The sequence below is a fragment of the Pelodiscus sinensis genome, chromosome 19 (genome assembly GCF_049634645.1).
Source record: "Pelodiscus sinensis isolate JC-2024 chromosome 19, ASM4963464v1, whole genome shotgun sequence".
Classification (NCBI taxonomy): domain Eukaryota; kingdom Metazoa; phylum Chordata; order Testudines; family Trionychidae; genus Pelodiscus; species Pelodiscus sinensis.
This window is the reverse complement of record NC_134729.1, coordinates 11,028,908-11,148,052: the sequence shown is the minus strand read 5'-3', so window position 1 is coordinate 11,148,052 and position 119,145 is coordinate 11,028,908. Positions and strand designations below refer to the sequence as shown.

Genomic DNA, 119,145 nt, shown 5'->3' with positions numbered 1-119,145 from the left:
CCCACATGACCTTTGCCAAATCCTTTCCCTTCTAGATGGCTCAGTTTCCCCACATGAGCAGGGAGACAATCTAGTTGTCTCTCCCCAGATCCATGGCAAGATGGGGGTGTGCGTGGTCACAGGGCAGTGTGGTTCAGTGAGCAGAGGCCTGGAGGAAGTGACCTGCGTGGCAGCGGATCCTCTAACTAGTCAGGATGGGTGGGAAGGACCCTCATGAAATCGCTGCAGCCGTAGCACCTGGGGCTCAGGACAAAGTAGAAAGATGTGGGGGGGAGTGGCAGGCAGAACTGCTCTTGCATGGGAGCCAGTGGAGATCCAGCATTAGCCTCTTACACCCAGAGCTTCCCTCACCCCACGTCAGACACTTACCTGTGCAGCTGAAGGGGGCACCAGGCTGGCTAGGCAGGATGTAGCCTGACCGGCACCTGCAGGTGTAACTGCCCGGGGTGTTGGTGCAGATGGAGTTGGGGCCGCAGGGCGATGGGTCTCGGGAACACTCATCAATATCTGGACGGGGAGAATCCAGACTGGCCATGTGTGACACTAGGACGCCAGTGTTCTACGGCCCTGGGCTCCTCACGCTGACCCAAACCCCATGGGATCCAGTGGGAATCTTTCCATCAGCTCCACGGGCCTTTTGCATCGGTCACTCTGCCCTGGATTTGTAGTGGTGTATTTGCCATTGGTCCTAAGCAGGCTGAGCTCTCTGGGTACCAGACCAGGTTTAAGAGGGGTTTGTGTTGAATGGTGACTGGGTTGTGTTAACACCTTTGGCCCACAGAATCCAGGTAAATTAATACATTTTAGGGGGAGTTGGGTTGTGTGGAAGGGAAATTCCATAAGAGTATGAAGGGGGTGTTGTGGGGATGTGGGAGTGGAAGCAGGGACAGGTGGCAGGAGAGGAGAGATATGGAGGGTGAGCAGGTGCTGAGGGGAATGAGGCACCAAGGATACTGAGACACTGAGCCAAAAAGGGGTAAGCAACCTGCAGGGTAAATGACCCAAATTCTACTGTTAAAGGTCTGTTAGGAAAGCATGTACATTCCAGGCTTAACTGTTAATTCAAACTAAGGGGTTTACCTTGGAATCGTGCTTCTCTGCCGTTTGTAGACGCAGGAAGTTATTCCAGGCTAGTCGGTTTCCAAAATGGCGACCACCCGGGAACATGCTAATGATACACAGGATATTTAAATCCCGCGCTTCATTTGCAATTTCAGTCGCCCTCATTAGCCTCCCATGTTCGAACTAGAGGGGTAGTGTAGACGTACCCAAAGAGATTTATTAGGGCATAAGCATTTGTGAGTAAAACCCACTTCATCCCTGAAAGTGGCAGGCGATGGGCAGTTGCTTTATGCTAATCTGGGTAGCAATTTTCCTGTGATATTTAAGAAACAGGAGGTTACTTCAAAGCCACAGTGTGCACCTGGTATTCACCTGCTGTCAAGAATCTGCAAGAGAACTATACAAAGAACACTTTGGGCCATGGATCTGTTATCTCCAATCCACTTAAGCTTCATCTGGGTAAGTCTGACTCCCAAGACTGAGGTCTCCAAGTCCAGACCGGGTGACCTTGATATTCAGCTATAATGTATGAAACCAATTCTGAAAGAGCTTTTAGCAACTCTGAAGCTCACCATCTCTACTGTGAACTGACCTAAGAACTCTATTCATACCTGTATGGACAATACCCTCTTGTCTTAATAAATCTTAGTTTAGTTCATAAGAATTGGCTGCAGGTGCATATTTGATAAGATCAAATAGTGTGACACTGTTGCAAAAAAAGCAAACATGATTCTGGGAGGCATTAACAGGAATGTTGTGAGCAACACAAAAGAAATCATTCTTCTACTCTACTCTGCACTGATTAGACCTCAATTGTAGTATTGTGTCCAGTTCTGTGCATGACATTTCAAGAAAGATGTGGAGAAATTGGAGAGGGTCCAGAGAAGAGCAACAAAAATGATTAGATGACTAGAAAACATGAGGGAAGACTGAAAGAATTGGGCTTGTTTAGTTAAGAAAAGAGAAGACTGAGAGGGGACATAATAGAGGTTTTCAAGAATCTAAAAGGGTGTCATAAGGAGGAGGGAGAAAAATAGTTCTTGGTCTCTGAGGATAGAACAAGAAGCAATGGGCTTAAATTGCAGCAATGGGGGTTTAGGTTGGACATCAAAAAAAACTTCCTTCCTGTCAGGGTGGTTAAATACTGGAATAAATTGCCAGGGGGAGGGGAGGCAGGGGCGGGTTGTGGAATCTCTATCACTGGAGATATTTAAGAACAGGTCATGTACGTCGGAGCCCCGCCCCCCTTCCCCTCACTCTGTGGCGGTTCAGGCTGCACGGCCCCCCGGATACCCTCCCCCGAGCTGCTTCCGTCCCCCCTTCCTCTGGCCCCCCCATCCTCCCCTCCAGCCCCAGAGCCCCCCCAGATCTGCTTTCCACCCTGCTTCCGGCCAGCCCTGCCCCCTTCCCCTCTGTGCACAGTGCGCTGCGCCACTCAGCTGGGAGCAGCACATTGCGCCACGGATGGGTAGGAAGGGGAAGGGGCAGGGGCACCACACAGGGAGGGGAAGGGGGCAGGGCTAGCTGGAAGGGGGCATGTGAAGCAGAGCTGGGGGGGTTGGGGGCTGTACAGTAGGATGGGAGGGCCCGGAGGAAAGGGGGAGGGAAGCAGTGCTGGCGGGAGGGTGTCCGGGGGGCCATGGGGCTGGCCAGCAGGAAGAGGGGGTGGGAAGCAGATCTGGGGAGGGAATAGGGGCTTTGGGGCTGGACGGGAGGAGGGGGGCGGGAAGCAGACCTGGCGGGGGTTGGGGTGCAGACACGGGCCTCTTGCCACCGCTTGCTCCCCCGCCAGGGCCCAGCTGAGCGCCGCTCATGTGGGCCCGGTGGGACAGGAAGGGGGGTGGGGTGGTGATGTACACGGCCAGGGGGCGGCGCCATGTACGTCACCGCCTCCCCTTCCTCCTCCCGCCATGGCGCTGAGTAGTGTGCCCCTCAGCCAGGCCACCGCAAGAGAAGGGGGGCGGTGATGTAGACAGCCCCGCCCCCTAGCTGTGTACGTCACTGCCCTGCCCCTCATCCCCGGCGGGGAGGAAGGAGAAGGGGAAGGGGGTCGGGGAGAGACAGAGGGGAAAGAGAGGTAGGAGGAGGAGGAGAAGAGAAACGGAGAGAGAGAGGCAGGAGGGAAGAGAAAGAAAGAGATGGAGAGAGAGGCAGGAGGCGGAGGAGAGCTGAGGGGGGGAGGCAGTAGGAAGAGAGAGAGAGAGAGATAGAGAGAGCGAGAGAGCTCAGGAGAAAAGACCTGAAAATCCCATCTTATGACGGGCTAATTGGCTAGTTAATAATAGCCACCAGGTTAAGGGATTTTCTGCCCCGTTCTTTGCCGTTTACCTTGATTGAGCAATCTCAGTGCAGCCTTCTAGGAACTCAGTCCCAAGCACCAGGAGGGTTGTAGGCTCGGGAGTGGAGGTCTGGGGGGTCATGAGATTTGTGGTAGGGAATGAAGCATTGAGGTAGTAGGAAACGGGAGGGACAGTTATAGATATTGTGTGTTGCTGGAGAAGGCTCTTCTGTTGAGGTGTGGTAAGAGATTGGTGGGGGAGTTGTGGGAAGGGTCTACCATGGGTGTAGTTCTGGGGTGCCATGGAGAAGTGTGTGGGAGGGTGCAGATTTATGTCTTTCATACTGATCAGCAGAGGTTTCTGCTTAGCCTTGTGTATAGGATACCCTAGGATGGGATAGGTGCAGAGATGCAGGTATAGGTCGAGCCAGGGTTCCCCTGGCACTACAGAACCAAGCCCCTCACGGCACACTAGTCATTCCACTGCTGCCCTAGGAAGGTATTTAAACAGAAGCTACTAAAGTTAAGTGTTGCTAAGTCAGTAGGCCCAGAGAATTTGCATCCAAGAGTTTTAAAAGAGTCATCTAATGACCTTGCTGGGTCATAGGTACAGGTATAGTTATAGGTATAGGTCTAGGTATAGGTCAATCATAGAAAACTAGGACTGGAAGGGACCTCTAGAGGGATTGTTAATGTTGACTTTCCAAAAGACATTGGAGAAGTTCTGAAGGCTGGAAGAAAGCTAAGGCTGGGCAAATGGGGAAAGCTGGGTAATTGTAAACCTGTCAATTTGCCATTGATCCAGAGCAAGGTAACGGAGTGGCTTATATGGAATTAAATTAATAATGAATGGAGGGCAATATAATTCATGCAAATCAATATAGGTTTATGGAAAATAGATCCTGTCAAATTAGCTTGACATTTTTTTGGGTGGAGGGTGGTGAAATCACATGGTCATAGTGCTGATGTAATGTACTTAGAAGTCTGTGAGGCAATAGACTTGGTGCCACATGAGACATCTATCAGGGATGATCTAGACAGAACTTGTTGCTACCATGAGTGGAAACTTGGACAAAAAAGTGGAAACTTGGACAAATGACCAGGAGGGGTTTAAATGTATAGCTCGAGAATGCCGGGGGGTTATCAGGAAGGCGAAAGTGCAATTGGAATTGCGACTGGCAAAGGATGTGAAGGATAACAAGAAAGGTTTCTACAGGCGTGTTAACAAGAAGAAGGTGATCAGAGAGGGTGTGGGGCCCCTATTGGATAGGGCGCCGATATATGCCATACCAGAGGCGTTATGACTATTATCACCGGAGACAACCATGGCAGCAGCAACAACAAAGGCCATTAGATAATTCCCGATAACGTCAATGACTTTCAAGACATCACAAGCAGAATAATCGTCCGCAAACTCAGCCAAACACCAGGCAGCAAGTTTGACTCCTGGTTGGGAGCAGTCAACCAGTCTCATCCCTCACCACCTCACTGTTTCTACATCCCCTACGCCCGTTTTACAACCACTGGGCATGCATCACCAATGACATATGGGTACTAGAAATAATAAGAACTGGCTACTCTATCCCCTTCCTTTCCATCCCACCTACAACCCCCTCAAACCTGTCCCTTTTCAGGGACCCCTCTCACAAGCATCTGCTCTAGTCAGAAATTCAACATGTTCTGTAGATGGTTGCAGTCTAAGCTGTTCCACAAGAATTCAGGGGGAAAGGGTTCTATTTACACTATTTCCTAGTTCAAAAGACAACAGAGAGTTGGAGGCCAATCATGGACCTCAGACGTCTAAATAAGTTCCTACAAAACAGCGTTTCAAGATGGTAACTCTCACATCTATAATTCTGGCTTCAGACCAAAATGACTGGTTTGTTGCTCTTGACCTACAAGATGCTTACTTTCATGTCACAATTCACCCCTCACACAGACAATTCCTCAGATTTGTGGTGGGAGACAATCACTATCAATACTGAGTCCTTCCATTAGGACTTTCATCAGCTCCCAGAGTGTTCACAAAAGTGCTCTCTGGTCGCAGCTCATCTCCGTTGCAAGGGAGTGCACATATTCCCCTATCTCGACGACTGCCTCATAAAAGGCCGATCGTCTACACAGGTCACCAGGATGTTGACCATCACCGAATGGACCTTCCACTGTCTAGGATTACTAGTAAACAAAGTCAAATCAACTTTGTCCCCTACTCAAAACTGAGAGTTAGTTGGGACAAGATTGGACTCAACAACAGTGAGAGCATTCCTCCTTCTAGCCAGGTTCGAGACCATACAATCTATAATAGATACCTGCCGATCCAGCCCAAGAATCCAGATCTTTTTAGCCCTCAAACTTATGGGGCCGCAACTACTTTCATAGTTCAGCATGCAAGGCTACATTTTCATTCCCTTCAACATTGGCTGGCCACCGTGCAAAAACATATCACTCCAGACGTACACAGGATGGTAGCGATTCCCCCCAACGTTATCATGTCGCTTCGTTGGTGGACCGCACAAGGGAACTTACTGTCTGAGGTACCTTTCCAACAACCACAACACATCAAATTACAACAGACGCTTCCCTCCTGGGATGGGTCACCCACACGAGCAATATGGCTGTGCAGGGCTGCTGGACACGCCAAGAGACACTGCTCCATATAAATCTACTGGAGCTCAGGACCGTCTTCAATGCCTGCAAACATTTCGGGGATCACATTCGCAATTCCATGGTAAAGATTCTGACAGATAATGTGGCCATGATGTTCTACATCAATCATCAAAGTGGAGCATGCTCGTGATCCCTATGTGCAGAGGTGGTCCGACTCTGGAACTGATGCATCAAAAATGCCATCATTCTTGTAGCATCATACTTACCTGGCATAAGCAACGCAACAGCAGACTCACTCAGCAGGAATTTCATGCCAGACCACGAATGGAAGCTTCACCACGAACCCCTTCACTGCCTATTTTGCAAATGGGGCACCCCCCTCATAGACCTATTTGCAACATACAGCAACAGGAAGTGCCGCCGGTATTGCTCCAGGGCAGGTCTTGGTCGTCATTCTCTGGGCGATGCGTTCCTCATCAGTTGGACCGGCCCACTGATGTATGCCTTTCCTCCCATGACCTAATCCCAAGGGTATTTCAGATCAAGACTGATCGAGCCACAGTAATATTGATAGCGTCTTCATGGGCCAGACAACACTGGTTTCCTCTACTGTTGCAACTATCCCATTGTCCACATTTTCAGCTGCCACTTTTTCCGACACTACTCACCAAGAACCACGGCCACCTGCTCCATCCACAACTTCACACGATGCACTTCGCAGTGTGGTCCCTAGCTGGCTAAGCGCTAATGAGACCCTACGTACCGACGATGTCAGAAACGTCCTGATGCATAGCAGACGACATAGCACAAGAACCACATACTTGGCAAAATGATCAAGATTTACTATCTGGTGTTCAGACCGCCAGATTGACCCAGTATTGACTCCTATCCATACCATCCTTGACTACATAATGGGCCTTCACCAAGTGGGTCTGGCTATACCATCCTTGAAAGTACATCTCGTGGCAATAGCAGCTTTCCGACAGCCCATAGAGGGGTCTTCTGTGTTTGCACACCCCCTCACTAAAAGATTCATTAAGGGGTTAACAAATTTGCACCCATCCATATGCATGCGCGTGCGCACACACACACGCACACACACTGTGGGATTTGGACTTAGTACTGTGGACCCTTACAGCCCCACCATTCGAACCATTGGCTATGATACCTCTACAACTCCTGACCCAAAAATTGGTGTTCCTGCTTGCGATTACCTTGGCGTGAAGAGTCAGTGAGCTCTCGGCGTTGATGGCTGTACCTCCATACACCATCTCCCAAAGGAACTGTGTCATACTCAGACACCACCCAGCCTTTATACCTAAAGTCTGTTCAGAATACCATATCAACGAGCCTATAGTATTACCTATGTTTTCCCCTAAACGGCATGCTTCAGCTAAGGAGGCCGCTCTACATACATTAGATGTGCGTAGGGCGCTGGCCTTTTATACTGACCGTACTAAGTCCTTTAGAAAAACAGACAGACTTCTCCTGCCCCTAGCTGAACGTTCCAAGGGAGAGCCCATTTCTGCCCAAAGAGTAGCTAACTTAATTGTCTCCTGCATATCTCAATGCTACTCTATTCAGGGGATACCCCTTCCTGAGGTTCCAGGGCATACTCCACAAGGGCCATTTCAACTTCCACTGCCTTTCTCAGGGGCGTTCCTCTTCCAGACATTCATAGGTCAGCCACGTTGGCATCCTACCGCACCTTTGTATAACATTATGCTGTACAGCACAGGTAGGTTCCAGATAAATCCATTACAGCCGCAGTCCTTTCATCAGACAATCATTAAGCTCCGAATCCCATCTACCTTCTCATACACGGGGAGTGGGACACTGCTGTGCAGACACCTACTGTGGAGCACCCAGGGGGACTCCTCAAAGAAGAAAGCGAAGTTACTCACTTTGGTGCAGTAACTATCGTTCTTTGAGATGGTCCCCGTGGAGGTCTCAAGTTGTGGAGGGAGAGGTCCAGGTTGGATATTAGGAAAAACTATTTCATTAGGAGGGTAGTGAAGCACTGGAATGGGTTACCTAGGGAAGTAGTGGAGACTCCATCCCTAGAGGTGTTTAAGTCTCAGCTTGACAAGGCCCTGGCCGGGTTGATTTAGTTGGGATTGGTCCTGCCTAGAGCAGGGGGCTGGACTTGATGATCTTCTAAGGTCTCTTCCAGCTCTATGGTTCTATGATTCTATGATGCTTCACTACCCACTCACCTCCCCGCTTCGGCGTCCGTTTCCATTTTTTTGTGTTACAGATTCTGAGGCAGGTATGAGGAACTGGCTCAGACCGGACCAAGCAATGCGAAAGGGAGCAAAAACTGCAAGATGCTCCCCGTGCATGCACAGTCTGGCCAGACTACTGCTGCAAAAATCTCCATCCTGCAGCGCCGGGTAAAGCCCAGCACCTACAGCGGAGCACCCATGGGTACCATCTCGAAGAACGATAGTTACTGCACCAAACTGAGTAACTTTGCTTTCTGCATCAACCAAGGACTACGTATCTTCAGCTCCGTTTTACACACTCCATCTCAAGGTGTGGTACCTGGATGATTGACTTTTCCCCCCAAAATTACGTTCATCTATGTGTCTGCAAATTCTATTCTTAACTATTGTTTCAACTAATTTGCCCAGTACTGACATTAGACTTACCTGTCTGTAATTGCCAGGATCACCTCTAGAGCCCTTTTCAAATATTGGAATCATGTTAGCTATCTTCCTGTCATCAGATACAGAAGCTGATTTAAAGGATAGGTTACAAACCACTTGTTACTGTTATGTTTATCAATTTGTTCCAAAATGTCCTCTAATGACACCTCAGTCTGGGACAATTCCTCAGATCTGTCACCTAAAAAGAATGGTTCAGGTTTGGGAATCTCCCCAGTATCATCTGAAGAAGAGAATTCATTTAGTTTCCTGCAATGACTTTATCATCTTTGAATGTTCCTTTACCATCACAGTCATTCAGAGACCCCACTGGTTGTTTAGCAGGCTTCTGCTTCTGATGTACTTAAAAAACGTTTTGCTATTACTTTTTGATTTTTTGGCTAGTTGCTCTTGAAACTCTTTTTTGCCTTTTCTAATTATACTAGCCAATTAGCCCATCATAAAATGGGATTTTCAGATCTTCTCTCCTGAGCTCTCTCGTTCTGTCTCTCACTCTCTCTCCTCCAACTGCTTCCTCCCTTCTCTCTCAGCTCTCCTCCATCTCCTGCCTCTCTCTCTGTCTCTTTCTTTCTCTTCTCCCCCTCCTGCCTCTCACTCTCCCTTTCTCTTCTCCTCCTCCTCCTGCCTCTCTCTCCCTGCCCCCCTCCCTGTTCCCCTTCTCCTTCCCTCCCACCGTGGCGCTTGGCTGAGTGCTGCCTGCTCAGCCGGGCTGCCGCGATGGAGGGAGGCGGGGCGGTGACGTGCACGGCCAGGGCTGGGGCCGTGTACATCACTGCCCTCCTTTCCCATCCCACCCCAGGGAAGCCCAAATAGCCCCTTGCGCTGCTGGCTCCCCCGGTGGCCCAGCTGAGGGGTGCAGCCTCAGCTGAGTGCCACAGCGGGAGGGAAAGGGGGGGCGGTGATGTACACGGCCAGGCGGCAGGGCCGTATACGTCACCACCCTGCCCCCTTCCCCTCCCTCCGTGGTGGCTCGGCTGAGTGTTGCACTCTCAGCTGGGCTGCTGTGGGGGAGGAGGGGTGGGGCAGTGATGTACACGACCAGGGGGCGGGGCTGTCTGTCATCGCCCACCCCCGCGGTGGCCCGCCTGACGAGTGCACCACTCAGCACCACGGCAGGAGGAGGAAGGGGGAGCAGTGACGTACACAGCCCCGCCCCCTGGCCATGTACATCACTGCCCTGCCCGCCTTCCTGTCCCACCGGGGCTCAGCTGAGCGGTGCAGTGCCAGCGCCACTCAGCTGCGGTCATTTGAGGTCCGGCTGCGGCCAGTGGCTGCACCCCCCCCTCGCCAGGTCTGCTTCCAGCCCCCCTTCTCCCGTCCAGTCCCACAGCCCCTAATCCCCCCGCCCCAGCTCTGCTTCCCACCCCCTCTTCCTGCTGGCCAGCCCCACGGTCCTCTGGACACCCCCCTGCCAGCACTGCTTCCCTCCCCCTTCCTCTGGCCCCCCCATCCTCCCTTACAGCCCCCAATTCCCCCCCAGCTCTGCTTTCCATCCCCCTTCTGGCCAGCCCCACCCCCTTCCCCTTCCTCTGTGGCGCTTTGGCCAGCCCCACGGCCCCCCGGATACTTCCCCCGCCAGCGCTGCTTCCCTCCCCCTTCTTCTGGGCTCCTCCCCATCTTCCCCTCCAGCCCCACAGACCCCGATACTCCCCCAACTCTGCTTTCCACCCCTCTTCCAGCCAGCCCTACCCTCTTCCCCTCCCTCCATAGTGCGCTGCACTGCTCCCAGCTGAGCAGCGCTCCTGCCAGGCCCCAGCGGGGGAGCAAGCAAAGCAAGTGGCCCTTTAGGGTCTACGCTCCCCATGCGTGGGGAGCATGGACCCCAAACAGCCGCTTGCTCCCCTGCCGGGGCCCAGCTGAGCAGCACAGTGCTCAGCCAAACCACCATGGAGAGAGGGGAAGCGGGGGCGGGGCGCTGACATACACGGCCAGGGGGCATGGCCATGTACGTCAGCATTACAGACTCACAGACAATGGGCTACTATATATATATTTTACAATATTTACACCTTATTAATAAGGTTAGCAGAGTCACAAACACCTCAATTTCATAAGACAAGGAATGTACATTCATATTTCCTTACCATAAACTTACATCGTTCCTTCTAGAACACTCTTAGGTGTTAGCCTATCATCTTTCTCATTACCTTCACCTTCCCCATCATCACCAGGGACCATCATTTTGGTCCTTCCGAGAACTACATCTTCTCCTCCCAGTCAACCCTTGGCTGCAGTCCCACTTAAATACCAATTGACTCTGACGATAACATGTTTTATGCATATTCAATAGGGGGGTGTTTCTAATGCTGAAGTGTTCTTTTCCTATTGGTAAATATATATTATTGCTCTTAACTTACTATCGTATACGTCAATTCGTTGCCATGGGTCGTTGTGGTTATTTATTGCAACCTGTGTCATAATTGCTTAATTCAGTCTGAACCAGCTATTTGGGACTTATATTTAATAATACATCTGCTGAGTCTGAGGGTATTGTTCTCGCCATCCTGTGTGGGTGGAAGGTCCAGGATCTAAGTTCCCCCTTTTCAGGCCCATGAAACCATAAACAAGTGATGACCAGTATCCGGGTGAAACAGTGTCACAACCACAGAAGTCTGCAAACCTCAGCTCCTGCTGATCTTGCAAACGGCCTGTTGAAGCATGGACAAAAGATAAAATATAACCCCATATTACTTGACCTGAACTGTTCTCTCATTCAAATATAAGCCTATCCTTTAACTGATTGTAATTTTGCTGGAAGAGGTCATGAAAATGAAGTGCTGATTAGCATTTTGTCATGCTTCATTTGCATAATATATTCCAAGCTATTTTTATGCAAGGAGTTTTTGCGCAAACACAAGCAGTGTAGCCATGGCCGTTTTGCGCAAAACCACTTTTTACACTAAAAGGAAATGTCCACACTGCTTGTTTTTGTGCAAAAACACCTTGCGCAAAAATGACTCAGAATAGATTATGCAAATGAAATGTGACAAAATGCTAATCAACACTTCATTTGCATTGCCCCGTCTGCCAAAAGCTGTAGTGTAAACAAAGCCTATGGGTATTTTCTGCTGCCACAGAAAGTTCTACCTTTTCCCAGGGCACAGAGGAGGAGGAGCATAAATAGCTGTAATTCTCCCTGTTGCTGAGGTAATGGGCATGTTAGAAATGGAGCTAAGGCACTGAGAGAAGAGATCTCCCATGTGCTAGTGGTGTGACACTCAGAGGAAGGAAACTTCACACACTCCCCAACCACCAGTTCCTGATTAGCCTGGGTGCAGGGGAGTGTGCAAAGTCTCTTCACCCCCCATCTCTGCCCTGCCAGGGACTTGTGGTGCCTGCAGGGAACCACCAGCTGTTTTGACAGCTGGGGGATCCCTCTGGTGTGGCACACTCCTGATGGGGTGGAGGAAGAGACTTCACACGCTCCCTGCTTTACAGGTCTAAATTGGCTTGGGGGTAGGGAAGCAGGTGGGTGGCCACAGGTTGGATCCGGTCCACAGACCCCATCTTGCCTACCCCTGCATTAGATCACCCCCTCTCAAGCTAGGATGAGACCCAGGAGTCCTGTCTCCCAGGCCCATACAAAATAACCTTCCCCCCATGCAGCCCACTTTCAGTTTCTCATTAGATAAGACTGCAACTTCCCCTGTTGTTTCCTGTTAATTGCAGGGGTGTTATTTGGGAGACAGGGGTAATAAACATATGTTAGATGCCTGTTGCAAGAGGAACAGCACTGAGCTGAAACACCCTGACAAAGAAGCGGCAGAAAAAACAGTGTCACTCAGCAAACTTCTGCTAGATGAGAAGAAGATAAAGTCGGTGCAGTTTCCTTGCCTGGCAGGAGAAGGCAGTGGCCACAATGAGGGTGCAGTTTATCACCTCCCTTGTAGGTAAGTTTGCAAGGAATTGGGTTATTTTCTTTTTGTGCTGACTGTTCATTTGGCCCCAGCTAACGCAGGTGGGAGCCTGCCCAAACACTAACAGCACGGAGGCAGGGGATGCCCCAGGAGTACTATTCTGACTGGGGGGTTTTTGTGTCCATTAGGCCTGGAACAGTCAAGCTGTGCAAGCTGGGGCAACTAGAAACAGCGGGAGGCTCAGAGGAATGGAGGGCCAGTGTTGGCCCTCTGCTGAAACTCAGTGAGGGTTTGGGCTGGCTGACCTCCCGTACCAAAAGGAGAGGGAAGGGCCCATGAGAAATCAGGACCCTGAGATTGACAGTTCCCAGGAGCAATGGGGAGAGAACAACGCTCCTGGTCAGCCTGTTTTACAAGCCGGGCAGGTTAATGAAGGGGTCAGGGCACCAGGGGTCTTGTCCACTGGATGAACTGGATTTGCCTGGGTCAGGTAGAGTGGGGCTAAACTCAGGAGTGAGCAGGGGTCTGAGCAGGTGTGGGGGAGCAGAGCCGGGTCAGCCAGAGAAGCAGCCCAGGAGGCAAATCAGTGTTGTGGCAGAGCTGCAGACACAGAACCAGAGGGGCCAGAGAAGCAATCCTGGGGACTGGATGCAGCACAGCCGAGAATGGAGCTGGGGCTGGAGCAGCCTGGAGCTAAGGAGAGTGGGGGGGCTCTGGGTAAAGGATCCAGCCATGGGAGATGCCACAGCCAAGTTGCCTCACAGGCCAGACTTGGAGGGGGAGTGTAACCCTGACTGGGGGGCTACTGCTGGGGAGAAAAGCCCTGTCCCCCCCAGAGCCTGAAGGCTTGTGGCCACTGCCAGAACAAGCAACCAAACTGGAGGATTGGGCCAAAAGAAATCTGATGAGGTTCAAAAAGGACAAGTGCAGGGCCCTGCCCTTGGGACGGAAGAATCCCAAGCATTGTTACAGGCTGGGGACCGGCTGACTAAGTAGCAGTTCTGCTAAAAAGGACCTGGGGATTATAGTGGATGAGAAGCTGGACATAGTCAAGAGTGGGCCCATGTAGCCAAGAAACCAGGAATCCCCCTCTGTATAGTTAGAAAGCCAAAGAGGAGCCTTTAGGAAGGTCACTGGGCCACGGCGGCTGCTTCCCCAGCAGTGCAAAGAGCTCCAGAGCTCCAGAGCCAGCAGGGTGAGGAGATGGGCTGCCTGGAGCACCCTCACTACTAGACCCATACCAGCCTCCTCCTCTTATCCCGCAGGCTGGGGCCCACTGAACAGTTTGAATGACCCTGGAAGAAGATGACAGAGAGCTTTTGGGTCTGGTGCTGGTGAAAGGTGCTTGGGACTATAAGCAAAGAAGCTCTCCCTGGGTTTTGGTCCCTCCTGCATTTGGAGAGGCAGGATTGTAACTAAACCCGACCAGATCAAAGGAAACACCAGATCCCATCATCAGTTTCTGCTCCCAATTAGTACAAACCCAGGGCTCAGAGCTTTGAGTAGCCACTTGAGCCGAAAAGGGGAAACCACAATTTTAACTGAGATAGGATCTTTGAGAAGTCATGGGGTTTGTCAGTGACGTGACTTCAGCCCAATGGTGACCTGTCACATAAGTGCAGATTTGATGAGTGATCTAGACACACAAAGAGTCATTAGCGAGACAGTTTACAGAAGCCACACAGATTGGGGAGGAGGTCATAAGGGACAGGACAGGGCATGGACACAGAGAGATCTGGATCCCACAGGAGTGAATCAAACAATACGCATTTCAGTGGGACTAAACCTCTGGATATACGTCTAGGAACACTGGTGTTGACTGTGGTCACAGCATGGGGGGCTGCATCCTGAGAAGCAAAGATCTGGGGGATCACAGTGGGCAACCCAGAGGGCATGAGCTTCCAGTGTGACCTTGTGATCAAAGGGGCAAATGCCATCCCGGGGAGCACAGGCAGGGGAATATCAAGTAGGAGCAGGGAGGCCATTTTACCTCAGCATTTGTCACTGGTGCGACCCCCGCTGGAATCCTGTGTCCAGTGGTGGGGCCCATAATTCAGGAAGGGTGAAAAAATTGGAGAGGGGTCAGAACTATCACGAGAATGAGTAATGAGGTGGAACACAAAGGCTAAGGAAATATTCCAGGAGCTCCATCTATTTAACCCAACATAAGAACAGCCATACTGGCCCATTCTCATCCTCTGTCAAACCTCAGAGGCTACAGACACCATCCTGGCTAATAGTCATTGATGAACCTGTCCTCCATGAATGTATCTAGCTCTTTTTGGAATACTGTTAAAATTCTGGTCTTCACAACATCTTGTGGCAAGGAGTTCCACAGGCTGATTGTGCATTGTGTGAAGAAATACTTTTGTTTGTTTAAACCAGCTACCTATTAATTTCATTTGGTGACCTCTAGTTCTTGAGTTATAGGAAGGAGTAATTACTTCTTTATTCACTTTTTTCACACCAGTCATGATTTTATAGACCTCTATCATATTCCCACTTAGGGTGCATCTACACTGCAGGGCTTAACACGAAATAAGCTACGCAAATTAAGCTTCATCAATTGTATACCTTATTTCAAAATAGGAAGCGTCTACACAGCACTTATTTCGAAACAGAGCACTCTTTCTCCGAATTCCCTTACTCCTCATACAATGTGGGTTACAGGAGTTGGAGTAAGAAGTCCTCCATCTTGACAGTATTTTGATGTTATTTCGAAATAACTGCCGGCTGTGTAGACATGGACTAAGTTATTTCGGAATAGTACTAGTTATTTCAAAATAGTGTTGCAGTGTAGAGCACCCTTAGTTGTCCCTTTTCCAAGCTGAAAAGTTCCAGTTTTATTAATCTCTCCTCAGGTGGCAGCTGTTCCATACCCTAAATTTTCTGAACTTTTTCCAGTGCCAAGATATCTTTCTTTTTTGAGATGAGGTTACATATCTACACACGGTATTCAAGAAGTGGGTAAATCACGGATTTATATAGAGGCAGTAAGATATTCTTTGTCTTATTCTCTATCCCTTAATGATTCTCAAAGCTTAACAAAAGGAAGACTAAAGGGTGCTATTGAGCTAAGTCTATAACCACTTACATGGAGAATAAATATTTCGTCATGGGCTTTTTAGAGTAGCAGAGAAAGGTCTAACAAGATCCAATGGTTGAAAGTTGAAGCTAGACAAATCCATAGTGGCAAATTATAACAGTGAGGGCAAGTAACCAGTGGAAAAACTAACCAAGGATCATTATTAGAATCCTACCAAATTACTGGTCCATTTTAGTCAATTTCACTGTTATAGGATTAGATTTTTTATGGTAAATTTAATGATTTCACCTATTGAAATCTGAAATATCATGGTGTAATAATTGTAGGGGCCCTGGCCCATAAAGGAGTTGTGGGGGGTTGTAAGGTTGTGTGTGAGGGGGGAGGGAGGAGTGCAGTACTTCTGCGCTGGCAGTGGCGCTGCCTTCAGAGTAAACAGCTAGAGAGTGGTGCCAGTACCATCAGTATCAGCAGCACAGAACTGAGGATGACGTGGCGTGGCATGGTATGGGCACTCTTATTTCTGCGCTGCTGCCTGCAGAGCTGGGTCCTTAGTCAGCAGCTTCCATTCTCTGGCTGCCCAACTCTAAAGGAAGCAGTGCAGAAGCAAGGGTGGCATGGAATCGTATTGCTACCCTCACTCTGCAGTGGGTGTTACCTTCCCAGCTGGGCACCCAGCCAACAGCCACAGCTCTCCAGCCACCCCATTCTGAAGAGAGTACAAAAGTAAGGGGGAAATATTGGGAGCATCCTTAAAATCATCCCCCCGCTTTTCCCCAGCCATAGCCTGCAGCTCCAGAGGAAGGTCCCTGGCAGTTGGAGGGGCTGGGGGACAAGAGAAAAAGCCCCTGGCAGCCAGGGTGTGGCTGGAGGAAGAGAAAAGGCCCCTTGGGCCTGGGGGGGGGGGGAGAAAGGCCCCTGGCAGATGTGGGGGGGCCAGAGAGGAGCAGAGAAGGCCCCCACACTTTGCCCCCACCCAATGAGCACCTAGGCCCAACCCACTCTGAGCCCGTGTGGGTGCAGATGCTGCTGGCAGCATGAGTGTGCATCAGGAGCAGAGTCCTGGCTAAGGAGTTCTGTAAATGTCCCCCAGGTCCTGGACAGAGGCAAGCCAGACCCAGGGCTCCCCCATGCCTGCCTGTGGAGTTGTGGGGACCCACCCTCTCCACTAGCCAGCCCAGTCTCTGTCCTCAAGTCCTTCCCTGCACCCAGCTTATCACCCTTTTCCAGTCCTGCCCCAGCCATCAAATATCAGGTGCAATAATAGGACATGCAGCAGAAGGGACTTGCTGTGATATCTGCCTTTCCCAGCACAGATTCTCTCCACACCAAGAGTGAAGGGGGGGACACAGGAGTTACCTGACAGGTGTGAGAGAGGCAAGGGCTTTGCCAACCCAGAGAGTAGATTTAAACTGTAGGTAGCTTGGGCTGGTCCACCCTCAGCTGGGATCCAAGGTCTGGGAGGGACTGTCAAGAGGAAGAGACAGGTCGGAGAGCTCCACAACCCTGCTACCACATAGCCCTGTATATACATGTATCCAGCCTCACCCTACACCTAGCTGGGTTGTTGGCGCCTCCTAGTCCTACGGGGAGGCTCGTCCAGATAAGGAATATAAGGGACTAGTTGACTACCTGAGAAGTAAATGCTTATCGGGTACTGGAGTATGAACTTGTACATTTCTCTGCTGGCGCAGGTTCCTGCTCCCTCTCTCCCAAGAACGGTAGGCGGCTCTTGTATTTAAAAGAGAGAGGCGCAGCGGGATAACAGGTGCTCCTCTTATCGACTAATTGAGTAGTTGATGGAAATTCCATTGACTTCTCAATTAACTGATTAATTGAAATTTAACATTCCTACTCCAGACCCTCCTTCCTTTGCTGGTTAAAATTATTTATTTATTTAAAATATTTTTACCTGCCTCTCTATTTAAAATATTCGAGGTGGCTTACAAAATTTTTAAAACACAATACAAATATATATACAAATTTTAAATACAAGACCCCAAAGGGACATAAAAACCTGATAAAAACATGTAGAGAGGAGGAAACACACAGGGTATGTCTACACTGCCACCCTACTTCGAACTAGGATGGTTAATGTAGTCATATGAACTTGCAAATGAAGCCCAGAATTTGAATTTCCTGGGCTTCATTTGCATGTTGCCGGGCGCCACCATTTTTAAATGTCCGCTAGTGCGGACTCCATGCCCGCGGCTACACGCGGCATAAACTAGATAGTTCGGACTAGGCTTCCTATTCCGAACTATCTGTACACCCATGAAAGCTTATGCTCCTACACTTCAGTTAGTCTATAAGGTGCCACAGGACTCCTCGCTGCTTTTGCAGATTCAGACTAACACGGCTACCCCTCTGATACTTGACATAGAAACATATTTTGCTATTTTCTAGTGTCTGGACCCCTTAGTTCCCAAATGGAAACCACCTCGTAGACTGGGCTGTGAATGTGAACAGCCCCTGTGAATGTGGACAATCACACCCCGATTGGCCCCTTTGTTGCAACTCAGACCGCACCGTGAGCCACTGTAGCTGTGAGTGGGCCTGAGAGAGGATCCATGCAGCCCAGTTTGCGGAGACCTTGCCAGCAGGAGTTGTCTGAGCTTTCCACTTGCCTTCCCAGCTCCAAAGGGGTTTGGCCTGAGCTGCTGGGCTTCTGGCACCTCAACCAGGAAGTGTTTCCGAACCCCCTGGGTCTCAGCTGGGCCTGCAGTTGGCAGGGGTGGTTAGCAAGCCCAGCTTTTGGAGATCACTTGATATCTGCGTAGCTCGGAACAGAATGAGCCAGACTCCCATGTCCTTTTGTGGGGCTTTCTCTGGCTAAACTGCTGCATCGGCCACTGTCAGGAATCAGGTCCCATGGTGCCATAGTCAGTGCTCAGGGCATCTGAGTTCAGCTCTCGGTGGGGCCTGCTGGGGCTGGGTTGTGTTTTAAACTGGACAGTTCAGTATTTGAGCTTTCTGTTCAGGAAACAAATTGAGATAATAAAAATGACCAGTATTTTCTAATCAAGATTTAATGTAGATTGTGATGTAATGTCAAGTGTGCCCGGTATTTTTGTCAAAACCGTCTGGCAACCCTATGGTTTGCTGCAAAGCCCTCACACTCGAAGTGACTTAGCTTCCTTGACCTTAGGTTCACCAGAGAGACTTTTGATGTTGTGCAGGCCGGGACTTTAAGAGGGTTCAAAACAGAGCTAGTTACGTTCGTGGAGGACAGGTCCATCAATAGCTACTAGACAGGATGGGCAGGGAGGGCGTTCCTAACGTCTGTCTGTCACAGGAATGGGCGACAGGGGAGGGAGGGATCACTTGATGGTTCCCTGTTCTGTTCACTCCCTCTGGGGCAGTTGGCACTGGCCACTGTCGGGAGATGGGATTTTGGGCTAGGTGGACCTTTGGTCTGGCCCAGTCTGGCCATTATTCTACTGGACTAGATGGACTCTGTAGTCAAAAGTGTCACACTGATTGACACCACCTGGGGATTAGTTCCTGAGGTAAATGCCTTGGGATTTGGCCCAGGGAAGACTCGTTATTCTGATTATTGAGAGGCAACGCCTGGAGGGGGGAGTTTGAAAACTGTTGCCCCCTGCCAGGAGCCGGGGGATTGGAGGCTGCTAAGGGCCACCCAAATTGTTTGGTTCCCCGGCTCCTCAGGAGTTGGGGCTCTGGCTGGCTGCCTGGTGGCCCTGCTCCCCAAACCCAATGTACTCCTGCCTCTCCCCTGAAGGAGCCTAGTGCTGACCAACAACACCCCCTGGAACTGCCTGTCCCTATGGAGCCCAGCTGCCAGGAGATATTCCCCCAAAGGCTTGCTGCCCTGAGGTTCCTGGCTCTGCTGCTGCTTCTCGGCCTGGGGGTGACACACCGGCCCCTTGCTCAGCAAGAGCTACTGTTGTCTCTGAACTCAGCTGGGTGGATACAAAGTGCTCTGGAGAGTGTCTAAATAGGACTAGAGAAGCCAGCCCCAGGGGCCACGGGCCGTGGGGCTGTGACTTGGCTGAACTCAGCTAGCAGTGCCAGGAATAAACTCATCTCCTGAGGCCTCGCCCAGCCAATGCCATAGGAACATGTTTGCTTGTTTCTTCTCTTTCAGGCTTTTGCTGGCTCATCTGCCTCAAGGAGACTCATTTCTCCAATGCGGGTAAGTTGATGCCTGGAAACCTGGGCAAAATCTCCAGATCTGAACCCCTGTGTGTCCTGCAGCTGAAGGGAATTTTGAACAGGCAAAGAACTTTTCATCCCATTTCCTCCTCCCCTTCCCCTGCATTTTCCTCTTTCTGATTTTCCGTTCCCTTCTGATTCCTTACGTTGTGTCTGCCTACCCCTTCCCCACTTGCTCGGCAGGGGACTAAACAGAGCTGCCTTTTAATTCCATGATCAGTGCTAATTCCTTCTGTGTTTCCCACTGAACAGGTGTGAGGAACCATTGCTAGGCCCTGGTCACACAAGGTGCACCCATTAGGGGCTGTCCCAGGCCTTGTCATCTCCCCCTGTCATGTGATTTGGATATTAGATACGAAAGGAGCCAGCAAACACAAAGGATAAACTCTATCCCTAACTTTATTATGCACAGAATCGTAAAGTAAAGCAATGCAAAGTTACACAGATCTTATTTCAATGAATGGGAGATGTAGCACAGACAACATAATAACAGCTACACCTACCACAAAACACAAGATATTCAATTTTAAGGATATGGATATACATTTACTTATTTCTATAAATCACACACAGTTCCACCGCTAAGACCGTACCGATTGTTAGATGGGAGGTCGTGACCTCTTTGTTTCCCCTTGTGCAGAGGTGTCCACAATGCATCGGTCGGTAGGAACAGACACAGCTTCTAGTTACAGCAAGTAAGGTGTTGGGGACCTCTCTCGCTGATTATCTTTTCTACACCTATATTTATACTTGACCTGGTCATTCTGGTAATATCTACCAATTAATTACGTATTGCATAAAATGCCTATTATGCAAATATTTGGCTTACATCTTGCTATTCAGACCATACTATACTTGGTTGACAGTTCTATGGCTCAGGAGCTTCAGGGGATAGCCAAGTTAGTCTGTTACCGAAAAAAACCAACAAATGGTCTGGTAGCACTTTATAGACTAACAAAACAAGTAGATGGTATCATGAGCTTTCGTATGCACAGCCCAATTCTTCAGATGACCAGAGTTATGAGTTTGGGATATGAAAACTCAAAATAAATAGGAGAGCGGAAGGGAAAGAGGGGGTTAAAGAAAAAGGGAAGGAGGTGGGACACAGCATCATTAAGGATCTGGAGAATGGGTACTTAAACGTAAGCAGATAAAAAATCAAAGTCAATAGATAGATTCCTAAGACAGGAAGGATACCACTCAGAGAGCTGTTAGCACCTTCAGTGGTTATTAAATTGGTAGTGTCCTAGCCAGCCCATATCACGACTGAGTCCATTAGCATGTGAATTAAATTTGCGGATGATGACAATGGATTTCAGGAAGGCGGATTTTGGTAAACTCAGAGAGCTGATAGGTAAAGTCCCATGGGTAATTGTGACTGAGAGGAAAAACAACTGAGGAGAATTGGCAGTTTTTCAAAGGGACATTGTTAAGGGCCCAAAAGCAAGCTATTCCAATGTGTCGGAAAGATAGAAAATATAGCAAAAGACTGCCTTGGCTTAACCAAGAGATCTTGAATGATCTAAAAATAAAAAAGGAGTCATATAAAAAATGGAAAGTAGGACAAATTACAAAGGATGAATATAGGCAAACAACACAGGAATGCAGGGGCAAGATTAGAAAGGCAAAGGTACAGAATGAGCTCAAACTAGCTACGGGAATAAAGGGAAACAAGAAGACGTTTTATAAATACATTAGAAGCAAGAGGAAGACCAAGGAGAGGGTAGGCCCACTGGTCAGTGAGGAGGGAGAAGCAGTAACAGGAAATTTGGAAATGGCAGAGATGCTCAATGACTTCTTTGTTTCGGACTTCACCGAGAAGTCTGTAGGAACGCCTAACATAGTGAATGCTAGTGGGAAGGGGGTAGTTTTAGAAGGTAAAATAAAAAAAGAACAAGTTAAAAATCACCTAGAAAAGTTAGATGCCTGCAATTCATCAGGGCCTGATGAAATGCATCCTAGAATACTCAAGGAGCTGATTGAGGAGGTATCTGAGCCTCTAGCTATCATCTTTGGAAAATCATGAGAGACAGGAGAGATTCCAGAGGACTGGAAAAGGGCAAATATAGTGCCCATATGTAAAAAGGGAAATAAGAACAACCCAGGAAACTACAGACCAGTTATGAATTCGCCAGTATAGATATATGGGCAGAGTTGGCATCTTTTTAGGTTGCAAGGCTGGGTTCCTGGAGGCTTATGATGTGGTTGTGTGGCATGGTATTCTTTCTGATGGGGGCTGTCCAGGCTCTCCTACACTCCCCAGTATTCCTCCATGCCCTCATGGGGGGTGTGATGGGGTGTGTCCCATAGTTTGGAAGCCACTGTCCTAAAGGTTGCAGGTCAAGCACTCCAAAGTTAGGAAATGTCAGAATCCAAGAGTCTCTGCCCCCGTGTGCATTATGTCCCAGACTTCCCTTATGTGATCACAGCCTATTTTTGTCACTGGTCTCCTGCCTCTCTAAGTGCACAGGTTAGATCTGCACTGGTCATAATCAGGGCTGGGTAGTGAGGGAGGTTGTTACCCGTATGTGCTGCAGGAGAACGAGGCAGGGGCTTTCTGAAAGAGAAAGGATGGTCCTCTGGTTGAGGCACCTGAGGGCTGCTCTGAGGAACTGAAGTCTCTCTTCCTCTGCCACTGATTTCTGGTCTGATGCTGGGCAAGTCACTTATCCCGGTTTTTAAGGTATGGCTGCTTATCTTCTAGGCCCTCACTTGAACCCATGGGGTCTGATTTACAGAGGTGCTAAGTGCTCCCAGCTGCTAGTGAGGTCAGCAGGAGCTGTGCTTGGCTGCAGAAAGTGAAGGACTCTGACAAAGCAGGTCCTGGAGGTCTCCAACAGAAATGGGGTACCCAAATTACTGCTTTGGACCACGTGCCTCAGTTCCCCATCTGGAAAATGGGCATAAAAGCCCCTTTATGCACAGTAGTATCGGAGCCAGTTCATAGGATCAGCACCCTCAGCACCTGCCCCCTGTTCTGACTCTCTCCACCATTGGCTTTTCCATTCCTGCTGCAGGGGAGGGACCTGCAGAGCTTTTCTGGCTTCTTCATCTGATGCCTCCAGAAGAGGGTCCAGTTGCCTTGATCTGACCTCCCCAGCCACCTCTTCTCCTAGGTCCTCACTTGGAGCGGGTGGGTAGGGCCAAAGAACGAGTATGAAGCCCATTGAAGATGTGCAAGAGGGTGAAGGTGCAATGAGGAATTAATTGTTTGATTTTAATTAAATCCTTCCTCCTTCATTTTCCAACCAATGCCCTATGTATGCAATCTGTGAAGTCATCCCTAGGGGCCACCACTGCACCTGCAAACAGGGGTCCGTGTCTAGCACTCGGGAGCAGTATTTCACTGATAAAAGTGTGATGTGCCAGGGTGAGTGTGAGCTCCTGAGTCCAGCTCGGGGAGGGGAGCTATGTAACAGGGTGACTGTTTTGTTGCTGGCATTAGTGTCCCAGGAGGGGTCTTCCACTTGGTCTGTATCGAGGATGTCGCTGACTGGAAAGCAGGATGTAGGGATGAAGAGCGAGGAAGGAATAGATGTGGCCAAGCAGATTTAGTGACTCGGCTTCCTCCACCAGTCAATCTGTTCCTCTCTGACCAGGGGACAGCCAATAAAGTGAAAAAGCTGCAGTGCAGTCTGCACACAGCCCTGGGGTTTGGCATGATGGCCCGGAGAATTCCTCCCCTAAGCATCTCAGATTCTGTTCTACAGGGCACGCTGTGTCCTTCCCTCCTCTAAGTGGCCAGACAGCACCATTAGCAAGTGCAGAGGGGAGGAGCATACTGTGGCCCTGCCTCTGTCCCACTTATTTTTGGGACATGATGATCCACCAAGAAGAATAGGGAGAAAAGTGTGACCTCCAAAGGAGAGGCAAGAGGAGTACCTTGTGGGTTCCCTCTTCCTCTGCATCCATGTCAGGGCCAGCCACAGTCCAGCCCCTAAAATGGGGAAAAGGAATTTTTTTAACCTGAAGCAACATTAACCTGTGGAACTCCTGGCCACAGGATGTTACACAGGTTGCAAATTGATCAGATGTTGAAGTAGGATAACACTTTGATATAAATAGCAAGAACATCTGACATGATCTTCTGAAGTGTCTAGTGCCAGCCACTGATGAAAGCAGATTTAGGGTAGAGGGTCACTGGTCTGATCCAGTCTGGCCATCCGTGTGTTCCTAAATGACAGATGTTTTCAGGCCAGAATGGCAAATGTCCCATTCATGATTTTTATACACTAACCCATGATCAACGGTGTTTATTAGCTGGCTCCAAATGTAACAGGCACTGTCTTGGCTAATGGACAAACAGGGGATCTCTACAGCAGAAAACAGTGATGGGCAACCCAGGATAGTGAGTGGGCTGCACAAGTGACCCGCCTTCATCTCAGAGGGCCAGAACAGCCTGAGGCCCCTTAGGGTTCCTCCTGTGGCCTGGGTCCTCTTGTGCCCCTCCCCCGTGCACCTTCCCCACACTGGAGCCTTGCAATTACCTACTCTTCTCCCACCCTCCCACAGCTGGAATGCCTCAAATAGCTGATGCCCATGTTCCAGCTGAGGGAGGGAGGGGTTGGAGGGGGTACAGAGGGCATATCGGGTGATCTGTAGAACTCCTCTAAAAGTGCTGGGAGGGAGGGGAAGGAATAAGAAGTATGGGGCCTCGGTGTCCCAGTGCGAGAGAGGTGTACGGGGAATGGAGGAAGTCAGGGAGTCCTCAGGGCACAGGTTGCCCATCACTGGTGGAAAGCGTGAGCACTCTTGCACACTGGCTCATAGGGGAACCTGTAATTCACACCCACTGGGGGTAACAAAAGCACTTTCCTGGGCCACTGAATGACTCTGGTTCTGTATGCTCCTGTCTAGATAAAAATGAATGCCAGCTGCAAGCCCTGCCCTGTGGCCCGAACGCCATGTGCTTTGATACGGCCATACATTTTTCCTGTATCTGTCTACCTGGCTACAACTCTTCTAGAGGAAACGCCTTTCTGCCCAGCAGCGTCGCCCCTCTGAACTGCTCAGGTGAGAGCCAGTGGGAAGCTGAAGGTGTTCTCCCAGCAGGGTCTCTCCTGCCCCCAGACAGTCATGGAGGGACTCCCGGTGCACACCAGCACCTCAGCCCAGCTCTGTGTCCTGTGCTCTCCTGGGCCTGGTGAGAGCCAGCACCCCTGGGACCACGGCCGTCTCCACGGAGCCTTTACTCTCAGGGATGCCAATGGCCGGGCACCAAAGCCCTTTGCTGCTTATTGCCCCGTGCTCAACACATGCTGGGCTGGCTTGTGCAGGGCCAGATCCTTACCCAGGATGATCTATTGACTCCCCTGAAACAACAGCGATTTGCCATCAGCCGGGCTGGGACCGAGGCTTTGCCCTGCTCTGACACACTGGGCTGGGGCTGGTGCAGGGCTGGGGAGGGGGATGCAAGTAATGAACTAAAGCTTGTGACGGACACGGGAGATGCGGGTGACAGGGTGCACCAGGTGCATCAGTGGGGCCATGAGGATGGAGACCCATGGCAGAGACGTGCTGAGGGACAGCTGAGCAGCCTCCGCTCCCATCGGTTACAGGGGAGGGGCAGGTGCCCTGCCTCTGAGCACGTGGCCCTGCAATAATGGGCAAGGAGATCTGGGAGAGAAATTGTCTCCAGGTCACAACGGGGGAAACTGAGGCTTCAGGTGGGGAAGTGACTTGACCAAAGTCACACAGGACCCCCAACTCCCCTCTGCTTGCAGAACTAGCCCCGACTCCTCTCCTGAAGCTCAGGATCGAACCCAGGAGTCCTGCCTGTGTAACACTCACCTAGGACCAGTGCACCACCTTCCTGCCTGTGGCAGGGTGTCTAGCCCCGCACCATCCGGCCCTGTGGCCGAGTCTCTTAAAACAGGCCCTGCGGCCTAGTCTCTCCCCAGCAGGCCCAGAGGCCTAATCTTTCAGGATCTGTCCTCTAGTCCAGAATCTGGGAAAGAGGGTTAGGGGGGCCCAGGTCCTCACTCTCCACCAGACCCCAGCCTAGGGCCCTATCAGTGGTGGGTGGTTCCCACCACTGGCTCGGCGGGGAGTTTTCCCCGAAACGCGCTGAGCCCACCGGACCTATTCCTGCTCCCTGCCTTGGGAAGCTTCCTACCCCATCTCCCTGTGCGGCGTTGATCCCACCTGGGAATGCAGGTCCAGCTGTGGCAGCGGCGTGTCTGGTGCAACAGTGTTGTCAGATTTGGGGTTGACAGCTGGCATGGTGGCAGCTGGGCGGTGACAGCGGGTAGGGAAGCTGCAAGCCATGGGCAGCAGCAATCAATGGGGTGTCCATAGCTGCTGGGCCTGCGGCAGTGGTCGCTGCTCCAATGTTTGGGCAGGATCTCATTCCCCTCCGGAGGTCTGTCCCAGTGTTTCTATATTGTGTTGCCAACTTTTCCCAGGCCAGTGCTAAAAATTTCCCAAATCTGATGAAAAATTCCCAGATTATTTTGTATATGTTATAAAGGCTATTTTATGTATAGTTAATTCATGGGGTTTATTATTTTTATATATATATATATATAATTATTAACTCAAAATATACGACAATAATTTGATGAATTTATGATGCTCTCTATAATTAAAAATATAATTTTATTAAAGCTGAACTTTTCATCCAAAAATAATTATTTTTTATATATCCAAATATCTTTAATTACTTCATGGATGGTTTTTCATAAAATGAAAGAATAATAAAACATTTTAATTATTTTACTCCTGCAAGATAAAATCAGTACAGTATACACTTCAGTATACATTTCAGTTATATATGATACATAAAGGAACTCGTCAAATATAAAACATTTTCGTTTCATATAAAATGAATAGAATATTTAATACATAATACTTAACTATCACGATGAGTTTTACTAATCAGATGAGTCACGACTTGACTCCTCACTAGAAATGTCATCACCATCATTGCTATTTTTATCAGTCTGACCGCCAGTTTTTCTGGCATATCCATATTCATACATATTTTTATTATGTAAACTTAAGTGCTTCTTTGTAATTACAAAACTAGAATCTTTCTTTTTTTTTCTTTTTTTTTCATAAAAGCTGATCTGATTATTACACTAGAATTAAGAGGTTTAGTTTTCATGTTACTCCTTTTCTTAGTTTTAATGTCTGTAACCATTCAAAGCATCCGTGCCAATCTAGACACGATTTTGCCATTTTCGCCATCAGGGCTTTTTTGCACAAAACACTTTTTAGCTGTCTACACTGGCACTCTTGCGCAAATACATTTGCGCAAGAGGGCTTTTTCCCAAACGGGAGCAGCATAGTATTTGCGCAAGAACACTGACAATCTTACATTAGATCGTCAGTGTTCTTGCACAAATTCAAACTGCCAGTGTAGACATCTGGCAAGTTTTTCCGCAAAAGTGGCTGTTTTTGTGGAAAAACTTGCCAGTCTAGACGCAGCCTGTGTGCTGGATAGTTAGTGATATTTTTTATAAACTGCTCTACGAAATCAGGCAAAACTGTAGAGGCTGAACTTCTTCAGGGCTGATGGCAAATACATCTCAGCAAAACAACATTTGGAACATCCTCTCTAAGTTTAGAGAAAAAGGAATTCTTTGCTCCTATCATCAAATTTGCATCATCACAAGCAACACCCAAAATATTATTCAATGGGATTTTTTTTGAACATTGACTCCTTGAATTTAGTATAAATGCCTTTCGCTGTACAATTTTTAGCATCAAGTTCAATGAGGTCTAATAATTGACTGGCAAGACCAATTGAGAGCAGTTTTTGATAAATCTGAATCGTCTGCAAATTTTTATTCCAAAGGAATGATAAAATGAACAGAAATTTTAATTTCATCGAAAATTTCCCAGGATTTAACAGTTTTTCAAGAAAATTCCCAATTTCCCATTTTGACATTTTATTCAAAAATTCCCAGAATTTGGGAAATTTCCCAGGATATAGAAACACTGGTCTGCCCCCGACTGAGCTGTTTTCCTGGCCTTTATACCTGGCCCGCAGTTGGTGCATGCCCAGCACTGCTGAGGGGACGAGGCCTTCCCAGCCCAGCGAGACAGTTTGCTCTCCCCTTGGCCAGTGCAGGGTTGGGCTGCCCCCTCACACTACCCCACAGCCAGCAATAGAGCCAAGGTGTCCTCACTCTCCCTCTTCCCTCTCCTGACTCCTCCCTACGGCAGCTCCCAAGCCTCACTCTCCTCACAGAGCTGAGAAGGGAACTCAGGCGCAGGCCACTAGCACGGCTGCCTCTTGGGGATGGGCAGCAGATTGCAAACCTTCAGGGAGCCATATTCCTGGCATGGTGCCCTCTGATGCCAGCTGTTGGTGCTGCCTTCTCCCCCCGCCCCACCTCTGCCCATCGAGAGAAGGCTCTGTTGTGCAGAGTGAGCCCATCGGCATTCAGCGAGTGCCCTGAGGACACCACCTTCAGAACAGCCCAGGGGGCCACTGCTGCCCCATTCAAGCCCAGCTTTGCATCCAGTTCTGAGGAGCAGTGCATCACTGACCCAGCAGTGCAGCGCAATGGTGAGAGCCGGTTCAGGCATGAGGCAGAGTGAAGGATGGAAAAGGCCAGTGGGGTTAATGGAAAGATTCCCACTGGATCCAATGGGGTTTGGGTCAGTGTGAGGGGCCTAAGGCCATAGAACACTGGTGTCCTAGCTTCATACATGGCCGGCCTGGATTCTTCCCTGTCCAGATATTGATGAATGTTCCCAAGACCCATCGCCCTGCGGCCTCAACTCCATCTGCAACAACACGCCGGGCAGTTACACCTGCAGGTGCCGAGCAGGCTACTTCCCGCCCAGCCAGTCTGATGGCCGTTTCAGCTGCACAGGTATGTGTCTGATATGGGGGACGTGTGGGGCTCTGGGTGTGAGAGGCCAATGCCTGCTAAGTCATGAGCTAGGTACTGAGCAACTCTGCCAACCCACCCCAGATTTTGACTCTCCAAAGCCCAGACATCTGCAGAGTTTTCATGAGGATGGTAACGGGGTCCCCTTCTCACCCAGTCTGATTAGATACAGGATGAGCTGCCATGCATCTCCCTTCCTCTGGCCCTCTGCTGCTGAAACCCCACAACCCCCTTGGCCACGGAGGCTCGAGTCCGCTGATGGAGCCGCATTCCCTGCCTTCAATCAGGGCAGGTGCTGGACTGGCGTCATTAGGCTGTGACTTCCTGGGCCAGGGGCCAGCATGGCCTCCTGGTGCCTGTGTGTTACACCCTACGGGCGGGAATCAAACCCGGGTCCTTAGGGCCTGGCATTGTGACAGTTGTGACATAGTTTAAATGAAAAGTTTGGGCTTTTTGCTTCGCAATGAAGTTTCATTGGGAAATCTAGCTACGTTTAGATTTTGTTTTAAAAAACCAACCAAATGCAAAGCAGCCACAACTGAAAAGAAATGGGAAATCGTAACCTCAGATTGGATCGAAGGCTCGGTCCCACATTAACTATTCTTTTTCGAGGAGTGTCCCCATGGGTGCTCCACCCTAGGTGTTTGGGTGCCCCTGTGCTGATAGTCGGATATTTTTAGCTGCAGTACTCTGGGTGCTGACATGCACTTGCAGTGCCATCACGCACCGTAGCGAGCATGCCGAGATGTGCATGTTGTCAAGCAGCCCTCAGTTCCTTCTCAACTGCCTCACGCTTTGGTTGGAACCCAGCAGCGCTCTCCTGTTCACTTGTTCAGATCAGATTGTTTACTAGTCTAATTTACTCTAAATAGCCTTTTCTTTTAGATTTATTTGGGTGCTCCTCTCTTATTTCCCTTTTTTTTCCCCTTAAAAAACCCCACTTTTTCTTTCTAACCCTTTCTCCTGCCTTAACCTTTCCCTTTAGTTAGAGTTAGAATCATGCCAAGCTCCCCAGGTGTTAAAAGATGTCAGACTAGCAAGCTGTCTGTCCCTGTTTCAGATGGACATACACAGTGCATTCGGTGCTTGGGGAAGGATCACTTCCCCCAAAAGTGTCACCATTGCAAAAAGCTCTCCTCCAGGTCTCTTACAGCGAGAGAGCTGCAACTCAAACTGCTCATTATGGAGAATAGGGTGAGACCAGCTTCTGAACCAGAGTCCCAGGGAATTCCACCGCAAACATCTCCTACAGCAGTTGCTGACAAGAGAAAAGCCGTGTCTCCTTAAGACATCCCAGCAAAGAAGACAGCCATGAGGAAGCACACATCATCCCCAAGTGCCAGAGGCTGACTAAAAAGGTGTCATCACAACAAAAGCCATCCTCAGAACCAAAGACATTGACTTTGGGGAATCAGCAGGTTATGGGCATGCCCGGTATGGAAAAGTCCCAAGGGTCAGTTTCAGCTAAGGAAGCATATCCCCTGGACTCCTTTGCTAAGCCTAAAAAGACTCCTCCTACACTGTCAGTACTGAAACCAGTACAGCAGACTGATATTGCAGGCCATCTGGACACATTGGTACAGACCCTGTCAAAGATGGCACTAATATCTCACCCCGAGATGTCCTCAGTATGGCTGGCAGCATGCGCAGACAATGCCTCCATACCAGCACCAGTGCACACAGACCATGCTGGCATCCTCAGTATTGGTGTTCCCAGTACCACGTTCTTTGACTTTGCATGAAGACCTGGCGGTGACCTCAGTACCAGGAACCCCTCTCTTCAGCACCGATGCCACTGTGATGCTGGAGGGACTGAGCAGGCTTGCCTCCCTGTCCAGCTCTGCTCCCCCTTTCTCAAGTGAGGATGAGGACGACAATGAAGAGAGCTCCTCTCCATGCCACTCTTCACCCAAGCCATCCTCACAACTCCAACAGCAACAGAGCCAAGGGCAGATGTGGCAGCCTTTTCCCTGGTTCCCTCCTATCCCTTTCCCTCCACTGTGGGCCCCCTTCAGAGCCCAGATGGCAGCACCTCAGGCCTCACCACAACAGAAATCACAATCAGTGGCTCCAAGACCCCCAGTGTCAACGAGATCTGACACCACTCAGGAGGAGAGAGACGACTTCGAGGAGACCCAGGAGAATAACACTCTTCCCCCAATTCCTCTGACTTCGTCCTCCCCCGACAAGTCAATTATGCCCCCACCAGCAACAGCTGTGGATGATTTCAAGTCCCTGTGAGCCAATGGTGACTGGTTCAGTTTTGTCTCTCAGTGGAGGTTGCCTTCCTCATAGCCATGGTGAGAAGAGTTAATGGATCACCACACTCATGGCCGACCCCCCCATTCACAATATTTTACAAGGAAAAGTGGTGCTCAGGCCTCACCCAAAATTTCTCCCCAAAGTGGTTTCTCCATTCCACAGAACATTCCAATGTACTTACCTGTCTTCTACCAAAAGCGTCATCCAGATGCCTCCAGAAGAGGGTCCAGCTGCCTTGATCCGACCTCCCCAGCCACCTCTTCTCCTAGGTCCTCCCTTGTCCATCATGCAATAGCCTTTTACCTAGAACGAACAAAGCAATTTAGACTTTCTCCTAGGCTGTTTCTATTCCTTCCAGATAGTTCCAAAGGTCAAGTCATTTCTAAACAAGGCTTTCTAAATGCCCTCGCTATGTATGCCTCACAACACAATCAGTTTGGGTTGGCAGTTCTATCTGCCACTCACACTAAGGGTGTGTCTAGACTACAGAGTTTTTTTTGAAAAAAAGTAGCCTTTTTTCAAAAAAACTTTACCTGTGTCTAGACTGCAGCAGCGTTCTTTCAAAAAGTAAATTGAAAGAACATGGCAATTTTTTCAATCACGGTAAACCTAATTTTACGAGGAATAACACCTTTTTTCAAAAGTACTTTTTAAAAAAAAGGTGTTATTGAATGCAAACTGTGCTTTTTCGAAAGAGAGCATCTAGACTCTCTTTTGAAAAAGCGGCTCGCTTTTTTGAAAAATCTGCTTATAGTCTAGACGCTCTCTTTCAAAAGAGGCTTGTAGTCTAGGTGTAGCCTAAATGTCCAAAGCCTCTCCTTCCAAATTCTCAGGGTACTGCTCCCTAGTCACTTAGGGTATGTCTACACTACCCCGGTAGTTTGAACTAGGAGGGTAATGTATGCATACCGCACTTGCAAATGAAGCCCAGGATTTGAATTTCCTGGGCTTCATTTGCATAAGCGGGGCGCCGCCATTTTTAAAACCCCGCTAGTTTGAACCCCGTGCAGCGCGGCTACACGGGGCACGAACTAGGTAGTTTGAACTAGGCTTCCTAGTTCGAACTACCGTTACTCCTCATTTCACGAGGAGTAACGGTAGTTCGAACTAGGAAGCCTAGTTCGAACTACCTAGTTCGTGCCCCGTGTAGCCGCGCTGCACGGGGTTCGAACTAGCGGGGTTTTAAAAATGGCGGCGCCCCGCTTATGCAAATGAAGCCCAGGAAATTCAAATCCCGGGCTTCATTTGCAAGTGCGGTATGCATACATTACCCTCCTAGTTCAAACTAGGAGGGTAGTGTAGACATACCCTTAGAGTGGAACCCTCACAGGGACACTCCTCGAAAAGAAAAGGAGGTGACTCACCTTGTGTGGTAACTGGTATTCTTTGAGATGGGTGTCTGAGTGGATCCTCCACAACCCTTCCTTCTCCCCTCTGCTTTGTAGTAAACATCTCTCTGTGGTAGAGAAAAAACTGAGGGACCGTTGATTATATGCGCGTCTTGGCACGCTCGCTATGTCACGAGACAGCACTGTGCATGCATGTTGGCACCTAGGGTACTGCTGCTAAAAATATCTGAGACGCAGGGATGCCAAAACACCTGCAGTTGAACTCCCACAGGGACACCTATCTCGAAGAACACGAGTTACTGCATAAGCTGAGTAACCTCTTTATTGGTGGTTTTGTTTGTCAGAAAAGTCCCAAAAATTCCAGTTGAGTTGCCTAGAGACAGTTTCCTCCTGAATATTTCTTTCTGGTTTGGTCCCTTCTGGAAGGTAAAGGACTTTGGCATAGGTCACATGGAGAGTCTGGGGAAGAGCAAGCCACAGAACCCAGGAGTTCTGACACCCCAGAACACTGCTTTCACCACTAGACTCCAGGCATCATGACTCCTTCTATTCAGGCCACTAACACTGTTGCCTCTTGAGGGTGGGTAGCAGACTGTATACCTGCAGGCAGCCATATTCCTGGCATGGTGCCCCTCTGATGCCAGCTGCTAGTCCTGCCTTCTCCCCCTCCCCATCCTCCACAAAGAGAAGGCTCTGTTGTGCAGAGCCGGGCCCATCTGCATTCAGCGGTGTGTCTTGGGGACATCCCCTGAACCCACGCCCCAGGGGGCCACTATTGCTCCTGCAAGCCGAGCTTTGCATTCAGTTCTGGAAAGCAGCGCATCACTGATTCAGCAGCGCAGTGCAACGGTGAGACCCAGTTCAAGCACGGAGCAGAGTGACGGATGGAAAAGGCCTCTGGGGCTGATGAAAAGATTGCCACTGGATCCAGTGGGGTTTGGGACAGTGTGAGGGGCCTGGGGCAGTAGAACACTGGTGTCCTAGAGTCACACATGGCCAGCCTTCATCCTTCCCTGTCCAGATATTGATGAATGTTCCCAAGACCCATCACCCTGCGGCCTCAACTCCATCTGCAACAACACACTGGGCAGTTACACCTGCACGTGCCGGGCAGGCTACCTCTCGCCCAGCCAGCCTGACACCCCCTTCAACTGCACAGGTAAGTGTCTGATGCACGGGGTGGGGCTGGGCTCCGGGTGTGAGGCACTAATGCCTGCTCTCCAGTGGCCCTAAGTGAGAGCAGCTCTGCCTCCCCACTTCCTGTTCCTACTTTCTCCAGAGTCCCAGCAATTTCATGGGAGTCCTTCCCACCCAGCCGGAATAGTTAGAGCAGGGGTCTCCAACCTCTAAGCACAAGATCACTTTTTGAATTTAAGTGCAATCCAGGGTCTACCTCAAACCCAAACACTCTGGGCCCACCTCCTTCCCACCCCTTCTCCGAGGCCCCGTCCCTCTCACTCCATCCTTCCTTCCTCCCCAACCTCATTTACTTTTCTCAAGAAGAGGGGGCTGTTGTGCTGGGGAGGAAGATGGAGTCTCTGATCTTGGGCTAAAGGATTTGGAGTGTGGAGGAACTCTGAGTTGAGACTGGGGCAGGAAGTTGAGATGCAGGAATGGTGTTCAAGGTGCAGGCTCTGAGAGGGAATTTGGGTGCAGGGGTTTGGGGTGCAGGAGGGGTTCAGGACTGGGGCCGGGGTTTGGAATCCGGGCTCCAGCTGGGCTCCGCTTAACAAAGGTGGCATCTGGATTATGGTGCAGGGGACTAAGACAGCCCCGGGGTGGGGGTGGAGGTGTGAGAGGCAGCTCCAAGGCAAAAGGCAGGAGCAGCACAGCAGTGCTGAGAGAAGCAGATGAGGTGCTGGCACTTGATAGCCTTCTGGCCAAACCAGTCAGGGTCATCTGTCAAAGGCTCCAAGATCTACCAGTAGATCCTGAACTAGTGGTTGGTGCCCCATGAGTTAGAGGATCTGCTGCCACGCAGTTGGCTTCCTCCATCTCTCTGCTCACAAAACCCCACAGGCCCTGCGTTCATGGACATCCCCACCCTCTAGTAGAAAGCAGATCAGGGCACAGAAAATTGGATAGTCTGTATGCACATCTGGAGAAACTGAGGCTTCCGGAAGGAAAAAACATTTGGCAAAGGTCACACAGGAAGTCCGTGGCAGAGCTGAGGATGGAACCCAGGAGTCCTGATTCCCCAAACCACTTTCACCACTAGGCATACTCCCTTCCTCAAGCTCCAGCTAGAATGCAGGGTAAGCCTTTGTGCCATACAGCTGGGATGAGCGCACCACCTTTCTACCCCATAATCAGCAATTGACCCCAGGCGTCCTCACTCTCCCTCCCCCCCGGCTCTTCTCTGCTCCAGCTCCCAACCCTCACTCTCCTCACAGAGCTCAGAAGGGAACCTGGCATCCTGACTCCCACTTCCCAGGCCACTAGCACTGTTGACTCTTTGGGATGGGCAACATATTGCAAACCTGCTGGGAGTCTCTTCCTGGCATGGTGCCCCCCTGATGCCAAGGGCCGCTCCCCCGTCCTATCAAAAGAAGTTCTGCTGTGTAGAGCTGGGTCTTTCTTTCTCTGTCACAAAGGTTGACGAGTGTGTCACGTACTCCCCATCCTTGACGCAGCCGTGCACTGTGTCAGTGCTGGATCTGGGACAGAGAGACCCATCCCAAAAGCCACTGGGGGTAGTGGAAAGAGTCTCAGGGAGTCCAATGGGGTTTGGATCAGCGTGTGGGCATGGGGGAGTAGATCACTAGTGTCATGAATGACCAACCTGGATTCTCCCCGCCCCCCGTAGATATTGATGAATGTTCCCACAACCCATCGCCCTGCGGCCCCAACTCCATCTGCAGCAACACGCTGGGCAATTACACCTGCACGTGCCAGGCAGGCTACCTCTCACCCAGCCAGCCTGGTGCCCCCTTCAACTGCACAGGTAAGCCTCCGACGCGGGTAGGGGGGTGCATGTGGGGCTCAGGATATGAGAGGCCAACTCTGGCTGACCAGGTCACCCTGCAGTCGAGAGCTTCGTTCTGAGCAGCTCAGTTCAGTTCAGGCACGGAGCAGAGTGACGGATGGAAAAGGCCTCTGAGGCTGATGGAAAGATTGCCACTGGATCCAATGGGGTTTGGGTCAGTGTGTGGGGTCTGGTACAGTAGAACACTCTTGTCCTAGTGTCATACATGGCCGGCCTGGATTCTTCCCCAACCAGATATTGAGGAATGTTCCCAAGACCCGTCGCTTTGTGGCCCCAACTCCATCTGCATCAATACACTGGGTAGTTACACCTGCATTTGCCAGCCAGGCTACCTCCCGCCCAGCCAGCCTGGTGCCCCCTTCAACTGCACAGGTAAGTGTCTGATTCAGAGGGTGGGGCTGGGCTCTGGGTGTGAGGCGCTAACGCTGGCTCTCTAGTGGCCCTAGGTGAGAGTAGCTCTGCCTCCCCATGCTCTATTCCTACTCTCTGCAGAGCCCCAGGTGCTACAGCTGGAGCAATAGTTAGAGGATCTGCTGCCACACAATTAACTTCCTCTATCTCTTTGCTAGCAATACCCCACAGCCCTTGTATCCATGGACACCCCCACACTTTAGGAGAAAACAGATCTGGGTAGAGAAAATTGGATAGTCTTTATTTGCATTTAGGGAAACTGAGGCTTCCTTAAGAGAAAACACTTAGCAAAGGTCACATGGGAAGATCGTGGCAGAGCTGAAGTTGGAACCCAGGAGTCCTGATTCCTCAATCCCCTGCTTTCCCCACTAGACATACTCCCCTCCTCAAGCTCCATCTTGAATGCAGGGTGTGACATAGTGGGGGGGGCTGTCTGCTCTGTGACCCAGGGTCCCCCTGCGCTCTGATGGGAGATTCTCACTGACTCACCCAAATGTGTATTAACCCAGACACCCAGGCTCAGCCTCCCAGGGAGGGAGACAAAGGAAGGAAGGCGGAGACCAAAACCTGGCTGGGGGGCAGGGCTGGAAGAGAGTTTTTTAGTTTCTGTCTGGAATAATGGAGGAAGCAGCCTGAGCAAGGGGGCTGGGATTTAAGGGCCCAGTCTCCCCCATCTCAAGGGGGGCTGAGGTATCACAGGCCTAGCCCTGTAACTGGATTACATCGGTGCTGTGCTGTATCCCGGAGAAGCAATAAACTCCCTTTATTCTACCGGCTGATGGAGTCTGTTCATGCCACTACGGGGGTGCAGGAGATGGGAAACCCCAACGCGCCGTCACACAGGGAAGCTTGTGCACCATCCAACTAGCACAAACACACCACCTTCCTACCTCACAACCAGCAATCAACCTCGGGTGTCCTCACTCTCCCTGCCTCCTCCCCGGCTCCTCTTTGCTCCAGCTCCCAACCCTCACTCTCCTCACAGAGCTAAGATGGGAACCGAGGCGTCCTGACTCCCACTTCCCAGGTCACTAGCATTGTGGCCTGTTGGGGATGGGCAACATATTGCAAACCTGCTAGGAGCCTATTCCTGCTCCCCCCTCCTATCAAAGGCAAGTTCTGCTGTGTAGAGCTGGGTCTTTCTTTCTCTGTCACAAATGTTGACGAGTGTGTCATGGACACCCCATCCTTGACGCAGCCGTGCACTGTGTCAGTGCTGGATCTGGCACAGAGAGACCCATCCCAAAAGCCACTGGGGGTAGTGGAAAGAGTCTCAGGGAGTCCAATGGGGTTTGGATCAGCGTGTGGGCATGGGGGAGTAGATCACTGGTGTACTACTGTCATGAATGACCCACCTGGATTCTCCCTGCCCCCGCGTAGATATTGATGAATGTTCCCGCGACCCATCACCCTGCGGCCTCAACTCCATCTGCAGCAACACGCTGGGCAGTTACACCTGCAGGTGCCGGGCAGGCTACCTCTCACCCAGCCAGCCTGGTGCCCCCTTCAACTGCACAGGTAAGCCTTCGACGCGGGTTGGGGGGGTGCATGTGGGGCTCAGGGTATGAGAGGCCTACGCTGGCTGACCAGGTCACCCTGCAGTCGAGAGCTTCGCTCTGAGCAGCTCTATTGGCCCACCCCAGATTCTTTCTCTCCAAAGCCTGGACAGCTGCAGATATTTCATGAGGATGGTACCAGGGGCTCCTTCCTACCCACACCGAATAGCTACAGGATCAGCTGCTATGCATCTCCCTTCCTCCGGCCCTCTGCTCCTGAAACCCCACAGCCCTCTTGGCCATGGGGGCTCGAATCCTCTGGTGGAGCCGCATTCCCTACCGTAGAGTCAGAGCAGACACTAGACTGGTGTAATTAGACTCTGAACTCCATGGCCAGGGCCTGGCACGGCCTCCCTGTGCCCATGTGTAACACCCTGAGGGTGGGAATCAAACCCGGGTCCTTCTGGCCTTGTGTTGTGACATGTTTTAAATAAAATGTGTTGGCTTTTTGCTTCACAATGAGGCTTCATTGGGAAATTTAGTTCAGATTTAATTAAAAAACCCATCCACATGCAAACCAGCCGCAACCAAAAAGAAATAGGAAACTGGAACTTCACTCTGCGATGACGGCTCTATCCCTGATGAATGGTTTGGTGTGTGTGTTTCAGTGAGAAAAGTCCCAAAAATTCCACCTTGAGTTTCCTAGGGACAATTTGATGTCCAAGACTCCAAACCCTCTGTCCCTATTGTGTGAGCTAAAGGGCCGAGTCTGTTACTGGGAGGCACCTTCAGACTAAAAACCTCTGTGCCTGGATCAGACTTCTGGGTCCAGCCCTAGAAAGGCACATGGGTGTGTCACTGTGTGGATGTGACATGAGGGGAAATGTGTAGGGCAGCTGGGAGGTGCGAGTCCCAGCTCAAGCAGACACACCCCCCCTAGCAGGGTGGAGCATTCACAGGGACCAGGCAATGGATGGGCCAGTGCCCTTGAGTTGCCCTATCCCAGATCCCAGGTGTGGGCGCTGCTTTGTAGCCCTGACAAAGCTGGTCAGTGTTTGTCTGTCCAGGTGGAGAATCGATGTTGTAGTTGCAGTGACCACAGGACCCCAGGCTGAAATAAGGCAGTCACAGACCCCTGTGGTGCTGTGTGAATGGACACCATCCACTGAGGTGTGCTGAGTGACAGCTGAACAGCCTCCGCTCCCATTGGTTGCAGGGGGAGCTGGCGGGGCTCCATCACTCACGGTGTGGTCCTATAATAATAGGAAAGCAGATCTCCCCATCATCCCTACCCACCAGGAAGGTTTGGATCAGTGTGAGGGACCTGGGGCAGTAGGTCACTGGTGTCATAGCATCACGCATGGCCAACCTGGATTCTTCTTCTAATGGTGTCCCCATGGGTGCTCCACTCTGGGTGCTGGTGCTCCACTCTGGGTGCTCCACTCCTCACCCTGGCGACCGGAGACTTTTCTAGCAGTTTCCACCACACCGCACACGTGCTGTAGCACCCCCTTGTGCTGTTGAAATCCGTTAGGCACTCTCCCGGCTCGGCTCCTCAGTCCCTTTTCTACCATCCTCAGCAGCAGACAGAGCCTTTCAATCTTTGTCAAAGAAAACCATGAAAAACCCAGTTACTCCCATTAGTTATGTAAGTATCCAAGTCATCTACCCCACCAACCCTCCACAATCTAAAGTTTAAAAAAAAAAGTTTTTCCTTGCGGCTTGCCGTTCTTCCCCCACGCCTCATGTCGGGATCTCCCAACTTTAAAAGGTGCCAGACGTGCCGGGATACTATGCCCATTTCTGACGAGCATTTTAAGTGTATAAAGTGCCCGTTGGAGTCACACCAGACACAAAAGTGCCCCCACTGCTTGAAACTCACAGCCAGAGCGCGCCGGGATTGAGCGAACAGACTGAAAACTCTCCTCTACGAGAAGTCACTTTGACCACCGTCAGAGGACTCACCACTGGCTCCAAAGTGGGCCTCCCAGAGCAAAGGTATGGATAAATCTCATCCCTCTGCCCTCTCTGGCCTTATGGCAGCGAAAACGGGTCTGTCTCCTGCCTATTTCCTACCCTCGGCACCAACGACCACCACAGATAGGCTCAGCATGTCAGGAACGCCACTGTCCAAGAGGACGGCACCGCACAGGAGAGCCCACTCAGAGCTGAAACAGAGACCATGGGCACCTCATGCACCAATGGCACTGCCTTCACCAACAGCACCGGCTGCACAGGCGGGCCGACATACGGATCGCACAGCACCAAGGCAACAGACTCAAACAGCACCAACGTCCATGCCAAAGAAGCCCTGCACCAATATGCCTCCACTGGATCACTCAGCACCAGGGCCGCCATCGGCACCAAGTAAGCCACACACCTCGGCACCGTCTCAGGAACATGCATGCTATCGATCCCCAGTATGGAGCCTCACGCCAACGGCACTGATCTCACTGGGATCCTCTATCCAGTCAGTGCACTCGCGTAGATAATGAAATATCTCACGATCTCCGAGCAATGTGGGCATGGAACCAAGGAGTATATTTTCTTCCCAACACTCCAGTCCTGCTCACAGACCTCCCTCTTGGCAACCAGACTCCGTGGCATACACATACCCTCCTCCTCCACCACCATGGTATGCACAACAGTATGGCTACCCACCACTACCTATACCACTCAATGGCAGCTGTGGGATCCACGACCTAAGAAGAGCCACCATTGTGTCCCCTCCACCATCTCCAGACCACCACCAGCTTCTCTGCCAATTACCACTTTGGTAACTGAGCCACAGTACAGCCTCCCACTACCTCCCGAATAGCATTCCCCGTGTACGAAGCTATTATGGACCCAGCGGATAATATCTGGCAGAATCCTGCGTCCATTACCACAACTAACAAAAGGGCAGACCTCAAGTACTTCATTGCACCAAAAGGAATGGATTTCCTCTTCACCCATCCCCCACCAAACTCATTAGTGGTGGACTCTGTTCGACATAAGGAAAGACTATCTAACCTCAGGACCACTCCACAAGACAAAGACCATAAAAGAGTTGACATAGTGGGTCGTAAAGTCTATTCCTCCACCACCCTGCTCCTTAGAGCAGCAAACTACATGGTGATGTTCACAGACTACGATTACATCAACTGTTCTAAACTGCAAGACCTAATTTAGCACTTACCAGAACACAAGAGGCCAACTCTCCTTAGCATCCTGCAGAAAGGCCATACCGTTTCCCATATAGCCCTACAGTCCGCAAACACACTGGCCCATATAATAGCATCTATCATTGTATTGCGCAGAATTTCATGGCTGCAGGCATCTGGAGTCATAAGAGATCTATAGCAGAAGGTCAGAGATCTGTCCTTTGACAAGACCAACCTCTTTGCTGCTAAGACAGACGAAGTATTATATTCCATGAAGTACTCCCGCACCACTCTCAGGACCCTGGAAATGTACACTTCCCCCTTTAAGAGAACCAGGTACTCAACCTACCAGAGACCCAGGGAGCCATACAGGCAACAACCCAGATATAATTTCCGCCAAAAGGAAAGGCCACAATGTCGCAAACCCCCATGCCCACAGCAACAATACTGCTCTACGACCCATCCATCCATAGCCAAACAACAAATTTGAAAAATACGTAAAGAGCCAGAAAACCACCCCAATGACGCTCGTGACCAGTCAGTCTCAGTTCAGCCATCGTCTCCAAGCTTTTTTCCATCAATAAACCCAAATCATATCAGACAAATGGATCCTAGAACTTATCCAATATGGTTATGCCATCCCCTTCACCTCCTTGCCTCCCACCCACCCTCCCAACCCGTCCCTCTTCAGGGATCCATTTCATGAAAACCTTCTCCATCAAGAAGTCTCTCACCTACTAAAATTAGGTGCCATAGAACAGGTCCCATCAGAATTCCACAGTCGGGGCTTTTACTCAACCTACTTCATATCCCAGAAAAAGACTGGAGGATGGCGACCTATATTGTATTTGAGGAGACTCAACAAATACATTGCTTACCACCGCTTCAAGATGGTAACCCTAGCAACAGTTATTCTCACAATGGATCAAGGGGACTGGCTTTTGGCTCTCTACCTCCATGATGCCTACTTACAACCGTTAGTTCGAATTAACTTTAATAGGCGCTACACATGCAAACCGCTAGTTCGAACTTAATTCGAACTAGCGGAGTGCTTAATTCAAACTAGGTAAAGCTCATTCTATGAGGACTAACACCTAGTTCGAATTAAGTAGTTCGAATTAAGGGCTGTGTAGCCACTTAAGTCGAACTAGTGGGAGGCTAGCCCTCCCCAGCTTGCCCTGGTGGCCACTCTGGGCACAACCAGGAAAACTCTTCTGCCCCCCTTCCGGTCCCGGAACCCTTAAAGGGGCACGGTCTGGCTACAGTGTTTGTGCCAGTTGCAAGCCTGCCAGTACCCAGCCAGCAGACCCTGCACCTGGCACACGATGAGTCAGCCACCCGCTGCCACCCAGCCCTCTGCCTCTTCCCAGGACCAGGCTGGCAGTTCACACGAGCCTGGCCGGGGCTGCAAGAGGCAGGCGCCTGCCTGATCAAGTGCAGAGATCGTGGACCTCATCGAGGTTTGGGGGGAGGCCTCCAACGTCCATGATCTCCACATTAGCCACAGGAACGCGGCCGTCTACAGCCACATGGCTGCCAGCCTGGCCGCCAGAGACCACATGCGGACCGGAGCAGGTCCGTTGTAAAATCAAGGACCTGCGGCAGTCCTACTCCAGGGCATGCCAGCCAGGGGCCAACCCGGAGACCTGCCCCCACTTTGAGGCCCTGGATCGCATGCTGGGGGCTCACGCCATCCATGCCCCCTGGGTGGTGATCGACCCCGGGGCAGAGGGCCCCATCCCGGATACCGAGGCGGACCACCCTGTGTAGCAGCACCCAGTTGATGGCCTTGACCACCTGCAGAAGGACACAGCAAACCGCGAATCACTGGGGCGCCCGGGTGGCTGGGACTGTTCATTCCCTGGCACTGCCCCGCACCCCACTCCCGGAAGCAACCCCCGCGGGTGGCGTGTAGTACGGCCAGGACAGACTGAACCCTCCGGTGCGGGGCCCTTTCACCTCCTCCCCCCACATTTTCCCTGAGGTGGCCCATCCCCTTCTTGCAGCCCCCCTCCATCCCTGGCCCAGTGGCCGGTTGGTGCTGTACCTGCATGAGCACTGCTCCAACGGTGGATCTCCCCACGCCAAACTGGTTCCCGACAGATCGGTAGCTGTCCAGCGTGGAGAGCTTCCAGAGGGCGATGGCCATATGCTTCTGGAGGGGGATGGCGGGCCTCATGCGAGTGTCCCGTCACCACAGAGCAGGGGCGAGCCACTCGCATAGCTCCAGCAAGGTGTCCCTCTTCATCCTGAAGTTCTGGGTCCACTGTCTGTCTCCCCAGCGCTCCAGGACGATGTGGTCCCACCAGTCGCTGCTAGTGTCCAGATGCCATATGCGGCAGGGCATCCAGGCGCTGCTGCCACTCCTCCATGACCCCCAGGGAGGCCAGGGGGAGAGAAGGGGGCTGATATGCACCAGTTGGTGCAAGGCAGCCTCCATCCATTGCTGGCAGGCTTGCAGCAGCAAGTCCAAAAACTGCACCAGAAAGCCCAGAGCCAGCTCTGGCTCCATGTTGCCAACTGCGGCGGCGTCCCCAAAGGGAGCCACCTACACAGACAGGTGCAGAGAAAAACGCTTTGCTGTCCCTCGGCGAGGTTGGCAAGCAAGCGAAAAAGCTGAGAACCGGCTGTCCAGGGGGTCCCTTTAAGCACGAGCCTCAGATAGCCTCAGACAGCAGCCACACAAAGCAACTACTGACCTGATGCCCTGCTGGAACCGGTTTCAGCTGCCCTTAAGTGCGCCCCAGTGTCCAGTCAGTGTGGACGTGCTAGTTCAAATTAGCAAAACGCTAATTCGAACTAGTTTTTAAGTCTAGACGCACTAATTCAAATTAGCTTGGTTCGAATTAAGTAATTCGAACTAAGTTAGTTCGAATTAGTGCTGTAGTGTAGACATACGCCCAGAGTGGAGCACCCACGGGGACATCACTCGAAGGAGAAGAAAAAGTTACTCACCTTGTGCAGTAACAATAGTTCTTCGAGGTATGTGTCCCCATTGATGCTCCACTACCCTCCTTCCTTCCCCTGCTTGGGTAGAGAAGACGCGCACACCTAACGGATTCCAACAGCACAAGAGGGTGCCACAGCGCATGCATGGCACAGTGGAAACTGTTGGAAAAGTCTCCAGTTGCTGGCACGAGGACGCACCAGCACTCCGAGTGGAGCACCCATAGGGACACACACCTTGAAGATCTACAGTTACTGCACAAGGTGAATAACTCTTTCTTCTCTCCCCTAGATATTGACAAATGTTCCCACTATCCATCATTCTGCGGCCCCACCTCCATCTGCAACAGCACGCTGGGCAGTTACACCTGGACCTGCCGGGCAGGCTACGTCCCTCCCAGCCAGCCTGGTACCCCCTTCAGCTGCACAGGTAAGTGTCTGATGCAGGGGTTGTGGAGGGGAGTGAGGGCATCTGGGTGTGAGAGGCTAACTCTGGCTCTCCAGCGGCCCGCAGGTGAGAGCAGCTCTGCTTGTCCATCCTCTATTCCTACTTTCTCCCGAGCCCCAGGCTCTATGGCTGCAGTGATACCATGGAGTCCTACACACACAGTCAGAATATTTAGAGGATCTGCTGCCATGAAGCTTGCTTCCTCCAGCCCTGTATTCGCTAAACCCCACGGCCCTCCCATGGATCTGGGAGAGACACTGGGATTGTCTTCATCCACATCTGAGGAAATTTGGCTTCTGGAAGGGCAAAGACTTGGGAAAGGTCACATGGGGAGTCCGTGTCATATTGCACCCCCCGGGGGGGGGGGGTTAGGGCAGGGTGTTGGAGGGTGCAATATGACAGGATCTATGCGAAATTTAAGTGTGGGAGAGAGTGGGAGGGTCAGAGTAGGTGGTTAGTGTGTGTGTGGGAGACTCAGGGTATCTGTTGGAGATGCAGGGAGTGTAGGAGTCAGGACAGGAGGTTGGGGGTAAGGAGGGCTCAGGGCAGGGGACTGAGGATGTGGGCTTTGCGGGGGCACATCTACACTGCGGCATTATTTCAAAATCATACAATCATAGAATACTAGGACTGGAAGGGACCTCGAGAAGTCATCGAGTCCAGTCCCCTGCCCTCATGGCAGGACCAAATACTTTCTAGACCATCCCTGATAGACATTTATCCAACCTCCTCTTAAATATCTCCAGAGATGGGGATTCCACAACCTCCCTGGGCAATTTATTCCAGTGTTTGACTACTCTGACAGTCAGGAAGTTTTTCCTAATGTCCAACCTAAACCTTTCTTGCGGCAGTTTAAGCCCATTGCTTCTTGTTCTATCCTCAGAGGCCAAGATGAACAAGTTTTCTCCCTCCTCCTTATGACACCTTTTTAGATACCTGAAAACAGCTATCATGTTTCCCCCTCAGTCTTCTCTTTTCTAAACTAAACAAACCCAATTCTTTCAGCCTTCCTTCTTAGGTCATGTTCTCTAGACGTTTAATCATTCTTGATGTTCTTCTCTGGACCCTCTCCAATTTCTCCATATCTTTCTTGAAATGTGGTGCCCAGAACGGGACACAATACTCCAACTGAGGCCTAACCAGTGCTTGCTCACAACACACCTGTTAATGCATTCCAGAATCATGTTTGCTTTTTTTGCAACAGCATCACACTGCTGACTCATATTCAGCTTGTGGTCCACTATAACTCCTAGATCCCTTTCTGCCATACTCCTTTTCCAGACAGTCACTTCCCATTAACAAAGTACATGTATATACAGCAAGCCAAGATGGCAGACATCTTACTCTAATTTCTGAAACCCCCGTTTCACGAGGAATAAGGGAAGTCAAAGGAAGAGTGTTCCTCCTTCTACTTCCTACTGTGAAAACAGCACCAAAAGCAGCAGTAAGCTATTTTGACTTCAGCGACACAATTAACACAGCTGAAGTTGTGTATCTTAATTTGACTTTTGCTCTTCAATATAGACGTGCACCAGGAGTCAGAGGTTGGGGCTGAATAGGTGGGGAGCTCAGGAGTCAGGGCAGGAGGCTGGGATGTGTAGGGGTGAGTCTGGGGTGAAGGGCAAGGTGATGCAGCCACACATACTGGGTTGCTGCTGCTCTTCTTTTCCTTCCTCTGACCATCAGGGAGCGAGGGGAAAGTGCATAGCTTGCTGCTGCCTCCTCTGCCCTCCCCTGGGCAGCCAAGAGCAAGAGGAAGGCACAAGCTTGTGCACTTTCCTCTTATTCCCTTAGGGTATGTCTACAGTAGCTCGTTAGTTTGAGCTAGGTAGGCAAATGAGGGCAACCGGAGTTGCAAATGAAGACCGGGATTTAAATATCCTGGGCTTCATTTGTATGTTCCCGGGCGCCGCCATTTTTAAATCCCCCTTAGTCCAAACTAACTGCTCGCGGCTAGACACGGCAGTTAAACATTAATTCGAACTAACTCCTTAGTTCGAATTAACTGTTACTCCTCATTTCACTTACTGTCGTGAAATGAGGGGGGCAGAGGCAGAGCGGTGGGGGGGATTGAAGCCCCTCACAGCCCGCATGGTGCATAATATAAAACTTACTTATATGTCCAGTATTTTTGCAATTTGTTTCCCAAACAGAAAGCTCAAACAGAAAGTTCAAAACTGGATGCCTGGCAACCCTACCCCTTAAAAACACTGGGCCCTGGAGCAATTGTCCCCTTTGCCCACCCGTGAGCATCTCTGCTCTTTCGGTATGTGTAAGCAACCTGCTGGCTAAAGCTCAGTGCGAAGGGGTTGGTTGGTGAACTCCCCCCAGTACCCAAACAAATGGGAAGAGTCAGTGGGCTATCAGGACCCTGGGACTGGCCATGTTCCAAGACAGCCTGATTGACAGGGCTGGCAGGCTCATGAGGGGGACAATAGGTGAGCTGGGAGTAGGGCTCCCGGCACGTAGCCAGAGGGGCCAGAGAAGCAGCCCAGGGGCTGAAGGCAGTGCATTAGAGAGTGGAGCTGGGGCCCGAGCAGTCTGGAGCTGGGGCTGGTGAGGGGGGCTTTGCAGAAATAGCACATATTCTTATACTGGTACATCGCTAGGAAACTGGATCCACGTACTGCACCTTTGCATGCCATCTTGGACTACAGCCTACAGTTAAAAGAAACAGGGTTAGCTCTAGTGTCTTTGAAAGTACATCTAGCAGCCATCACTGTTTTCCACACCTCAGTGGCTGGTTATTCAGTATTTTCACCTCCTACCATACATAGGTTCCTCAAGGGTCTCTCCAACTTGTATCCTCTGTGAAGGTTACTGTCTCCTGAGTGGAACTTGGAACTAGTTTTGGACACTCTAACCCGTGTTTCCTTTGAGCCGATAGCAACTGTTCCACTTACAATGATGATGCTTAAAGTTACATTTCTGCTAGCCATTACTTCTGCTTGCAGAGTTGGGGAGATAGCCTTGATGGCGATTCCACCATACAACATCTTCAGCAGTGATAGAGTCACGTTATGTCCACACCCATCCTTCCTTCCGAAGGCTGGCTCAGACTTCCATATAAACAAGCCAGTTGTACTCCCATCTTTGTACTCCAAACCACATGAGAGCACTCGCGAGACCATCCTTCATTCACTAGATGTGAGAAGATCTCTTGCATTTTATTAGGAAAGACCTCGGAACTTCCACAAGACAGACCAATGGCTAATTTCACTAACGGAACGTAGCATAGGTCAAACTATCTCATTGCAATGAGTTTCAAACCTTATTGTTACCTGCATTAAACAGTGCTATGCTATTGGACTGACCAGTCAATCAACAGATCTCATTGTCTATGACGCCTTTAATGATCAACTAAACCAATCCTTGATCGGCAGAGCTGATTACAGATGTCACATAAAAAGCTGCCAACTGTAGGTGCTGTATGTTCTTTTCGGATCCTCCACTTTTCCTGCAATACCTGGATATGCTGACTCTCAAAGCAATTAAGAGCCTGTACAATGGTTTGTCACCAGGACATTCTGGCCTGAACTAGTTTCCAGATCATTGGGAGATATGCCTTGTGACTTCATATTAGCCTTTAATATGTCTTTATAGCACTTATATTGACCACCGATAGAGTGCTTTCAGTGAGCAAGCTGGCCATAGAAGACCATCTTTGGTATCCGTGTATCATCCACCCTCATAACATGACCAATCCAGGAAAACTGTTTGTTCATAAGCATTGCTTCCATGCCCATGACACCATACAGCTTAAGAACCTCTGTATTAGGAATTTTGTCCCACCAGTTCACATGGGCAATCTTCCTCAGACAATGCATATGGAACTGATCGAGCTTCAAAACATGACAAAGATATATTGTACATGACTCCAAGCTATACAGCAGGACATTCAGAACAACTGCCTGATAAACCTCTATCTTGGCATGGAGTTTAATACCATGGACATTCCACAGGCATTTGGTCAGTTTTCCAAAGGCAGCGCTGGCTTTGGCTAGTCGAGTAGATACATCATGATCCACATTTATGCTAGAGGACAATACACTTCCCAGGTAGCAGAACTTGTCGACAGACTTAAGGACTGTACCAGCAGCAGTAACCATTGGAGTGTTGGGCTCTTTCCAGACAGGCTGAGGCATAACTTCTGTCTTCTTGAGGCTCACTGTGAGTCCAAAACAGTGAGCAGAAGTAACAAAATGATCAAAAAGCTCCTGCGCATCCTTCACTGAATGAGCCAGCAATGCACAGTCAACAGCAAGCAGAAGGTCACAAATAGTTGTAGTAACCACATTAGTGCAAGCCTGGAGTCTCCGGAGATTGAAAATACTGCCATCAGTTCGAAACTGAATATGTATGCCCAACGTGCAGTCCTTAAAAGCAACTAACAGCATCATTGAAAAGTAGATGTTGAACAAGAGAGGAGCAAGGACTCATCCTTGCTTTGAACCATTTGATATTTCAAAAGGTGCTGATGTGTTTGCATCGTCAAGGACTCAACCAAGCATGCCATCATGGAGAGACCAAACAATGTTGATAAATTTTTCAGGACAACCAATTCATCCAAGTATTTTCAAGAGCCCATTTCTGTTGACTGTGTCGAACACCTTGGTGAAATCAATGAAAATCACATTGAGGTCCTGATGTTGCTCTCTACGGGTATGTCTACACTACCCCCCTAGTTCGAACTAGGGGGGTAGTGTAGACATAGGGTACATTTCTCTTGTATCTGTCTGTCTGTAAATATGATATTGGCAGTGCCTCAACCAGCACGAAATCCGCACTGGCTTTCAGGAATAATACCATTTTTAAACACATGTAGCAAGAGCTGATTGTAAAGAACACGGGCCAGGATCTTACCAACTATAGAGAACGGAGAGATGCCCATCACAACATGCACGGTCACCTTTCCTCTTATATATATGTACAATCAGGGCATCTTTGAAGTCCTGGGGGACTAGCTCCTTCTCCCAAATGGTGCAAAATAAATGGGTGAGATGGTACATCAGCTTTCCACTAGCAGTTTTGTAAATTTCTGATGGAATTGCATCACTGTCAGGTGCTTTTCCAGATTTCAGCTGTTTAACAGCTTTTTGTACCTCATCAAGAGTGGGTGGTACGTCCCGCTGTAAATCATTAGCCCACTGAGGAATCTCTTCAAGAACGCTGCTGTCAGAAGTTGAGGTCTGGTTCAATACTTTGTGGAAATGTTCAGCCCAGCGGTCAAGGATTTTAGCACTAACTGTGATCAAAGTGAGGCCATCAGCAGAGCGCACTGGTGTACAGCCAGCAATGAGTAGCCCATAGACTGCACTCAGCCCATCATAGAATGCTTTAAAGTCTTGTCTATCAGCTACGTCTTGGTGTTTAATTGCTTGATGTTTCCATCAGCTGTAATTTGACTTATGCCTCCTGCTTAGCTCAAATATATGTTGATTTCCTAGAGGCATTCTCTTTATCGTTGATCCAAGCCAGGTGTGTCACATGCATCTTATCAAGAAGAGCTTGGGCATCTCTGTCCTTGTCATCAAACCAGTCCTTGTGCCTGTGTTTTTGGAAACTGAGAATCTCGACAGCAGTTCTGTAGGTTGTTTCTTTGACATTTATCCAATCATCCTCAATAGTGGGTGACCATGCTAGACCTTTATTGCTGGTGACTAAGGAAGCATCAAGACTGCATTGAAACAGCGCTTGTGTCTCGGGTATTTCAAGTTTACCTACATCCAACTTTTTTCAGCATATAGCAGAATGATGACATTTTGATGAACAAAGATTCATTGAGAGAACACTACGTACCATGTAGTGGCCAGACCAGGAGCCAGTACCACGCATTGCACGAGTCAATTTGACATCAGAAAGGTCTTTTTGGGTATGTCTACACAGCAAAGTTATTTCGAAATAACAGCCGTTATTTCAAAATAACTTTACTAGCATCTACACAGCCAAACCGCTATTTCAAAATTAATTCAAAATAGCGGAGCATTTATTTAAAATTTGGTAAACCTCATTCCATGAGGAATAAAGCCAAATTCAAAATAGCTATTTTGAAATAAGTGCTGTGTAGGCACTTATTTCGAAAAAGGGGGCCTCCAGCCTTTCCAGGGTGCCCTGATGGCCACTCCAGCCTCAACCAAGAACACGCCTCTCCCTCACTCTCTCCCTCTCCCCAGAGCTCTTAAAGGGGTTGACTCTGCACACAGTGCCTGTGCCAGCTCCAAGCCTGCCAGCCCAGAGCCAGCAGTCACTGCCCTTGACTCAATGGCCCCAAAACATAAGCCAGCAAGCCACTGGCAGCCAGCCCTCCACCACTCCCCAGGAGCAGTCTGCCAGCTCCCAGGAGCCTGCCAGGGCCCAGAGACGGTGAGCACCTTCCTGGTCCAGGATGGAGATCATGGACCTTATTCAGGTTTGGGGGGATGCCCCCAAAGACCATGATCTCTGCACTAGATGGAGAAACGCGGCCATCTATGACAGAATAGCTGCCAGCCTGGCCACCGAAGGCCGCATATGAACCCAGGAGTACGTTTGCATGAAAATCAAGTTGGTCCGGCAAGATCCCCAACCCTGAGCCCTGAGCTTCCCCTCCCGCTTCTTCCCCTTGCAGTTTCCTCCTCCCAGGTTTCCCCCTCCCCTCTTCCACCCTGTCTTCTCCCCTCTCTTGCCTCCTTTCCCCAGTCTCACCAGAGTTTCATTCCCCCACGCCCCCAGTTTTGTTAAATAAAGAGAGTTTGTGTTCATGAAAATACATGTATATTATTTGACATTAGGAGGGGGGTTAGGGAGGAGTAAGTGGAAGGACATGAGGGAGGAATGAGGCACAAGCCCCCAGTGGGGCACACCAGGGAGGCTCTTAATGCTCCTCAGGGTGGAAACTCTCCCGCAGGGCCTCCTATATACTGACAGCCCCCTGATGGACCTCCCTGATGGCAGCCTGCAGAAAGTGCAGCCATGCTCACAGCAATGTGTCCACAAGAAGCACCAGAATGCCCAGGGGCAGCTCTGGCTCCATGTTGCAGAGTGCTGTGCGGGGAATCAAAGCACGCAGAGATAAAATGCTTTGCTGTCCCTCATAGAGGTAGGCAAGCAAACAGGGAAACCTGAGAACCAGCTGTCCGGGGGGGGGGGGGGCCGGGGGGGGGTGGTCCCTTTAAGCACAGGCCTCATATAGCCTCAGGCAGCAGCCACGCAAAGTAACTCCTGACATGATGCCCTGCTGGACCTGATTCCAGCCGGCCTTAAATGCGATTCAGCGTCCACTCAGTGTGGACGCGCCATTTCGAAATAGCAAAATGCTATTTCGAAATGCATTTTGTATGTAGATGCGTTATTTCAAAATAAGCTATTTCAAAATAACTATTTTGAAATAACTCTGTAGTGTAGACATACCCTTTGTTTGGTGATGAAGTAATCAATCATACGCCAATGCTTAGACAGAGGGTTGCCCTCCTTGGAGTGCAGTAATGGAGGTATAGCTATGCTATACACAACAAACCATTACCGGGCTCAGTAATGGCCCATTCTACCAGGGCTGTAGCAGCCTCTACAGATTTCCTTCGTGGGGTTCCTCTAAAAGATATTTGTAGAGCAGCAACATGATCCACTAACAATACTTTCATGAAGCATTATGCAATCTCTCATAAACTATCCACTGACACCACTGTAGCGGCTGCAGTGTTTTTGACTGTGGATAAGCAGTGACTCCGTTACTTGCCTTCCTTATATTTGATGTAGTGGGTTCACTCACTTTTTCACTTTTTCTGCACGGCTTCTTCCCTCAGGATGGCTTTTGGGGGAAGTAGCTGGCTGTTCTGCCACTGATGCACCCCCTTTGGGTGTGGTGTTGATTTTCGGGGCACTGCCCTTTGGCAGTGACCACTCCATTCTTAGTCCGCACTCCCTTCCGGGGGGGAGTCATTGCTGTTCCTTAGTCCAGGGTCCTCCCTATGCCTTAGGACCCCCAGTTCTTCTGTCCTGGGAATACCCAGTTACCTCCATGCCATCCCGGCCTCAGTGGCCCACTGCCAGTTCCTTAATAGCCCCTCCGGGCAGACCTCAGTATCTCCAGGCCCCTTCTCCTTGGCCACAGGCACGCCTCTGCCTGCCTAGTTGTACAGAGGCCAGATAGGTTCCCCACAATAGCAGGACCTTATACATGCTGGAGTTAGGGACACGGGATTGCAGCCCCACAACAGCTCGCTGGAGGAGCAGGTGACTCTCTGCTGCTTGCCCAAGAGCCAGGGTGTCTTTCTAAACAGCAGCTACCAAAGCTGCCAGGACATCACAGCTGTGACTCCAGTTAGCAGGGATCTAGCTCGATAAAGCTGGCTCAGAGCTGGAGGGGTTGCAGCGGGCGAGTTGCAATGGAAGCATCTCCAGGTGTCATTCCGGCTCCCCCAAGATGCCAGAAGGGTTAGCCAGTGCGTTCCACTACAATTCCAGCGCCAGCTCACGTATGTCTAGGATTGCTGCCATCATACTTCCTGGTTGCAGTGTAGACAAACCCTCAGCCCCCTACCTACCACGGATGTTTCTTAGTTCTCATGCCTTGGCCTCTTCGCACCCGGGCTTGTGGCTTCAAAGAGGGAAGTTTCTTTCTTTCGCAAGATGTGTCACCATCCAGCATCAGGGCGTTAAGAAGGGGCTGAGGCAAGAAACCCAAGAGGGGAGCTGAGCTCTGGCAGGGAGATAAGGCTGCACCAATGAAATGTTGATGCTGCATGCTGTGTTAACCCTCGCAGAGCTGAACGGAAGGACTCTTCTCCCCCCTAGCGTATCCCTTTTTCTCCCCACTAAGGTTCTTGGTCTCCACAGTCATCGTTTAGCAGCAGAGCACAAGGTCTGCTGTGATGCATTTACCTCAGGTCATCTGAGGCCTAGTACTGCGAACACAGACTGTGAGAGCCCTAACCCTGCCCCATGACCTCGCCTTCACGCAGGGCCGGAAGTGAGGGTCATAACATAGCAGAGCAGGGAGAGACCTTACAGCAGCTAAGTTCAGAAGAAATGTTGGGTTCCCTCTCTTCTGGGAACCCCTCCGCTCTGAGGTGGAGCTGGAGGGTAGGGAGATGAATGTCTTTCCCCCTTCCCAGCTTCTCAGTAGGAGGCCACATCTATGAGAGGGTTTTTGGGATAGTGAGGAGATTTTTGTTTTTTTTCAGGTTTTTATTGCTTCTCACTTGTATGTGGCCCATGACTGATTTTTCTGAGGGTCAGCGACCCAAAAAAGTCTCCCCCCTCTGATTTAAATGATCGGAACTGGGAGAAGTGGTAGAGACAGTGTGGCGCAGGTCTTCCAGATTCCTTTGACCCCCCAAACTGTGACCACAGGGTGCGAGTGGGGAAGAAGGAAGTGTCTAAAAAAGAGGCAAAAATCCATCAGCCATTCACCACGGCTAAGGCGAGACACTGTTGTTAAGGCCGCTTGATGGGAGTGGGAGTCACTTTGCAGGATTTCTGGATTTATGAATTCCTGGTTTTCCAAGGTCAGTCTCTCGTGTCCCCCTCCTAGTAAACTTTTTGTCTTAAATCCCTGGAGAGGGGCAATATTGCCCCTCAATGGTGCTTTGGGTGGGCCAGAGGGTTTTCCCAGGTTTCTGTGTAGGGGGCTTATAATGGGTGGGGGGGAAGCTATGGCCTGTGGACCATATCTGATCCAGCCCTTGAACTCCACTGGGGAGAGAGGTCGGGGGTTTGCCCCACTCCAGGCAGGAACTAGGATCAGGGGCTTTCTCTGCTCTGCATATGCAGAGGCTCCATGTGGCTGCCGGAAGCAGCAGTATGTCCCTCCTCTGGCTCTTATGCATAGGAACTGCCAGGGGGCTCCACAAGCTGTCCCCCCCTGAGTGTCAGCTCGGCAACGCCTGTTAGCTGGAAACCGCAACCAATGGGAGCTGCAGGGGCAGTGCACAGAACCACTTGACCATGCCTCTATGTAGAGGCTGAAGTGGGGACATGCTGCTGACTCTCCCCCAGGTCAAAACCACCGCCCCAGCCCTGCTCTCTAAACCTTTGATGCCAGCCTGAAGCACCCTCACCCCAAACTCCTCACCTCCACCCCATCCCACAGTCCGCACATTCAGCTAGAGCCCTCCTATCCTCAATCCCTCAATTTTGTGAGCATTCCTGACCCGCCACATCATTTCGATACTGAGTTGTGGCCTTAAGTCCAAAACATTTCCCTACCCCTGCTTTAGAAGGAACATCTAGAAAACCGAGCCTGGCCTGTTTCACGGCTGACAACACCTGGCAGGAGGGTGACCTGTGTACCCAAAGCTTTTGAACTCAGCCAGGAATAGGCCAAGTGTCTCAACCAAGACTGAAGAAGTTGATGGCTAGGCCATGCTTTGAACATATACCTTGACTTTAGCAAAGCTTTTGATACAGTCTCCCACAATATTCTTGCCAGCAAGTTAAGGGAATATGGGGTGGATAAATGGACTGTAAGACGGATAGAAGGCTGGCTAGACTGTCGGGCCCAACGGTAGTGATCAATGGCTCGATGTCAGGTTGGCAGTCAGTTTCTAGCGGAGTGCCCCATGGATCAGATCTAGTACTAGTTTTGTTCAACACGCTTATTAATGACCTGGATGAGAGGATGGATTGCACCCTCAACAAGTTGGTGGATGACACTAAGCTAGGGGCAGAGGTAGATACGTTGGAGGGCAGGGATAGGGTACAGGGTGACCTAGACAGATTAGAGGATTGGGCCAAAAGAAATCTGATGAGGTTCAACAAGGACAAATGCCCGGTGAGTTTCAACAGAGACCTAGACCTTAGAGGGTGCCCTGGATTCCTCCAGCTGGAGCCATGTCCACTGTGGCCTGGTGCAAGGTGACAGGAATGCGCCTCCCTGCAGACTGAAGGTAAGTAAGCCTGTTACACTCTTAAGCATTGCTCTGCCAGTGCATATTGATGTGTCACTTTGCAGTAGCTGTGTAACTATAGGGCAGCATTAACCCTGTAATAGTAGTGACCTAATGAAATTAATAAAAGCAACTATCCCCCATTGACTCTGTGTGAAGCGAATCTATAATCCTGGCCATAATTTGGCCATGGCCCTGTAAGTTGATACCTGTCAACTGTAGCGCCTGTGCTAATTGATAATGAGGGTGAACTTAGGAGCTTTCTCTGTGTACAACTTTTATACAACATAAGATGGATTTATTGGGTGTTTGGTTCTATTTGGGGCTGTGCTCCTGAATGCTGAAAAATCCCTGTTATTGAGCCCTCCCAGAGCTGAGCTGTTATCTGTGTCTGTTACTCTGCTGTGTGTGTGTGTTGGCGGCGGCGGGGGGGAGGGAGGGGAAGCTATTATCCCAGCTGTGTGCTGTTGCCAGGGGAGACTAATGCTTCTGGCCCCACAGGCAGGGCAGTGGGGCTCCAGAGGGCAGGTAGGCAGGCTCAGTTATATGATCAGCACACCAAGTGACAATCCCAAGGGGACCTCTGTGCCCCAGCCAATCACTGAGGGCCCTTCAATCTATCTCTCAAAAGACTGTGAAGACCCAAAGGCTGAGAGCTGAAGATAGACCACCTCTGACTGGACAGAAGGTGCAATTATTTTTAGCAGTCAGGGTCTTTAAGCACAGGAACCACTTACCAAGGGTGGTGGAGGATTCTCTATCGCTGGATTGAATGTTTATTTCTAAACCGTGTTCTAGTGTAGCCACAACGACTGGACTCAGAGCAAGAATTAATTCAGGGGTGCTCTATGGCCCGCGTTCTGTAGGAGATAAGACTAGATGATCATAGCAATCTCTTCTGGCCTCAGAAATCTCTGAATCTCCTGGTAGCTAGCCTGGGTGTAGATTTATTATTAATCTGTCTGTGTCTGTCTATATTAGAGAAGGAGGAGGGCAGAGATGAGAGGTACATGATACTGAGAGTGGCCACTGGGGGCAGCTGCAGCACCAAGAGTGGACAGCAGGGCTAGAGCTCTGCCATCTTGCCTTCCAGCATGCCAATAAGGTGCCCCCTGCCCCAAACCTGCAGCCCCTCCCTTCCCACCCTGTAGAGAGCCTGCAGGCCATGGGGAAGGTAGGTTTCTGGATTGGGAGATGGCCCAGACTCTGGGGGCTTCCCCTCAGACAGCTTGCAAGGGGGGTACTGGAGGAAGGGGCAGCCCACAGAGCCTCAGTCCACTCAGACAGCCTGCATGCCATGGAGGGGTCATTGGAGAGCAGGGCCAATCCACAGAGGATCACCCCCCCCATAGGCTGCAGAATGGGGGTGTTACTGCCCCAAGCAAGACCCTCCCTGGGGGAACAGCAGGTTGGGGAAAGTTCCCCCTGATAGGCTGCAGGCCAGGGGCATCTGGAAGCCAGGAGGGGCTGTCCCGTCCCCCCAAGACAGGCTTCAGGGACAGCAAGAGACAAGAGGCTGTTCTTTCCCCTCCCCCCCCAACCACTCTGACCGGCTACAGGCTGAGGCTGGCCCACAGAACTCCAACACCCACCTGACAGATGTCCACACCTAAATTCCTCCCGTCCCCCCTCCTGGGAGGAGCTGCCATCTGGGGAGCAGAGCCCTGGCCACTCGGGAGGAGCTACTGGCCAGGGAGTACTGCCACGGCCCCTTGGGAGGAGCAGCACCACCCTCGTCTCCATGGGCAGCCCCGATAAGCCCCATCTCTCAGCCTCCTGTCCTGAGCCCCCTGCCCTGAGACCGCAACCTCCTTCCCCCTGCCCTGTGGCCGCCATCCACTGCCTTAAGCCTCCCTCCCCTCCGCACCTACCAACCCTCTGTCTAAGCCCCTCCTTATCCTCCAAACCCTCACTCCAGCCTTAATTGTTCGTCATGGTTTTTAAAAATACAATTATTGAAATAAAGCATGTAAATTTTTCATTTATATTCCAGCCAGGCCCACAAAGAGGTCATCAATGTCAGCACACAACACTGGGTTAAAATCTCCTCAAATCTGAATAGAACTGTCTTTCTTCAATATTGTAACAATTGGAGTTGGGTAACTGGTATTAGGACTCCATTTTTAACTAGGTGCTCCAGGTCCACTTCAATCGTTGGCCCAGTGGCATATGGCACAGTTCTGGCCTTCAGATATTTTGGTTGGCTGCCAGGTTTAATGTTCAGTTTCACAGTGATTCCCCTCATACTTCCCAGATCCTCTCCAAAAACAGCAATGTGTTTCCTTAATATATTGGTCAGACCTGTTTCTTTAGTCATCTAGTGCATTTCTTCCCAGTTTAGCTGGATCTTCCTAAGCCACAATCTACCCATTAAGGCTGGGTAATGGCCTTTTACCACTGACAACTCACAGGGGCATGGCCAAACAGGATTATGGATTCACTTCACACAGAGTCGATTAGGGATAGTTGCTTTTATTCATCTCACTACGTCACTACTATTACAGTGTTAATGCTGCCCTATGGTTACACAGCTACTGCAAAGTGACACATCAATAAGCACAGGCAGAGCAATGTATAAGAGAGTAACAGGCACTTAGAAATGCTTATGCCCCTTCAGTCTGTGGGGAGTCTCATTCCTCTTACCTTGCACGCAGTGGATGTGGCTCCAGTTGGGGGAATCCAGGTCACCCTCCAAGATCTAGGTCCCTGGTGAGACTCACTGTGCACAGAACTCCCTACACCAGTTATACTACAGTTATTTACCGGGTGTGTGTGTACTGGCCCAATGCCACTCTCAACGTTCCTACAGGGCTGAGAACCGAGGTCAAACTTGTTTACCATTTAGTAGTTTCCCAGCTTACGTGCATGCGTTAAAGCTGATAAAGCCCAGCTGCTGTTTGTGCTTATAGGGTAGAAGGTTATCAGGCTGTGTACAGCTAGGATGGAAACTTCCATCCTAGCCTGCTGAGCTGCAGGCCCCCCATATGACTTTTTATGTGGCAACCACAAATAGTGGCAATTCAGCAGTCTGTCCATTGAGTTCCACCTTAATATCAGTAGTGCCCAATAGGGGTGTAGCTTTTATGTATGTCTTCAGAATGATCTTTGTTACCTTCAGTGGAAGATGCTTTAGCTTTTTCTTATACACGGTGTCTGAGACCAACAAAAATGCTGCATTTTTTTTTTGATCGCGGTAAACCTCATTTTATGAGGCATACCTTTATAACGCCTTTTTCGAAAATTCTGCTTGTAGTCTAGAGGCTCTCTTTCAAAAGAGGCTTTTTCGAAAGATTCTTTTGAAAGCCTCTTTTAAAAGAGACTTGTAGTCTAGACGTAGCCTCTGTTACTATATCAACAAGATCTACATCTACAACAACCCAATACACAACAGTGCCATTGATTATGATAATATTGTGGCCCACTGAGATGGAGGAGGGCCACTCATGTGCCTAAGAAAGTTTTACTGTGTGAGTTCAGGCACCTAAATCAGTGGTGGGCAACCTGTGGCCCATCGGGGTCTTTGTGTGGCCCATCTAGAACAGGGCCCACTCACTTGCCTAGGTTGCCCCTCATTGACCTATAGGGCTAAGGAGCAGTTGAGCAGGAGCTCTGTGGATCACAGAAGTACCTAAATCTGGGGTTTAGGCCCATGGTATCACTGTAACTGGGCTCAGATTCCCCCTTGTCTCAACAGTCTTATCCTAGCTGTGTTTCTCAACCTGGGGTTGTGTGCCTCTGGAAGTACACAGAGGTCTTCCAGGGGGTACATCAGCTCACCTAGATAATGGCCTAGTTTTACAACAGGTGATCTAAAAAGTACTAGCAAAGTCAGAACAAACTAAAATTTCATACAATGATTTGTTTACATGGTGCTAGGGACTAGCCACTGAATTGTAAGTCCAATGTTTATAGTTCAATGGGTTTTATGATGGTATGGTAAAATTGAGAAAGGAGCAATTTTTCAGTACTCGTGTGCTGTGCTGCTTGTATTTTTATGTCTGATTTCATAAGCTGCTAACTCTTCAGTGAGGTAAAGGGGGCACACAAGACTCCTGAAAGAGTCACAGTAGTCTGAAAAGGCCAAGAGCCACTGTCCTTGCTCCTGATGCAACCTGGAGCAGCCACATCACAAAATGGAGGATTTAGTTAGCAAAACATCTTTGGGACATGGGACTGGTAGGGATCATCTGGGTCAGTTCCCTGATGTTGCCCTCAATCCTGTCATATAATCCTGTTCATCCCTTCTTCAGACTAGCTGTGTTTGCCACCACTAGTCCTAGTGGGGAAAACTGTTTCAGAACATCCCTCCTTGGAAGCTTAGAAACCTCCCTCTCAGGTGCAGCCATATTGGAGCCATAATAGAAAAAGCCTCATGTAACAGGCTGCAAATTGCTGGGTCCCAAATGCAAAGCCCCAAATATCTTTGATCCCAAAAGGTTTGTTCTTCTTTGAGTGGTCCCCGTGGGTGCTCCACTTTAGGTGTCGGGCTCGTCCCGGCGTCACTGGTCAGAGGTTTTCAATAGCCCTGGTCAGCTGGACCGCGCATGTGAGGTCAGTGTCTTGCACCATTCACATCCTTTGATTGTCGCGCATAGTCTGGCTCCTGCCAGTTCCTCTTAACCATCCTCAGTTGCTGGCAGAGCTTCCCTCTTCTTTGTGAATCTGAGTTTCCTGTGAAAAGTCCATCATATTTTAGTTATAGTTCAATAGTTCTTGTTCTTATAATAATAGTTTGTTAATTAGTTTAAAAAAATTCATTCTCCAGTTACCATTACCTCAGACCTTACTGCAGGTTCACGGCAGTCTCTCAGCCGGACCCTGCGATGCCTGGTTCACCAGGTATTAAAAAGTGTTCCCTTTGCTGGGCGCCCATGCGGCCTGTATTCATTGCCTGGGGGAAGTGTAAATTCCCCAGAAGTGTGGGCACTGCTCAAAACAGATGGCCAGAGTGCGCAGGGATAGGTAAATGTGCCTGAAGATGATTTTATGTGGTAAGGCCCTGCAGCCTTCATATAATCATAGAACCATAGAGCTGGAAGAGACCTCAGAAGGTCATCAAGTCCAGCCCCCTGCTCTAGGCAGGACCAATCCCAACTAAATCAACCCGGCCAGGGCTTTGTCAAGCCAAGACTTAAACACCTCTAGGGATGGAGACTCCACTACTTCCCTAGGTAAGCCGTTCCAGTGCTTCACTACCCATCTAGTGAAATAGTTTTTCCTAATATCCAACCTGGACCTCTCCCACCATAACTTGAGACCATTGGTCCTTGTTCTGCCATCTGTCATTACTGAGAACAGCCTTTCTCCATCCTCTTTGGAACCTCTCTTCAGGAAGTTGAAGGCTGCTATCAAATCCCCCCTCACTCTTCACTTCTGCAGACTAAACAGACCCAAATCCCTCAGCCTCTCTTCATAAGTCATATGCTCCAGCCCCCTCATCATTTTGGTTGTCCATTTGAGAAGGACATTATCTCAAAATAGCTCTGCTGTGTAGATGTACCTTTTGGGTTTTGAGGACTGAGGCGAGTCCATGAGTTGCTGCAGCTCAATAGTTTCACTGGTTTGTAGGCGTAGCAGAACACTTAAAAAAATTCAGTGGTTACTTGTTTTCAAGTATTTTTTTTTAATTTTATTGATTCTAAGGGTTTTTTTCAATGTGGGAAGCTGGAGGGGTCAGGCAATGGGGCTGTCAGACAATATTTATTTAATGGCTGTAGACGTTGAAATTGAAAAATCCAAAGCTCTGTAGCTGTGAATGCCAATTGGCAACGTCATGTCAAAATATGAAAAGTAGATATCCTTAAATCAAAGTGTTGTAAGTGCTCAAGCAACATTTTCCTTTCCTTTGCCCTTGGTCAAATTCACTCTCTCCTGCACCATAACTCCCTGCCCTAGCCCAGAGCCCCCTGCTCCATCCCAAATGCCTTATTCTTTTTTCATGGTTTGTGCACATAGGGAGAAACTGATGTTTACTGACATCACAGATTCAGTGTAGAATCCTTCCAACCCTGGTGTTCTACAGGTCCTTGCCCTCCCCACAAGAGGGTTCGGCCCACTGAAAACCCATAATTGCTGTTATGATCTATAGATGATGTTCCGGAGGTACTTAGGGATCTTCACCAATAACAGGGTCCTTCCTGTGGTCCCAAAGTTCACCTTGAACTTACAGTCAAAATAGGAGAGGGACCAAGAGGGTAAGGACTTGTCCAACTCGCAGCCCCAGTGCTCTAGAGTGATAATAGGCTGTACAGCCTCGGACAGTTTAATGGGAATAAAGCCCAGTATCGTAGGAACATCCTTGGTTATTTGCCCTCTTTCAGGTGTTTGCTGGCTCGTCTGCTTCGCGGGGACTCAACATTTCTCCAGCGCTGGTAAGTTGATGTCTGGAAACCTAGATCAAATCTCCAGACACAAACCCCTGCGTGTCCTGCAGCTGGAGGGGGCTTTGAATGGACAAAGCACTTCCCATCTCTTTTCCTCTCTGTCCGTGCCTCCTTTTCTCCACTCGGCAGAGCCTCATGCTCCACTGGTAGCTGGATAGGGCTGAGTTGTCACTAAATGGCCAGTGCTCGCTCCGGTTCCATCTTCGTTCTCACAGCAAGTGGGTGTGGGGATCCGTTTGCATGCCCTGAACAGACAGTGGGCACCTGCACTATTCAGGGGTCCTGTTGTGCCTGCTGATCTGGGTTTATAGCTACTTTCAAAGATCCACACTTCCCTGATCCAACAGTGCAGTGCAAATGTGACTGTGAGATTCTGATTCTAAGTCAGGGGGAGCCGGAAAGGGGAGACAGTTCTCTCTCTTGCTCAATGCCATTGTGTTTGCAAGAAAGAGGGTGCCCTAAGCACTTACAATGGGGCCTTCCCAAAAGTGTGTGCTGCCCTCCAGACTCACCCTGCCCCTTTTCCCCCAGAGACTCCGCCCCAGCCAAGCCAAAAGGGCACTAGGAACACACCCCCTGCTTGGGATTGGGCTGAACGCAGCCGCCTGCCATGTCACTGCATCCCCATCCCTCTGCACAAGACAGGTGGAGGGATCCAGTGGCTCCCTACAGCTGCCTGCATGACTCTGTCTATGACCCAGTTCTGACTCTGACCCACAGACCTTCCGCATGCCCACAGTCCATGTACCTGAGCAGACTCTGCCCAGTCCCCACCACTGTCCCTTTGCCCAGTGTGGATGGAGGTTCCATGGACCCTCTCAGCTGCCTGCGTGGCTCTTACCATGGCTAGGTTGGGGCTCAAAGCCCCCCCCCCACACACACACCTTGCCCTGGACCAGGTGGAAATCTTGGGGGCAGGGACACAGGCCAGGAGCTCTTCTTGGGACCCCTGCACTGGTGTGTGGGGTCTGCATGGCTCCTACAATGGGCTGGGCTCCCAGCTGGGCTGCCTGGAGGGTAGGGTATCAGGGAGGGTGGGGGAAGGGATGAGGGCAGCCCTGACTGTAAATGAGTGTGCCAGGCTCATTCATTCAAACAGTGTGAGGATGGGGCTTCCAAGCCACACCAGTCCTGGTGCCACTGACACTAACTGGAAATGTGACTAAGATCAAGGAAGACTGAATTTGGCCTTCAGTGAAGCCGGGGGCGACCAATGAAACTGGGAAGCAGCAGCGCAGAGTTGAACTAGCCGTGTCAGGAGTCGCATTCTGACCAGAATGCCTGGCCGAAAAGGGGCCCTGGCGGCTGTGGCCAACACCACTGACCAGGCCATTAACAGAGCAGTTGTTGGCACAGGCAGGCTCTCCACCCAGCTCCACATGGCTCCCAGGAGGAAGCAGCCATATCCAGTAGGCAGAGGGGATTTAGGAGGGATCCACATGTGGCCCTGCACCAAGTGCTGGTTCCACAGCTCCCGTTTGCTAGAAACCATGGCTAACGGGAGGTGTGGAGGAGCACACGGAGCCCCCTGGGCCCCTCCACCAAATCAAGGGATGTGTTGCTGCTTCCTGCCGTCCCTGGATCCACAAGCAGTAAATGCTGCTTGGAACTCACACCTCAATCTCTCTCCTGCCCCCCAACTCCCTGCCCCAGAGCAGAGCCCCTTCCTGCACCCTTAAGCTCCTCATTTCTGGCCTCACCCCTAAACATGCAGCCTCTGCCCAGAGCCTGCATCCCTCCCACACATCACCCCCTTTCTCAGCCTGGTAAAAGTGAGCAAGGGTGGGGGAAGAGTGAATGGAGTGAGGAAGGGTAAGGGCTTGGGGAAAGGTCGTGGCAAGGGCATGGCAAGGGTGCTGGATTTTCTGCCATTAGAAAGTTGGTAGCTCTAACTGCATGTCCAACCTGGCTTCTTCCTGCCAGATATTGGGAATTGCCCCCAGGACTCATCGCCCTGTGGCAAGAACTCCACCTGCAACAACGTGCTGGGAAATTACACCTGCATGTGCCGGTCAGGCTACTTCCTCTGCAGCAAGCCTGACGTCCCACTGCAATGTGTAGGTAGGTGTGCGCGCTGGGTCAGGGGGCCAGGGTGTGAGGCGCTAACGCTGGTTCTCCAGTGGAAAGCGAGGGTCTGAGCACTCTGCTGTCCACTCGAGGGTATGATGCTGCAGCCAGAGAAATTTCACAGGAATGGTACCAAGGATCCTTACCCAACCAGCCAGAATAGCTTCAGGATCAGCTGCCACACAGCTCCCTTCCTCCGGCCCTCTGCCCTCTGACACCCACATCCGCCTTGTCCATGGAGCCTTCCAACCTCCAGTGTCGCCTCCTCCCCTATCCAGAAGCCTCAGCTTGCTTTGTCGACAGACCTCAGTGTAGCCTAGACGCTCTTTGTCAACAGAAGTTTTGTCAACAGTATCTGTCGACAAAACTTCTGTCGACAGAAGCCTGTAGTCTAGATGTACCCTGGGATTCCAGGCCCTGCTTGTGCAGTGGCGCTGCATTGTTAACCTGAGCTTTCCACTGCTGGACTCAGGACTTACAGCCGCTCTAACACATCCAGGCCATGCGGCCCTTCTGACTTCAGGCTGCAGCTGAAGCTGCGGCCACACTGCAAAATGGCAGGGCCAGGCCTGAACGCTCTGCTAGGACACAAGTCCTGGGTGCTTGCTGACACGAGTCACGCTGATTTGGGGATGATTGTACGCGGAGGCTTGGGCTAAATCTGATTCAGATCCCGGGCTTAGCATGCACTGTAGACAGACATGCCATCTATGCCTGTACCACTGACACTGGAGGTAGAGGAGGACAGCTGTCCTGGGGCCTGGCTGCCTTGGGCCTCACCCTTCCACTTGAGGCCCTACCTCTTCCAGGAGCACAGAGCCAACAGTCTCCATCTTGCCCAGGGGCCTGGTGAGTCCTTTTCCACAGTCACCCCCATGTCTGGCACAATGGGCATCTGCTCTCGGTTTGTAAGTGCCACTGTGATGAATAATTAATTCCTTGTTCTTCTGTTTAGATATAGATGAATGTTCTCAAAACCCATCGATCTGTGGCCTTCGCAGCTTCTGCGTCAACACCCCAGGGAGTCACAGCTGCCGGTGCAAAGCAGGCCATTCTTCCCCCGGGGGGAACTCCTGGAAACCTGGCGACAACCACACCTTGAACTGCACAGGTACCAGTTGCAACAAACTGCCCTCCCTGGCAAAGCCATGGAAGGGTATGTCTACACTACCCTCCTAGTTTGAACTAGGAGGGTAATGTAGGCATACCGCACTTGCAAATGAAGCCCGGGATTTGAATTTCCCGGGTTTCATTTGCATAAGCGGGGAGCTGCCATTTTTAAAACCCCGCTGGTTCGAACCCCGTGCAGCGCGGCTACACGGGGCTCGAACTAGGTAGTTCGGACTAGGCTTCCTATTCCGAACTACCGGTACACCTCGTTCTACGTTTCCATGGGGGGTGTCCCCCAGGGAAGCACCAATGCCCCTGATCTTGGATTACCTGTTGGACCTGAGGCTCCAGGTTCTCTCTTTGTCTTCCATTAAGGTCCATTTAGCAGCTATTTCGGCCTTCCACCCCGGGGAGGGGGGAAATACTTGTCCTATAAGGTGTCCCTTCTGATAGCGCTCACATTTGCCAGGCAGGTATCTGAACTCAGGGCACTCACCATGGATCCCCCCATCCAGTGTTCTTCAAGGATAAGGTCAGGCTCCACCCCCCATCCTGCTTTTTTACCCTTCTTGGACCCCATAAACCAATTTTGTTAGCCATTAGCATGAGCTCTGCCATTGGTTGGAGTCTGCCTGGTTTCATTTCTGTGCCTGGAAGTGTAATGATACTTTGATCCTATTGTAAAGATTTGATTCTTGTAAGAGAGACCCCAACACTGGCTTTCTGCTTCCTTCCCTAGAAAATGTCAGTGACCAATTCAAGAGTCTGACAGGAGTCAATTTAGAAAGCCGGTGCAACACCAGCCAGAACGTACGTGTCGAGTGATTCCAGACTGTGGTAGGAGGGAAAAAGGGAGGGAATGGATGGGCAGCATGGGCATGCGTGGAGTTAGTGCAATGCACTAAGGCAGTGTGTGTGCTGCGCCTGGTTTGGGCAGTGTGGATGGACAGAGATGGAGAGGATGGACTAGATCCGGTACCCAGAGAAGGGTGGAGAAAAAAGAGTGGGTGGAGATGGAGAAGTTGGTGTTAAAGGGCTTATCCAGGGAGGCAGAGAGAAATGCAGGGCTAGGGAAGGGTTGGTCTTCATGCTCCTGGGCAGGGCTTTAGGCAGAAAGAGCAAGCCTGAGACAGACAGCCCTCAGCACCGCTGGGACTCTACCATGTCCTCTCTCCCCCCAGCCAGCCCTCAGCACCGCTGGGACTCTACCATGTCCTCTCTCCCCCCAGCCAGCCCTCAGCACCGCTGGGACTCTACCATGTCCTCTCTCCCCCCAGCCAGCCCTCAGCACCGCTGGGACTGCACCATGTCCTCTCTCCCCCCAGCCAGGCCTCAGAGCTGCCCAGAGCATGCCACATGGTGCTCTGGCAGAAGTGTAAAGGGCCTAGGGCTCCAGCTGCTGCCACTGCTGCTATAGCTGCAGCTAGGAGCTCCAGGCCCTTCTGTATCACCTGGCCACAGGGCAGTTGCCCCCTTTGTCCTTCTCCCCCATTGGCAGGCCTGGGTTCATCCCTTCACCCTCCCACTTCCCTTGTCCCTCTCACATTCACAGAGAACAGCAACACCCGAATGCCGGAGATGCAAACAATTCAGTGTTTATTGGGGGTCGCTCCCAGCAAGCACAAATCCACTTTCCTTTTTCCTTTCTTCCTTTGTCTTCCACCTTACTTCCTGTTTCCTCCTGACTTTCATAGTCATATTTTCAGCTATACCTTAACCAATCATTTTACTGAAATTTAACTAACCAGCCCTAACATATTGGAACATGATTATCTAACTAATTTATCCACTGCCTTAAGTGGTTTATGCCCAGCAAAATTAATTCTACCACAGACAGAAACCATCAAAGAACCAGACACGCCTTACAGATAAACCATCGAGAAACGGGGAGCATAATGACAAAACAGTAAAGAACTGAGGATTTCACAGCCCTAACTACTGATAAGTGGCTCCTTGCCAGACAGAAAACTACTAGCCTGTGTTTTCTTTGAACCTTTCAGGCTCTTCCCTTTATCTGGAGAGGATGGGTTGGATCTCCTTTCTTACAGCCCCAAGCTGCCTTGTTTCAGTGTGACTGGTGGGGATGAGTGAGGAGGTGACTGTAGGTTTCCCAGTTTATGGCTGTGCCTGCAGCTTACCCAAAAGCTTTCGCTTAACAACAAGGCCTGAGACTCTCGCGGTGAGAGAAGCCCCACACAAAGGCAGATTGAGACTTTGATTCTTCATTCTTATACTTCCATCACTAGCTAGGTGACCAGGACACACCCACATCCTTACAGTATCGGCCTTTGCAGGTTGGCCTGAATCTCGATATCCTAAGAGATGGGTGGATGGTTGCCAGTCACCTGAACACTAGGTTGAAAAGGGGCCTGCCCCGGCCTGGTGATTATGAGTGAGGGCAGGGAGAGAGTGAGCGATTGTGGGGGGGGGAGCAGGACAGTGCCTTGGACAAGGAGGGGGCTGGGTGTTTGGTTTTGTTTGGTCAGAAAGGTGGCTCCCTCACTGAATGGAGAAATAGCCAGAGCTACCTAGAGAGGCTGGGGAGAAGGATACAGTACATGGAGAGGGACAGAACAGGTTCCTGGACGTGGCCACCTGTCATTCTTCTTCCCTCCCCCCCAGTACACAGGTCGGTAAATATGTTATGGAACTCACTCCTTTTTCCATGATTCACCTGCAGGGAAACCAGAAAAGCAACACATTTTGCACCTTAATGAAAGATATCTTAAAGACACAGTCTTCTGCATTTGGAAATGGAAGCAACCCAGTATCACTTCAGGTCAGAGGCTCTGTGCCTGCATTTGCCATTCCCTGCCTTCCCCCCACCGAGGAAAGGAACCCCCCTTTATCCCCATCTGCTTGGACCAGTCTCTAGACTCTTCCTTAAAAGATGAACAAGCCACCGAAAACAAGGCTTAGCTGCCTCTGCTCTAGAGGAGTCGACTGAAGCCAACAGCGAGTGGGATTTCAGCTGCCAGCCAAGAGCGGGTGGGAATGTCTTGGGGTGAAGAGAACGAGGCAGTGTCTGGTACCTGGGTGGGCAGCGTGGGAGCCATGTGGAATGCAGAGCCAGATAATAAGTGCTTGGAGGGCCTGGGGACATGCCTACCATCACCCATCCATGTACGCAGTTGTACCTGCCCTGGGATGTTCTGTGATAGCGTGTGTGGTCAGGTTCCCAAGAACCAGGGGTCACCAAATGAAACGAATAAGTAACAAATTAAAAACAAACAAATGGAAGTTTTTCTTCACACAGCGCAGTGTCAATCTGTGGAACTTCTTGCCAGAGGATGTTGTGAAACCCAAAACTATAACAGAGTTCGAAAAAGAGCTAGATAGATTTGTGGAGGACGGGTCCATCAATGGCTAGTAGCCAGGATGGGCAGGAGTGGTGCCCCTAGCCTCTCTCTGTCAGAAGCTGGGAATGGGCTACTGGGGATGGATCACTTGTTGTGAGGCACCTGGCATTGGCCCGTCAGAAGACAGGGTACTGTGCTACATGGAGTTTTCATCTAACCCAGTCTGGCCATTCTTACCTTCTTCTTTTCTTCTTATGGATCCATGGGACCAGAGCCTGCCCAAGGTATGGGCCAACCGGGCTACAGCCCGAGGCACCCCATTGTAGGGGGCGCTGCGCAGGGCTACTGGGCCGGGCGGAGGCAGCACCATGCATGCTCTGCACGCCCGGGGCGGGGCCACGCATGCGCCAGGCACCCGAGGGCGGGGCCACGCTCACACCGTGCGCCCGGGGCGGGGCCACGCACGCACCACGCACCTGGGGGCAGAGCCGCATATGCGTCGCTCTCCCGGGGACGGCGCCGTACTCCCGGGGCCTGAGGTGCACAAATGGCTCGGGCCGGACCTGCATGGGACCATCTCTCTTTTAGCCAGTAGGCTGCTGTTTTACAGCCCTTGCTTGACACAGGGTGTCTTCTTTTTGCACTCCAGAAAGCCACTGCCTCTTTCGATTCATTTGTTGGGAACATTAGTGAATTGCCACCCAAGGAGAAGGTCTTGGCTGCCACAGTCTTTCTGAAGAGCGTGGAATCGGTCGCCTTTGAAGCTGCTTTGACAAGTCCCATGAACCAGATAAAGCCCAACAAAAATGAGACGATGAGTAAGAAAAAGGAACCCTCACCCCCTGCATAGCTCTGAGCATGACCCTAGCTAGTCTCTGTGGTGCAGAGTGCCAGGGTGCTGGATTGAAGCGTAAGGGATCCGGGTGCTGGGCCATTCCAGTCTGCCTGCTTGCTTGCTTGGAGCTTATGTTTTCCTGTCTGTGAAATGGGGGCATGAGCCCTTTGTGCTGCTAGGGGCAGGCGCTGTCTCTTGCTGCATGTGCCTCTGGTGCCCAGCACAAGGGGGCTCTGATCTCAGCAAGGAGTAAGATTGGGAGGGTGGCTGTGAGCCGCAGTTCATTGTGCTGCACAAAGAACATGAGAATAGTCCAGACTCCTGCTTCTTTTCTTGCCTCTGCTGCCTTCACTGCAGCGTCGCGCTCCTGCTGTCTGTGGCGTGTCTCCTTAGAGGAGATTTGGCTCCATGCTAAAGGGGGGTTGTTTTCAAAGCACCTCAGTGAAGAACTTGTCCTTCTGTCCCAGCCATCGCAGCCAAGGCCGTTAAGGATAACTGCAGCATTCAAGGGGAGAGTATCTCACTGAACGCAAAAAACGAATCGATGGCCATTTACTGCACCACGGTCGTCGGCTCCGATAGCTCAGGTACCAACTAGAAGTCTTCTGGACGGGCAAGAGATGAGATCAGAGCAATCCAGCAGCATCCTCAGATTTAGCTGGGAGGCCAGATCTTCCAGGGCTACAGAGGGACCTTAAAGCAGCCCCGACAGACTCCCCAGGGGACCTTGCAGGCCCATATGCAGGGTGTGTGAAGGGTGCGAAAGCGCCTTCCCATGATCCTCCATGGGACTGACTCTGTCTGGCCAGGAGAAGGCAGGAGTGGCCCATAGTCCTGACCCTTGCCGCCCTCCCCTCCCCTGGAAAATGCTTCAGCCAGCCAAGGGAAGGCTGGGGCTGTTTTTCCCACTCTCCCTCAGGAGCAAAGTCAGGAGTGGGAAATCAGCCCCAGCCTACTCCAGCTGTCTGAGACCATAGGGGGTGGGGTCCACATTTTACCCCCCCCCCCCCCACACACACACACACACACAGAAATTCCTGCACACGGGCCTGCCTTGGGTGGCTTTACACCAGCCTCTTGTGCAGGGCTTAGTGTGTAATATAAGAAGTCCTGGGACTCACTTATATAACTGGTGCAGCAGGCCCAGAGGTGCTGGGACTCATTCCTGGCAATAAGGGGGCTGACAGACTTGCCGGCCCCCTGGGCAAGATGGGAGAGAGTCCACCTCCATGCCCCTGGGAGGAACGGGGACTTGGGTGGAAGGAGTGGGGCGGGAGGCAGCCAGCCCTCACCTTTCCCTAGAGTGCACCAGAACCCCCTCCCGTCCCAGCAGCCCTCAGAACTGCCCGCAGTGCACCGCACAGCGTGATGGCAGCGATTTAGATAGTCCTGGGCTCCTGCCACCACTGCTCCAGCAGCATCTGGAAGCCCCAGGCCCTTCTGAATTGCCCAGCCCTGGGCAACTGCCCCCTTTCCTGCCCTGCTGGCAGGCTTCCCTGGCACAAATTAAGCACAGCCCTTGTGGCTTCCCTCATGCAGAGAGCACGTCAGGGCTGGAGAGTTCCCACAGACCAGGATGGGGATGGATTTTCTGGGACTAAAGGAAGCGGAGCCGGAGTGCTGAGTCCTGGTTGGCCAGGCCCCTAGGAGGAAGTGCGTCTGGTTGGCTAGCCAGGGAGTCTAGTCCCAGTTCTGCCAGTGATGCTCTGTGAGCCCTTGGGGAATCAGTTCCATCCCCCCGAACCTGCGTCCTTCTCTTGGCTGCACCCATCAGCCAAGTCTTCCATCTCTTTGCGGTGCGAAGGGCCTGGGGCACAGGGGCTGTCTACACTGTCAGGTTTTTGCAAATGAGGAAATGCAAATGAAACGCTCATTAGCATTTCTCGTGCTCTCATTGGCATATTCTCTTCCGATCCTTTTTGCTGAAGAGGTTTTTGTGGAAAAAACCACAGTGTATATGGGGCCATTTTGTGCAAAAAAACCCTGTTGTGCAAGAATCCTTATTCCTGGAAAAAATCAGGTTTACAGGCTCTTGCACAAAAGGGTTTTTTTGCGTAAAATGGCCCCGTCTACACTGCGTTTTTTTCCACAAAAACCTCTTCCGCAAAAAGGATTGGAAGAGAATATGCAAATGAGAGCATGAGAAATGCAAATGAGAGCATGAGAAATGCTAATGAGCATTTCATTTGCATTTCCTCTTCTGCAAACACCTGACAGTGTAGATGTAGCCAGGCTGTTCAGAAATCACCTCTTGTTCCTTTGCTCCTGCAGGCACTGGAGCCGTCGTCTTCATAGTGTACGACAAGCTGGAGTCCCTCCTAAAGGACAGTGTCAGCAATCAAAGCCTGACAGGTCCTGAGGGACTGGGAGACGTTACCCTGAATTCCAACATAGTGATTGGGACCATTGGGGAAAGCAGAAACCTCTCCAGACCTTTCAACTTCACCTTGGAGCATAAACAGGTGACGGGCAGCAGAGGTGATATGGGGGGGGGGGGGGGGGAGGGCACAAGGGGTCACATGCCCCTGTGGTGGGAGGCGCAAGTGGTTAGACAGCAATGGGAAGTGGGATTAGTGAGTGGGCCTGGAGCTCACAGCAGGGGCCTGTTCCACCCCCACTCACAGGCAGCAGTGGGGGAAGCAGGGCAATGCAGCCCCAGCTCACTCTGCTCTCCCAGCACATTGCTCAGGGGAGGGGCAGGACTGCCCCGTACTCAGTGGTGGGAGAAGCAGAGTGAGCTGGGGCCATGTTGTTCTGCTTCCCCCCCCCCCCCCCCCCCCGTCGCTGCCAGTAAGTGTGGGGGGACAGACCACTGCTGCCCTCTCCAGCCCCCCAGCCATACTACTGCCTCTGGTTGGGAGAGGAGGAGGGGCATTGGCAGAGCAAGTGTGGGGAAGAAGCAGGGGAGGGAAGAGAGCCTGGGGTAGACAGAATTTGTCCCTGCCCTTCCCCAGACTGGGGGAGGGTGGCCCCCCAAATACTCCCTCACCAGTTGCCCCCAAATGGCAGCCACATCCCTGCTAGAAACAGAAGCGGGGCCTGTCTTGGCCCTGTTTTTTCCCTGCCACTCGCCTCTTTCTTGCCCGTTAACGCTGCCATCTTCTAGTTGGCCTCACTGCAGAATGTCCCGAGAGACCAGGGGACGGGTCCTCCTCCAAGTTCTCCCCTCGCCATCCCCAGCACCATGGACCTGCCATAAATTATAGAGCGGCGCCCCTCCCCCAGTCCAACCCAGCCTCACTGGAGATGCCTCAGCCTGCAGAGAGGCACCTTGCACCAAGGCCAAAGTTGCTGTGGAGATAGAGGACTGGGGAGAGCCCTCTCTCTTGGGGATGACTGTACTCAAACCCCTCATCCCCAGCCCCATGCCAGAGCCTGCACCTTCAGCCTGAGCCCCCTCTCAGTTCAAATCTCTTGATTCTGCTCCCCCACCCCCATCCAAATGTCCATGTGCAAACAAAATTTTATGTGCTCCAATTCATTCTCCCCTAGACATAAAAAATTAAGGCCACACTGGTCCCAACCTGTCTGTCAAACTCTGGATCCTCTGTGAGTATAAGCTAAACTAGTGTGTGGTGCTGACATTGTTGCTGCAATTTCTGTTCCCAGTTGAAGAATAACAAAGAGACGGTCTGTGTTTTCTGGGATGTTGTTGGCAACAAAAGCACCTGGTCCAAAGAGGGCTGCAACCTGCTCAGTGCAAACAACACACACACCACCTGCGCCTGTAACCATATGTCCAGCTTTGCCGTCCTGATGGCCAGGCATGTCAGCCAGGTATTTCAAACATCTGCCGACGCTCCCAACCCACGTACAGCAAGCTGGGGTTGTATTCGCTCAGACAAAAACCCGCAGTGATTTGCGAGAGTGCACCTGAGCCCTTGGACACCCAAACTGCAGGCCTGCAGCACGGAAAGGAAAGGAGTAGTGTCTCGTGCTGTGAACTGTTCCAATGGCTGAAGCCAGCCGCTAGTCATGATCCCCTGCACTTGGCCGGTCTGTTAGACGTCCTACAGACTGGCTTATATCCTGTGCAAGCTAATATTTGGTCCAGTCTGTTCACAGTCACTATGAGATCCAGAGAACCACGTCATTGTCTGGGGCTGCAAACTCCAGACCTGCGCTGTTTGTGCCTCTGTGTTTTCTAGTGGAAGGGGCAGGGCATGGAGGGGATCCCCACCAGTAGAGCTGGAGCTCCGATTGCCATGGGAAACTATCCGGGTATTTCACAGAGCCTGTTCCTACAGCGCGATTTGCAAGATTTTCTCTGGCTTTCATTTTTCCTTTAGCAGGAAGACGGCGCCCTGAGCATCATCACCTACGTGGGCCTGTCCATCTCCCTGCTGTGCCTCTTCCTCGCCATCCTCACCTTCCTCCTGTGCCGCTCTATCCGCAACGTCAGCACCTCCATCCACCTGCAGCTCTGCCTCTGCCTCTTTGTGGCCGACCTGCTCTTCGTCACCGGGATGGACACAGTCAAGGATAAGGTTGGGAAATCATCCCAAATGCACCCCTCCCCCGCTTTTCTCTGTCTTGCCTGTTTAGATTGTAAGTTCTTCACACCAGGGACAATCGTCAAAGGTTCGTCTACACTGCAGCTGGGGGGAAGGGGGAGTGCCTCACGGAGTGGGCCAACAGCTTCTGCACAGGTGTGATGGTACCTGAGCAGCTGGCCGTGTTCCCAGATACAATGTAAACACTCCCTGTACAGCGCTGAGCACCAGGGCTCCTGGAACTTGGTTGGGGCCCTGGAATGCGTCTATAATGAAATAACAAGGGGGAATGCGGTGCACGTGAAGCCCCTGACTTGGGAGGCAGGGTGAAGAGGGAGCCTGGGGAACCAGACAGACCCTCCCAGAGAGGACAGGGGTTGTGGGCAGGACAGCAAATAAGGGACAATGGAATAGGTGCCAGCTCCGTGGGTGCTCTGCAAGGCAGCTGTTTCGGGGGAGCGGGCGGGACTCCTGGCTAGGGAAGGGAGGTGCAAAGGAATAATTCACGGAACCCAAGTACTTTCCCCTCAGTCTCTATCGTTAGGGAACAGGAAGAAAAGCAAGCTGCGTCCTGGTGAACACGGCTACCCCCTCCCCCCGCTCTCTCAAAATGGCGCCCTCAATGCTCTGAGGCTGGAGCACCCAGGGTAAAAAACATAGTGGGTGCTCAACACTCACCAGCAGGCTCCACAGATCAGTACCTCCAGCCTTCCAGATCAGCTGTCCAGTAGCAGGCAGGAGGTACTTGTGGGGAGGGACAGGACGAGGCAGAGGTGGAGTAGGGGTAGAGCCTGAGGCAGAACAGGGGTTGAGCACCCCTGGAAAATAAAAACTCAGCACCTCCAGACAAGGGCAGGGGTGAGACTCAGGCGACAGCCGGGGGTGGATCACAGAGCCTGGCACGAGGCCGGGCAGGTGGGGTCTTGCAGGGATCAGGAGAGGAGCATGGGAGGATGGCGCAGGGAGTTTGCTGGAGGGATGGAGGCGCACACTGAACTGCTGGTGTGGGCAGGTCATTCAGACTGTGAGCCAAAGCACGTGTAATGCACCAGTCCTAAATCAGGGGGGTTGGTTTGGCCCTGAGACCCTGCACATGCCTGGTAGTATTGTGTCCAAAACAAATGAAATGGTGCAGATTCAGATCTTCCTTCTGCTAGCTTGACACCACTGACCTCCGTGGAGATACCCCAGGTTTACACCAGCATCAGTGAAATCAGAGTCTGGCTCCGGAGTTTCAGTATCTCTGGGCTTCGGCTCCCCGGCCATAAGAGGGACCCTGGACTAGAAATCAGCTCCACAACCACAAAGAGCTGAAGCTGCACTTTTGGGCGGATGCTCATTTCCCACTGTGGAAAAGTGCCTTTGGCCCACCGGTGGAATCCACACAGCCGTCAATGGGCACTGGCTATTGGGGGAAGAACAGTGTGTATGCTGAAACAAGTGTGTCCCTGGTTTACTTCAAACACCCCTTGCTCAGAGTCCTGGCCAGAGCAAATATTATAATTTAGTATCCAACGTGTGTGCAACACCCCTGCCCTCTGCTGGGTGGGGTCAGAATTGCCACAACGGGTCTATAAACTTAAACTTTCGTGGGCACAGCCCACTTCTTCAGATGTCCGGAGTTTCTTCAGATGTGACTCCAGACATCTGAAGAAGTGGGCCGGGCCCAAGAAAGCTCATGATACCATCTCCATGTTTTGTTGGTCTATAAAGGGCTACCAGACCATTTCTTGTCTCTTTAGTTTATCCTGTACAGACTATCTCAGCTACCCCCTAACACAACTATTCTAAGCATTTATTTGAGTTATAATAGTAGCTGACGGGACTCATCTGACATCTGGGCACCCTTGTGCTGGGCACTGCATGTATAGCAAGAGACAGTTGGTGCCCTGAAGAGCTCATGGTCTAAGCAGCTTGAGATAAGCCATGGGGAACAGCGTGGTTGTGCAGGTGGTGTCGGAGAGAGGGCTTTGCTTTCTTTGACCATGTGACTCTGTTCCGGGCACAAGGATTGTTAGGAAGAGATGGGATCCACCTAACAAAGGGTATATTTACACTGCCACCCTAGTTTGAACTAGGGTGGCTAATGTAGGCATTCAAACTTGCAAATGAAGCCCAGGATTTAAATATCCTGGGCTTCATTTGCATGTTCCCGGGCGGGTGCTATTTTTAAATGCCCCGTAGTCCGAACTGACTGCCCGCGGATACACGCGGCAGTCAGAAGTTAATCTGAACTAAGTCTTTAGTTCGGATTAACTGTTACTCCTCCTGCAATCTCAGGCTGGACATGAGTCAACAGTGTGCCCTTGTAGCTAAGAAGGCTAATGGCATATTAGGTTGCATTAAGAGGAGCATTGCCAGCAGATCCAGAGATGTGATTATTCCTCCTTATTCAGCTCTGGAGAGGCCACATCTGGAGAACTGTGTCCAGTTCTGGACCCCCAATTACAGGAAGGATGTGAACATATTGGAGAGGGTCAAGTGGACGGTTAACAAAATGATTAGGGGGCTGGAGCATATGACGTTTGAAGAGAGGCTGAGGGAATTGGATCTATTTAGTCTGCAGAAGAGAAGAGTGAGGGGGGATTTGATTGCAGCCTTCAAATTCCTTAAGGGAGGTTCCAAACACGCTGGAGAAAGGCTGTTCTCAGTAGTGATGGATGGCAGAACAAGGAACAATGGTCTCAAGTTGCAGTAGGAGAGGTCCAGGATCGATATTAGGAATAACTATTTCACTGGGAGGGTGGTGAAGCACTGGGATGGGTTCCCTAGGGAAATAGTGGAGTCTCCATCCTTAGAGGTGTTTAAGTCTTGGCTTGACAAAGCCCTGGCTGGGTTGATTTAATTGGCATTGGTCCTGCCTTGGGCAGGGGATGGACTTGAAGACCTCTGGAGGTCCCTTTCAGTTCTGTGGTTCTATGATTCTATGACAGAATTCTATCATCCCCATTTTACAGAAGAGGATCTGAGGTGGAGGGAAAGGAGTTGACTTGCTCACACAGGAAGTCAGTGGCAGGGCTGGGAACTGAACTCAGATTTCTGAAGCAGCTTAATAACAGGAGCATCTTGTCTCACTATGTGCCATAAGCCCTATACTGTTAGCCTCTGGTGGGAGTTCTCTTTTAGTTCATGAAGTAGGGGCACATGCTTTTGGACCAGGACAATCTGAGTTCCACTCTCTACTGCTTTGAAGTAAAGCAGCCACTGTATGCCAGGTGTAGTCCTACATGGCAGAGGGGTTTGTTAAATATTTCACAATTTTTGGATGCTATTTTCTCCCCAGCTTGAGGACACGTCAAATAACTGTTGCTTTCACTGCCATAACGAGCTACATGCCAGAGTTGCTGAGTTCTCTGTCACCTCCAGGTGGGCTGTGCGGTCATTGCTGGCTTGCTACACTACCTCTTCCTGGCCTGCTTCACCTGGATGTTCCTGGAGGGGCTGCACCTCTTCCTCACTGTCAGGAACCTGAAGGTGGTGAATTACACCAGAGCCAGCCAGTTCAAGAAGAGATACATGTACCCGTTCGGCTACGGATTCCCAGCCCTGATCGTGGCTATTTCTGCTGCAGTGCATTCTGAAGGTTACAAAAATTCCCAGCGGTAAGTGCAGCGTCCATCCCAGGGAGAGAGCAGGAATCTCTCAACTTATTTGATGAATTGCAGAGACCAAATGTATTCTGCAATACCTGCCTCTTCAGATGTTTTACACAACACCCAGTCAACCTGTGGAACTCCTTGCAGAGGACTTTGTGAAGGGCCAGAGTTTAACAGGGCTAAAAAAAAAACGCAGATAAATTCATGCCAAGATGGGTAGGGATGATGTACCCAGCCTCTATTCATTGGAAGCTACGAATGGGATGGATCACTTGAGGATTCCCTGTTCTGTTCCATCCCCCTGCGACATCTGGCATTGGCCACTGTCCAAAGACAGGATACTGAGCTAGATGGTACGACCCAGTGTGGTCTTTCTTATGTTCTTATGAAACTAGTTTCTCTAAGCTAGGTTTATGAGACTGACATAAGTTCACCCTGCCCAAGAAAAGAGATGCCAGACTTGCAGGAAAGACAAAACTTGTGTGTGTACATACGAGTGTATTCTGCTTTCACATGTCTAGCCGCCAGTATGCAGGTCATAAGGTTGTTGAGAGAGTGCAATTGTTATCCCCAGACTCTAAAAATTCCCACTCCTGACTCAAACCGAGACTCGCAAGGGAAGTGACATGGCCAACAGTGCGTGAGAAACAGACTTTGGGCTCTTGACTCCTTCTCTGCACCTCTACCCAAGCACTGCCCTTCCCGAGAGGGAACTGAAGGGTCAGTGAAGCCCTGGGCATGTCATACAGGTTGGACCTCCCTGGTCTGGCACTCTCCGGACCTGACTGGTTCCGGGTGAGAATTTGCCGGACTGGGAGGTCATTTCTGCCCCCCATGCTGCTGGCCCCACTCCTGCCCAGCTGCTCCACCAGGCGTCAAAACTCTCCTGGGTGGCCCAACTTGGCCACATGCAAGTCTTCCTGCTCCCCCCCAGTCCAGCTGAGCCATGACCCCTCACCTCCTCCACAGTCTATCTGAACCATGCTCTGGGCTTCCTGCCCCTCCTCGCTTCCCCTCACCCGCAGCTCCCAACCCCACTGGCAGCCCAGCTCAGCCACCGTCTGGGCTTCCCAACTCCCGCCCCCTGCCCCAGACAGCCCAGTTGGGTCTCATGCCAGGCTCCCAGCTCCCCCAGAATCCCCAACTGGGTTATGCAACAGGCTCCTGCCTCCCTCCCACTCTCCACAGTGCGCTGGACTCCTGGCCCTTCATCCCCTGCAGTGCACCAGGACTCTCTGATCCTGGAACATCCGTGGTTCTTCCACACCATGGATGTTGCTGGCCCAGAGAGTTCCAGTTCAAAAAGGTGCAACCAGTATTTCATTTTCCCTCTCCCAGGCCCCAGTTCCAAAAGGTACCTGTGTCAGGGCTCTTCTGAATTAAGACCCTGGTTTTATTGTTCCCATTTCTCCGAGTTAGCAACTCTGGTAACCCCAAGAGGAGAATTCACTTCCTTTTATTGCCAGGAGTAATCTGTTACCTTTTTGTCATTTTACCTTATAGTTGCTGGCTTAAAACAGAGAAAGGCTTTCTGTGGAGTTTTCTTGGACCGGTCTGCCTTATTGTTTTGGTGAGTCATTATTTTTCATTTCTGTGGGGAGCCAGAATAATGTCCAGAGTTGTTTTATCAGGACTAACAAAAGGTCTGGAAGGGACATAATACCCCGTTCTTCAGGGTTTTAACCAATCTGTATCTATCAAAGGCCAAAGGGAGACCTTATAAGAGACTGATTTTATCACTTCCTCTGAGCATCTAGTATTAATACAGAGGTAAGATACTGGACCGGATGGACCTGGGGTCTGATCCACTCAACTTGTGGTGTTTCCACAGATGAATTGTACGTTTTTTATCACAACCCTCTGGATTCTGAGAGACAAAATCTGCTCCCTCAATTCGGACGTGTCTACCGTCAAAAACACAAGGTATGAAAGCACTAACCCTGACAAAAGGTCCAGTTAGCCTTCTGTGGGGGGATGGGTCTTCTGTCAAGTAAACTAAGGAAATACCTAAAAAACAATGAATAGTCTTTCAGCATCTAGAGACTAGCAATGGTATCATGAGCTTTCGTGGGCACAACCCACTTCCTCAGAGGAAGAAAGCTCACGATACCATCTATGGCTGTGTCTACACTGCACTCCTTTTCCAGAAAAGGGATGCAGATTAGGAAGAAGAAATCCTCCGGAAAAGGGCTTATTTTCCGGAGAATCGCGTCTAGACTGGCGCTTTTCTCTGGCTTATCCCCAAGCTGGAAAAAAGCGGCAGCCATGTAAATGCACATGCCGCGGGGGATATTTAAATCCCCCGCGGATTTGCAATTCTGACTGGTCTAATCTGCATCCCTTTTCCGGAAAAGGGGTGCAGCGTAGACACAGCCTATATGTTTTGTTAGTCTTTAAGGGTATGTCTACACTAGCCCCCTAGTTCGAACTAGGGAGGCTAATGTAGGCATTCGAATTTGCAAATGAAGCCCGGGATTTAAATATCCCAGGCTTTATTTGCATCTTCCTGTCCGGGAGCCATTTTTAAATCCCCCTAGTCCAAAGTAACTGCCCACGGCTACACGCGGCAGTCAAACGTTAACTCAAACTAAGTCCTTAGTTCGAGTTAACTGTTACGCCTCGTGTAAGGATTCCCTCCCTTAGCTTGCACCTCTTTCCGCTTCAAACACCCAAACCCCTCATTCCCACCCCAGAGCCCACACCTCCTGTATCAACCCAGGGAGAGCGAGTAAGGAGAGCTTGCACCTCTCACCCCTTCCCACACCCTCAGAGCCTAGGGAGACTCACAAAATCTACTAGCCCTGGGCTCTGATGTGTGAGAGGAGTGTGGGGAGTGTCTTTCTGCTTCTCAGTTGGGGGCCATGTCACTTTGGTGCAATCACTGATTTTTCTGTGGGCCAGTGGCCCCTGACACAAAAAAAGGTTCCCCACCCCCACCGTATAAGTTTGTCTGATGTCTGATTTGTGTCTGTCTGATTTGTGAGTTACTATAACATTGTGAAGGACTTAATTCTCAGGAGGTATGTCTTCACTTGCACCCTCTTTAGAGAGAGGAATTCAAATGTAGACATTCGAAATTGTAAATGAAGCTGGGATTTAAATATAGAATCATAGAATACTAGGACTGGAAGGGACCTTGAGAGGTCGAGTCCAGTCCCCTGCCCTCATGACAGGACCAAATACTGACCATACCTGATAGACATTTATCTAACCTACTCTTAAATATCTTCAGAGATGGGGATTCCACAACCTCCCTGGGCAATTTATTCCAATGTTTAACTACCCTGACAGTTAGGAACTTTTTCCTAATGTCCAACCTTAACCTCCCTTGCTGCAGTTTAAGCTTCTTGTTCTATCTTCAGAGGCCAAGATGAACAAGTTTTCTCCCTCCTCCTTATAACACCCTTTTAGATACCTGAAAACTGCTATCATGTCCCCCCTCAATCTTCTCTTTTCTAAACTAAACAGACTCAATTCTTTCAGTCTTCCTTCATAGGTCATGTTCTCTAGACCTTTAATCATTCTTGTTTTCTTCTCTGGACCCTCTCCAATTTCTCCACATCCTTCTTGAAATGCGGTACCCAGAACTGGACATAATACGCCAACTGAGGACTAACTAGTGCAGAGTAGAGCGGAAGAATGACTTCTCGTGTCTTGCTCACAACATACCTGTCAATGCATCCCAGAATCATGTTTGCTTTTTTCGTAATAGCATCACACTGCTGACTCATATTCAGCTTGTGGTCCACTATAACCCCTAGATCCCTTTCTGCTGTACTCCTTCCTAGACAGTCACTTCCCATTCTGTATGCGTGAAACTGATTGTTCCTTCCCAAGCGGAGCACTTTGCATTTGTCTTTATTAAACTTCATCCTGTTTACCTCAGACCATTTTTCTAGTTTGTCCAGATCATTTTGAATTATGACCCTATCCTCCAGGTTAGTCACAACCGCTCCCAGCTTGATATCATCTGCAAACTTAATAAGCATACTTTCTATGCCAATATCTAAATCGTTGATGAAGATATTGAACAGAGCCTGTCCCAAAACAGAACCCTGATGAACCCCACTAGTTATACCTTGCCAGCAGGATTGTGAACCATTAATAACTACTCTCTGAGTATGGTTATCCAGCCAGTTATGCACCCACCTTATAGTAGCCCCATCTAAGTTGTATTTGCCTAGTTTATTGATAAGAATATCATGCGAGACCGTATCAAATGCCTTACTAAAGTCTAGGTATACCACATCCACCGCTTCTCCGTTATCCACAAGACTTGTTATCCTATCAAAGAAAGCTATCAGATTGGTTTGACATGATTTGTTCTTTACAAATCCATGCTGGCTGTTCCCTATCACCTTGCCACCTTCCAAGTGTTTATAGATGATTTCCTTAATTACTTGCTCCATTATCTTCCCTGGCACAGAAATTAAACTAACTGGTCTGTAGTTTCCTGGGTTGTTCTTATTTCCCTTTTTATAGATGGGCACTATATTTGCCCTTTTCCAGTCCTCTGGAATCTCTCCTGTCTCCCATGATTGTCCAAAGATGACAGCTAGAGACAAAGATAGCTCCTTGAGTATTCTAGGATGCATTTCATCAGGCCCTAGTGACTTGCAGGCATCTAACTTTTCTAGGTGATTTTTAACTTGTTCTTTTTTTATTTTACCTTCTAAAACTACCCCCTTCCCACTAGCATTCACTATGTTAGGCGTTCCTACAGACTTCTCGGTGAAGTCCGAAACAAAGAAGTCATTAAGCATCTCTGCCATTTCCAAGTTTCCTGTTACTGTTTCTCCCTCCTCACTGACCAGTGGGCCTACCCTGTCCTTGGTCTTCGTCTTGCTTCTAATGTATTAATAAAAAGTCTTCTTGTTTCCCTTTATTCCCGTAGCAAGTTTGAGCTCATTTTGTGCCTTTGCCTTTCTAATCTTGCCCCTGCATTCCTGTGTTGTTTGCCTATATTCATTCTTTGCAATTTGTCTTACTTTCCATTTTTATATGACTCCTTTTTTATTTTTAGATCATGCAAGATCTCGAGGTAAAGCCAAGGCAGTCTTTTGCGGAATAGCTTGCTTTTGGGCCTTTAACAATGTCCCTTTGAAAAACTGCCAACTCTCCTCAGTTGTTTTTCCCCTCAATCTTGATTCCCATGGGACCTTACCTATCAGCTCTCTGAGCTTACCAAAATCCACCTTCCCGAAATCCATTGTCTCTAGTTTGCTGTTCTCCCTTCTACCCTTCCTTAGAATTGTGAACTCTATGATTTCATGATCACTTTCACCCAAGCTGCCTTCCACTTTCAAATTCTCAACCAGTTCCTCCCTATTCAGGATCAAATCTAGAACAGCTTCCACCCTAGTAGCTTTTTCAACCTTCTGAAATAAAAAGTTGTCTCCAATGCAGTCCAAGAACTTATTGGATAGTCTGTGCCCCACTGTGTTAACTTCCCAACATATATCCGAGCAGAAAGTCGAGGTTGGGCCTACACCGTCGGTACGGGTCGCCGGTGGAGACCTCTCCAAGCACTGCTGTGCGGCAGAAGCAAGCGGGCCGGCCACCCAGTCCGGGTCAGCTACCCTTGCATCGTCCCTTGATGCCGGAGACATTTGAGGCGGCACAGGACTTGATCAGCCTCACTACCTCCCCTCAGTCATCTGTTGAGGCGGAGAGGTCGAGGTCTTCTACGCCTGGAGCCATGTTGGCACCAGTTTCTCCTCTGCACCGGGAACGGTCGGCACCTGTTACATATGCAATGGGACCATCCCCTGTGGGACCAGTACCGTGTGCTACTACTTCGAGGTCGGACTCGGTACAGGCAGCCAGGCCTCACCTGACGCTCGGCTGGACTTGGCCTCCCACCACAGTGCTGGGTCCTCTTCCGGAGCCAATCTTAGCTGCGCCTGTGCCATACTATCCTAGCCATGTGGCACTGTCAGCAATACCGGCACTGAGCATGTTGCCCAGGGTATCGGTACAGTCATCGGCACCACCCTCTTTGGCACCGCTGCAAGTTTCGGCACCAGCTCCAATACCGGCATTGGCCCCGTGGGCCATGCCAGTACCACCATTGTCGACGACGCCGGTCCCTTCTAGGACGGCCACCACGGCACTGGCGCCATCAGTATTACCCACTTTGGTGCCAATGGCAGCACCAGTAGGAGATCCATCTCTGGAGCGGTTGGACTCCACAGTTCTATACCTGCAACCAGCACCGATCTCTGCACCACAGACAATGTGCACCGTGTCAGCGCCACAGACGGGCCTGAATACTGTCTTTCCTGTACCGGCACCGGTACATCCTTGCCGCACGTACGCGGGCAAGCTGCAATCAATGGCCATATTTTCCCTCCCCCCCCCCCCCCCCCGACTGTACCGGCGTACGCATCATCGGCGCCACCCTGGCCCGAGTCTTGTTACTCCTCTGATTCGAATGCGGGCTCTTTTAGATCGAGGTCCTCGTGGGCATCATTGGAACATAGATCCCGTGCTCGGCACCGGCGTGATCGGCCGCAAGTGCAACAATCTTGGCCGCCTCAGCCGCAGTGGCCCTTCTGGATGACGTGGGCTTACCATCAGTGGAAGGGGCCTGTGCCCCCATCCACAGCAACCAGCATCTCAGGACACCAAGCACCCCCAACGACGCTGCTGTCGCGACCCCCTCCCTCGCCTCAGAGGAGTGCAACCCTAGACACCACTAGGGACCCTTCGTCTTCGGCACTGGAGTCACCTCCGCAAACAGCACCGCTTGCCCAGCCGTCTTCCTACCCGGGCCCTATACTGGATCTGGTGCCGATTCAGGCGTCATCGTCGTCATCGTCATCATCATCTCCTGATGAGGCCTTAGCAGATCCGGCTCCAGCGATGCCGACCATGGATGCCAAGTCGCATCAGGATTTGCTTCGGCATCTAGCCTCCAATCTGGGTGTCCCAGTGGAGCCTGTAGTAGAGGACATGGATCCTATGGTGGACAGCCTGTCCGATGATGCGCCCGCCCTTTTGGCTTTGCCACTCAACAAGACTGTGGCTAAGATCACAAACGCTCTGTGGCAGACCCCGACTTCCTTAACCCCTACCTTAAAGGGAGTTGAGAGGTGCTATTATGTCCCGCAGTCGGGACACAAACACCTATATTCCCAGCCTGTTCTGGGGTCCTTGGTCGTCCAAGCCACGGCTCAGAAGGGTTTTCTCCCGAAATAACCACATCTAAACAGCATTTTTTATTTCGAAATACAGTATTTCAAAATAGCACCCGTCTGCAAATGAAGCACAGGATATTTAAATCTCAGCTTTATTTACAATTTTGAATGTCTGAATTTGCATCTCTTTCAAAAGAAGGTACAATTGTAGAAATACCCAGGGAGAGCTTTAAGGCTTGAGACAGGTTTTAGATTGTTGACACATGTTAATTGGATGGGTGCCTGTCATTAGGCATTTGCTCATGTCCCCCTTTAAAAATATTTTATACTGGTACAAATGGCCTTTTTGCTGTTACCAATCAGCAGTTTGCAACACTTGTGATTGTTACAAAACATAAACAAAACCTGGTGTCATTTTTAACTTACGATTTACTGTTTACTACTTTACGCTAACATGTTGCGCACTTGCTTCTATATCTTGAAAGCCTCGCTTAAGCAGTTAGCACTAATGCTATTTTTATAGGTGTCAGCCTCCAGATTTTTTGCACTTTTGCTACTTTTTCCTTGGCCACTTGCCCTTTATCCTTTTTTCTGTAACAATTTTTATTGCATGACTATGTGCTCACTGCCTGGACTACGAAATGATGTGAGAGGAAATAGAGGAAAATTGACTTGGCCAATGTTACACTGGTGATCAGTGACAGAGCAGGGCGCAGGGTTGAGCCAGGTGTTACAATGCTGGGTGCTATCCAGTATCTATCAATGAATTGAGGTCATATTTGTAACTCTGCTGAAACCAGTGAAATGAGACACAGGCTGGATCTGCCTGGTATGGCTCTGCATAAAGCTGGCTTTAGAGTCTGGGCCCACTGGTCTGCACTGCACTCTCCCATGTTACAGCAACGGGCACACAACAAACGCTTACATAGCTCAGCTGTTCTAGACCGTATTATGAGTGCTGTGTAAGAACGAGGGAACCAAATCTTTAATGGCATCCATGGCTTCACTCAAACGTAGCAATCTCCTTGAGGTGCTGCTGTTGTGGTGGTTTCCAAATCATTTTGTAAAGGAGATGAAGGATGGTTCAGTGGTTAGGCTGCTAGTCTGGGATTTGAGGGAGACTGGCAATTAACTCTTTGCCCTAACACAGACTTCCTGTGTGACCTTGGCCAAGTCACGGTGGCTACATCTACACTGCAGGCTTCTAGCACAAGAAGCTTTTTGTGGAAGAGATTTTTCTGCAAATACTGCTTGTGCAAGAGCATGTCCACAGTGCAAAAGCACAGCGGAATAGCCATGCACTTTTGCACAAGAGAGTGTCCCGACTCCATGGAGGCTTTTCCATCAGAAAGCTCTGATGGCCATTCTGTGAATGGCAACCAGAGCACCTGTGCTTGTTTTGATAGGCTGCTTTTTGCACACAAAAAACCTGTTTCCCGTCCCCACACACTTTTTTGTGCAAGAACTCTTGTGCTAAAAGGTGTTATTACTCATAGAAAGAGGAAACTCTACACCGCAAAAAACTCCTCTCTTCTGTCGATTCACTGTACATTTTCTTGCACAAAAATGCAATTGAGGTGTGGACACTCCATGCCTTGGTTTCCAGCTGGAAAATGGGGAGAAGAGCACTTTCTTACCATCAGTGCAAGAAGGTTGCTGCCATACCCTCTAGCATGAAAGGAGGTTTCTGTCCAAAGCAGGGTTACAATTTAAGTGACTCTCAATACCCGCACTATACAAATAGTTCTACCACCCCAGTCTGTCCGACCTCACCGAGTGGGTATCAGGGTAAATACACTAAAGAGCCTAGTATGAAGAATAAACACCTGGTTTGCATAGTCGTTCTGCAAACAGGTCCCATCTAGAAGCATTTCCCACCAGTGTCTATAGGAGACTTTTTGAATAGTGGCTACTTGGAGGGCATTTGCTAGCTCAAGCCATCCTGCCCAGGGTCCACGGATTGGACCCCTTTGCACAGGGTTGTAATGGGATCTCTTCATCTGCTTTACTCCAGGTTGCTGACATTTAAAGCAATTGCCCAGCTTTTCATCCTGGGCTGCACTTGGAGCTTTGGGTTCCTACAGGTCGGCCAAGCAGCCACGTTCATGGCGTATTTATTCACCATTGTCAACAGCCTGCAGGGAGCCTTCATCTTCCTGGTGCACTGTCTCCTCAATCATCAGGTAAAGCCCATGTCCTGTCACCTGATTAGCTCAGCAGATTCACTAATACTCAGTTAATTTTTAGCTGAGCGAGGTGCCACTGGAGGGGACAGGATGCCATGCCAAGAGGCATGGGTTCCATCCACATTAAAGACCTGAGACAGGTTAGCTGTACCATGCAGTTTGGTGGTAGCTGCATCAACTTACATTTGCTAGTTTGGACTTTGCAACCTGATGAACAGAATTTGGCTCATTGCTACGAGGGGCTGAGAGCGTCTCATCCCACTTCCCATGTGGGGATTTGGGGTGGGGAAATTGGTCACAAGAATTCCAGTCCTTTGGCTCTGTTTAGACATAGAATGGAGGGGTGTTAAACTGTCCACGTGTCTCATGGGTCGTTGGTTACATGAGCCAATGGGCGTGCTCCTTATTTTTCTAGGTGAGAGCGGAGTACAAGAAATGGATTCAAAGGATTGAAAAACCCAGCACCAGAACTACGACTCTTGAGATCTCGATGTCAGCTGCCCCCCTTAGCACTGGAATTGTGGTACTCTTCTCTTTTTCCAACACTGCCATGTGACACACGTCCATGGAACAGGATCTCCCTTTAGCAGCCTCACTGCTGAGTATGTGGGCCTGCTGCTGGTGGGGGAGAAGCAAGGGGGGCACTTTCCCAAGGGCCCGGCAATTAAAAAGGGCCTGGGGCCCAGCAGCTGCCACAAAAGCTCTGCCAAAAAAGGATCTCTTGATTCAAAGACTCTTCTGATATTTTCCATGCAGGTTCTGGGGCTGGATTCCCAGGCCCAGGAACCTGCTTAGGGCATATCAAAAGCGTCTTTGAATCAAGAGATGCTGCTGAAGCTTTTTCCCACAGGTCAGGTCTGGAAAAGGGAGGGAAGGCTCAGTGAGGTTGCCCTGAGGCTCACCCAGAAGGTGGTGGACAGGACTGGGCCAGCACAGGGGTCTTCTGACAGGATGGTGGGGGGTAAGAGGCTTGTGGTCCAGCTGAGCAAAGGGAGCAGAGGGAACATTGATTTCTGCCCTGACCCCGGAATTGTCTATCAAATGGCCAAAACTGTTATAGGTTAACACAATAATATCAGGCCCATACACAGGGAGTGTGTGAATGCACCCACCTCATTATTCCCCGCCTTCCTGGTGGTCTCCGGCCTGAGCTCAACACCCTCCTTCCCCCCACAGTGGGGGACCCACACTGGTGCTGCAGCCTCACCCTCCCATCTCCCCGTCCAGCATGGCTGGAGCGCCAGCATCAGCTTCCCAAAGCGGGAGGAAGAGACAGCCCTGAACCTCGCTTCTCAGTTCAGCTCATGGATCGCTCTCCCCTTTCACGGCTGGGGAAACAGCAGCATGTGCACCTCCAAGTCGCTGGTGCTTTGTGGTAGTTCAGCTGAGAATGAAACAGGAGTATTAGACACATACAGACCTGGGAGAATCCCATGTGCCTTGAGATCCTATGCTGACCAACAGGGAAATATTTTAATAGGACCCTCCCTTCACATTTCCTTCCTGGGGGTCTCTTGTGAGCTCCTGGGATCTCTCCGCATGGCGTGGGCAGACACTGGCTTTTGAAACCTCATCACCTACATTACTGGATCAGAAGAGTTTTCTGAACAAGACTGAGACTGAATCTTCATTCGTTCAGAGGGCTGGCCCCATCTGTGAGGGTCAGCACAGCCAGGAATTTCTCCTGGTTCCTTTGCCCCTAGAAGAATAGAACGCAGGAACTCTATTGTGTTCCAGAGAGAGTCTCCCTCTTCCACATTAAACACTCTAGCTGTGTCTACACTCTAATATTTTCCACAAAAATATATGCAAATGAGGCAAAGCGTAGAATATTGCCACACATCATTTGCATAATTAATGAGGCTCCGTTTTTGCGCCAAGAGGCTTTTGTGCAAAAAGGAGCCATCTGCATGGCTCCTTTTTGTGAAAAAAAACCCCTCTTATGCAAGAACTTTTCTTCTGGTAAAAATGCAGAAGAACAGCTCTTGTGCACGAGGGGATTTTTGAGTAAAAACGGCACCTCATTATTTATGCAAATGAAGCACGGCAGTATTCCATGCTTGCCTCATTTGCATATTTTTTGCACACGAGGGTGCAGTGTAGACATAGCCTCTGTGGCTTTGACCATGTCATCAAATCTTTGCTTTCTTTCCAGGAATGGGATAAGTCCTCCTGAAAAATGGAGACGCCTATTGCATGTGGGGTGAAAATCAAGTCTTGCTCAATCCCCAGCACCAAAAGTCCACTCCTGTAGCCGGAAGAGGAAGCTGCTGATCTTCAATATCCTCTGATAGCTGCTACTCTGTATCTTCTCCTTGTATAGAGCAGGGGAAGGCTGCATCTCGTGCGTTCTATTGTTTTAGTACCTTTGGCTTCCCCCAAGTGGCTGCAATCTCCTCGCTAAAATTTTAAACGAGGGCCTGGCTGCTCCAGTTGAAGTCAACTGGAGTTTTCCCAGTAGATCTCTGCTCCCCTCCCACTGAAGCCAAAGAATCAGCAAATCCTTCCAGTTAATAAAAGGTAGAAAAAATGACTTCATTTCCCAACCTTCTCCAAACCCTAGAACTTGGCCCAACTTCTTGTCTCAGTTCAGGGGGGCTGACAGCCACTATGGGCCTCAGGACAAGGTGTAGGGGGGCCAGTTCTGCACCCCAGAAAGGGTAGGGGGGTGGGCCCAGCCAGCCCTCAGCGCCACCCAGACCACAATGCTGGGGCCCCATTCAACTCCCAGAGCAGTGCTCTGGTGTGCTGATGGTGATTCAAAGGGGTCTGGGACTACTGTAGCCTTGAGCCCTTTAGAATCTCCCTGGATCCCCTTTGATTAAAGGACTAGAAAACATGACCTATGAGGGAAGACTGAAAGAACTGGGCTTGTTTATTTAAGAAAAGAGAAGACATAATAGAGGGGACATAATAGAGGTTTTCAAGAATCTAAAAGGGTGTTATAAGGAGGAGGGAGAAAAATTGTTCTCTTTGGTCTCTGAGGCTAGAACAAGAAGCAATGGGCTTAAATTGCAGCAATGGGGGTTTAGGTTGGACATCAAAAAAACCTTCCTTCCTATCAGGGTGGTTAAACACTGGAATAAATTGCCTCGTGTTTAAGGGGGGGAGGGGTTGTGGAATCTCTATCACTGGAGATATTTAAGAACAGGTTAGGCCAGCGGTCTCCAACCTTATTAAACACAAGATCACTTTTTGGATATAAGTCAGTCCAGGATCTACCTCTAATCCAAATACCTGATGCCCCGCCCCTTCTCTGAAGCCCTGTCCCGCCCCTTCACTCAGATCTCATCCTCTTCACGCTGTGAAGATGGGGTACAGGAGAGGGGGACAGAGTGACATAAGTGACCCCCAGCCTCTGTCTCCCCCACCGTGCACAACAAGCAAGAGGCAGTGAGGAGAGCGGCAGCTAAAGTACCAGCACTTGATAGTCTCCCAGCCAAACCAATCAGGACCACCTGTCACAGGCTCCAAGCTCTACCAGCAGATCCCAATCTACTGGTTGGTGACCTCTAGGTTAGACAGACACGTCAGGGATGAGCTAGACCAGTGTTTCTCAAACTGTGCTCCATGGAGTCCTGGGGCTCTCCAAGACATCTCCGGGGCCTCCGCAAGGTTGACAGATTTGAAACATCAATAGGTACAACACATACAATCAGTGGACCACTGGGGCGCTGCATACATTTTTACACATGTAAAGGGCTCTGGAAATTTGAGAACCACTGAGCTAGACCAGTAGATCTCAAAGTGTCGGCCCTGAACTGCTAGTGGTTCTTGCTGCCTTCCAGGTGGTCTGTGGTTTGAGTCCCACCTCTGCCCTAAATAAAGAAAACATGGAATCCTCTTTTGTTGGACATAAATTAATATTTTACTTTATTTAAAATGAAGTTTGATTAACTAACATGAGGTAGTTAATCTGTTTAATTATTTAAATTAAACCATTCTCATTAGCTGCAGCACCAGCAAAATGGCTCGGACATAATTAACGGCCACTTTCCATTTACAACTGGTGGTCCTTGGAAAGATTTGCATTGAGCCAAGTGGTTCACAGGCCAAAAAGTTTGAGAACCACTGATCTAGACGTTGCTTGGTCTTGCCGTGAGGGCAGAGGACTGGACTCGATGACTTCTTGAGGTCCCTTCCAGTTTTGGTCTTCTACGATTCAATCTGAAATAATCATTGACCCGGTGGGTAATGTGTCTGACCCTTTGGGACTGGTAGGACTTTCTATATGATGAACAATATTGTCTGCAATCCTCATCATATTTCACTGGGCTGCGTGGGTGGCAGTCCAAGGCTGGGTTGATTTAAGGGAATTGTGTTTTGGCTTCTGGGTAGCCAGTAAGTTATTTGTAGAAGCATTTTGTTGCTAGCTTGGTGAATCTTAGTATCATATATATAGTAGCCCAGTGTCTGTACGTCTGTAACACTGATGTACATGGCCATGCCCCCTGGCCATGTACGTCAGAGCCCCACCCCCCTTCCCCTCACTCCATGGGGGAGCTGCACAGCGCGCCACGGATGGAAAGGGAGGGGAAGGGGAAGGGGCGCCACGCAGGGAGGGGAAGGTGGCGGGCCTGGCCGGAAGGGGGGGTGGGAAGCAGAACTGGGGGAGATTGGGGGCTGTACAGCAGGATGGGAGGGCCCGCAGGAAGGGGGGAGGGAAGCAGTGCTGGCAGGAGGGTGTCTGGGGGGCCGTGGGGCTGGCCAGCAGGAAGAGGGGGTGGGAAGCAGAGCTGGGGGGGGATGAGGGGCCATGGGGCTGGACGGGAGGAGGGGGGTGGCAAGCAGACCTGGCTGGGGGGGCGGGGTGCAGACACGGGCCTCTTGCCACCACTTGCTCCTCCACCAGGGCCCAGCTGAGCGCTGCTCAGGTGGGCCCAGTGGGAAGGAAGGGGGGGCGGAGCGGTGATGTACACGGCCAGGGGGCGGAGCCGTGTATGTCACCGCCTCCCCTTCCTCCTCCCGCCGTGGCACTGAGTGGTACGCCCCTCAGCCGGGCTGCCACAGGAGAGGGAAGGGGGGGCGGTGACATAGACAGCTCCACCCCCTGACTGTGTACATCACTGTCCCGCCCCTCGTCCCCTGCGGCGGCCCAGCTGAGCGCGCAACACTCAGCCAAGCTGCCATGGAGGGAGGGGAAGAGGGCGAGGCAGTGATGTACACAGCCAGGGGGCAGGGCCGTGTACATCACCGCCCCCCTTCCCCTCCTGCTGTGGCACTCAGCTGAGGGCCGCCAGGGGAGCCAGCAGCGCAAGGGGCTGTTTGGGCTCCCCCGGAGTGAGAGGGGAAGGGAGGGAGGTGATGTACATGTTCCCAGACCCAGCCGTGTACATCACCGCCCCACCCCCCTCCCTCATGGCAGCCCGGCTGAGCAGGCAGCACTCAGCCCAGTGCCCCGGTAGGGGGAAGGAGAAGGGGAAGGGAGGCGAGGAGAGACAGAGGGGAGAAAAAGACAGGAGGAGGAGGAGAAGAAAAAGGGAGAGTGAGAGGCAGGAGGGGGAGAGAGAGAGAGAGAGAGAGAGCTCAGGAAAAAAGACCTGGGTGGGGAAGGCACCAAGGGACAGGAGTGCGGGAGAGAGAGACAAATGCCAGGGGGCCAAGTGCAGACCATGAGGAAAAGGGCAGGAGGGGATGTGTCAGTGGGAGGGGGGACAGGGTGATGCTGGGAGAGGAGAGGAGAGGGGAAGGGCACTGGGGGCTGGAGAGGGAGGTGCTGGGAGGAGGCTTGAGAGAAGGGGTGAGGAAAGTCAGGATGGAATAAATTGTGTGTGAGGGCACAGAGGGGCAGGAGGGGAATGGGGCAGAGACTGGTGAGGGGGTGGGTATTAGGGGAAAAGGAAGCACCAGGAGGGTGCAGGGTTAACGGAAGGTGCAGGTGCCAGGGGATTCTGGGGTGCGGAGGAGGGGAGAGCTGGCCACCGGAAGCAGAAATGGACGGGGGAATCAGGGCAGGCTGGGGATATTGAGGGGCTGGTGGAAGCAGGGCTGCCGGGGGGTGCGAGGTTGGGGGCAGGGAGCTGGCCGGGGAAGCTGTGGGCGGCGTGGGAGAAGTGGCCGCTGGAAGGAGGGCTGGACGCAGGCAGCGGGGCTGGCCAAGGGAGATTGGGAGGAAAAGCGGGGGAGAACTGGCTGCCAGGGAGGGGGTTGGGGGAAGTGGGGCTGGCCAGAGGCGCAGCAAGGGGAGCAGGGGGGAGGAATGAATCGGCCTACAGGGAGTGGAACTGACCCGACCCCGTTCCCCTCTCCCCCCCCCCCCACCCACAAAGCACGAGTTAGTCTCGCACAGGGATTCTACTGTCGTCTCTTCCCCCCCCCCCACAAACTCCTCGAGTAGTTGCGAACTATCTGGCTGGTAGACACACTCATGCAGCCTGAGCACATTTACCAGCCAGGCAGTTTGAAACTACAAACTGATACATCTAGTAATAATACAACTTATCTACTGAGAAAATACCAGACATGTTATATGTCTGGTATTTTCTTCGTTTGTTTTTCATGTGTTTATGTTTTTGGGCTGCAAAAAGCAGAACTGAAAAAAAAGGGTTCCAATTAAAGTAAAAAGTTTGGGAAACCCTGGTCTAACCAGCTTTCTGTCTGTCTTACAGCCCATTTATCCAATCCATATTCCTTAACTTGCTGGCAAGAATATTGTGGGTGACCATATCAAAAGCTTTGCTAAAGCTGGCACTGGGAGATTTGAGAGGACCAGAAACAATGTATTTAAATATTCATAATTTGATTAATGAATATGCAAATATGCAAATGAACATTACTGGTCCTCCAAAAGTTCGTGAATGGATTTACTGGTCCCCGTGTCAAAAAGTTTGGGAACCCCTGGTCTAGACTACATGGCTCCGTCGACAGAGCCATGTAAACTAGTTTACCCGGCATAGGCAAAGAAGCGAGGATTTAAATAATCCCCGCTTCATTAAAATAAACATGGCCGCCGCGCTCTGCTGACGATCAGCTGATTAGGCTGCTCGGCTGCTACTGAATTTTAAATTGGGGTTTCGTCCTGGTGTGAGCCGAGACCGAGCTGGGCTGCTTGGACCCATCTGTAGACAGGGGGTGCTGCTAGTTCAACTTTGGGTGGGCTACACTTCACTGCTCTTCTCCAGTGTCTTAAATAAAAGCCCCACTCCCATAGAAAGTAATTGGAGACCCAGAGTTCAGCCTGTAATTAATTTCAGCAAGGATGGCCCAGTGTCAGCCTCCCCGCATTCAAGTTCCCAAAGAAACTAAAGAAATGAGTTTAATTAAATAACTTCATAAAATCTTATGACGAGACAAACACTGATCTAATGCTTACAACAGAGCACAGCTATTTCATAACCCACAGGGGTTGCCCCCAGTGGCAGTGAACACAAGTGAAGGGAAAACTGAAGGTAACGTTTGAACAGCTCAGTCCACACACACAGCGTGCGAGACAAACTGAGCCCGGCCTGCCCTCCAACATGGAACGGTGAAGTGAGCCCACCCTAGCTAGCTGTGGGCGGACACTGATTGGCCAAGAGCAGCAGACGGACAAGCAGTCTCAGCCTATGGGGCGTCAAGTAGTGGGAAGGCTCAGGGCACACTGCAGAGGAGGGTGGGGATAGTGACTCCAGTGGCACTGGGCTGGGGGGGAGGGGCGGACATAGATTTGGGGCAGGGCTGGGGGGCAGGGCCATGGGTCTGAGGGGGCAGAAACAGGGCAGGGGGTGGGAACGGAGCTTCCTGGGGAGCACATGGGCCTTGTAGGGGGATGGTGCTGAGGGGGACACATGGTCCTGAGTGGGGGGGGGGTTGTTCTGAGGGGGACACGTGGTCCTGAGTGGGGGGGATGAGGCTGAGGGGGACACGTGGTCCTGAGTGGGGGGGATGAGGCTGAGGGGGACACGTGGTCCTGAGTGGGGGGGGATGGTGCTGAGGGGGACACGTGGTCCTGAGTGGGGGGGATGAGGCTGAGGGGGACACGTGGTCCTGAGTGGGGGGGATGAGGCTGAGGGGGACACGTGGTCCTGAGTGGGGGGGATGGTGCTGAGGGGGACACGTGGTCCTGAGTGGGGAGGATGGTGCTGAGGGGACACGTGGTCCTGAGTGGGGAGGATGGTGCTGAGGGGGACACGTAGTCCTGAGTGGGGGGGATGAGGCTGAGGGGGACACGTGGTCCTGAGTGGGGGAATGGTGCTGAGGGGGACACGTGGTCCTGAGTGGGGGAATGGTGCTGAGGGGGACACGTGGTCCTGAGTGGGGGGATGGTGCTGAGGGGGACACGTCATCCTAAGAGGGGTGGGTGGTGCTGAGGGGTCTGTCCCTACCAATAAACAAAGTATCAAATGGCCCCAAATTCCATGGTGCCCTAGGCAGCTGGGTGCTGTGTATGGGTCGGCCCTGGTCCCCAGTCCCTGGCTGCCTCCCCTCCCCTCGGGGCTGTGCTGAGCAGGACCATTCCTGGGGCGATGTGGGACCCAGGACACCCTCCCTGCTCCCGTTCCACCATTCCGAGTGATGTGGCTCGGGGGATTAGTGGGGTCGTGGCACCGGCAGCAGTAGTGGGACTTGCTCCCGACACCCATTGGCAGCTGTGTGGGGGAGTGAAGCTGGCACCCAGCCACATCCTTCTGCTTTCTGCTACTGCTGAGTGCAGGGGGCAGTTCCACTCCAAACGTCAGGCCCAGAGCGACTTGCCTGGGAGGAGGAGCGGACGGGATGGGGACGGGCTCCTCTGCTTTCTGCCAGCACTGGTGAGTACCAGGGGAGCTCCAACCCCGGTTTCCTCCCTGCCCTGCTCCTGTCACCCTGAGTGCAGCCCCCACCCCACACCAGAGGGGCTGCCCCCTCCCACAGTGGCCAGGGCACCAACACTTTTAGGGAGGGTCCCAGGTAGAGAGGAACAGTGGTGTGGTGGGATGGGTGTTGAGGGGACACAGGCGATTCTGAGTGCTGTGGAGAGGAAGGGGTGCTACAGGGGTGCATGTGGCTCTGAATGGTGGTGAGGGGAGAAGCACTGAGAAGGTGCAGGCAATCCTGAGGGATGGGCGGTTGGGGGTGCTGAGGGAGTGCAGGGAGCTCAGAGTGCTGGGGGTGCAGGCAATCCTGAGTGGTGGTGATGGGTGCTGAGAGGCAGCACATGGGGGGTGGGATACAGGCTGGGGAGCCTGATGGGTGGTGGGGAGCACACTGCGCTGGGTGGGGATGAGCAATTAGAAGCTTGCTGGGTTGGGTGGGGGAGGAGCATGCAATGCTGGGTGGGGGAGGAACTCACAGTTCTTTGCTGGGGTGGGGATTCCCAGAGCTGGGGGAGAGTGGGGCGGAAAAGCCGTCACACCCTGAACTTCAAGTCTTCAGGCTACTACAGACCATGTTCGTACACCTCCTTTTCCAAAACATGCGGAGGCACAAAGGACGTGCTGGGAGCTGGGTGTCTCCTGAGTTGCTATTCAGTGTCTCAGTTTTTATTTTTTTTAAGTTTAAAAGTAAGTTTCTGATCCTCATGTTTCTGAAGAGAAGCTTGAAAATGTGACGTGAGTTCATGGCTGCAAAGCCCTCTGCCTGTATTTGCAGAGAGCCTGAAACAGTAGCCCCGAGAGGGGAGATCTGCCTTAAGTGTAACAGCCCAGCATTATCTGCCAGTAGCTCTGAGGGGAGGAAGTGCTCCAGGTGCAAATTCCAACTTTCAGTGGCGATATTGTCCTCACAGTACAAATATCGGTACCAGCAACTCTAAATGACCTCACAGTGGGGAAAACTTTAACGGCACTAGACAAAAGGGATATGAATGGTTTTGGTATCCAGAATTGGGAGGTTGTGTTCTACATTCAAAATGGGAGAATACTGCCTTATACATAGAGGTGAAGCAGTTACAGTATTTGCAAATAACTCTGTGGTATTTGACACAACTCTATATCTTTATAATCAAAGATGCAGTAATGCATATGCAGGAGTAACATTAATTCATTTTTCCGAACTTTGGAATACAGAACTGTGTACTTTTAACACTCTCGTACATCATTTATGGAAGCAATGTTCTAGGATCTTCTTTTAACAAAAAAGAAAATATATTTCATAATCTACAAAGAATGATAGAACCGCAGAGCTGGAAGAGACCTCAGGAGGTCACCAGGTCCAGCCCCCTGCCCAAGGCAGGACCAATCCCAACTAAATCAACCCGGCCAGGACTTTGTCAAGCCAAGACTTAAAAACCTCTAGGGATGGAGATTCCACCATCTCTCTAGAGAACCCATCGCAGTGCTTTACCACCCTCCTAGGCTATGTCTAGACTGCAAGCTTCTTTCGAAAGAGGCTCTTTCGAAAGATACTTTCGAAAGAGCCTCTTTCGAAAGAGCGCGTCTAGACTGCACGCGGAACTTTCGAAAAAGCAAGCCGCTTTTTCGAAAGAAAGCACCCAGTGAGTCTGGATGCTCTCTTTCTAAAAAGCCTGTTTGCTTTCAAGAACGCCTTCTTTCGAAAGAGCACTTTCGAAAGAAGGCGTTCTTCCTTGTGGAATTAGGTTTACCACCGTCGAAAGAAAAGCCGCATTCTTTCAATTTAATTTCGAAAGAACGCGGCTGCAGTCTAGACGCAGGTGAAGTTTTTTCGAAAAAAGGCTACTTTTTTCGAAAAACCTCCTGAGTCTGGACACAGCCCTAGGGAAATAGTTTTTCCTAATATCCAACCTAGACCTCCCCCACTGTAACTTGAGTCCATTGCTTCTTGTTCTGCCATCTGTCGCTACTGAGAACAGCCTTTCTCCAGCCTGTTTGAAACCTCCCTTCAGGAAGTTGAAGGCTGCTCTCAAATCCCCCCTCACTCTTCTCCTCTGCAGACTAAATAGACCGAAATCTCTCAGTCTCTCCTCATAGGTCATGTGCTCCATCCCCCTCATCATTTTGGTTGCCCTCTGCTGGACCCTCTCCAATACATCCACATTCTTCCGTAGTCGGGGACCCAGATCTGGACACAATACTCCAGATGTGGCCTCACCAGAGCTGAATAAAGGGGAATACTCACATCTCTGGATCTGCTGGCAACACTTCTCCTAATGCACCCTAATATGCCATTAGCCGTCTTGGCTACAAGGGCACATTGTTGGCTCATATCCAGCTTTTTGTCCACTGTAATCCCCAGGTCCTTTTCTACAGAACTACGACTTAGCCAGTTGGACCCCAGCCTGTAACAATGCTTTGGATTCTTCCAACCCAAGTGCAGGACTCCACACTTGTCCTTGTTGAACCTCATCAGATTTCTTTTGGCCCAACCCTCCAATCTGTCTAGGTCACTCTGGACCTTATCCCTGACTTCAGCGTACCTACCTCTCCCCCTAGCTTAGTGTCATCTGCAAACTTGCTGAGGGTGCAATCCATCCCCTCATCCAGGTCATTAATAAGGATATTGACCAAAACCGGTCCCAGAACCGAACCTTGGGGCACTCCGCTAGAAACCGACCACCATCCTGACGTCGAGCTGTTGATCACTACCTGCTGGGCCTGACCTTCCAGCCAGCTTTCTGTCCGTCTTACAGTCCATTTATCCAATCCATATTCCCTTAACTTGCAGGCAAGAATGTTGTGGGGGAACATATCAAAAGCCTTGCTAAAGTCAAGGTATATCACATCCACTGACTTTCCCACGTCCACAGCCAGTTAGCTCATCATAGAAGCTAATCAGATTGGTCAGGCATGACTTACCCTTCATGAATCCATGTTGACTATTCCTGATCACCGTGGGGCCCCGGGTAGCAAAATTTCGCGGGGCCACCCCCTTTGACACAGCGCATGCGCCGTGGTGCCAAGGCGCATGCGCGGGGCCTCGGAAAGCGTGTGGCCCGGGGCAGCCGCCCCGCTCGCCCTGCCCTAAATCCGCAGCTGCTGCCAGTTAACCAGCAAGCGTAAACCAGTTAACCGTTCACATCCAGACACAAAATATCAGTTCCATAGCAAGTACCTTCCGACGCTACTGGTAGGGTTGCCAGATGGTTTCATGAAAAATACCAGACACACTTGACATGACATCACAATCGACATTACAGCTTAGTTAGAAAACACCAGACATTTCTATTATCTCATTTCTATTTTCTCAATTTGTTTCCCGAAGAGAAAGCTCAACTACTGGACTGTCCGGTTCAAAACCGGACACCTGGCAACCCTAGCTACTGAAACTGGGGACAGAGAGTTGAAAGGCCCCATTCCACATGCACACAGGTTATTTTTGAACCAAAGCTCCTACAGCAACCACCCATTTATTTAGCTCACCAAGTGGTTCAACACACTGTACAAACAGATGGTTATAGCCTGAGAGCCCTTCCTCTCCCCGACAGTGTCTCGCTGCAATTTCCAAGGACCTGTAATCTCCTCACCACGGCAAAGACATGGCCTGGGGGTTCTGTAGAAAAGGACATCACTAGGGCCAGCCCACAACAGTTTGGCACCTGAAGCAGGGAGCTCAAATGATGCCCCCATGTCCCCTCACTTGGGCCAAAACTTTGAAAGGTCTCGATTCTGCCTTCTTCCTGTTCTACTCCTCTCATGGTACTGCTCTGCTACCTGCATATATACCAGCAGCAGACACAATTTTCTACACTCTGGGTCCCAGTGGCACCCCCCCCCCCCCCCACACACACACACAGTCTGGTGCCTGAGGCCGCCTCAGTTCGCCTCATGGTAAGGCCAGCCCTGGACATCACCAAAGCAGACAGACAACCTGAAGCAAGAGGAAGAAAATCAATAATGTTAAAAAGTTTTATTTTTATTATTATTATTATTATTATTATTATGTCAAGTAGGAATGAAAGGGCTAGCTGGTTAAACCAGGGCTAGCCTTAGTGGTAATGCTTCTTAGGGTAACCGGCTAAACCAGTGTTTCTTAAACTGTGTTCTGTAGCACACCGGCACTCAGAGCTGTGCGGTGGAGAATAACAGAGTTCAAAGTAGCTACCCATTAAAGGGACAGGTGACTTTTTCCCCCCCTCAATAACTTTTCCCCCGATCCTATTTTTCTTTTCTTTTCTTTTTTTTTTGCTCAATAACTTTTCCCTGGCCCTCCTCTCTCTCTCTCTCTTTTCTTCTCAACAAAAAGTCCTTGGTGTTCCTTATAAAAAACATTATTGTTTGGTGTTCCTCCATCTTAAAAAGTTTAAGAAACACTGGGTTAAACAGAGCCTGGCTCAGCCAGAGCAGTCAATGGTGCAGCAAACGTGGCCAAGTTGGAGCAGCCTCCCCAACTGAAATACATTGGAGGGGGGGGGGGGGCAGTTAATTGGTTAATTATACAGTTTAACGGTTAACATTTTAAACAGGATTTTAAAATCCCTAATTTCAATGTCCACCTTTATGTTTGGGTCTTGTACAGCACCCGAATGTTGGTGAATAATTCCCCAGATTTTCTTTGCTGACCCTGCATGAGGGTTGCTCACCCACACAGAAATGGAGCCGCCTCTCCAGGGGAAGACAGCAGCTGCCTAACATCAAACCCTGCACTGGTTTTTCAGAGAGATGCAGAATCTTCCATCCAAGGGGAACTTCAGGGCAGGTGTTTAAGGGAAAGGACTGTGGGTGCCAGAGTTGGGAATTTGTCAGACATGGGCCCACAGCTCAGCTTCTAGGGAAAAATGCCATGGAATTTAATATCCGAGAATGATTGAGACCCTGGTTCTACTTCTCATTCACATGTTGGCTTCTCTTCCCAAGCGCCGTGCTGGGGCCCTGGTTCACTGCTGACTCAGACAATGAGGGCTCCATTCTAATCACCAACACCATTTTAACCCCCTTTTACAAAAGGAGAAACCAAAGCAGCAGGGAAAGTGTCAAAGTACAAATCATGCAGGATTAGGGGCAGAGTTAGGCACAGAGGCCAGAAGTTCTATCTTTCTCTGTTCAAACCACAATGCAGAGGCGACTGGTGAGGAGGGACCAGTGGGGGAGGGCACTAACGACATGACCCTCTCCAGCCCGGGGAAGGGCCGGAACAACCCTTCTCTGCCCCAAGCCCTGCACTTGCTCCAGCCTCTCGCCACCTCTTCTCCCCCTTGTTCTGCCCCTACCCCACCTCTTCCCCCGTGAGTGAGGATGAGTGGAGCTGGGAGGTTCAGCAACAACAGTAAGGGTCCATCCAAACATCTGAGCTGGAGTATGGGTGCAGGCTCGGGGCTGGGGCAGGGGATTGAGGTGCAGAAGGAGATGCAGGGTGCCTGTTCTGGGAAGGCATTTGGATACGGGGGTGAGGAGTTGGGCTCTGACAGGGCGTTTGTGAATGGGAGGGAGGTTAGGGTGTAGGTTTTGTAACAGAGTTTAGGGGTGAAATGAGGTTCAGGGGAAGCAACTGGGGCCCAGAACAGGACTGATGTTCTGTTTGCATTTCCAAGGCACTTGATGCATTAAGGCTTGATAAGGGCTGAGACTTGGCCAGCACCATCTCACAGATCAGTAGCCACAGTGCGATCTGGAGAAAGATCTGCTTTCCTGTGTGTTTCTTGTTCAGCATTATAGCTGCCTCGCCTTGAAAGACCAATGACAGCAAGATTCATTAAGAACCCAAGCTCCCTGCAATCTCTGACCCGTATGTTAGCAACAAACCAGTGTAGGCTTCAGTTTTCCTGAATGCAGGATTAAAAAGGTTAATTGTGAGCAGATACACAACATTCGTTAATATTAGCAAGAGGGAAGGAACAGTGGCCAGAATAGGGAAATGACAAATAGCTAAATAGTCTTTGTTAACCTAAGTTCAATCAATGCAACTTGGCAGTGCCTGACAAAATTCGCCCTAGTCCTTAAGGAATTAGCTGAAGCAATCTCTGATCCACTGGTGATTATCTTCCAGAGTTTGTGGAGGATAAGTAAAGTTCCCAACAAGGGCAAACAGTGCCAATCTTCACAAAAGGGCAAAAGTGGGGAATTACAGACCAGACAGCCTAACTCAGTTCCCAGATGGCTACGGGAACACATGCTTAAGCAACCAATTTCAGGATACTAGGGTGATAAGGAATAGCCAAATGGATTTGTCAAGAACAAATGATCCCAAACAGGTAATTTTCTTCATAGGCATCCAGCCTAGTGGATGTGGGGAAGAGGTAGAATTTCTAAAGTCTTTTCCAACTCTAATTCAGGAAACAAGCTAGTATCCTCTAGTCCCTGAGGAGGGTCAAATCTCGTCAGGGAGGTACGGAGACTCGCTGGTTCTGCAGCAGAACTGCAGAAAAGGGTCTGAAGTTTCTGGTGGCCCACAAATGAAATGTGAGTCTACAGTGCGAGGCTGTCGATAAAGGCAAATGTCATTCTGGGCTGTATAACCGGAGTGGGGTGGGTAGAGATGGGAGGTGATGCTACGTGGCGTGGGAGTACCTTGTCCAGGTTGGGACGCTGGGCTGAAAGAAGGATGAGGATAAACTATACGGAGTCCAAGGAAAGCAAGAGAAATGAGCAGAGGATTAGAAAAGATGACCCATGAGGAAAGGTTGAAAGAATTGGGAATGTTTTGTGCAGAGAAGAGACGGCTGAGGGGAGATGTGATAACACTGCAAATAGGCAAAAGGTTGTTATAAGAAAGACAGTGATAAGTGGTGCCCAGGTTCTGCGAGGGTAGGACAAGAAGGAACCAACATAGTCAGCAGCAAGGCAGAAGCAGGTTAGATATTAGGAAAAGCTTTCTAACTCTGAGGATGGTTCAGCAGAGGAACATGCACTGAGGGGGTTGTGGAGTCCCTGTCATTGCAGGCTGTATGAACAGGCTGGATGCACACCTGCCAGGGATGTTCTAGGTCCGCTTGGTCCTGCCTGAGCACCTGGAGCTGGATTGTTCGAGCTCCTCAGTTCCCTTGCAACTCTCCATTCCTGTGATTCCGTGAAATGGGTCAGGGCCATTTGCACTGTGCTTGGTTTTCCCCATAGGGTCTCACTGCAAAGTAACCGAGTATGGGCTGGGAGATGAGGGAGGGCAGCAGGAGGGAGGGTGGGGCAGGCTGGACAGTGTTTTGCCATGTGTGGTACACTAGGTTGATATGATCTGAAACAAGGACGTGAGTCACTTTGACTTCCTGCCTAATTTCTCCAAGATAAGGAGGCTGCAAAGTTCAGAGCCCTCAGATCTCACCCTCTCCTGAGGGTGTTGGCGCCAGCATGGGAACCCGAGGGGACGTGCGTCCATTGGGTGAGTGGAACAAAGTCGATGGGCAGGACTCAGGGATGGGGTTTGGGGGGCCTCAAGGGGTCCATGTGTCCATCTGCATGAGAGCTGGAAGGTGTGTGCTCCGCTGTGCTCGCTCTCGTCTAGCTGCATATAACAATTAGAAGTGTCCCCACGGCGGCAGCAGGGGTGAGCTGCCCTGAGTGCTGACCTCTGGTCTTGGACAGGGATGAGGGAGCAGGGAGCCTCTCCTGTTACTTGCCCAAACAAGGCCACACTTGTATCTCTAGCAGACCAGCTGCTCAGAGCAAGCCCAAGTAGAGCTCGAATTTACACCTACATTGGTGTGACAGGCAATTTCCTCTGCTCCCTCCTGTGCTCATGTTGCACTAATTGAGACTCCATCCAGATTTGCTGAAACACCCTTAGATTTACAGATCGGATTCCTGGGGCTGGCGGAGAGGGACTCACTATAGGACCCGAGCCTGGATGGATCTAAGATGCTTTCAGCCACGTTCCCAACCACTGAATCCCAGGGGATGACTGTGGCTCAGTCTGGTGCCTGCAAGCAGCCTAAAACCTTCCCCGATTCCTCCTGAACCATCCCTTCCCCAAGGGACCATTCCAGAAGTTGGCAGTAGCCAAAGCGTAGGAGTATCTTGGCCCTGAATTGACTTCATTGGATTTACACCACAATCACAGGAGAGTCATCTAGCAAAATTTAAGATGGGCAGAAGCCAGGAGACCTCTCACACTCTTTCTGTCTCAGTCTCCCTGGCTACGTCTAGACTGGCATGATTTTCCGCAAATGCTTTTAACGGAAATGTTTTCTGTTAAAAGCATTTTCGGAAAAAAGCATCTAGATTGGCACGGACACTTTTCCGCAAAAGCACTTTTTGCAGAAAAGTGTCCATGCCAATCTAGAAGCTCTTTTCCACAAAACAAATCTGAGCTGTCTACACTGGCCCTTTTGCCCAAACGGGAGCAGCATAGTATTTCCACAAGAAGCACTGATTTCTTACATGAGATCGTCAGTGCTCTTGCGGAAATTCAAGTGGCCAGTGTAGACAGCTGGCAAGTTTTTCCACAAAAGCAGGTGCTTTTGCGGAAAAACTTGCCAGTCTAGATACAGCTTCTGTGTTGCTCGTTTCTGTGTGTATAACATTGTAAAAACACATTTATTTCTCTCCAGTATTTCTCCTCGTGGTCCTCGTCCCCACTCTGCCACCCGGGACCATTCCAACATCAGCAGGTAGGTTCCCAGGCTGGTGGAATGGAACAGAATGCTGCATGGGATGCGTTAGTGCCCATCACAAGAGCCCTACGCAGAGCATGTCTGCTGTGAAGCTGATATGGGGATGAGGGGGCAGCTCTCAATGGAGCTCCCAGCTCTGTAGCGGGGGCTGGGGCTGTTGGATCTGGGTCACCAAGAACTGATGAATAGTTGAGGGGAGTTAAATCTATTTTATATGTGTCCACAGCTGTACGCTGGGCTAAAATCAGACCTCGCGTGATCTAAAGATCTGATTCACATTAGCTATATTAATATTGCTACTATGCACTTCGTGCCCATAATATTGTGTTGTGTACACACTTCTAGCAGTTACATGGCCTGAACTGGCCTTTGCCTTTCTATACCCTTGTTCCCCTATCAATCAGCATGAGCACATAGGGGAGTTCTGCCATAGGCACAGGCTGGCAGATGCTCTTGCTGGAAAACCCTAAAGATATGCCACACTCTTGGTACCTGAGACACGTGTGTGAAGAACAAAGAGATGAAGGGCACAGTATAGTCCCCAAAAGACAAGGTGGAAAGATGCTAGTTAAAAGCAGCCTCAGAGGATGCAAACAGTAGCTCTCTCCTTGTAAGCAGCCTAGGTATCAGAAGAACAGGTTTAAGGATGTGACTTTGGACTCAAGAGTCATGGATTGGGCCAGAGCATTCTCCTTGGTACTATCACTTGGTGTGCTAATCAAGCCACTGATACCCATCTTCCTGCCCTCTGGGGCTCCCTACTATCCTGCCAAGCAGGGCCAAAAGCTCTGGTGTGCTCCGGCCAAGGCACAGAGTTGGGGTTACCACCCCCCTGCACAGCAGCATAGACACTGAACCAGCTCAGCTTCTGGCTCAGCTATAAGGGCTGAGCACCAGGAAACCAACCCCCAAAGGGACCAAAACCCCCAAACAAATCCATCTTACTCTGTAAAAGTTTAACATAGAGAAAGCTCCCAAGGTCAGTCCCCTTTATCAAGGAAAGAAATGCACAGTGGTCATTCCCTCCCAGTTAACAATTATTTACACTGGGCTTGATAATACACAAAAATGTTTGTATGAAGTACAACCCCTAGGATTTAACTGGTTGCTAGGGGAAAATGTCAGATCAAAGTAAATTACTAGGCCAAAATAAACAAAAATGCCAGCTCATTCTAAAATATGAAGAAACTTGTTACATGCAACTCTCCCTACCCCATCCCTATTAACCCCCAGGGCGGCGGGGGTGCTACAGGGATGACATTGACTCTGGCTGCTGGGCCACACTTCCCTGAGGAAAGGGGTGTTGCTATGCACTGTATGACTGTGGCCACTAGGTGCCTCTACTATTATGTTGTGTGGAGTTCCACAGTATAGGAAGAAATCAGTGGAAATACAGAGAGCTTGAGTAGTTGCAAGTGTCCATTTTATTGCATAACACAGAACTAACTAGAACAAGCTCAAACCAGATGGGCTGACCCCAGTAACCTAACTCAGTTAGTATAACAACATCGATGTCTACAACCCAACACACAACAACTACCCTGAGGGAAGTGGTGAGACTGACTGACCGTTGGGCCCCACTCCTGCGAGGGAAGGAAGGGGTGTTACTCACTGCCAGTCAGTCATGTGGACACGGTGCTACACTGCTTCTCGCGTCATGAGACAAGTTCAGACTGATGGGACTGTATCGTGACGCAGAGGTGGGATGAGCAGCAGGGGCAGCAGAGCTTCCGCACGGGCAAGGCCATGTGCTTGGAACTTTGTGAATGACTTTCTCCTTCACTGAAGCCCCAGAACACCCAAATGAGACCCTCTCTGACTAGCAAAGCACGTGGGAATTGCCCCATGGAAACTTGCAACGCCAGTCAGCGCCGGGTCAGTGAGGAATCAGTTCAGAGTGGGGAAATCTACAGTGAGGGGCAATCTATGCCACCCTGCTACGGCGGGTTGTGACTTTGGGGAATGTGGATACCATACTAGTTGGCTTTGCCGTGACGGGGTTCCTTTACTGCAGTGGGGTGACAGAACACACATCCCCATCTTGGCCTCCCATCCCCTTGCCAAGGAGTACATAAACCGCAAGGGGTTCTTCTCTGTGGTGCTGCAGGTCCCACAAGAGCCATTTCACCATTATCAGCATGGGATGGCCGGGGAAGGTGCATGACACATGCATCTTTAGGAACACCTGCCTCTTCTGAAAGATGCACAGTGGCACTTTTTTCCCAGACAGGAAATTCAGAGTCAGAGAGGTGGAAATGCCTCTTGTGATCCCAGGCAACCCAGCCTACCCCTTGCCCCCATGGCTCATGAAGCTGTACATGAGCAGCCTAGACCCCAGCAAGGAGGAGTTCAACAACAGCTCCCCCCACTTCGATGAGGTCCAAGTTCTCCTGAACACACCACCCTCTTGCTCTTTTGCACCTCTGGGAACTGGAGCCCATGGGAGCGGAAGTATTTGCACTTGTTTCAATGCAACGGGAATTAGTTGAAGCCATGTCCACACGGTGCAGCTTGCTCTGAGATGTGCTCGCAACACTGGCTACCTGGGAAATGCACTTCAACTTTTCCTATACCTTTCTCTGTTCACCTGGGACAGCAATAGAGGCGCTAGTTCTGGCCAGATTAATCAGACTGGGAAAATGCAGGAGGCCCCCTGGAGGCCAAGAGCCTGGACTTTTGGCCAGTGCTGTGTCTACCTGACTGTAAATTCGACCATGCAAGGTTGGGAATAGAGTTACTCCTTGTGAAAAGCAGGAGTACTGAAATCGACTTCAGCGGTGCCTCTGGCTGACGTGACAGGCTTGGTAGTGTGTCACTTAGAACATTGACCTTATGTGGCTAAATTTGATGTAAATTCAACCATTTCCTCACTCCGAACTGATTCCCCACTGACCCGTCGCTGACTGGCGTTCCAAGTTTCCATGGGGCAATTACCACGTGCTTCTCCTAATTGGACATTAGGAAAAAATTCCTAACTGTCAGGGTGGTCAAATATTGGAATAAATTGCCAAGGGAGGTGGTGGAATCTCCCTCTCTGGAGATATTTAAGAACAGGTTAGATAGACATCTGTCAGGGATGGTGTAGGTGGAGCTTGGTCCTGCCTTGAGGGCGGGGGGCTGGACTCGATGACCTCTTGAGGTCCCTTCCAGTCCTATGATTCTATGATTCTATGATTCTCCAGTCATAGCAAGTCTCATTCGGGTGTTCTGGGGCTTTAGCCTAGGGGAAAGCCATTCACAAGTCTCTGAGGGTATGTCTACACTACCACCCTCGTTCGAACTAGGGTGGTTAATGTAGGCAACCGGAGTTGCAAATGAAGCCCAGGATTTGAATTTCCCGGGCTTCATTTGCATGTTGCCGGGCGCCGCCATTTTTAAATGTCCGCTACACGCGGCACGAACTAGGTAGTTCGGATTAGGCTTCCTATTCCGAACTACCTGTACTCCTCATTGCAGGAGGAGTAATGGTAGTCCGAATTAGAGGCTTTAGTTTGAACTACCTGCCCCATGCTGCTTGTAGCCGTGGGCAGGGAGTTCAAACTACAGGGCATTTAAAAATGGCGGCGCCCGGGAACATGCAAATAAAGCCCGGGATATTTTAATCCTGGGCTTCATTTGCAAGTTCGAATGACTACATTAGCCACCCTTGTTCGAACTAGGGTGGCTAGTGTAGATATAGCTGGGATTTAAATAGCCCACGCTTCATGTGCATAATCATGTTATGGTGCTATTTTGAAATAAAAACGCTCTGTAGATGTGGTTATTTTGAAAGAAAACCCTTCTTCTGAAAACCCCCTATTCCTTATAAAATGAGGTTTAACAGTTATTTTGGAAGAAGGTTTTTCTTTTGAAATAACCGCATCTACACAGCGTTTTTATTTTGAAATAGCGCCATAACGAGATTATGCAAATGAAACGTGGGATATTTAAATCCCAGCTTCATTTACAATTTTTAATGTCTGCATTTGCCTCCCTCTATCGAAAGAGGGTGCAAGTGTAGACATACCCTATGATGTCATAGGACTCCTTGTTGGTTTTGCAGATACAGACTAACACAAAAAGGCCCTCGCTGCCAGTTTACACCCCCTGAAGGTCTGGCCTACTGTTCCCTATAACTTGAATAGGCACAAGGACAGTTTAAGGTGCTGCCCAGCTGATTAGCAGAGCGCCCTCAGGTGTTTCTATTGGTGATGCACATCTACTCATGCATCAGTGCACAGAACACAATTTATTTCACACGTGGACGGAAAAATTAGAGGGAACATTAGCCTGGCTGTCTCCATGTGTGAGGTTGAGTCCCTCTGTGGCCATTGGTCCATTCCGTCTCTCTTGCCACTCTGCTTACAGGTTCTAGTCTGCCCCTAGGCCACTGTCTTTTAAACACCGAGTCTCACTGAGATGCCTCCTGACGGTGTTGCTAGGCCTCACTCTCTGCCCAGGGGGTGGGGGATCAGACAGCCAGCTGGCCTAGTGGCTGGGGGATTGAGACCTATTGACACAACTCTGCCTGGGCCCAGAGCTCAGGCCTGGGGTCCAGATAGGGGGTATGGCTGTGATAGTGGTTTGGGGGGGTGGGAGGAATCCCAGGGCTAGAACAGCCAGGGCTGAGGGTCAGGCCTGAGGGGCGTCAGCAGAACTGTGGAAATGAGGAAGCCCAGGTCAGAAATGGGAGGGGTCAGGCTGCAGGGCAGGGTACAGACTGAGTTGTCCTGTAGAGCCCACACAGCCCCTGCCTGTTTTACATCTGGCTGGAGCCAGGGTGGTGTGGGGTGGCGATGGGAGTGGCCTCTCCCTCCCTTCCACAAGGGTGCAAGAGGCTGACTGTGCTCACCAGCGACTAGGCACTGCTACCTCCAGCCTGGCTGACGAGCGAGCAGGAGGGGGGACATGATTGCTCTCTTTAAATATATTAGGGTATGTCTACACTACCCTCCTAGTTCAAACTAGGAGGGTAATGTAGGCATACCGCACTTGCAAATGAAGCCCGGGATTTGAATTTCCCGGGCTTCATTTGCATAAGCCGGGCGCCGCCATTTTTAAATCCCGGCTCGTTCGAACCCCGTGCCGTGCGGCTACACACGGCACGGACTAGGTAGTTCGGACTAGGAAGTCTAGTCCGAACTACCTAGTCCGTGCCGCGTGTAGCCGCGCGGCACAGGGTTTGAACGAGCCGGGATTTTAAAATGGCGGCGCCCGGCTTATGCAAATGAAGCCCGGGAAATTCAAATCCCGGGCTTCATTTGCAAGTGCGGTATGCCTACATTACCCTCCTAGTTTGAACTAGCGGGGTAGTGTAGACATACCCTCAGAGGGATAAATACCAGGGAGGGAGAGGAATTATTTAAGCTTAATACCAATGTGGACACAAGAACAAATGGATATAAACTGGTTAGTAGGAAGTTTAGACTTGAGATTAGACGAAGGTTTCCAACCATTAGAGGAGTGAGGTTCTTGAACGGCCTTCCAAGGGAAGTAGTGGGGGCAAAAGATCTATCTGGCTTCAAGATTAAACTAGCTGTTTTTATGAAGGGGATGGTTTGATGAGATAACATGATCTTGGTAACTAATTGACAATTCATTATCAGTGGGAAATAGGTCAATGGAGGGATGATAGGAGTTACTATAGAAAACTTTCTAGGTGTCTGGCTGGTGAGTCTTGCCCACATGCTCAGGGTTTAGCTGATCACCATATTTGGGGTTGGGAAGGAATTTTCCTCCAGGGTAGATTGGCAGAGGCCCGGGAGGTTTTTCGCCTTCCTCTGTAGCATGGGGCATAGATCACAGCTGGAGGATTCTCTGCATCTTGGGGTCTTCAAAGTATTTGAAGGCTTCAATATCTGAGATATAGGTGAGAGGATTATTCTAAGAGGGTTGGGTGAGATTCTGTGGCCTGCACTGTGCAGGGGGTCAGACTAGATGATCATAATGGTCCCTTCTGACCTTAAAGTCTATGGGTACGTCTACACTACAGCGCTAGTTCGAACTAACTTAGTTCGAATTAGTTAATTCGAACTAAGCTAGTTCGAACTAACGCATCTAGAACTAAAAACTAGTTCGAACTAGCGTTTTGCTAGTTCGAACTAGTAAGTCCACATTGAGTGGACTCTGAACAGGGCTTAAGGATGGCCGGAAGCAGTGCCGGCAGGGCATAAAAGGAGGACTTAGAGCGTGGAGATGCTGTCTCAGGCTAGCCGAGGGCTGCGCTTAAAGGGTCCCGACCCCCACCCCGGACACACAGTTCTAAGGGGTGCCCCGCTTGCAAAGAAGTTCTGGCTTGGAGTGCCCTGAGTGCCCACACTGGGCACATCACACCACTCGGCCATCAGCCCGGCTGCACTTGCCGCAGGCTGCCATCTGGGGAGAGGGAGTAATTGGGGGGCTGCAGGAGAGCTTCCACCCCCAGAAGCCCGCAGAGCCAGCCCAGTCCTCCCCATCGGGGGCTCGTACCCCATTCCTCCCTCACCTCCTTCCACTTACCCTTCCCTAGCCCCCCTTCTTCTTGATGTACAAAATAAAGCTAATGTTTCTTCCAACATTGACTCTGTCTTTATTGAAAAAAACTGGGGGAGACTGGGAAAAGGAGGTGGGAGAGGGGAAGAGAAAGGCTGGGAGAGGGGAGGGCAACTAACATGATCAGGGGTTGGGAACAGGTCCCAGATGAAGAGAGGCTACAGAGACTGGGACTGTTCAGCTTAGAAAAGAGGAGACGGAGGGGGGACAGGATAGAGGTCTCTAAAAGCAGGGGTTGGGTGGAGAGGGTGCATTCAGAAAAGTTCTTCATGAGTTCCCATAAAGAAGGACTAGAGGACACCAAAGGAAAGGAATGGGTAGCAGGCTTGAAACTAGTAAGAGAAAGTTGTTCTTCTTCCCAAAGCAAATAGTTAACCTGTGGAACTCCTTGCTGCAGGAGGCTGTGAAGGCTAGAACTAGAACAGAGTTTAAAGGGAAGTGAGATCAAGTGATGGAGGTTGGGTCCATGGAGTCCTATTAGCCAGAGGGTAGGAGTGGTGTCCCTGCCCAAAGTTTGTGGAAGGCTGGAGAGGGATGGCACGAGACAAATGGCTTGGTCATTGTCTTCGGTCCATCCCCTCCAGGGTCCCTAGGGTTGGCCGCTGTTGGCAGAGAGGCTACTGGGCTAGATGGACCCTTGGTCTGACCCAGGACGGCCATTGTAAGCTCAGGGCTCAGGGTCGGGGGTCTCAGTGGACCCCCTTGATTTTCATGCACACCTGCTCCTGGGTGGCCAGGCTGGCAGCTCTCCTGCCCTAGACGGCCACTTTCCTGTGCCTAGTGCGGAGATCGTGGACGAGGTCCACGATGTCCGCACTAGCCCAGGAAGGTGCCCGCCTCTTGCGGTCCAGGGCAAGCTCCCGGGAGCCGCCAGCCTGGTCCCGGCAAGAGGGGGTGGGCTGGGAGGCATCGGGTGGGTGGCTCTGTGCCGTGCCAGGTGCAGGGTCTGCTAGCTGGGTGCTGGCAGGCTTGCACCTGGCACGGGCACCGTAGCCAGCCCGTGCCCCTTTAAGGGGTCCGGGGCCGGGAGGGGGGCATAGAGTTTCCCTGGTGTTGGCCAGAGTGGCCACCAGGGAAACCTGGGGAGGGCTAGCCTCCCACTAGTTCGAACTAAAGGGCTACACAGCCCTTAGTTCGAACTAGCTAGTTCGAACTAGGCGTTAGTCCTCGTAAAATGAGGTTTTCCTAGTTCGAACTAAGCGCTCCGCTAGTTCGATTCAAATTCGAACTAGCGGAGCGCTAGTGTAGCGCATAGGAAAGTTAGTTCGAACTAACGTCCGTTAGTTCGAACTAACTTTCTAGTGTAGACATACCCTAAGAGTCTATGAGATGTGGGGCCAAAGAGCTGCTGGCAGTGCATGGGCAGAAGCCTGCAGGGCATGCGATGAACCGTGGGAAGGGGACAGATGGCGCAGGCGGCTCACTCTGGTTTCCATTCCCAGCCGATGACATGGAGATATGCCCCGATCTATGGTGCCCACTAAATGCCAAGTGTGTGAGCAGAACCCAGTGCACCTGTCTGGATGGATTCCAATCACAAAGGGGTCCCTGCTTCATGGACACAAAGGAGCCCTGTAAAGGTAACGGGGCTCCTCGTGTGACCCACCGTGTGGGGCAGTGTGTGGGGAATGAGAGGAGTGGGGGGTAGGGAGTGGTCGGGAGGAGAGCAGGGCTGGCCGGGGCAGGGTGGGAGGGAGTTAGGGCTGGGGGGGGGGGGTCAGGGGCAGCAGGGCTGGCCGGGGGAGATTGGGGAGAAGTGGGGGGAGCGGGGCTGGCCAGGAGAGATTGGGGGAACCGGCCAGCAGGAAGCTGGGCTGGGTGGGAGGAGGTCGAGGGGAGCGGGGCTGGCCAAGGCAGGAAGCCGGGGGGAGGGGGGGAGAGAGAATCGGCCGGCAGGGAACAAGACTGATCCAGGCACGTGCAGATCCCTGGGTGTTGCCTGTCCCACGTGCAGTCCCGGCAAAGCACGAGCAAGTTTGGCTACCTCTCCACAACGCACTTGAACAGCACTCAGGAGCACGGACAGGACTTCATCTCCTCCTCAAGGCATCACTCCTACTTTAGACACAACCAGAGGTTCCCAGTGCCAATCACGTCCCGCCTCCCAGCCACTCCCACCACCCGCGACAGGCTTCCGTCGGGTGCCCAGCCGGAAAACCAGAAAATACCAGACATTGCACATGTCCGGTAGTTTCTGGATTTTTTTACTGGACAGAGGGCCCAAAAACTGGACTGTCCGGTTGAATACCGGGCACCTGGTAACCCTAGGGGTATGTCTAGACTACATGCCTCTGCCAACAGAGACTTATGAAATAGGCTACCCGACATAGTCAATGAAGTGGGGATTTAAATATTTCCGGCTTTATTACAATAAAAATGGCTGCCGCACTGTGCTGGATCAGCTGATCGTTGGCACAGCGCGCAAGTCAAGACATGGATCGGTTGACAGGGGAAGCCTTTGTCAACCGCTCCTGTAAACCTCGTTCCACGAGGCATAAGGGAGCGGTCGACAAAGTTTTCCCCTGTCGACCGATCCGCGTCTTGACTCCTGCGCTGTGCCGACGATCAGCTCATTTGGCACAGCACGGCGGCCATATTTATTTTAAAGAAGCGGGGGATATTTAAATCCCCGCTTCACTGACCATGTCGAGTAGCCTATTTTACATGCCTCTGTCGGCAGAGTCATGTAGTCTAGACATAGCCTAGGAGACAAAGAGGGCGGTTGCTCAGGGGCCTGGGCGGTATTAAAGGGCCTGGGGTTCCTGGCCAGTGGCAGCATGTCCTGTGGCCCTGGGAGTCTCCACACACTGCCCCCACCCTAAGTGCTGACTCTGCAGCTCCTATTGGTTGGGACCTGCAGCCAATGGGAGTGGCTGGGGCGGTACCTGTGGACAGTAGTGAGTGGAGACCCTCCCCCCATCACCCAAATAGGAGCTACTTCCGGGAGGGTGCTGAAGATTTTCAGCAGCCCCTGGAGGTAAATTCCACTCCCTGATGCCCTCCTACACTCTGACCCTTGCCCCTGCCCCTGCCTAGAATCATAGAACCACTATGCCCCAATCCACTACTGCCATGGGGTGGGGGCTGGACCATTACACTACCTCCAGGCTGGCTGGGAAAGCCCCTGCACAGGAGGAGTGGCTGTCAAAGGCCATGATGCTGCCAGAATGGCCCAGCAGGACCTGTGACGCTGTGAATCTGGCCTGTGACTACCGAATGCTCCAGGCACCAGTCACCTGGATCCTGGGTCTCCCGGTGCCAGGTCAGAGCAGGAGGGCGAATGGGGAATGTCTCCCTGCTGGGGCTGTGCAGAGCTTCCCTTATATTGCAGATATTGATGAGTGTCAGGGGCCCACTGGCGTGGAATGTGGCCCCAATGCCCACTGCACCAATGAGCCTGGCAGTTTCTACTGCACCTGCAACGATGGTTTCAAGTCGAGCTCTGGGAAAGCCAGATTCACAGACATGAGAGAAAACAGCTGCGGGGGTGAGTTCTCCCCTGTCACCCACCCAGCCCTGCTGAGAACCCCTCCTCAGGCCAACCAGGCCGGGTGCTGCACCAGGGGCTGCTGCCATCTGCAATAAACACCCTCGACGCGCTCGCTGGGCTCGTGATCAGCTGTGACCCTAGACCGTTTCCCCGCTGTGGGGTGTCCAGGATCTCCCTGCCTCGGCCTTTGGATTGGGAATACATTGCTCCATTTACAGGGATCCAGCCAGGAGAGGGGAGGAGACCCTAAGGGCACAGCTACACAACAGAGCTAAAACCGAAATAAGCTGCACAACTTGAGCTTCCTCAATTACCTGTTTTGGCTTTTGGCGATGCCCATGCTGGAGGAAGTTCGAGTTGCAGCACTCTGCCCCCGACTTCCCTTACTCCTCGTGAGATGGGAGTTATCGGGGCTGGAGAAAGCAGTCCTCTAGTTTGACAGTATTTGAACATTGTGTCGTAATAACATCTTGTCGTGTAGATGGGGACTCTGTTATTTTGGAAGAATGTCAGTTATTCCCCTCCAAAGCTCCACCATAGACGCGCCTTCCCTGGTGGCGCCTCTACACGCAGTCTCCTGCTGCTAGTGCCCCGCTGAACCTGGGAAGGGGCCTTGTGTACGGTGCAGAGACACAGCCCAGCGTGCGATGTGCCCCATGGTCCCGGGGAGCAGAGAACAGGCTCCTCGTCAGACACCCCAGCCACGCCCCTACTCGTGTCGCCACCTTTATCGCAGCGCAACATTGAACACTCCGGCCCTTCCGTTCCACGAGGTCCCACCCCCGTAACTACATTGGGTGTCTGGAGGGGTCAGTGCTGGAGGGGAAAGGAACGGGGAACGTCTTCCTGCCAGGGCGGTGCATAGTATCCCTTCTATTGTAGATATTGACGAGTGTCGGGGGCCCTCTGAAGTGAACTGCGGACCCAACGCCCACTGCATCAACGAGCCTGGGAGTTTCCACTGCGCCTGCAACGATGGTTTCAAGTCGAGCTCTGGGAAAGCCAGATTCACAGACATGAGAGAGAACAGCTGCTCGGGTGAGTTCTCCCCTAGACCAACCCTGCCCTGAATAGCACAGAATAACCAGAGCACAGTGGGTGTAGTGCAATGGCATGGGGGCTGAACCATTACACTAGCTCCCGGCTGGCTGGGGAAGCCCCTGCACAGGAGGAGTGGCTATCAGAGGCCATGATGCTGCCAGAATGGCCCAGCAGGTCCTCAGTGTTGCTGTTAATCTTGCCTGTGACTGCTGAATGCTCCGGGCACCAGTCACCTAGATCCTGGGTCTCCCTGTGCCAGGTCAGCACAGGGGGGAGAACGGGGAATGTCTCCCTGCTGGGGCTGTGCAAAGCTTCCCTCCTGTTGCAGATATTGACGAGTGTCAGGGGCCCACTGGAGTGAACTGCGGCCCCAAAGCCACCTGCACCAATGAGCCTGGGAGTTTCCACTGCGCCTGCAACAATGGTTTTACGTTGAGCTCTGGGAAAGCCACTTTCACACACATGAGTGAGAACAGTTGCCAGGGTGAGTTCTTCTCTTTTACCCACCTGGCCCTGCTGGGATCCCTGCACACACCTGTTCATTCCAGGCCTGGTGCTGCACCATAGACTCCACTGGTTGCACCAAATGTGCCTAATCCACATGGCACTCAGGGTGTGTCTATAGTACATGGCTCCATCGATGGAGCCATGTAGATTAGGCTGCTCGGCAAAGGGAAATGAAGCCGCGATTTAAATTATCGAGGCTTCATTTAAATTTAAATGGCTGCTGCGCTGAGCCGATAAACAGCTGATCAGCTGTTTGTCGGCTCACCGCGCTAGTCTGGACACTCCCACGCTGAAGTGAAAGCTCTTTATCAAACTCCCCGTTACGCCTCGTAGCATGAGGTTTACCGGGGAGGTCGATAAGGGGCTTTCATGTTGGCACGGGAGCATCCAGCCTGTCCCGATCTGCCGACAAACAGCTGATCGGCAGAGCATGGCAGCCATTTAAATTTAAATGGAGCTGCGATTATTTAAATTATGGCTTCGTTTCCCTTTGCCGAACAAACAGATCTACATGGCTCCATCAATGGAGCCATGTAGTTTAGATGTGCCCTCAGTCTATGGTCAACTGTGGTCCTCCACGGTTCCCCAGTGTGGTGAGGAGGCCAAAATCTCCCCTGCCTCTGTCTTCAGGTTTGGACTAAATCCCTAGATTTCTAGGGAGTCAGCTGGGGGCAGAGCAAGAGACACTCGCTGGCCCCAGCATGGAACCTTCTGCTGCTACTACACTACGGCTCCCTGGAGCAGAGAATAACCACAGTGGGTGTGGCTATGCCCCAATCCATCCCTGCCATGGGGTGGGGGCTGGACCTTTACACTAGCTCCCGGCTGGCTGGGGAGGCCCCTGCTTAGGAGGAGTGTCTGTCAGAGGCCATGATGCTGCCAGAATGGCCCAGCAGGGCCTCGGTGACTCTGAAAATCCATCCTGTGACTGCCGAATGCTCTGGGCACCAGTCACCTAGATCCTGGGTCTCCCGGTGCCAGGTCAGCGCAGGGGGACGAACAGGGAATGTCTCCCTGCCGGGGCTGAGCAGAGCTTCCCTTATATTGCAGATATTGACGAGTGTCAGGGGCCCACTGGCACAAACTGCGGCCCCAACGCCCACTGCACCAATGAGCCTGGGAGTTTCTACTGCACCTGCAACGTTGGTTTCAAGTCGAGCTCTGGGAAAACCAGATTCACACACGTGAGAGAGAACAGCTGCTTGGGTGAGTTCTCCCCTGGACCAACCCTGCCCTGCTGAAACCCCCTAGGGTAGGATAAGTAGGGAGCCTCAAGCCACCTTGGCCTGGTGCTGCACAAGGGGTGCTGGCAATTGCAATAAAAGCCCTCGATGCACTCGCTGGACTCATGCTCAATGTGACCCTGACCCACACCCCCTGCCGCAGAGTAGCCAGAGTCTCCCCTGCCTCGGTCTTTGGATAGGGAATAGACAGCAAAGTTTGCAAAGAGGCACCTCGTAGAAGTGAGGGGACAGGAACTGGCTTCTACGTGCAGCCTCCTGCTGCTAATTTCTCCCTGCGCCTGGGGAGGGGCCTTGGGTACAGTCCACAGAGACAACCCAGTACCAGGGCTGTGCAGAGCTTCCCTCCTGTTGCAGATATTGACGAGTGTCAGGGGCCCACTGGTGTGAACTGCGGCCCTAATGCCACTTGCACCAACAAGCCTGGGAGTTTCCACTGCGCCTGCAACGATGGTTTCACGTCGAGCTCTGGGAAAGCCATTTTCACGCACATGAGTGAGAACAGTTGCCAGGGTGAGTTCTCCTCTTTTACCCACCTGGCCCTGCTGGAATCCCTGCACACACCTGTTCATTTCAGGCCTGGCGCTGCACCAAAGACTCCACTGGTTGCACCAAAGGTGCCCAATCCACATGGCACTCAGGCTATGATCAACTGTGGCCCTCGACGGTTCCCCAGTGTGTTGAGGGGGCCAGAATCTCCCCTGCCTCTGTCTGCAGGTTGGGATTAAATCCCTAGATTTCTAGGGAGTCAGCTGGGGGCACAGCAGGGGACACTCGCTGGCCCCAGCATGCAACCTTCTGCTGCTACTACACTACGGCTCCCTAGAGCACAGAATAACCAGAGCACAGTGGGTGTGGCTATACCCCAATCCACCCCTGCCATAGCACGGGGGCTGAACCATTACACTAGCTCCCGGCAGGATGGAGAAGCCCCTGCACAGGAGGAGTGGCTGTCAGAGGCCATGATGCTGCCAGAATGGCCCAGCAGGGCCTCAGTGTCGCTGTGAATCCGGCCTGTGACTGCTGAATGCTCCAGGCACCAGTCACCTAGAACCTGGGTCTCCCTGTGCCAGGTCAGGACAGGGGGGCGAACGGGGAATGTCTCCCTGCCGGGGCTGTGCAAAGCTTCCCTTATATTGCAGATATTGACGAGTGTCGGGGGCCCTCTGGAGTGATCTGCGGCCCCAACGCCCACTGCACCAACGTACCTGGGAGTTTCTACTGCACCTGCAACGATGGTTTCAAGTCGAGCTCTGAGAAAGCCAGATTAACAGACATGAGAGAAAACAGCTGCTCGGGTGAGTTCTCTCCTGGCACCCAACCAGCCCTGCTGAGAACCCCTCCTCAGGCCAACGAGGCCAGGTGCTGCACCAGGGGCTGCTGCCATCTGCAATAAACACCCTCGACGCGCTCACTGGGCTCGTGATCAGCTGTGATCCTAGACCGTTTCCCCGCTGTGGGGTGTCCAGGATCTCCCCGCCTCGGCCTTTGGATTGGGAATACATTGCTCCATTTACAGGGATCCAGCCAGGAGAGGGGAGGAGACCCTAAGGCCACATTTACACAGCAGAGCTAAAAACGAAATAAGCTGCACAACTTGAACTCTGTCAATTGCCTATTTTGGCTTTTTGGCAAGGCCCATGCAGCAGGAAGTTCGAGTTGCAGCACTCTGCCCCCGACTTCCCTTACTCCTCGTGAGATGGGAGTTACCGGGGCTGGGGAAAGCAGTCCTCTAGTTTGACAGTATTTGGACATTGTGTCGTAATATCATCTTGTCGTGTAGACGGGGACTCTGTTATTTTGGAAGAATGTCAGTTATTCCCCTCCAAAGCTCCAACATAGATGCGCCCTCACTGGTGGCGCCTCTACACGCAGTCTCCTGCTGCTAGTGCCCCGCTGAACCTGGGAAGGGGCCTTGTGTACGGTGCAGAGACACAGCCCAGCGTGCGATGTGCCCCATGGTCCCGGGGAGCAGAGAACAGGCTCCTCGTCAGACACCCCAGCCACGCCCCTACTCGTGTCGCCACCTTTCTCGCAGTGCAACATTGAACGCTCCGGCCCTTCCGTTCCACGAGGTCCCACCCCCGTAACTACATTGGCTGTCTCTTGGGGGCTCAGTCCCGCTGCCCTTACTTCCTTTTACGGGCTGGAGCAGGCACTTGGAATTTGGGAGGGGGTCGGGCAATAAGTGGGGTGCAGGCTCAGGATGGGGCCAGATGAAGGGTGGAGGGTGCCGGGGGATGCTTGGGGGGAATGCAGTGTGGCGTGGAGAATGGCTGAGGGCTCTGGTTGGCCCTGTAGACTTTGGGGCCGAGGATAAGAGGCTTGAGGAGAATGGGGGTGGGGCTATGGGCAGAAAAGTCAGGTGGAAGTATTTGGATTGTGGGATCGAGCTGCGGGTTGAAGGACTGAGTTGCGGTGCTGGCTCTGGTGTGGGGTTGGGATGAGAGGATAGGGATGCCTGAGGGGGATCTGGTGTTAGGGATACACTTGGGGCAGTGGCTTTCGGTCCAGAACTGTGGTGCCGACTTACCTCAGGGAGCACCTCTGCGGCTCCCTACCTATCCAGGCTTCACCCTGCCCCCGGAAGTGGCCAAATGACCGTCCACCTTGGTACTGGAGCTCCCGCTGCTGGGTCGGTGCTGGGGGGGGAAGGGAACGGGGATCGTCTTCCTGCCAGGGCGGTGCATAGTATCCCGTGTATTGTAGATATTAACGAGTGTCGGGAGCCCTCTGGAGTGAACTGCGGACCCAACGCCCACTGCATCAACGAGCCTGGGAGTTTCCACTGCGCCTGCAACGATGGTTTCAAATCGAGCTCTGGGAAAGCCAGATTCACACACGTGAGAGAGAACAACTGCTCGGGTGAGTTCTCCCCTAGACCAACCCTGCCCTGCTGAAACCCCCTAGAGTAGGATAAGTAGGGAGCCTCAAGGCACCTTGGCCTGGTGCTGCACCAGGGGTGCTGCCAGTTGCAATAAAAGCCCTTGATGCACTCGCTGGACTCATGCTCAATGTGACCCTGATCCACACCCCCTGCCGCAGAGTAGCCAGAGTCTCCCCTGCCTCGGACTTTGGATAGGGAATAAACAGCGAAGTTTGCAAAGAGGCACCTCGTAGAAGTGAGAGGATCATAACTGGCCTCTAAACGCAGCCTCCTGCTGCTAATTTCTCCCTGCGCCTGGGGAGGGGCCTTGGGTACAGTTCACAGACAAAACCCAGTGCCAGGGCTGTGCAGAGCTTCCCTCCTGTTGCAGATATTGACGAGTGTCAGGAGCCTACTGGAGTGAACTGCGGCCCCAACGCCACCTGCACCAACAAGCCTGGGAGTTTCCACTGCGCCTGCAACGATGGTTTCAACTCGAGCTCTGGGAAAGCCACCTTCGTGCACATGAGTGAGAACAGTTGCCAGGGTGAGTTCTCCTCTTTTACCCACCTGGCCCTGCTGGGATCC

General features: G+C 51.2%; 1 protein-coding gene and 1 long non-coding RNA gene across 2 annotated transcripts; both read left to right on the top strand.

The window, feature by feature from the left end:
- The first annotated feature begins 8,225 nt into the window (after positions 1-8,225).
- LOC102449812 (adhesion G protein-coupled receptor E1-like) lies at positions 8,226-88,668 on the top strand. Its single transcript, XM_075902267.1, has 26 exons — positions 8,226-8,482; positions 12,283-12,503; positions 19,622-19,669; positions 24,547-24,702; positions 28,377-28,514; positions 33,165-33,302; positions 34,950-35,087; positions 35,364-35,501; positions 36,921-37,058; positions 43,418-43,555; positions 60,759-60,809; positions 62,745-62,882; positions 63,844-63,999; positions 64,738-64,808; positions 66,679-66,777; positions 67,947-68,115; positions 68,600-68,719; positions 70,404-70,594; positions 71,742-71,909; positions 72,422-72,619; positions 75,992-76,227; positions 77,725-77,791; positions 78,053-78,144; positions 85,375-85,543; positions 85,962-86,069; positions 87,702-88,668. The coding sequence occupies exons 2-26, from the start codon at positions 12,473-12,475 to the stop codon at positions 87,720-87,722; spliced, it is 3,117 nt and encodes a 1,038-aa protein (XP_075758382.1). The 5' UTR covers positions 8,226-8,482; positions 12,283-12,472; the 3' UTR covers positions 87,723-88,668.
- Positions 88,669-101,517: 12,849 nt separating this feature from the next.
- Positions 101,518-110,990, top strand: LOC142818954 (uncharacterized). Its single transcript, XR_012896648.1, has 3 exons — positions 101,518-101,671; positions 102,840-102,899; positions 110,855-110,990. It is a non-coding gene; the product is annotated as an uncharacterized LOC142818954 (long non-coding RNA).
- The last annotated feature ends 8,155 nt before the right edge of the window (positions 110,991-119,145 follow it).

Bases quoted from the DNA above. Each gene is read 5' to 3' on its own strand.
- LOC102449812 (XM_075902267.1), top strand. From the start codon at position 12,473: ATGAGGGTGCAGTTTATCACCTCCCTTGTAG. The intron at 35,088-35,363 runs GTAAGCCTCCGA...TTCCCCAACCAG, and splicing joins TGCCCCCTTCAACTGCACAG to ATATTGAGGAATGTTCCCAA. The intron at 68,720-70,403 runs GTACCAACTAGA...TTGCTCCTGCAG, and splicing joins CGTCGGCTCCGATAGCTCAG to GCACTGGAGCCGTCGTCTTC.